The sequence below is a fragment of the Hyperoodon ampullatus genome (assembly GCF_949752795.1).
Source record: "Hyperoodon ampullatus genome assembly, chromosome: 1".
Lineage (NCBI taxonomy): Eukaryota > Metazoa > Chordata > Mammalia > Artiodactyla > Ziphiidae > Hyperoodon > Hyperoodon ampullatus.
Window position 1 is genome coordinate 39,442,347 of NC_136914.1, and position 129,758 is coordinate 39,572,104.

Below are 129,758 nucleotides of genomic sequence, written 5' to 3' on the forward strand. Positions count from 1 at the left end.
TGGCACAGTGGTTAAGAATCCGCCTGCCAATGCAGGGGACACGGGTTCGAGCCCTGGTCCGAGAAGATCCCACATGCTGCGAAGCAACTAAGCCCGTGCGCCACAACTACTCAGCCTGCACTCTAGAGCCCGAGAGCCACAGCTACTGAGCCCATGTGCCACAACTACTGAAGCCCGCATGCCTAGAGCCTGTGCTCCGCAACAAGAGAAGCCACTGCAATGAGAAGCCCACGCACCGCAACGAAGAGTAGCCCCTGCTCGCTGCAACTAGAGGAAGGCCACGCCAGCAACGAAGACCCAATGCAGCCAAAAAATAAATAAATGAATAAAAATTTTAAAAAGAAAAGAATTATTGTCCCATAACGGAATGGTAGAATGGTAATAATGTGGAGTCTGAAGTCTTAGACTGACTCCAAACTGACACGGACACTTGTAAGTTTGAACAATTCATTTAGTCTTCTGTGCTTCAGCTTTCTCATCAGTAAAATGTATTCTTTTTAGGGTCAAATGTGATTATGAGCTTGAAATTGCTCTGTTACGGACAAAGCTCTGTGCAGACATCGAAGGCAGCTTGGTGCAAGTGTAAAACCTCTCCACCTTTTTTTTTTTTTTTTTGGCTGCGTTGAGTCTTCGTTGTTGCACATGGGCTTTCTCTAGTTGCGGGGAGCAGGGGCCACTCCTCATTGCTGTGTGCGGGCCTCTCACTGCGGTGGCCTCCCCCACCACAAATCATGGGCTCCAGCCACTCGGGCCTCAGTAGTTGCAGCGTGTGGGCTTCAATAGTTGCGGCTTTCAGACTCTAGAGCACGGGCTCAACAGCTGTGGCACATGGGCCTAGTTGCTCCTTGGCATGTGGGATCTTCCTGGACCAGGGCTTGAACCCGTGTCCCCCGCATTGGCAGGCGGACCCTCAACCACTGCGCCACCGGAGAAGCCCAAGCTCTCCATCTTTATCTCACCTAAAACACAGGAGAGCCAAGATAGGTTCATCTTTGCAGTGATGAGGGAGGGAGAGGGAAGAAGTAATGGTGGGTGGTCCCCATGCTCCCTTTCACTCACCTCACCTCTCCCCTTTCCTTGCACACCTTAAGGCTCTTTCATTTAAACCTAGGAAGGATCCTCCCTCCCTTCCTGCATTTACAACTCCCTTCACTGTATTAGTTTCCTAGGGATGCCATAACAAATTACCACAAACTTAGTGATTTTAAACAACACAAATTGATTCTCTCAGTTCTAGAAGCCAGAAGTCTGAAATGGAGGTGCCTACAGGGCCAAACTCTCTCCAGAGGTTCTAGGGGCGAATCTGTCCTTGCTTCTTACAGCTTCTTGGGTAGCTACCAGTGTTGCTCGGCTTGTGGCAGCATACTCACTGCCTCAGACTTCACATGGCCTTTTCTTCTTTTCTCTTATGAAGACACTTATCACCCTGGATTTAGGGCCCATTCTAATGCAGGATGATTTCATCTTGAGATTCTTCACTTAATTATACTTAATCTGCAAAGAATTTTTTTTTCCAAATGAGGTCACGTTCACAGGTTAGGAGTTGGGCATATCTTTTGGGAGGCTACAGTTCAACCCCCTACTCTTACCATATCTGTAAACTGGGGATAATAACACCTACCTGGAGAGGTTGTTATTGGGACTTGAGATTATACATTTAAACTTTAGCTGATAGTATATACTCAATAATGAGGTTGTTCGAGACAATCCTGTTTTTCACCTGTTGTCCTGGCATATATATATATATATATATATATATATATATATATATATATATATATATATATAGTTTGTTTGTTTTGTTTTTTGGCTGCATTGGGTCTTTGTTGCCATGTGCGGGCTTTCTCTAGTTGCAGCGAGCAGGGGCTACTCTTCATTGTGGTGTGAGGGCTTCTCATTGCAGTGGCTTCTCTTGTTGCAGAGCATGGGCTCTAGGCACACGGGCTTCAGTAATTGTGGCACACAGGCTCAGTAGTTGTGGCTCTCAGGCTCAGCAGTTGTGGCTCGTGGGCTCTAGAGCGCAGGCTCAGTAGTTGTGGTGCCCGGGCTTAGATGCTCCGCGGCATGTGGGATCTTCCCAGACCAGGGATCGAACCCATGTCTCCTGTGTTAGCAGGCGGATTCTTAACCACTGAGCCACCAGAGAAGTCCCTGGCATATATTTTTAATGACGTTTCCTTTCACTCTCAAAAATGTCCTGGTTTGAGTGAAAAATCACATGGTTCCCTTATTCTTATATAATTTCTAAGATCCCTTCCAGTCTTAAAATATTAGACTTTTGATAAAACTGTCAAGTCCATGCATGACCCCTTGTCAACATCTGAGGCCAAATGAAGTTGCATAGGAGAATGAAGAAGAGGGATTAGCAGGTAGTCCAGAGCTTCTCAAACTTTAAAGTGGGTAGGGATCCCTGGGGCTCCTGGGATTGAAGATTCTTCCTAGGACTTGGATGGGGCCTGAGAGTCTGCATTTCTAGGAGCTCCCAGGTGATGCTGATGTTGTTGATGTACAGACACACCTTGAGTAGCAAGCCCTTAGAGTTCAGACAAGAGGGGAGTTTTATATTTAACTGATGACAAAAGGCCATGGGAAATACAAACATATGGTTACCAAAGGGGAAAGGTGGGAGGAGGGATATATTAGGAGGTTGGGATTAACAGATACACACTACTATATATAAAATAGATAAACAACAAGGACCTACTGTATACCACAGGGAACTATATTCAATGTCTTATAATAACCTATAACGGAGAAGAATATGAAAAAAAGATATATATATTACTGAAACACTTTGCTCTACACCTGAAACTAGCACAACATTGTTAGTTACTTCATGAATAAAACTAAATAAATAAATAAATAAACAGGAAAAGACCGTGGGAGCCCAGGTAAGTCTCCAGGAGCCAACGCAAGAAGAATTGATTCTGAAGAGCTCCTCCTTACCTGAGGACTTGTTGTATTATCTGCATCTTTTTCCATATCCCTGCTTTGACAGCAATTGTGAGCAATTGTGAACGGAGGAGTTTAGGCTACAAAGCTTTGAGCAAATGTCAATACTCTCATGAATAGATGCCTATGGCAAATAAGATGTCATAGTTGGAGCCAAGTGGCAGATATTGATTTAATTTAAGAGGGAGGAATCCACGCTGGCAAAGGAGAAATCTGGGGGTGTAGCAGATTGCTGAAGCATTTTTTGAACAGACAAGTCTTGCATTTCTTGTCTGCAGTCTCTGTGTGAGACCTCTCTTTTCTCTCATTTCACACCTTTCTTGGGCCTTCGTCATACCCCACCTTGATTTGGGTATTTGCTTCATCATCCCACTGTAAACGGCTTAATACCAGGAACTGTGTCATTTATCTGTAGCTCCTTCCCACTCGTCTGCCCCTTCCACCTGCACAGAGTTTTACTTCATGCCACACTCTTGTTCAAAGCCAGCAGTGACTCCCTAATGGTCACAAATTAAAGTCCAAATATATCGAATATCTTAGGCTGGATCTTAAAGCACTCCAACTTTAACTCCCTGACATTCCAGCAAAACCTTTCTCACCTTCCCCTGGTTTCTGCAGAGCTTCTTATTCTCTGGGTGCTTGATCACATCACAGTGCCTCACCCCCACTCTCATCCTCCCACACCCTGCCCTTTTCACACCACTCTACTGACCTCTCACCCAAATCTCTCACTCCACAAGTTTGGGATCCAGCATGGGGATCCTGCCTGTTACTGAGTATGTCTATTCCAATTATGCACCCCAGAACTGGGGAAATAGCCACAGGATGGATTCGGGAATTCATTGGGCCCAGTGTTAGATGCACCTGAACTAAAACCCCATTGTTCAGCTGACATCCACAAGCTCCTATTTTCACTGATAGACCAGAGTGACATTTTGGGTCTCTAGGAGTTAGTGTCACTTCAGAAATAGTGTCCAGTAATCCCTGAAAAGTCTGATTATTTCCCTTTCTTCAAAGAGCAGTCACCTTGATAAATGGCCTTAGGTCCCTTTGTGGAAGACTGGGAAACAGAATAACAGTATAAAACTTTGGCAATCTTCAAGGGGACCCGGCCTCCCCTTCTTTCAAGTGGTTCTGGGTCTGTAAACTGGCTAAAGTTTGGGAATTAATCAAGAGATTGTGACTGTTTGGGGATTTGAGTTAGACATCTGTTGACTAACCTAGAACTTTCCACTTATACAACTGAGAATTTAGTTGATTGCCATATATTTCTTTTGATCAGTTATTCAATGCCACAGATTTCTTTGAGTCGGACTATTCTGATTACTCTATACTTTGACTCTGCTGCCCATTACAATCATACTCACTTTGTCTTTGGTAATTAAATACAGCCACTTGGCAGCTGGCTTCTTGGAGTCCTGTTATCCTCATTGCATTTAGGGACACTAGTTGAATGGTAGCAGTTCCCACTGTAAATTCTGACCTACAGAGAAGAGCAACCACAGAGCTCTTCAAAGATTCGGGGGCTCCTCTCACAAATACGTTTCTCAAAGTTGAGGTAAAAGGTATGTCTTTGGACCTTTCCAGGGTGAATGATCAGGTCTTTACATGATAAATCCACTCCAACATTCCATCTCCCTAAGCCTTTGGCTGCTTCCTCTACAGTATACCAACACAATTCTGGCATTTGAACTTATTCAGTGTAGACCGCTTATGGATCCATGTTTCAATAACAAATCAAACTGTTAGAGTTCTTTCTAACCACTTGAGCTAAAACACAAAATCTAGAATTTCTGCTCAGTGGGTCCATCTCAATAAATTCCACCTGATCCAACTTTCTATTCCTTCCACCACGCTCTCACACCCTTAATATCCATTCCCATGCCTATTCCCTAGATTTCTGCCTGTATAAACTGGAAAAATCATTCAGTTCTTTAGGAGCATAGCTCGCCTTCTCATGGAGGTACCTCATACTTTGTACCTCACCTTTCAGGGCCTGCTGGGACTTGAGTTTAATTACAGTTCTAGAAGCAAAGAGTGACAGAGTTAGGTCCTGAGGAGGATCAGCAGTGTCTTGCAGGGCAAGTACTTCAGGGGAGGCCATTACAGGTTCTTTGGACAGAGGTAGGACTCAGCAGAATTTAGGGGAGGAGTTCAGTGTTCCTAGCTTCATCAAGATCTGCCCATATATGTCCCCATGCCAATTTTCAGGATCCTGTTTCTTCCCAATCAATGCCCTCACTTTTGTGTTGTAGTTCAGCCACTGAAGGATGAGACTCTAGGTTTGGTTTTCAGAAATCTTGGCCCATAGCTATAGGAGATAAGGATTTCCTTCTGGGCAGATATAGAAGCTTTCAGACCATTTATGTAAAGTTCAACCTGAGAATTTGAAGCCTTTTTCTTTCCCCTGCTGGAGGGCAGTTAGGAGCAACTAGCCAATTTCATTATATTCCTCAGTTTGACTAAAATGTTCTAAAATAACTAATAAATGGTCACCCAGAACTTTGCCTTCTCCTGCTATTGATTAGAAGTATCCAATGGTCATATTTTGGGTATCTCTTACAGCTTATGAAATGGACTACTAGTGCCTTCTCTAGCACTGAAAATAGAGGCATTAGTGTCTATAAGTCTAGTTAAATTAGAAAATGAACTCCAGAAAACTCATTCTTGTGATTCTGTTCTTCTTTAACCAGGCCCACCCAGGTTATCTAGGATAATCTCCCCTACTTAAAGTGAACTATGTACTTTAATCACTTATACAAAATAATGTCACAGCAGCACCTTGATTAGTGTTTGATTAAGTAACTGAGGAGCCTGGCCAGGTGTACAACATCAAAAAGACCGTCAATCACACGTGTGAGAAAATAAGAGTAAAAAAGTAAAATAACTGCTAAATATTACTATAAAAGCAGTTGTGACTTCATGCACCCCCTGAAAGGGCTTCAAGGACTTCTGGAGTCCCTGAGCTATCCTTTGAGAATTACTGACCTACATAAAAGTATTTCTCCAACAAAAATATAACAGTGCATGGAGGCACATTACTTACAGTGAAGCTGCCTAATACCTCATGCCGTACTTTATGTCTCATTTAATTTATTTAAATTAAATTTTATGACTAAAATAATGAAAAGAGCCCAAATTGAATAGTAGGTAGCATGTTGAGATGAGGAACATAAATCTGCTTTTCCTTCTGAAGTTCTCAGTTCCTGGGAGATCTCTAAAAGTGTGAACATTTCCTCCACTGTCTGTGATTCTGGTGTTTAATGCTAGAGTGCATGTTTTTAAGAGTTCAGCCCTGAAAGTCAAGCAACTAGTTCATCTGTGCTCAGTCCAGGAAACAATGAACCTATTCCAATACTGAAGGAAAAACTGACACGGAATTTTTTCATCCCAGGGCACACTGTTATGATATAGTGATATAGTCAATGCACACTTGCTAAATTGAACAGAATGCCCCAAAAGGGCAAGAGTGTAGCTTCAAGGATTATGTACATTGATGGAAAAAAGTCTCTGACAAGAAAGCCCAGGCTCTCCTCTTCCCAATCCATTTATTCACTGGTTATATGTAAATCAGCAGTCAGAAACCAGAGGGCCTTTACAATGATCCATACAATGTTTTTTAGAAAATTTGAATTGATTGCCCACATATTAAAATATTCACACTAAGATTAGAATTTCTGGATTCTTTTAGAATCAGGCAGCACTGAGCTCCCATTCCTATAGGACATAACCTCTCCTGTGTACTCTATGTCCATCCGCCTCGTGGTCTTTTGTCATCACCATGGCACTGATGTATTTCTTATAGTAGAGTGGACTTAAGGAGAAAATGACATGTACTTTTTACTTAAGTACTTACCAAAATTTTTCTTAACCCCAACCTACTTCCTCATTTTCATTACCTGCCCAGCTTCTTTCAATAGTTATTTGAATTTGAATATAGTTAAATTTCAGCTAGTCCTGATTAGTCAGAATTTCTTCCACCAGGAATTCTATTACCCCATCACCACCAAAGCTTTAGATTCTATTATTTAGATTTCAGTATTCATCATTATTTAGATTTCATTATTTTTTTTCTTTTCTCTTCTTTCTTCCTTTCTTTCTTATTTTATTTTTTGTTAGAAAGATTAGAGAAGGAGTTTGATGGCCAAGTGCCCTGTGTCTCCAGAACACTATTAAGACAGAAGACCCCACCATAGAATTTGGCACCTCTGGGGAAGGGGAGGGAGATGATAACAAAGGAAAATAAAAGTGGAGGATAATAAGAATGTTGGCAAAATTTTCCATTAAGAAATGGTTCACTTAGGGAGGGTCTTCTTCCTCAGACAGTGGTAATCACTTTTAGCCCCAGTAGTATCCATAACTTATCAATCTTCCCAAAATATCTCTCCAATTTTGTAAGAATCATTACATTATTATAATAACCACTAAAACCTTTAACAGATATTTTAAATTGACTTTATATTTGAATTTTCTGGATAATAACAACATTTTGCTCAGATGCTGATACATCATCTAGCTACTCTCTAGAGAGAGTGGGTAAAGTACTCATCTCTCTGGTGAAAGTATTGCACCATATCTACATGCACACACACATGCACACACATATATGCATGTACATAGGTCTTGCTTGTTTGGTGATTCCAGGCATGGTTTCATGATGTATAATTCTCTAATGGTATAATCAATCCCACACTGAAATTCATTCATGACTGGAAAACTTGTCATAGAGATTGATTTTCTGTCTCTTTCCTTAAAGTATTCACATTTCAGGGAAATTTTTTAAAACTTTTAAAAATAAAAAATTTAAAAGACCAAAGGCGGCTCTGAATTATATATTTGGGCAAGTGGTAATAAACGGAAACTAGTATTTTAAATATTATTCAGGAACATACCTTCCCTTCACTAAGGCAGAATAAAAATAAGTAGGTTAGTAGTTAAACAGTCAACCTTATCCCAGAATTAGTCTTGGAGTCTTCCATTCTGCATGTTCATAAGTTAAAACCTTTTCAAATCAGGGAAGTTTCCTTTAATTAATGGATTGCTGTCACCACCCTGTAATATATAGTGCTAAAGTTCATCTCTGCATTTTGAGCAGAGAGCAACTGGCTGACAACGACAATAAAAAAGAAAACAACCTGCTGACTAACTAATAGCTTCAATGCACTCTGGCCTCTGTTAAAAATAAAATCTTTTCAACTACCATGATGACTGTTATAACACAGTCCGATTATTTATAATGCTTCACCCACTACTCTTTATTTGTCCCCTCCCTGGAGTCCTGAGGAAAAACACCACCCTTATCAAACCAGAGTTTAGTTGAGCAAAGCTTGATAGAGATAATGGTGCCAAGCACTTCCTGATTGATTTCTAGGCTTCAATAATCTCCACAATTCTTATTGTTATTTTAACAAACCAAAACGTTTTTGTTTTATTTACATTTTAGTCTGTCACGTACTGCTCTCGTTAAAAGACTAACAACATATTGGGCAGAACTTCAACCTAAATGCAAAGAAAACTGGTAACCCAACTTTGTCCACGAGTAAACAATCAGTTGAAGACCACCATCTCCCCAGTGCTTCTCAAAATGGAGTCCCTGGAACCCACGGGGGACACAGACATATTCTCAGGGGTCCATAAGTCCTCTGTGAGTAAGTAGTGGCCATCCACTTTTTTTTTAATTAATTTATTTATGTATTTATTTTTGGCAACGTTGGGTCTTCGTTGCTGAGTGCGGGCTTTCTCTAGTTGCGGTGAGTGGGGGCTACTCTTTGTTGTGGTGCGCGGGCTTCTCATTACGGTGGCTTCTCCTTGTGGAGCATGGGCCCTAGGCATTCAGGTTTCAGTAGCTGTGACATGTGGGCTCAGTAGTTGTGACGCACAGGCTTAGTTGCTCTGCGGCATGTGGGATCTTCCCGGACCAGGGATCGAACCTGTGTCCCCTGCAATGGCAGGTGGATTCTTAACCACTGCACCACCAGGGAAGTCCTCCATCCACTCTTTTATTCAACATTTCTTAAATTAGCCTAAACAAACATGTTAGAGATCTGAGAATTCTCTGGTTTGAGTACCCCAAGAAGATGGTGATATGGTTCTGAATCTGATGAACTGAAAACCAGAGGAGGTATTCTTCGGAACCAGGGAAAGCCCAGCCTATGAGTCTGTCACTAAAGACCTTAAAAAGCAGATGGTGTGTTGAATGAGTTAAAGAGAACATCAGCTTGCTTACTTTTTTTTTTTTTTTTTTTTTTTAGCTTGCTTACTTTTGACTGAAGCTTCAGCCTCTTAGGTTTTCCTATTGACCTGCCTTTACAAAAGTGCATCTGGGGGGGGATTTTTTCCATGACTCCTCCCTGGAAAATACCATGACCCAGTCTCCCCAGACCTCCTAAAGCCAAAGCCACGCCAATGACTCCACAGCAGAGATTCTGCAAGAGAGTCTGGGAATGAGCTACCCTGAGGAGGCAGGCTCTTCCTGTAGTACTCTGATGGGGTTAGAGAGGATGAGACAGAATATCAAAAATGGGGACCCACCACGACCTTAGTGTGATCATCTCCTTTTGAGATAGCTAAAATGGCCTTTGGTTTTAAAGTCAAAAGCTTGATTTGGTCAGGCTTTTGTGGCCAGTTCATAATGATCAGATTCACAGGAGACTGAGGTACAAATCAGAATACCAAGTGCCATGTACGATCCTATATATTTTTTTCTAGTAGCCAGAACATTTTCAAAATATAATGCCTCTTCTTCAATGTGTCAGAGGGATGGAAAGCCAAACTCACAATCAAAAGAAATAAGAGCAAGAGAGCAGTATAGTGTAGAAAGTTTTTTCATCCAGGGCCAAGAGAAACTTGAAGCAGAATCACTACTGTGGGGCTGAAAGATGAGTGACCACCATCCAGTCCCCCCTCCGGTCAAGCTGCATGATAGCTACGTGATGACACCCAAGTCAGCCTCTCTGGTTTCTTTTCTTTTCCTGATTTCACCTGGACTCCTTGCCTTCCTTCTTTAAACAAGTTTCTCAATAATCAGTGAGGTCACAGGTTCCTTTCACATTAGTCATTTTCTGGTCATTCTTCTAGGACGTTTACTCTAGTCACCTTCATGGACGTTCCCCACATCTCTTTGGCAACACATTGACTGGGTTTTTTTCTTTTTTTCTGATTATTTTTCCCCCGCTACCAATGGCTCACTATGCATAGTTTCATTCATCCCCTCAAATCATTTTTGGAAAACAGCGAGAATAAGAAAGCAAGAAAAAAAATGATGAGCAAAGAAATACATATATATACATTATTTTCATTCTCAAAGGATGTTATTTCCAAATTCTGGTGATCTGAGGATGTCTTACTCCATACTCTACATAATGACCTTTAAAATAATTTCCTAATGAAAAAGTCCATTCATTCAATAAGCAAATATGGAGGGCATACTATGTATATGCCAGATAGTATGATAAATCTTGGAAGTTTGAGGGGGAATAAAATAGTCCAGTGCATGCGAAGAAATTAACTATCAAGGTCCATAAGTACAGAATAAGCGAGAATGAATCCACTTTTGTCCCTCCCGATCCGTTCCCCGCTCTGCTATTGGAGCAGTCATTTTGAAAGCAGTCATCAGCATATTTGGAGTTATGCAGTCTTAGAGTCGTGTGTAAGGTATCAGCATTCCAGCACAGATAAGGTTGTACCAAGTCCAGGCCTCTCGCCCATTACTGTCTCCTCTAGCATAAGGTGAAGGCTCTGGCTCTTTGGCCCTGTGACAAAAGCTCTGGATCTCCTGCAAGCAATTCTTGACTAAGCCCACACCCACTTCCTCAAGGGTAAACCCCCTTTGCTGTAACCATCAACTCTAGGTATAAATAAAGTCAAGAAACATTTCTCACTACAGAAGCAGATGAGTCTCAGTATGCAGTAATGATTCAATTATCTACAACTATTTAGGGTCCAAGCACTGATTAAGACTTCTGTCTAAAACATATACATCCTTGTTTTTCTTTCAGTTCTCTCCTAAAAGCAAAGGGTAAGTACTTGCTTTACATTTGTGTAATCAAAGGGTTCATTCAGGTGATATCCCAGAATAAAGAATCATTTCACAGTTGAGTCAAAATAAGATTCCAAAATATATATTAGTTTTCTCTCTCAACTCAGGTAACCCTTTCGCCAAGTTTTGGTCAGGACTTCCACACCCCTGATGTTCCTTTGCCTGAGCACTGGTTCTTTCCCCGGCCCCTTTCCTTCCAAACTTTTAGGTCGTTGAGAAGACTTTTCCTGATCCCAACACTAGAGGGAGTAGGTACCTTAGCTATCCTTGCCTCTAGCTTTCTATATTTTTCCTACAAAGTGTTGATCAGAATTGTAATTATGTCATCATATAAGAGATTACGTCTATAATGTTTCTGACTCCAGCTAGATTATAAATTCCATTGGAGCAGACACCATATCTATTTTATTATTCAATGTACCTTCAGTAGCTAGCAGGGTACCTGATTTAAAGCAGGTATTCATTAGGAGTGAATTCATGAATACAAGGAAAGTATAAGGCAAGATTCTTGCCCTCCAAGAACTTAGAATCTTACTGAAGGAAGAAATAAATCCAAGAAACACCTAACTAGCCCAACAGTCAATAATTAAGAACCAAATTGTATTCATTCCTCAAATATTTATTTAGTGTCAACTTTGATCTGGGCCTATTCTAGGGATTGAAAATAAAGTGGGAGTTTGGGGAGAGATAAATAATCTCTATTTGTATGATGCTCACATTTTAGAAAAATGGTTTATATTGATAAAAAAAATCTATAGGAGCAAAAACAACTTTCTACAATGGAGAAACTAGAACGCCAATAGGTGGAACGTAGAGTTATAGAAAAGAGAGAAGACATGAAAGGGATTGCTGTAGCCTGAATGTTTGTGTGTGTGTCCCCCCACCACTCATAGTTTTAGTCCTAACCCCCAGATGATGGTATTAGAGTTGGGGTTCTTGGGAGCTGATTGAATCAAGAGAGCAGAGCCCTCAAGACTGAGATTAGTGTCCTTACAAAAAAGACCCCAGAAAGCCAACACATCTCTTCTGCCATGGGAGGGTACAGTGAGAAGAAGCCCTCACCAGACACCAAATCTGCTGGCGCTATAATCTTGGACTTCCCAGCCTCCAGAACTGTGAGAAATAAATGTTGTTAATAAACTCCCTAGTTGATTGTATTTTTGTTATAGCAGCCTGAACAGACTAAAGCAGGGATATAAGAAAATAAAATGTTATAGAGAAAGAGCATGATCTTGGTGGAGAGTGGAGAAGAGGTTGTGGTTTAGGGTGGTAGAAGATTAAGTGTATTACACAGTGAGGCTTTTAAACAGCAGAATAATCTTCTGCTTTAGGAAATGAATTAATATGCTAGGACTGCCTTAACAAATTACCTCAAACCAGTTGGCTTAGATAACAGAAACTCACTGTCTCACAGTTCTGGAGGCTAAAAGTGCAAACTCAGCAGGGCAGGGCTGGTTCCTTCTGAGAGCCAGGAGGGAGACTCTGTCCTGTGCCCCTTTCCTGGCTTCTGGTGGCGTTAGGGGAAACGCTGGCGGAAACTGCCCGCCCTGGCCAGGCCCGATAGTAGCCACTTGCGTGAGTTCTCTTAGAACAGGAGGTCCTGGTAAGGAACGTGGAGCTAACAAGCTACCACCAGCCAGAAGAATTCGGAAAAGGCCAAAAGGAGAGAGGAGACACCAGTCCTACCAACCTCCCAGAATCCTCCCCGCTGGGATCCACATTGGCTGAGACATGCGTGCACCACCAGGAAGGACCCTGACTCAGAATGATTGGCCAGAGACAACTCAGAAACTAATCCCATTCCCATAAAACCTGAGCCTGCGAGCCAAGTGGCAGAGCAGGTCTCCTGGGTTCCCTTACCCTGCTGCTCTCCGCCTGGGTGCCCCTTCCCAATAAAGTCTCTTGCTTTGTCAGCATGCCTGTCTCCTCGGACAATTTATTTCTGAGTGTCAGACAAGAGCCCGCTCTCAGGCCCTGGAAGGGGTCCCCATTCCTCTAACAGTGGTTTGCCTGCAATCTGACATTATTTGGCCTGTATTCGCATCACCCCATTCCTGCCTGCATGTTCACAGGGCATTCTCCCTGTGTGCATATCTGTCTCTTTACATGGCATTCTTTTTGACAATAAATATAAATCTTAGGTGATTCTTAAGTGATTTGAGAGCCACTGATGTGGGAGCCTATTAGCAGTACACCTCACTTGTAAGTGCTTCAAAACATTTTCTGTGGTTATGAATCATATATTGTATTTAGTTAATTCATGTTGATAAAAGCAAAGATTTGCATTTGTTTTCTCCCTACTTCATTTCTTCCTCAGTTCTGATATATTTGTAGTATGAAAAGGGTTCCCAGGAATGAAATTCCAATTTACAACATTGCATCTCTAGGAAATAAAGATTTGGTTGATTAAAACCTTTGAGAACTGAAAAAACTCTTGGCTTGAACACTCCATTCAAACCCCTGCAGAAGGAAACTCCACCAAACTTTTAAATGGCTTCTAGCAGCCTAAGCCCACTCCCTGAGGCCATACAGGCCCTTACTGAGTTACTATATAAAAAAGTTCAAGGCTGCCAAAAGATTTACTGCTTGTTCCAGAGAAAGACAAATACCGTATGATCTTATATGTAGAACCTTATATGTAGAATCTAAAAAAGTTGAACTCAGAGAAACAGAGAGTAGAATGGCGGTTTTCAAGGGTTGAGGGGTGGAGAAAATGGGGAGATGTTTGTCAAAGGGTACAAATTTTGAGTTACAAGATGAATAAGTGTGGGGATCTAATGTACAACATGGTAACTATAGTTAATAATACTGTATTGTATACCTGAAATTGGTAGTAGAGAAAACCTTAAATGTTCTCACCCCACACACACAAAATGACAACTATGTGAGGTGATGGACGTATTAACTAACTTTATTGTGGTAATCATTTCATATATATATATATATGAAATCATCACGTTGTACACCTTAAATTTATATAATTTTATTTTTAAATTATACTTCAATAAAGCTGGGGAAAAAAAATCTGAGAATGATTTTGTTTTGACCTGTAGAATGATCAGCATGAATATTCATGTTGGATCAGTGATTGGAGATTATTTTTTAAACTGGCACAAATTTGAAGCTGTGATCTTTATGGCTCAGAAAAACCTTCATAGGTGTATTAAAACGCAGGTACTCTGTCCTTGTGGGTCCTTCTGCTGAGAAGCAGACACAAAGATAGGATTAAATGTGCAAGAGACACATTGGGGAAAATGCCTGTGAAAGATAAATGGGGAGAGAGAGTGAGAGTAAGCAAGCAGAGGCTTCAGAATGCCAGCTCTCTGACACCTGGGAAAGAGAAACAGAAGGAAGGAAGACAGTGGGGGAGGAGTCTCAGGCTGCAGGGCAAGCTAAGAAAATCTCCACCAGGCTGACGTGGAGTCCTTGAGCCACAATCCCCTGTTGAAGGACTCCGGTATCTCATAAGAATGGGCCTGCATTAGTTCCTCCAACATCTCATCGATTGATTCGAAGCAGTCAGGATGGGGGTGGGGGCAGGATGGCCACAGAATCCACAGAGGCTGCAGGTGGAGGCTTTCCACCAACTGTGCTCCCGCAGTGGGTTCTCTTGAAGGAGACCTGACTGGAGCACATCTATGGCCATCATACACTCCATTCATTTTGAAGAAACTCTATAAATAATGATATGCTGTTAAGATAACTTATTTTTTCCTTTATGATACTCATTTATTTTTATGCATATTTGTTCAAAATTTGATGTCACAAGTGCAATCATTGCTTTCCATATTCCTGCTATGATCCTTTTCATGAGAAAAATAGATGTCTAAAAATGCAAATAGAAATGTAATAAAATACAGTCTTTCCTTGAAATGATTTGAGTTTTCATTAACTCATCTATTTAAAATGCCACAGATATTTAACAGAGATGAATATTATTGGATCCCAATTTAAGCAAGCAAGCACATGCCTCTGAGGCATCAAACCTATAACTAACATGATTCTAATAACACAGCTAAAGTGTCTCCCTATTTTTATTGTTATTCTTTGTTCTGGCTTTATTTGACTACTAGGTCAATAACTTACATTGTTCCTAAAATTGTTATATTGTAGTGAACATAAATCCCTGGCTTTCATAGGAATTCCAAACAGAATGAGACTATACCTCATTACTTATGTCCTTGGTGGAAAATTGATTATTACATAGACCAATGTGTAGGTATGAGTTTCTCCCATTTCAAAAAAAAAATACATCAATGGAATTAAAAAGTATTAATCTACTATTTTGTCTTTTTCTGTACTCTAATGTTTATTTTATTATTAATTTGATGTTTATTTACTTATTTTTCCTGGCATAATTATACATACAGTTCAATTTTTTAAAAAGTTTCAACGTCTGCAATTCTTTTCTGGACTTTATCATTATTTACTTCATTTTGTGATTATTACTGAAAATAATTTTGTTGTATAGCGGAAGGAATGTTAAAAAAAAACCCAACATACTTGCTCCAGGTGTCAATTACACTAGACTCACCACTGGGAGTTTGCATGCTGGTCCAGATTATATCATCAGCCTGGCAATCCCAGTTTAGCTCTCTCAGAATCAAAATGGTACTTTCAGAAAAATTAAGAAATAATTGGCTTTTCTTGGGACTAATTCAGAGACCTTTCACTTAGGTAGCATATTAGGAGTTTACTCTTGGTTACAATTAAACAAAGGTAAAAAGAGAATATATAAAGGAGGAGACAAGATGGGAGGAAAAAAGATAGTCTAAGAATAGTGGGCTCTATTTATTTTACTTAAGTCATCTGATTGACTGGAAAGCATCCTTGAGGGCCTGTCTAGGAGTCCACCCTGGGGCGTGCTGACTGAGTCCTGAGGGAAAGCAATTTCAGTTACTTGCAGATTGTCTTGAATAGCAGCTCTCAAATGTTGGGGCAGGCACTTGGAGAGGTTTTTGAGACACTGAGTGCTGTGTTCCACCACCTGAATTTCTGATTTCTTAGGTTTGGTGTGGGGCTGGAGAATTTGCATATCTAACAGCTTCCCAGATGCTGCTGCTCCAGGAATCACGTTTGGAGAATGATTGCTCTGAAAAGTCATGAGAGCTTTATCTGTAGTGTGTAATGTCTGCCTTTGTTCTTCTGTTGGCACCTCTATCTTTGTTAAACCAGGATTATACCCCTTTCTTCACCAGAAATTCTCAGTTCCACCCTTTTAGTCAATGTCGGCTCCTAAAGGAACCAAGTTGTCCATAAGGACTGGTTTTTTTTTTTTAATATTTATTTACTTATTTTATTTTTGGCTGCGTCGGTCTTAGTTGCGGCCCGTGGGATTTTCTTCGTGGTGCGCAGGCTCCTCGCTGTGGCGCGGGCTCAGTAGCTGTGGCAAGCAGACTCCAGAGTATGTGGGCTCTGTAGTTGCAGCATGCAGGCTCTAGTTGTGGCTCACGTGCTCAGTAGTTGCGGTGTACGGGCTTAGTTGCTCCGTGGCATGTGGGATCTTAGTTCCCCGACCAGGGATATAACCTGCATCCCCTGCATTGGAAGGCAGATTCTTAACCACTGGACCACCAGGGAAGTCCCAGGGCTGCTTCTTTGACACAGTATTTTTAGTTGGAACTGCCTTGGGATAACGACTTCATAGCAATATTAAGTACCTGAATGTCAAACAATGGAGAAAGGCAAAAAGTGCAGTGACAATCACCAATATCATAAGAAATATTCTGAACCTATTTTTATATCCAATTCTTTAGCCAGCCTAGGACTAGCCAATTTGGATCATAATCAGGGTTAAATTATGTATCACAGATTTTTGTTCAAGAACTTGTAGTCAGGTCAAAAATCCTTACACAAACCAGTGACATGCAGCGTCTTAGACCTCCCCTGGTAATTTATCATCTTAATAAAATATGAGCAACTGATGGGTTTATTTTGAATATCTGGAAAGTACAACTGACCACTGGTGCATGTTGTGTTCTTTGAAAGCTGCCGCTGAGATGGAATTTTGCCTGTAGGGCATTTATTAGGGACCAATGAAACTGAGCAGGACCCTGCGGGGCCTTCTTGGGTACAAAAGCCCCTCCATGTGCCCCGCTTCTTGTTTGTAGAAAACTTTTAGCCTCCTAGGACTTCCCCAAGTTCCAAAGAGCAGACTCAAGCAGTTAATAATTAGAGAAGCAAGGAAATACAGAAACAAAGGAAAAGCAGTCAAGAAACAACAATTCAGGCATAAAGCAGAGTCACAGGATTCCTAGTTCCTCCTGAAGGGACAGAGATAATAATCTGAGGTATATCTTTGAGTTGTTCTGCAGAAAATAAGACCCCCCACCCTGTGGAGGATGGTGACTACAAGCTGACCACAAGCACGTAGACCACAGACTGGTGGAAAGCAGAAGACTAATGGTTCAGATTCCCAAAACATCACCCTGTTACTTCACCACAAATTAATCAGAAGAATGCCCACAAGCTGATCAGATACCCTGTGACCCTCACCCCTAAAAATCCTTAAAAAATTGTTGCCTTTAAAAATCCTTTCCAATAGCCTGGAGATGGAAACAACCTAAATGTCCATCATCCGATGAATGGATAAAAAAGATGTGATACATATATACAATGGAATATTACTCAACCATAAAAAAGAAGCGAAATTGAGCTATTTGTAATGAGGTAGATAGACCTAGAGTCTGTCATACAGAGTGAAGTAAGTCAGAAAGAGAAAGACAAATACCGTATGTTAACACATATATATGGAATTTAAGAAAAAAAAATGTCATGAAGAACCTAGGGGTAAAACGGGAATAAAGACACAGACCTACTTGAGAATGGACTTGAGGATATGGGGAGGCAGAAGTGTAAGCTGTGACAAAGTGAGAGAGAGGCATGGACATATATACACTACCAAACGTAAGGTAGATAGCTAGTGGGAAGGAGCCGCATAGCACAGGGAGATCAGCTCGGTGCTTTGTGACTGCCTGGAGGAGTGGGATAGGGAGGGTGGGAGGGAGGGAGACGCAAGGGATATGGGAACAGATGTATATGTATAACTGATTCACTTTGTTATAAAGCAGAAACTAATAAAAAATATATTAAAAAAAAATCCTTTCCTGGGACTTCCCTGGTGGTCCAGTGGTTAAGAATTCGCCTTCCAATGCAGGGGACGTGGGTTCGATCCCTGGTCGGGGAACTAAGATCCTACATGCCACGGGGCAACTACTCCCATGCACCACAATTACTGAACCCTCATGCCACAACTAGAGAGAAGCCTGCACTCCACAAGGAAATATCCCACGTGCCGCAACTAAGACCCGACAGAGTCAAAAATAAACGAATAACTTAAAAAAAAAATCTTTCCCAAAAGCCATCGGGGAGCTTAGGTCTTTTGAACACTGGCTTTCCATTATCCCTGCTTGGTGCCCTGCAAAAAAATGCTGCACCTTCCTTCACCATAAGCCAGTGTCAGTAGATTAACTTTACTGCATGTCAGGTAAGGGGACTCAAGTTTGGTTCAGTAACACCAACACCTGGGAGGCTGGGGAGTGGTGTGGGGGAATAGGATTAGGCAGAATGTGAAATCCAACAGTCATGCAAGCCTGGCAAAGCCTCAGCCAAACCAAATCCATAGGAAGCTCTGGGACATATACGACCCACAAGAGTTGTCCCTCATTGGGCCAAAATGGCCAGGCCTTTATACCCCTGCACAATCAGTTAGATGTCAGCCACCCTAGAAAGGGCAGGTCCTTGGACAAGGTAGCTTTCTGGAGCTAAGAGAAACCTTGGCAGCTGAAACAGTAAATCTTGTTCACCAGAATCATGTCTAAATTACAAGTTGCATTTTGATGACGTAATCACAGGAAGAACTGTCCCAGGGATTCTCTCATTCAGGAGACAAAAATGTACAGTTTAAAGTATCAGTTGCTGTCTGAATTTTGTTGGTCTGATTGTGGAGGACAAATGTCCTGAACTGTATTAAATAAATCACATAATGGTTCCTATATGACTTGGTGAGAAAATAATTAGAAAACAGCTTCCATTATTACTCCCTTGTCTCTATTCCTGATGTCTCTTGGGCTTCTTTAAGGCTCTGGAAGATAATAGTAATAGCAGCTAATTATTGGAGGCCTAGAGCACACTTGACCATGTAGTTATGTTGCAGTTGATAATATTCCAGAGGGTTCCAGGGTCAGTTAATCCAATAGTTGCAAAGTCCAATGGTTGGAAAGTCCAATCCTTAGAAAGATTTACAGTCACTTTGATTGTTTGAAAATCATATTTAGGGATTTTAAAGTCCATCATCAGATCATAGATCTTGATCCAAAGGTTGTGGGAGAAAGATGTTTATACTGAGAACTGCAAAAACTCTTGGCACAAAAGACTGCATCCAAACCCATGCACTAAGACTTGACCAAACTAAATGGCTTCTAGCAGATTAAGGTCATGTCCCTGGGATGACCCTGCTGTCCGTTGAATTTCTGTCTTGAAAAGCTGAAGACTGCCAAAAGAATTTGCTGTTTGTTCCAGCCAATACCGGATGATAGGCCCCTGACTTCCCTTTCTTAGAACATTTACTAAAAAGGGTTTACAATTATAAATCCTTCCTTTGTCCCTTTAGATGTATTTGTATTTCCTACAATCCAAGAGTGTCTTTCTCAAGGACCTGATAACTATTCCTTTGAAATGTAATCATCGGGATGGATAGGGTCTCTGTCTCCCAGTCTCTTTGGAAGGGTAGAATCCTAGAAGAAATGCCAATTAGCAGGCACAGACGGTCTAGGTCTAATCATATTTACATTGACCAACCCTCATACCCATTTCTGGTAATTTTTCGCCTCCCTGCTTAGCTGCTCAAGCCTCCACTCACTCCCCCTTCCTACTCCCTCATTCTTCCTTGAAAATGCCCAGTCACCTCTGCACAAATTGGAGTGGAGCTCAGCTCTTTCTCCTATGGTAGTAGTTACTAAATAAAATCTTTTTTTACCACTTTAACTAATATCCAACTTTGTTTATCTTTGACAGTATCCGATGTCATCTTCCTGATACATAGAATGTTTGGCATGTAGTCCTGAAACAAATAGACTGCCAGGTATTTCTCCAGCAAAGATGGGTTTATTGGGATCGGCAGAGAAATACAATTTGGGGGTCTGCAGCCATGGCAAGCCACGTGCAAGTTCCAAAACAACAAGGGAAGGAGCACACTTTTATAGAGAGGAAATGGAAAGTGGGAGGACTATAGTAAACAAAGCATCCATGGCTTTTCATTTGCTGAGTCCTTGCTGAGTCTTTCTTCTTGCTGAGCTCTGCTGTGGTCGCAGGGTGTGAGAGCTCCCCCTTCTGGTCTCCCAACTTTATTTAATTGAGGTTTCTGTTTACTAATTTTTTACAGGAAAAAGCTTTCTACTTCTGGAAGTCATCTGTTTATGGAGACCATTTAATGAGCGTCAGGATCATATCTCCAGTGAACTAGATATCTGGGACTCTAACTGCATCAGGCTAGTGGTATGGAGTGAATTGTGTCCCCCCAAATGCTTATGTTGAAGCCCTAACGAACAGTACCTCAACCTGTGACCTTATTTGGAGGTAGGGTCTTTAAAGAGATAATTAAGTTAAAATGAGTTCATTAGGGTGAGCCCTAATCTAAATGACTGATGTCCTTACAAGAAGAGAAAGTTTGGACTTCCCTGGTGGCGCAGTGATTAAGAATCCGCCTGCCAATGCAAGGGACACAGGTTTGAGCCCTAGTCCGGGAAGATCCCACATGCTGCGGAGCAACTAAGCCCGTGCGCCACAACTACTGAGCCTGTGCTCTAGAGCCCGCAAGCCACAACTACTGAAGCCCGCGCACCTAGATCCCATGCTCCGCAACAAGAGAAGCCACCACAATGAGAAGCCCGCGCGCTGCAATGAAGAGTAGCCCCCGCTCGCTGCAAGTAGAGAAAGCCCGTGCACAGCAATGAAGAGCCAACACAGCCAAAAATAAATAATAAATAAATAAATAAATTTTTTTTTTAAAAAGAAAGAAAGTTTGGATACATGAGAGATGTTTGTGCACTGAAGAAGGACCATGAGAAGACACAGCAAGAAGGCCTCCATCTGGAAGCTAAGGAGAGAGACCTCAGAAAAAAAAAAAATCCTGCTGGCACCTTGATCTTGGACTGTTAACCTTCAGAACCGGAAATAATTTCTGTTGTTTAAGCCCCCCAGTCTGTGGTATTTTGTTATGGTAGCCCTAGCAAACTAATACAGTTGGGAAGCATATTCCCACAAGAGTATGCACTGGTGCTAGGAAACATAATTAGGATCTAAAATGTTCTTTTCTAGTATGTTCTAAGGCTGACTTCTCTTGGTGTGTTTTCTTATATCTCCTGGTGGTACATCAAGGAAGGGTATGTCTGATAATATTCTTTTTGGAAACATATCTTGTACCTGTTGGACATCTACTGTGGAAATGATACTTTGAAAATACTTGGTAAGATTGGAATGTTGTAGGAGGAATCAATCATAGTAGGAGTCATGCCAAGCTTTATGAGCCTTCCTATAAGAATTTCGTATGGTGGGACTTTATGGGGATTTTGAGGTAAAGATTGTATTATCATTATGTTGGGGTAAAACTTGGGCTGAAGGGAGATTATGCTTTCTAGAAATTTTAAACTATTTGGATTTTATAATAGATTATCTCACCTTATCTTCTGAGTTTGGGGACTCAGAATGACATGGATAATGACATCTCTGATTCATGAAAGTATCTTGTATAGTTCTTTAAGTATTTCACCTGTAAAATGAGTTTTTTTTAAATTAATAGAATGTATTAAAGGAATCCTCAGATTGGAAAAATAAAATCCATGCTTTTTTTTTTTTTAAGCAAAATTTCGATTATGGCAGGGAAAGTTTCAGTCTGGCCAGAAATTTTACAAACTATTATTCAAACGTATTCAAAGCTAAGCAATTTGGGTAACTGGAGGAAATCCATTCATAAATTTAAAAAATAGTTCTTGAAGTGGAGATTTCAGAGGTGCTCTATTACTCAGGTTTTCCTGAGTTATCATATGTTAATTATAGAGAAGGCAAAATAAAATCTGGTAAAATTCTTTTCACCAATTGATCCAATTTGTCCCTGTCATTTTGGATTATTCCTTGCAGCATTTGTTTACCTGTTTCTTTGGTTTTCTTTATTTTTTTATTTTTTATAAATTTATTTATTTATGGCTGCGTTGGGTCTTCGTTGCTGCGTGTGGGCTTTCTCTAGTTGCTGCGAGCGGGGTCTACTCGTCGTTGCGGTGTGAAGGCTTCTCAATGCAGTGGCTTCTCTCATTGCGGAGCATGGGCTCTAGGCTTGCGGGCTTCAGTAGTTGTGGCATGTGGGCTCAGTAGTTTTGGCTCGTGGGCTCTAGAGCGCAGGCTCAGTTGTAGCACACAGGCTTAGTTGCTCCACGGCATGTGGGATCTTCCCGGACCAGGGCTCGAACACATGTCCCCTGCTAATTCAAAAATAATTGTTACTAATCATAAGACAGGGAAGTCTTCCTAAGCTCGATACATTAGAAAGATTAAGGGCATGAATAGAAGCTTTAAATACAAAATTTTAAAGCTTCTTTATTAAAAGTAATTTACCTTAATGTGGGTAAAATTTAAAAGCCATCTGGGGAAAAACAACCACTTTCAATATTTGACAGACATAAGGTCAATACCTTTAATATATAAGTACTTTTAAGTCAATAAGATATAAACAAGAAGATATCAACTCTTCCATTTCTATACAGTATTCTCTCAATCTAACTGCAGCCCATGTTAGGGCTTCACCAAATGGTGTTGGTCCCACAGTGCATGAGGCTCCTGTGTCAAGGTATCTCAGAGACTTCCTCATCCCCAGACCCATTTTACCTCCTCTTGTGCGTTAGATTTTGGGTCCTCAGTCAAGGGGCCCCGTTTAGTCAATCTTCATCTTGATTTGTATGCTTGACTCTTGCCCCAGGCCATGCCAGGTCAGGTTTCTCATTGTATTCTTTGCTTTCCAGCTTTTAAAAAATTCTTCCAAACTGGGGTAAATAGAGCAGACTTGTTTGGTGTATTTTATTTTATTATTATTATTATTTATTTATTTATTTATTTTTATTTTTGGCTGTGTTGGGTCTTTGTTGCTATGCGTGGGCTTTCTCGAGTTGCGGCGAGCAGGGGCTACTCTTCGTTGCAGTGCGCGGGCTTCTCATTGCGGTGGCTTCTCTTTGTTGTGGAGCTCGGGCTCTAGGCACGCGGGCTTCAGTAGTTGTGGTACTTGGGCTCAGTATTTGTGGCTTGCGGGCTGTAGAGCGCAGGCTCAGTAGTTGTGGCACACGGGCTTAGTTGCTCCACGGCGCATGGGATCTTCCCGGAACAGGGCTCGAACCCGTGTCCCCTGCATTGGCAGGCGGATTCTTCACCACTGCACCACCAGGGAAGCCCATTTGGTGCATTTTAATATTGCGAGACCAAGAGGGGGTCCATTTGGTCCACCCAAGCTCCTTTTCTCAACCCTATCAATGTGCACTTTGTTCATCCCATTTCTTAATAACCACCTAAAGATTTCCACCTTACTGAGAGAGTCCCTTGATTTTTCCCTCTGCCTTCTCCCATTTTCTTGTTAACTAACTTAATGTTTTTATTAGCGTATATAAGACCATGAGGGGAAGCTGAGACAGCGAATTTGATAAGGTTTTTCAGACAGTTCCTTGATTTTTCTCATAGAACCCTATTTTTCCATGGCTGAGTAATATTCCATTATTCCCACATCTTTTTGGGGAGAGGTTTCTCTTATTTTTATTTTGGATTATAGAAAATTTCTATACAAAAATAGAATAGTAAAATAAACCCTCATGGGGCTTCCCTGGTGGCTCAGTGGTTGAGAGTCTGCCTGCCGATGCAGGGGACACGGGTTCGTGCCCCTGTCCGGGAAGATCCCACATGCCACGGAGCAGCTGGGCCTGTGAGCCATGGCCGCTGAGCCTGAGCGTCCGGAGCCTGTGCTCCACAACGGGAGAGGCCACAACAGTGAGAGGCCCGCGTACCACAAAAAAACAAATAAATAAATCCTCATGGACTCATCACCCAGCTTCAACAATTATCATCTATAGATTTCTTATTATCTAGTTCAGCTATGACTATATTATCCTTTAGTATTGATTAAATCACTCTCTTTTAGTATTTTTTGTTGATGTAACATTGGTTTATAACATTATATAAGTTTCATGTGTACAACATTATATTTCTAATTCTATATATCCTACATCATGCTCACCACCAAATATTTATTTTCTCTCCATCACCATATAGTTGATCCCCTTTACTCATTTCACCCTCCCCCAGCCCTTTCTCCTCTGATAACCACTACTCTGTTCTCTGGATATATGTATTTGTTTCTTTTGGTTTGTTCATTTACTTTGTTTTTTTATATTCTACATATGAATACAATCATACAATATTTATATTTCTCCGTCTGACTTACTTTACTTAGCATAGGTCCATCCATGTTGTCAAAAATGGCAAGATTTCATCTTTTTTATGAGTAGTATCCCACTGTGTGTGTGTGTGTGTGTGTGTGTGTGTGTGTGTATATATATAAAACATCTTCTTTATCCATTCATCCATTGATGGGCACTTAGGTTGTTTCCATATCTTGGTTATTGTAAATAATGCCATGATGAACATAGGGGTTCATATACCTTTTTGAATTTGTGTTTTTGTATTCTTTCGATAAATACCCAGAAGTGGAATAGCTGAATCATATGGTAGCTCTATTCCTAGTTTTTTTGAGGGATCACCATACTGTTTCCCACAGAGGCTGCACCAATTTATATTTCAATCAACAGTGTATAAGGGTTCCCCTTTCTCCACATCCTCACCAACGCTTGTTATTTCTTGCCATTTTTTTTTTCAAAGTAAAGGATAAAAACCCACTTTTATTTGGCCAATTGTAATTATTCAGTTCAGGCTGCTCTTGTCCACAGATTTTGATTCAGCATCTTATTTATTTATTTGGCTGTGCCATGGCGGCATGAAGGATCTTAGTTCCCTGACCAGGGATAAAACCTGTGTCCCCTGCAATAGAAGCAGGGAGTCCTAACCACTGGACGGCCAGGGAATTCCATTTCTTGCAGTTTTTGTTTTTTTGTTTTTTTCTTTTTGGCTGCGTTGGGTCTTCATTGCTGCACACGGGCTTTCTTTAATTGTGGCGAGCGGGGGCTACTCTTCGTTGAGGTGTGCGGGCTTCTCTTGTTGCAGAGCACAGGCACTAGAGCATGTGGGCTTCTGTAGTTGTGGCGCACGGGCTTAGTTGCATGTGGGCTCTTCCTGGACCAGGGCTCAAACCCGTGTCCCCTGCACTGGAAGGCGGATTCTTAACCACTGTGCCACGAGGGAAGTCCCCATTTCTTGCGTTTTTGATAATAGACATTCTAACAGGTGTGAGGTGATATCTCATCGTGGTTTTGATTTGCATTTCCCTAATAATTAGTGATGTTGAACATCTTTTCATGTGCCTGTTAGCTGTCTGTATGTCTTCTTTGGAAATTTTTCTATTTAGCTCCTTTGCCCATTTTTTAATTAGGTGGTTCGGGTTTTTTTTGTTGTTGAGTTGTGTGAGTTCTTTATATATTTTGGATATTAACCCCTTATTAGATATATCATTTGCAAATATTTTTTTCCCATTTGATAGGTTGTCTTTTCATTTTGTTGATGGTTTCCTTTGCCGTGCAGAACTTTTTAGTTTGACGTAGTCCCATTTGTTTATTTTTGCTTTTGTTTCCCTTGCCTAAGGAGACCATCTAGAAAAATATTGCTAAGACTGATGTCAAAGAGTGCACTGCTTATGTTTTCTTCTATGAGTTTAATGGTTTCAGGTCTTACTTTCAAGTCTTTAATCTGGAACCCCATTCTTTAGTGGTTTTAATGGAGGTTTCATTACTTAGGCACAGTTGATTAAATCACTGGCCATCAGTGATTTTGTTGCAGCAAATATAGCAATGAAGTTTTCCCTCTCCTGAGAGCAAGGAAAATAAAGGGAACAGTGAACAGGCTAGAGAAGAAACATAACGTGGCCTGAAAGAGTTAATCACTCCTAAATTTGCTGTTTTTTTTTTTAACTGTCACTAATCTGTAGTGTCTGTAACTAGATTTGTACTTCACAAAACTAACCTATTACTCTTTAACACTATGTGAATTACATCCTGCACTCCCTTGTAGCAAATCACCCCTTGTAGCATTTGCATTTCAGAAGAAAGGTAACAGGCCTTTATAACCCAGAGACAAATGGACCCAATTACTAATTACCGGGCTGCCAGAAGCCATCTGCAACTGTTCTGAAATAATGCAGGAAGAAGAAGAATGCAAGACCTTCACTACTTTGATCCTTATCTTATACTCTGGACTGCGAGCCCCACATATAAAAATCTTCTCCAATTCCCTAAGGTGGGGGGCACAGTTCTTGAGGCTCTAGCTGGCTGTGTCTTCCCTTCGGCCTGGCAGAAAAATAAAGCCATCTCTCTCTTCCTCCAAAACCTCTGTCTCCCGTATTTCTGTTCCGCATCGGAACACAGAGAAGCCGAGATTTTGGCAACAATTTACACTCAATCTCCAGCCCCTCTCACCTAAGAGGTCAGGAGTGGGGCTAAAAGTTTCAATCCTCTGATCAAGGCTTGGTCTTTCTGGAAACTAGCTCCCATCCTTAAGCTATCTAGTCCACCACCCTCCCTCCCCAACAGTCACGTTAGCATACAGAAGACACTATTATCGCTCTGGAGACTCTAAGTGTTTTAGGAACTCTGTTCCTGGATGCAGGAACAGAGACCAAATATATTTTTTATTATACCATTGCTATCCTAATGGGTGTGAAGTGGTATGCCATTATGGTTTGATTTGCATTTCCCTAATGATTAGTGATGTTAAGTATTGATATCTTTTCATGTACTCATTGGCCTTCTGTATAGCTTCTTTAGAGAAATGTCTGTTCAAGATGTTTGCTCATTTTTTAACTTTTTTTTTTCTGTTGTCGTTGAGTTGTAGCTCTTTATATATATTTTGGATATTAATTCCTTATCAGATATATGGTTTGCAAATATTTCTCCCATTCTGTAGGTTGCCTTTTCACTCTCTTGATAGTGTCCTGTGATGGACAAAAGTTTTTAATTTGATGAAGTAAAATTTGTCTATTTTTTCCTTTGTCTTTGCCTTTGGTGTCACATGCAAGAAATCATTGCCAAATCCAGTGTCATGAAGTTTTCCCCAGTGTTTTCTTCTAAGAATGTTATCGTTTTAGGTCTTACATTTAGCTCTTTTATCCATTTTGAGCTGATTGTTATATATGGCATAAGTTAAGGATCTAACTTCATTCTTTTGCATTTGTTGAAAAGCCTGTCCTTTCCCAGTGAATTGTCTTGGCAACCATGTCAAAAATCTTTTGACCTTACATGTGAGGGTTTACTTCCACTCTCCTGGACTAATATTTTTTAATTTTTAATCCTTTAGATCATTACTATCCATAAAACACAAATTACGTGAAAATCTCTTCATATTAACAGTGATTATGCTGAAACGACAGCGCGAAACAATTTTAGGGAATAAACACATAATCCTTCATTCTACACGTCTTCAGTGTGTTAGTGACATATGGCTGCTACACAACAAAACCCAGAAATATGTAATATCAATTCAGTTCAGTCTGATATTTTGCTGGCTTTCATTTAAAAACCATAGCTTTACATATGTGTGTGGAAAATTGGCAAGCCCTGGTCTTCCTACTCCGCTTACGTTTATATCAAATGATCCATCACAGTACGTTTATACCTATCATTAAATTGTCAGAACAATGTTAAAAAGTCTGTATATTCTTTGAACTGAGTCCTCAGTTTTCTAAAAGCAAGCAAACTCTCAAAGAAACCCGTCCCACTTCTCCCCACTGCATGGGACGGAACACCGCTGGAGAGGTCTAGAAAAGACATTCTCTGAAACGGTCGTTAGTATTCCAGAAGTTTCAATGGGTAACGGGCAGCATCTGACACTCTGAAAACCCCAAACGTGGCATTTCCATTGTGATATTATGCCACTAGGCAATGCCTCTATTCTGTCAGAAGTGTTCATATATTACAGTTTTGCACATATGCCAGGGTCCCTCAGTAGCAGCTAGCCACCAAAGCGCTGTCCGTGGCCTGGCGCTGGGCAGAGGTGCCCAACACCGAGAGGGACGAACCAGAGCCCTCGTCAGAGCCGCCAGCTCCTCACCAGAGAGCCCCAGTGACTCCCCTCCCCCACCGACCCTCGGGGGAGCGCGCCGCGGCCAGTGCGCCGGCGCAGATCCCGCCTCCTCGCTCGGCCACGCCTCGCCGCCGCGCCGCCGAGGACCCGGCCCGGTGCGGCCCGCCCCAGGTCTGTCAGCTCGAGCAGGGCGGCGGTGGCGGTGGCGGCGGCGGCGGAAGCATGGAGGGCGAGAGCACGTTGGCGGTGCTCTCTGGCTTTGTGCTGGGCGCGCTCGCCTTCCAGCACCTCAACACAGACTCGGACACGGTGAGCCGAGGACCGGGGCGGGATCTGGTGTCACCTCAGAAAAGGACCCGCGCGCGCGCGTGCGCGCCGTCCTGGCCGCCGCTGCCCGGGTCCCGCCCGCGGGCTCCCGACGCCGCCGCCGCGCCGGCTCTGTGCAGTCGGGGCTGCCTTCTCCCGCTCCCGGGCGGCCCTGGAAGTGCCTCCGGGCGGTGAGCCTTTTCCAGGGTTAGCCCTCCCTCTCGCAACCAGTGTTTATTTCCGCGCCCCGCCCGGAGTGTCCCGCACGCCCGCATTTCTCTCTTTCAGTAGTCCCCCTTTTCTGGTTCGTCTTGGTTGTGAAGGAATAGAAGGTTCACATAACGCTCTCCCGCTATCGCTCGCTGGGAAGGTTGCCGGTTAACTTTCTCCTAACTACCGACAGTGGTTTTCGCAGAGAACTCAATTTTCCCCTTCAGAGCAGCTACTGTGCACGTTTGTTGAAATGGAAGGCTTGTAAAGGAATGAGAAATGATGCATCCATTGGCTATTTTGGGGGGAATCTTAGTAGATGAAGAAGACTAATTTCGTATATTGGATAGCTGACTTTTGTTTGCATTGGTGTCAAATTTATTCAGTTGTAAGGTCTGAGCTAGTTCCTTGTCGGATGCTTTCGGTTGTAATGTAAACATTTAAGATTATCCTAAAATATTAGATATTTAAATGCTTATTTCACACTTTTGCCTAGGTTCAAAATCTCTAGGTGAAGTTAAGTAGTTTTTCAAAAAAAATACAGTACCTATTTTTAAAAACTTTCATTTTTATGAAATTAAAAAACACTGTAAAACTTTGAGTCTGAGAAGTGTGTCCTAGAGTAAGTGCGTAGTAACTTGCTAATACGGTTTAGAGAATATCATACTGAACAAAACCTAATTTCTGCTAAATTTTGTGCCCGTCATTTTATAATAAAGGCTTGCCTTATCCAAAATAGTTTTTTGGCGCAGTCCTAATAAGGTTGGAATTGCTGTCTTTCATGTATGCAATTTTAAATACGCTTGTAGATTAACACCTAGCAAAGAGCAAATATATGATGATTTAAAATGTGTGTGGCTGTAGAAATTACTGTGGAATACCTTAGTGTAAACATAACCAGTGTGGGACTGTAAGTCCTCTGTAGCTTAAAGGATTAGCGCTTGCAAAGTACCATAGTGTTAGAGAGGACTCTGTTCCTTCGATCTTTTTCCTAAAGTCCTTAAAAGGTGGTTTGATGGAGAGCTGTACTTGCATTGTCTCTTTTCCAGGGGTTTGTATAGAACGCTAGAGAGTAGAGTTCTGGATTGTTCCCCTTTGATTCCAGCAAAGACTCACATTGTGGAAACATTGCTTTTGTGTTCTTCTTTTAATGAAAAAAAAAACATTTTTAAAGCATTTTTAACTAAAGAAGTTATAAAGACGGTAAAAAATTCATTGTCAAGCTCATTGGGTTTCTAAATGTGCCAAGAGAAATAAGTGAATTCTCTGAAACGCAAAGAGATCACTGCTATTGTGGCAAAATGCCTGCATTTTAAAAAGAACCAGGGCTCACAGCTCCTCTTTTATACAGCAGACTCTAATATTGAATTACAGGTCTTTGCTATTGTGCACATTCTTAATCTAAAAGTCCATCCTGTGTCATTTCATAGCTCAGAAGCCTCCACTGACTCCCAGAAGCATGTGCCATTAATCCAGGCTCCTTGGCCAGTCATTCAGGATGGTCCATTATTGGTGCCGTTCATAGCAACCTAAGATTTCCTTACAGATGGGAGGCTTCTGTTCTCAGGCTAACTGCCCTACTCCTTGTTCCTTGAACATTGTGTTCTCATTTCTGCCTTTAAGCCTTTTATACTTCCAAGAGTGCTAAAGTCACAGTGGTATTTACAGTCTCTTCTACTCGTGTTTTTTAACCTGCTTATGTTGCCCAGGTAAACTGGAATGCACCTAGTCTTTCTTTTGTGTGTGCTCCAGCTGGTAACACACGCTTGTACGTGTTGTAAAATTCTTGGGAAATACTGGTTAGTTAAGTGACTGAACTTGGCAATTCTATCAGTGTATTCCATATACTGCTTATTTTTATCCTCATAGGAAGGTTTTCTCCTTGGGGAAGTGAAAGGTGAAGCGAAGAACAGCATAACTGATTCTCAAATGGATGATGTTGAAGTTATTTATACAATTGGTGAGTCACTTATTTCTGTGTCTTCTATTTTGATAGTTTATGCTGAAAGGGGTCAGTATAAGTTACTTTTTAAATTATTAAGAAATAGATATCAGGACTTCCCTGGTGGTCCAGCGGTTAAGACTCTGCGCTTCCACTGCAGGGGGTACGGGTTCCATCCCTGGTCGGGGAACTAACGATCCCACATGCCGCGTGGTGCGGTCAAAAACTAAAACAAACAAACAAACACACCAGAAATAGGTATGAATTTTTAAAATCAAATTTTTAATTTCATTTGTTTATTTATTTATTTATTTTTGGCTGCGTTGGGTCTTCGTGGCTACATGTGGGCTTTCTCTAGTTGTAGCCAGCAGGGGCTACTCTTCGTTGGTGTGCATGGGCCTCTCACTGCGGTGGCTTCTCTTGTTGTGGAGCACGGGCTCTAGGCGCGCCGGCTTCAGTAGTTGTGGCACGTGGGCTTAGTTGCTCTGCAGCATGTGGGATCTTCCCGGACCAGGGCTCGAACCCATGTGCCCTGCATTGGCAGACGGATTCTTAACCACTGCGCCACCAGGGAAGTCCCAGAAATCAAATTTTAAAGGAATATATTGCACTCATTTCTCAGTTAAAGTTATGGCTATGCCCTAGTCTAAAGCAAGAAACAATATGAGACATAGGAAGCAGATTAAGATTACTGTGGGGAAAGAAGGATGAAGTAGCTCCTGTGTATATGTGAGTGGCAGAAAGATGGTCCAGCAAAAGAAAGAACCAATAAGCAAGACCAAGAAAAAAGGTAAAACAGGTTCAACAGAAATGTAAAATGCTGCAGAAAAGTTGGAAGATGAGAACTGAAAAAACTCAGTGATTAAATAATTGGAAAACTTACATAATTTCGGAAGTGTGATGGGGAAAAAGCCAGACTGCAGAGGGTTTGAGAAGTGGGTGGTGAAGCAACTGCAACTGGTGGCAGCTGTTCTTTCAGAAAAAAGGGAAACGGAGCTTTAAAATACATAGGGAGTTTTCTGATTCTCTAACATATGCACTTTTTCTAAGCATATATATATTTTAAAACAAAATTGGTGGTATACTTTATAAAAAATTTGGTGTCAGGATCATTTTCTCATAGTAAATAATCCTCTAAATATTATTTCTTATAACTGCATTCTATTCTCTATGGTCTTACTCTTATGACTGTATGTGATTTTAGTTGTCCTTTAAATAAATAAATTATAATCAGAGTTGTTTCCAGTTTTTCATTATCATAAATTATACTACAGGGAACATCTTGGTACATAAATATTCTACACCTATTATAGGTAGATTTCTGGAAATGGTGTTACAATGTCAAAGGGTATGAACATTTTTAAGGTTCTTGATCTGTATTAGCAAATTGCTTTCCAGAAAGATTATATCAATTTATACTTGTACTTTTTGTTTGCTACTTTAAAAAGGTAAAAATGGAAGTATATATGTAAATTTAGTGTATATGTGTAAAGTAAACATATAAATTTAAACTCACTCATTAAAGTCACCTCTGTGGCAATGACTTGGTTTCATGAGTATTTTTTCACTCATTAATACTACACATAATACACACATATAAATGTCTGTGTATTTTTATATTCATAAGTGGGATCATACTATATACATGGATAAATATCTCCAAGATATCATTAGTGCAGAGTAGTATGAATGTGTTTGGTTTGTCATTCTTTCTGATGTCTTCATATTCCCATTGTGTGAATGTACCATAACGTACTTAACCAGCTATGGATGACTTTTTATTTTTTTATTAATACAAAACAATGTAACAATGCACATTTTATGGTGCATATATCTTTGTGCCTTTGAGTATATCTGAAAGCAAAATTCCTAGAGGTAGGCCATTACCTTTTGGAAGAGTCATGTCATCTTAGACTCCTCTACAATATGTGAAAGTGCCAGGGTCCCCCTACCCTTATCACCATTAGGTGTTATCAAATCTTTTAATCTTTGCCAACTTGATAAGTGAAAAAAAAAAACCATTTTAATTTGCATTTCTTTTTTTTTGAAGTATAGTTGATTTACAGTATTATATTAGTTTCAAGTATATAACATAGTGATTCAATATCTTTATAGATTATACTTCATTTAAAGTTATAAAATATTGACTATATTCCCTGCGCTGTACAATATATCCTTGTAGCTTATTTATTTTATGTATAGTAGGTTGTACCTTTTAATCCCCTGCCCCATCTTGCCCCTCCCCCTTTCTAATTTGCATTTTTAAATTACAAATGAGGTTAAGTGTTTATGTGTTTGACTTTTGGGGAGACCTTTTTATTTGAAAAGAACAGGCCTGTTCCATGCTTTGACTATATTTCTGCTAGGCTATTTTGCTTTTTCTTATTGATTTGTAATGCTATAACTTAAGGAACTTAAGTTATAACTTAAGGAAATTGGCCTTTTGTCATGTGTTACACATGTTTATATTGTTTGTAATTTTATTTTCTTAATGTTTTTCTTTCTGCTCACACATGAGCTTTAAAAGCAAGCCCTTAGGAAGTCTTTTTTCCCTAATTGTAATTGGTGTGCTGCCCAAAGTATCTGACATATTTTAGGAGTTTAAATAAGCAACCATTTATCGAGCAACTCCACTGTGCTAGGAGCAGTGCTAAGCTTCAAGGTATCTGGCAAGTGCTGTAGTTGCACTCAAGTATTTGCTTAAATTATTTTAAAATGTTGGATTACTTTAAAACAGGTGGCAAGATCTACAAATTACTACATTGCTTTGGCTAATGAGATTTTCATCATTTTATTATACTGTGCCTTATCTACAGCAGATTATGTTTGGCCAGTTATCAGTTAAAGACTGTTTCTGTTCAGAGGGATTTATCTGAGGGTAACATATATTTGCTAGAAGAAAAAATATCTGAAGAGGATGATAACTTTTCCAATTTTTTTAATAGCCTGAATTACTTTTATAGTAGTATATATATATAATAATATAATATCAATAACTTTATATACATATCAAGTTATTGAAATGGTGACTTCATGTAGTTTTCTCCTTAAAGATGGCCTTTGCATGTACAAAGATGCAAAGATGTCTGCATCCTTCAGATGTTTACTTGAAAAGATTCTTCAACAGCAGTTTGATATTGGGTTTCCTCACCTAGATGAAGATTCACAGATTCTCCATAATCAAACTGATGTCTTTGATTTAGGTGACAAATGAAATTGCTAGTACTCTGGGTAGGATCTCCCCAAGGAAGAGAACATCATAGTCACAGGAATTATCTGAAATAGGTGATTACTGCTACAGTGATCCTGTAAATGCTATCTGACAAAATTTGATTGTTGACACAGGGACACATAAAGATGGGCTGCCTAGAAGAATACGTATTGTCTTGATGACTTTCTGTGTGATCATATGTGAATGTCTCACTCCTTTGACTGTTCCCTACTGAATCTTGAGGGATCTGAAAGTTTGGGATGATAGAGGAAACATCATATTCATCTTGATACTTTCATGATTTGTAATGATGTCTTGTGATAGAATTTAATCTGTTTGCACAGCACCTGCAGCAACCAGAAGTTAGATGTATTTAGATGTATTATTTCTATTGACAGAAGAATAAAACTCACCTCTTAAGAGATGTTGGACTTTTTTTCTTTAGTCTACAATTAACATTGACATATCCTTTATGAAAGAACCAGTTGGAATAACAAAAGATAATTCCCTTAGCAGCTGTTTTTTATCAGTTGGGTAAAATTACAGCATAACCATTTCAGAACTCAGTGACTATAGCAAATGTGACTTAATCTTTTGTGTGGCCATCACTAAACCTATTTAGAAGGAGTATAGCATTCTATCAGTAGTTATGAGTGAGGTTCTGGGTTTGAATTTTGCCTCCACCACTGGCTTGGGTGAGCCACTTAATCTCTCTGCCTGTTACCTCATCTTTAAAGTGGAAGGAGTGATAACATCTGTCTCATAGGTTTGTGGGGAGGAATAAACGAGATAATGGTAAAGTACATCCTGGCATGAAGTGCTCAATATATGTTATTCAAATGATACTTAATGTGATCATAACTAAAAATTCTTTTTTTCCAGACATTCAGAAGTACATTCCATGCTATCAGCTTTTTAGGTGAGTAGTAAGAGCAAGTGAATGATCCATTGTGAAAATTATTCTCTGCAAGTGAATTTTTGAAACTAACAAAGTATCTTAGTTATACCTGGTGGTACAGATTAAAATGAAAAGACTTTTTTTAAGTACCTGAAATTCACCTGTTCATTTTAACCCTAATAGTTCTTTCTCTGTATTTATCTGCTTCCTTTAGCTGGTCTTCACTGCCTCTCCCAGGTACCAGTTTACCTTGAGGATTGCTTTTCCTTCTCCCACCCAGTCACCTCATCGCATATTATAAACTCAGCAACACATTCTCATACATCAACAGCAGCCCTTTTTTCTTTTTATTCCAGTTTATTTTATCATCTGTTTCTTCACTTATATTTTTTAATGTTACCTTTTGTCTATTAACTGGTTAGGTTCTTTATCTAACCTGCGTCCTATTACTTTTCCAGGGTGGAAACTTGTACTCATAGTCCTACAGATAGTAGTAGTACTCTTAGCCCTGATAGTCTATGATATTGTTAAAAACTTTTTATTGAGGTATTTACATAGAAAGTACATAAATCAATGATGTTTCATAAAGCAAACAACTGTAACCATAAACAACATGGTGTAGTTTTGGTGAAATAGCTTTATGATTTATATAAACCACACATGAAAAATCAGCATTACTGTCTTACAGTCACACTGTATGTACCATTTCTAAGGTTGTGTAAGAGTTGCCATGGAACATAGTGTTTAGGTGAGAAACAGCATTGGTAGGTGTGACAGAAGGCTTAGTGTGGTCTTAAACTGCTGTACCAGAAAGGGGCACAGCTCCTATATTGCCTAATAGACAATGCATATAAAAAATATCTTTTGAATGAGGGACTCTTGGTGGAGACTCATAAAAAGTACTTTCTTGAGGGACTCTGGGCCAGCAATGGATTAAGGAGGGAAAGTAAAAAAAAAGAAAAAGGTGATTCAGTACCTTCTGGCAACTACCTTAAATAATTAGACCAACTTAATAGATTCTTAGAGCCGAGGAAGCCATCTGATCCAGTGATGAGAAACCCATATCTAGGCCTTTTATTTATTTATGTATTTATTTATTTATTTATTGGCTGCGTTGGGTCTTCGTTGCTGCACATGGGCTTTCTCTAGTTGCGGTGAGTGGGGGCTACTCTTCATTGTAGTGCGTGGGCTTCTCACTGCGGCAGCTTCTCTTGTTGCGGAGCACGGGCTCTGGGCACGCAGGCTTCAGTAGTTGTGGCACATGGGCTCAGTAGTTGTGGTGAGTGGCCTTTAGGGTGCACAGGCTCAGTAGTTGTGGCATGCGGGCTCAGTAGTTGTGGCACACGGGCTTCAGTAGTTGTGGCTCACGGGCTCTAGAGTGCAGGCTCAGTAGTGTGGTGCACGGGCTTAGTTGCTCCGCGGCATGTGGGATCTTCCCGGACCAGGGATCGAACCTGTGTCCCCTGCACTGTCAGGTGGATTCTTAACTACTGCACCACTAGGGAAGCCCCTTAGCCTTTTAGATTTACAAAATTAGGGGATGGGGGGAAGAACTGGTTAGTGGTAGGGCAAAACTAGAAGAATCCGGATTTCTTGAGCTCTCATCCAACAGCTATGCTGTTTCTTTCTTGTTTTAAATCAGGGGTCCCCAACCCCTGGGCCCCGGACTGGTACCGGTGAGCCGCGGGTGAGTGAACAGAGCTTCATCTGCCACTCCCCATCGCTCGCATTACCACCTGAACCATCATCCCCCACCCCCAGCCGTGGAAAAACCGTCTTCCAAGAAACCCGTCCCTGGCACCAAAAAGGTTGGGGCAACTTTTTTAAATGACATAGATGGAACATGTTAAAAACAAAGTCTTCTGATACCATACTTCATGGAGTCTGAGCTGGATAAGCTTTAATAACCAGTTTTATGTTTCTGATATAGAGGGTGGCAGAGTACAGCCCCATGGCCTGTTTTTATATGGACCTCTGTGAATAGTTAATATATTTTTTAAGAGTTAAAAAAAAGAACAGTGGAGGAATATGTAACAGAGACTGTCCAGCAAAGCCTAAGATATTTACTATCTGGCCCTTTATAGAAAAAGTTTGTCAATCCTGCTCTGATACATTGTTTGCAAAGTTTTCCACTGAAATACACTGTTTCCCTTACCTCAGAAATCTAGGGGGAATCTGGAAAACAGCCCACTGAAGCCTAAAACTTAGTCACTTAAAAAAAATTGCGCAGTTTAACATGAATTCTACTGTACAGTATATCTATTTCTACAAAAAAAAAAAACTGTCCCCCTTCCCAGAAGCTTCACATAAAAATCAGTGCTTGCACAGAAGATGTACACTTTTATCCTGTTGTTTTATACACCCTGGTGTATTGCATTATGTCCCAGTTTGAGGAGCTCAGGAGTGGACCATCCTAGAGAAACAAAGGAATAAACTCTTGTATTTAGATTTTTCATGTTGGAATAAACAGGTAAGATGGAAGGATCTGTTCAATGAGCTGAATTATCCCCCTTCGGTAGGTGGAACACTTTGTAAGTTAAAAAGAAAAAATATGTTGCCTATTAGGATATGTTTTTTACAGTTTTATGTAACTAAATTTTTTCAGTGTGTAGATTAGAATTACCAGTAAAAACCTATTACAATGAATAGTATTTGTCAAAGATTTTGCATAATAGATATTACATCATAGAAAAGAATATTGTTGATCTTGATGAATGTTAAAAAGAGGAGAATATTATTTGCCATCCCTGGAGGGGAAAGAAAGCCGAAAGTAAATGCTTTAGAGTCTTTTAGAAATATTTTTCAATTCTCCCTAAATCTTTGACATTCCAACTACAGAACAGAGGTCACTAAACTAAACCAATAACTATCCTCCACCCCGCCAGCCCCCCAAAACAAAAAACAACCAACTCCTAAAGCACTTCTCTTAATTTAAGGATAGCTTTTGGAGGGCTTCCCTGGTGGTGCAGTGGTTGAGAATCCGCCTGCCAGTGCAGCGGACACGGGTTTGAGCCCTGGTCCAGGAAGATCCCACATGCCGCGGAGCAGCTAAGCCCATGAGCCACAACTACTGAGCCTGCGCTCTAGAGCCCACGAGCCACAACTACTGAGCCCACATGCCAAAACTACTGAAGCCCGCGCGCCTAGAGCCCATGCTTCACAACAAGAGAAGCCACCACAATGAGAAGCCCCCGCACCGCAACGAAGAGTAGCCCCCACTCTCGCCGCAACTAGAGAAAGACCGCGTGCAGCAATGAAGACTCAATGCAGCCAGAAACAATAAATAAAATCATAAATAAATTTATAAAAGAAAAGAATAGCTTTGGGAATTAGCAATGAATAAATTGTCTTTTTGTTATTGTGCTGCTTCACTACTCACATTACATTCTTTTGTATGTATCATTATTGTAAAAAAAAGTTTTAATGAATAAATTGTGAACTAGCTATGTGAACTTACAAATACCTGTATTTAATGGAGAGTTTGTTTTGTTATAGATTAAAAAAAAATGTGGTACGCAAACTTACCCTTTAAAGTTCCTCCACTCCTTTTCCTTTTTCATTGCTTATGGACTGCATATTTCTACCACTTTAAGTCTGTTAACTTGAGAACTTTCTCTCCGATTTAATTTAGAACTTCATCTAACAGGCAAGTAAGTATATGGATTTTGGTTGGGTAGTTGGGCTAGGAGTAACTACAATTAAAAGTGCTAATAAAATCATTCATATTTTTAGCTTATTTGAAATGCCTTTAATTTTGGCTTTTACAGCTTTTATAATTCTTCTGGTGAAGTAAGTGAGCGAGCACTGAAGAAAATATTATCAAGTGTCAAAAAGGTATTCCCTGATTTACCTTTCGTTTTTCGTATTATATGTATTATTTTCAGCTCGTAAAAACATGTAATACTTTGACAGAACTTTTTTCGGGCCTCTCACTGTTGTGGCCTCTCCTGTTGCGGAGCACAGGCTCCGGACGTGCAGGCCCAGCGGCCATGGCTCGTGGGCCCAGCCGCTCTGCGGCATGTAGGATCTTCCCAGACCGTGGCACAAACCTGTGTCCCCTGCATCGGTAGGCGGACTCTCAACCACTGTGCCACCAGGGAAGCCCCTTTGACAGAACTTTTAAGCAGCATTTGTCCTCACAATGTCCTATGTAAAGCAAGTGAGGAAAGGCTTGTTCTTTCCAGAAATTCACAGGGGTTTCCCTAAAAGCAAAACTAGTCATTAAAAATCTTCATCTTGTTCTCATCCTCTTGACTATTCTGATTTACATTGGTCTCATCCTCTTTTACATTCTAACCATACCCCTTCCCAGTACCATGTACTCTAGGACTTAATCCATTGCTGTTCTTTTACTTAGCTACAAGTTACTATTTTTCCTAGTGCAGGGATAATTTCCTATACAGCACCTAATTTGGATCCTCTGTAGCCCACTTGGTGTTCAGTTAAAACTTGCTGAATGATCAAAATAGATTTTTTTTCCAAATACATTTTTTCTTGGTACTTTTTTCCTCTTAAAACTTTTTGAGGGACTTCCCTGGTGGCGCGGTGGTTAAGAATCTGCCTGCCAATTCAGGGGACACGGGTTCGAACCCTGGCCTGGGAAGATCCCACATGCCGCGGAGCAACTAAGCCCGTGCGCCACAACTACTGAGCCTGTGCTCTAGAGCCCGCAAGCAACAACTACTGAGCCCGTGTGCTGCAACTACTGAAGCCTGCGTGCCCAGAGCCCGTGCTCCACAACAAGAGAAGCCACTGCAATGAGAAGCTCACGCACCCTAACAAAGAGTAGCCCCCGCTCTCCGCAACTAGAGAAAGCCCACACGCAGCAACGAAGACCCAATGCAGCCAAAGATAAATAAATAATACTAACATTTGTTTAGCATGTTAATAGTTTACAAAACCCTTTAATATGATCTTAATCTTGGAACCAACTCTGTGGGATAGGTGATAACATTCCCTTATAAATTTCAATCAAAAGCTATTGGGTTCATTTTACTTACTTAGCAAACCAAGTATCCATACAGGAAGTTAACTAGTTTTCATTGGTGTTTTCTTCATTTAAATTTTGACTAAGGGTTAAAAATGTTAAGACAGTAAATGCCATGAGAGAAACTAGAGGAAGTTAAGAATTTATTTTCTTTAATCTATATTGAATAAAATTGTAGCCTGGTAACTGAATGGAAAGTAATTTAACTGCAAGTCAGTTTGCATGCTTTATAAAAGGTAAAGTGTATTCTTAAGTGTACGTTTTATTTAATATAGGCCCCAAATCTTGGTAAATATTAAGAAAGCCTTTTTTTTTTTGGTTGCCTTGGGTCTTCATTGCTGTGCACGGGCTTTCTCTAGTTGAGGCGAGCGGAGGCTACTCTTCGTTGTGGTGCGCGGGCTTCTCATTGCGGTGGCTTCTCTTGTTGAGGAGCATGGGCTCTAGGTGCGTAGTCTTCAGTATTTGTGGCACGTGGGTTCAGTAGTTGTGGCTCCCGGGCTCTAAAGCGCAGGCTCAGTAGTTGTGGCACACGGGCTTAGTTGCTTCGCAGCATGTGGGATCTTCCTGGACCAGGGCTTGAACCCGTCCCCTGCATTGGCAGGCAGATTCCCAACCACTGCGCCAGCAGGGAAGTCCCAAGAAAGCCATTTTTAAGGTTGCCAGTTTTACTGCTTGATTATGACAGTAAGATACATAATAACTGTAACCATTAAGGTATACACCTGATGTTTTTCTATATTTTCTTTCAGGATGTAGTTGGTTGGTATAAATTCCGACGTCATTCAGACCAGATCATGACATTCAGAGAGAGACTGCTTCACAAAAACTTACAGCAGCATCTTTCAAGCCAGGAACTTGTTTTTCTGTTATTAACACCGAGTATAATAACAGAAAGCTGCTCTACTCATCGGCTGGAGCATGCCTTATATATACCTCAGAAAGGGTAAATGTTGCCCAGTCACTGGCTGTTTTCAGCTAACAGAAAAATGTACTCAATATTTTTATTGTACTTTTTATGGCTTACCAACTATTTTCGTATATTGTTGCATTAGATTGTCACAATAACCCTTTTTAGCCTTTCTTACCGTCAGTTCTTTATATGGGAAAATGAAGGTCAGATAAGGAAATTAGAAGCCCAGTATGGAATGATGACTTGTGTTTCTGGCACTAAGGATTTGCTCTTATTTACCATAAAGTGGAAAAAAATATGCATGCTTTAGGTATTGGTTGCTAAGGAATATAATGTAGAACTGAAGCCTGCATACCTGAGCAGCTTTTCTCTAACCTCTGCCAGGAAGCAGGGTGGTTCTTGATGATCCACCAAAATGAGTTAATAAGACTCCCCACAGGTTATATAGACAACATTTTCATGGAGTATGAGAATGAAGTTAAAAGAGTACCAAGGAAGAGTAGTTTTATCATTCACGGAAGATAGGATGAATCGCAACAATACTGCCTTTATTTTTACATGTGGTGATCAGTTAAAATAACCATTAAAGTATTTTTTCACAGTTATCTTACACTGCACATTTCACAGTTTTTAAAAGCTATTTGCCTAAAGTCAGTAAATTCTGTCATGGATAAGTAGTAAGGAATGGGGTTTTGTTTTTTAATCTTGTAGGGGAAAGGTAGTCTATATACTAATAAGTAGATGCTAATCTTTCACTTTATTTTAAATTTATTTTTAAAAATTTTATTTCTTCAGACTTTTTCATAGGATACCTTTAGTGGTGGCCAATTTGGGCATGTCTGAACAACTGGGTTATAAAACTGTATCTGATTCCTGTATGTCCACTGGTTTTAGTCGAGCAGTAAAAACACACAGGTGAGATTCCTCAACTGCTTCCCCACTAAACTTAACTCCTATTCATTTTTTGAAGTTATTTTTTTTTATTACACAAGAATAAAAATGAAAGGAAAACTGACTAATGACCACATTACTCAAGTAAACCAGACTTTTAATTTCTCATTTTTTCCTTCTAGCACCTGTCCATTTATAAAATACAAAAGAGAGGGGCATTGTTGTATAGCCTACATATTTTAACATATTTATTCTAAAAATAAGGAGCTAGCCTCAAAATAATAATTTTCTAAGGCAGCAGTTCAGATTAAAGGCAAGAAATTAGATTGGATATGAAATAAAGACAAAAAATGAGGCTTTAGCCAAGACTTACTCACACTGTAGACTGCTGAGCTGTAACTTTTCTGTGGGCAATAAGGGAATAATTAATGTCAGAAATAACAACACTGGTACTATAGGATACTTACTAAGTGTAAACTTTATGAGAATAATGGACTAGATTTTATTTATTTTTCTGTTCCCACAGTGCTTAACAGTGTCTTATAGAAATTGAATACCACATTTCACTGATACTAAGACACAGTTTTACTTTTATCTCAAATTGGGATTTTTACAAAACATGCCTTAGAATTGTTTTTCTTTTTTCTTCGTGGTATATAAAATAATGTTGCCTCTTTCAATCAATGATGACTTAAACTCGGTAAAATAATTGACTGATCCTATTGCCAAGAAAGAACCACCCCCCCTTCAGTCTTTATCTGTTTTCACTTAACCTCTTTTTTGAGTCTTGGAAATAGTACTTAGGAGGCTGAAAAGTTTGCTGAAGTGAAGATAGATAACTAGGTTTTCTGGTTGGTTTTACTTATTCTGTAAATAAGTAGGTTGACAAAATTACGGTCCCTACAAAGCCAGTAAAAAGAATCATCTATTGTTCCTCAACTACGAATAAATTTTTCATAGTATCATTAAATGAGTTCTGTACATTTTCCTGAGGAAATGGTAATATTTTACAGCTCTGAATTTTTTAAAGAAGATGGATCTTTAAAGGAGGTACATAAGATAAATGAACTGTATGCTTCTTTACAAGAGGAATTAAAGGTAAGTTAAAAAAACATTTAAAGATCACCTATAGAGTTCATATCGCATTGCTCACTGAATATATGTGTATGGATAACTTGACAGTTGATTAGACATAAATTTTTGTATTAGTTTAGCTTCAGTAACAAAGGCCTCCATCTTGGTGGGCTACGGAAACAAAAGTTTTGTCTCACCCACATTATATCTTGGCTGCAGCTCTGCTCCTGTTCTAAATGTCATGTTCATTCTAGGATCCAGCCCATCTGTGGGACATGCTCTTCTCATGACAAAGGGAAAAGAGCAAGAAAGCTGGTGGAAATTCACAACAGCTCTTAGAACTTCTGCTCAGAGCTGGCCTGTCACTTCCACTCACATTTCATTGGCCAGAGGATGTCATGGCAATAGGCAGGGATATATAACCCTTTTACAGGATGAAAAAGGGAGCAAATATTTGGGAACAAAAAAGTCTACCACAGTACTAAGTTCTACCTCATTGTGTCCATTCAGGTCCCTTGAGGGGAAGGAGCAAGGGTGGCAGGGAGACTTGCAATGTAAGTTTGACACCTGAGGAAGGAGACAGGGAAAGGAGAATGATTGGGTAGGAAGAGCTTTAGACTGCAAGGCCTGAAAAATTTTAGCCAGGCTGATGGAGAGTCTTTGAGCAAAGGCATCCTACAGGAATAGAATTATACTGATATCCTCACTGTGCTCAGTCGGTGGCTAAGAGCAACCTAGGGGAAGCATGACCTAAGCACAAGCACAGTAGTGGACCCAAAAAGATGGCACCTGGAACTGTCAGTCAACTCTGCTTCCTGCAAATGGAGATCTGAGTAGTATATTCCATGGCCACCATACTCACCAGTAGAGCACACTAAGAGAAATGGGGTTAATGCATTTTACACACTGATAATATTGCACATTGTTTTTTAATATGATAATACAGGAATTTTAGAAAATAGGAAAACATCCAGAATCCTACTGTTGTAACTTAACTCTTTGCACTTTCCGATTTTCTCGTTTCCCCCTAATGTATACATGCTTTTACATTGTTGACAGTGATGGGGACATAGAAATTTGTGTTATGATTTTTATTTGATGTACCATTAACACTTTCCACATTTTAGTTCTTTTTAATAGCAGTATATTTCTTAGAGCAGTATATTAGAACTCTAATGTGAAAAGTACCAACTCGGGGACTTTACTGGTGGCACAGTGGTTAAGAATGTGACTGCCAGTACAGGGGACACGGGTTCGAGTCCCGGTCCAGGAAGATCCCACATGCCGCAGAGCAAATAAGCCTGTGTACCACAACTACTGAGCCTGCACTCTAGAGCCCACGAGCCACTAGTTAGCCTGCGTGTCACAACTACTGAAGCCTGCACACCTAGAGCCTGTGCTCCACAACAAGAGAAGCCACCACGAGAAGCTCGCACACCGCGACAAAGAGTAGCCCCTGCTCACCGCAACTAGAGAAAGCCTGCACGCAGTAATGAAGACCCAACGCAGCCAAAAATAAATTAACATAAAAAAAAAGTACCAACTTGAGCTAAATTAGGGAACGTAGAGGTATGTGAGAGGAACTGTAGGCAGAAGGCCACTGAGCTCTAAGAAGGAATTGGAACCAGGAGCTTGAATGCCATCAGAACTTTCTCTCCTGGAAGTTCCCTGGTGGTCTAGTGGTTCAGATTTGGCGCTTTCACTGCCATGACCAGGGTTCAATCCCTGGTCAGGGAACTGAGATCCCACAAGCCGCACCGAGTGGCCAAAAAACAAAAAAACTAACTCCGTGTCTGCCTGTTGGTTTCCTTCGTAGTGTTTACAGATCTTGCTGTTTATTCACCCACTGGCTGACCAAAGAGCTAACCTATAGCTTCTGCATTTAATCTATTCAAGAGATTAGGATTTGCCAATTGGCTACTGTAATTATCTCTGCTTGGGTCAGCTAGGGTGAAAGTTGGTGAAAGGGTTACTGGTGAATTCTTACGGCAGGATGAACAAGTTGAGAAATAGTCTGGGCAGATGTGCCATGAAGTATCCACTAAAACTGGCTCTAACAACCCATTATAATTGGAAATTACTTTTGATTTGACACTATTCTAAGAAACATCATCTTATATAAATTTTTGTTACTGATTCAAGATATATTCCCAAAATGAAATCACTGAGTCAAAGGGTATTAGTACTTAAAAACTGATGACACATAAGGCCATTCTCCTTTTCAAAAGTAGTTTTACAGGAATTAAAATCTTCAGTAGTTTTCTTTTGTAATAGTGAAAGTCACTTTGTTATTGGCAGTTTCTTAAATGTTTGCAATAAGTATGCATCTCAAAATAGTACAGTATTTTTTGTTTTGAAGCAGTTAAATATTTTTGTTTTTTATTTCTGTGTATTATCTAGGAAATAACTTGAATGATAAAACTTTGTATAAATAGAAAGTTAATATATCTGGAAAGCATTTTGTAACCTATGAAGCACCACACAAATGCTTGTTGGTGAGTTCCTCTAGAAAATAGCAAAATAAAATAAAATTTTTATAAAGGGAAATATTTGATGTTATACACATGGAGGATTTTATATTATTTGTGAACCTAGACTGTAGTATACAATTGGAACTTTTATCTATGCTCTTAAATTACTTTATTTTCCAGAGTATATGCAATAAAGTAGAACACAGTGAGAGAGCAGTAGAGAAACTACTAAAGGATGTAAACAGATTAAAACGAGAAATTAAAAAAAGAAAGCAAGCACAGATTCAAGCAACACGTAAGTAAAAAGTTCACGTCACTACTTTCTGTGCTTTGAAGAAAATTTCTCATTGGAATTATGGATGAGCTGGTTGCACTAACTGATCAATTTGTTCACCTTAGGATTAAAAATAACTTTCATTAATACTCTTAAATCCCACTGAACAGAGAACATGGTACTACTATAGATATACTACCTTGATGTTAAAAAAATATAACAAGTTTAATTTTCTGAGGATATTGTGGCATATAAATTTGAAATTATCATTTCTCTTAATTTAGATAATTTGATGATTCTTTAAAGTCTCTGACTTTACTAACAAATAGATAACTATAAAAGCTTTGTAGTGTAAATACTGTATGTTGAAATATTTGTTTGTTTCTTTAGGAGAGAAGAATGTCCAGAAAGACCCTCAGGAGAACATTTTTCTTTGTCAAGCTTTACAGACCTTTTTTCCCGATTGTGAATTTCTTCATTCATGTGTTATCTCCTTGAAAAATAGACATATTTCTAAAAGTAGTTGTAATACCAACCACCATCTCAATGTGGTAGACAACCTGACCCTGATGGTGGAATATACTGACATTCCTGAAGCTAGTCCAGCTGGTAGTGCGCTGCAAATGATTAAGCGTAAAGCTTCAGGTACAGGTGGTGGATGGCAATTCAAGAAGTCACGGCTGTTAGATATACAGAACAAACCATCTAAAACAGATACTGATAGTAGTAACCAAGAAAAGGCATCCACAGTGAGCAGCCCAGAAACAGATGAGGAGATTGAGAAAATGAACGGTTCTGGTGAATATCCACAGTCTCCTACCTTTTGATTCCTTTAGGCCGAAAGATTTTTCATCAGATGAAGGGTAAAGCCAAACACACCTATTGTTTTTACTATGTTCAGCTCTTTGCAGTAACACATAGGTAAGTTCTAGTTTATTTATTTTATAAAGTACTTTAAATTGAGTCAGTTCAGAATTTGAGTACAGAACAAAGCCTGGTAATGCAATATGTTTGGGATCAGCAGTTGGTTAGTTAGGTGAAAAGGCCAGTTAAGTGGGACTCAAATGATACATAAATAAGGTGTCTATCGGAGATTTCACTTTAACATAAAGCAGAAGTGTACATTCGTCAAACTTTTGTTGTAGGGCCAGGAACTTTTTTACGAATGTATTGGAGTTCCTATGTAAATCAAACCCATTACTTACCCTATATAATCCCCAATTTTAGTTTCTTTAAAGAAATTTGCCAAGCAACCTAAGTACAAAATGCTACTAGTTTTTTTCATTTTCCATTCCCAATCTTATTTGTCCTAACCACACCTAATTTGACAACTATTTTTTTTTAAAAGCTAGTTATCTTTATCAAGTCTTCTCAGAGCATTTACTTGGTTTTCACTGCAACTGTAACTTTCTTTTTAATGCTCATATTCATCACTACAAAAATACAACTGATAAGGTCTGGGAACAAAATAGCTGACTCTTGGTAATGTAGAACTCAACAGGCTAAGAGTCATGGGCTTCCATGTGATTTTTAAGGAGGCTGTAAAGCCCCTGTTTAATCCAGTGAGTTGGTTAAGTGGAGGTTGGTTAAGAGAGCTTTTACTGTTTGTTTTTTCTATTTGTCCTTTCCATAACAGAATTTCCCATGAAGCATACACATCACATGATGCCTTCATGCTTTACTCACTGGGTGAAATGCTGAACCCACATGTTGACCACTGCTCTTCCATCACTTATTTCCTAAATGATAGAGCAGATTCATAGCTAGTATCAAAAACTATCATCTTTTATCTATGTGTTAACATGCATTAGTTACCATGGGGTGTTTATGAAGCCCACATAATACCAGGGATGATTTGTGCAAATAATGAGTTGCTGTTGGGATTGCTTTACTACTTACATAAGAAGCACAGGGCAGGAGAGGAAATGGGGTTCATTCTGAACCCTAATTTTAAAATAATTAAGTTTGATGTCCCAACTTTCAGGGTACTCAATGAAAAGGAGGAAAAGAATCCTCGTAGGACATTTTTTTCTTAGTTATTCTCCATCTTTTGGCGATCAGTTTGTGTCACTGGAGTAAGAGAAGATGATACAACAGATTGCCTATGGATCGGTTTATTTACAGGACACTACCAGTTCATGATAGACTAGTCCAGGAGTAAATGTTAGGTCCTGTGACAGACAGCAGCACCACTGTTCATCCCCACATAACATCTCTACATAGGGAAGAACCATAGTCCTAGCCAGGCATAATTATTTACTTGTTAGAAAATCTTCCTTAGCAATTTCAAATCCACACCCTATCATGTGGGATTTGTACATTATATAAGCATTCCACTTTCCCGCACCCATATCCCTACAATACTATTTACAACACAGAATCTGGGCCTAAAGTAAAATTCCAATACAAGTCATCCCTTCCATGTTTAACATCTCATTATCAGTGGTATGCTGTATGAGCTATTTGGGGGCCAGATATAAGTGAAAATCCCATAGTACCTTTTTTTTTAATTCATATGTATGTAAAATGTAACAAGTATTAACATTTTAAATAATCTGATTTACTTAATGAACATTCTGATATGGAGAGGAAACTTCACTCTTGAAACACTTTTTCCTCATATAATTTCAAATTATGAAGAACTAAAAACATAATACTTCGTAGTTTGATAAGATTCAGCCTATCAGTTCTCTACTCAAAGGTTATTAAATCTTACAGTTTGAGCCAATATTACCACCACACAACTGTAAAATAAATTTATTGATGATAACTTTATAGAATTTACTCCCTGTATTTGATGTTACAAACTTTAGGGTCTTTGAGATATGCAGGATCCTTGTATGTAACTGGCATAAACCCTGTAAAGAGATAATGAAAGTTCTTCACAAAAGATAATAAGCAAAATTTTGGTTAGCATAATTCAGTTTTTCAGATGCTCTTACCCATTACTTGAGCTCTCTTAATTGCTTTTGTGATTTCTTTTTGTTTCTTCCCACAAAGACCTATAAAAGAAATTGCTTTCTTATTCATAAAAAAATGCCAGTAATCAAAATGCATAACAATTGTCTATGTCATGGAAGGATTGGAAAACCTGTAAAGAGCCAGATAGTAACTATCCTAGGCTTTGTGGGCCATACAGTCTCTGTCATCATTACTCAATTCTGCTGTTGTAGCTCAGACACTATGGAAACTAAGCTATTTACAAAAACAAGTGGCAGATCCGATTTGGCCTATAGGCAATAGGCCCCTGGTTTAAATAATAGCCTGGGGATGATTACAGTATACTCCCAAACAGCAAAGTAATTTTTTTAAGCCCATGTTTTCTACATGTTGTCAGCCTATAGTTAACTGAGTATAAGAAGACACGCGAAATAATTATCCTTTGGCCTAAGAAGAGGCTTTCTCAAACTACCCATAGTATCTGGTGTCATAGTAATTTGTAGCACTATTTGAAAATCTGCCAGTTTCCTTAAATAACAGAAGTAGCTTTATATAAGTCTTACCTACATTTAAGTTGCTATAATATATAGAAAACAAAATACCTGTTATGTGCCTTCCATAAATGCATCCAGTAAATGGAGAAATAAACTGGGATAAAAGCTGTTTTGAGTTATATTTGAAAAGGAAAAAAATTTACATTAATACACTTGTTATTCAATCTTGAATGGTAAATTTAAAAAAAAACCTTATGCCACACCTTCAAGTTATGTAAAGGTTTATTAATACATTTCAGACAAACTTCAAAAATATGAATAAAAACACTGAATTATGTTAATTCTATTAATAGGTCATCTTTTTAAATAACTAAAGTAACCACTAAAGTTGACATCTCTTATCCAGTGTGTCAAAAAAGTCTATACAACAGATTAATGATCATATTCTTTCAGTGCTAAAGCTGTTCCCTTGACTTTTCCACAGATAACTTTTCTCAAATACTGTTGCTTTTATAACAAGGTACAAAACATTTCATCTATCATGATAGGCTATCACATAATATCAGACTACAATGAGGTCTTCAAGATGCACAGGTACATCAGGCCGTTTGCTGTTATTTATGTTTTATTAATTTAAATTCTTTAGCACTTTCTATGTACCAGGCATCATTCTAGGCACTATGCATAATCCTAATATGTTGCATTTTAAAATTCCTTGGGTTTTCTCCCACCAAGGCAGCTATCACTTCATACTACTGTCAGTATACTTAGCTCCAGCACCATTCTCTCCCCTAAATTTGCCACTTTTAATTTGCTGAGTGCTCGACAACAGAGAAAATTACATTTGAAATAGCGATATTGGTGGTGAGGTACAGAGATCAACTTCACCAGAGGAGCTTTTCCCAAACTACTGAACTACACCAACTGAGAATCACTGCCACAGCGAGCTACTGTAAAGACATTTTGGGCAAAGAAAAAAGAGGAATGCTAAGCTGAATTAACAGTAAATGAGGGACAGCCAAGGGGCTCTTATTTGAATAAAACAGAGATGCCTTGTATCGATATGTAGAAGTATAACGAGATCTGAAATTATGAAGTTGCTAAAACAGTCACCCTACACAAAGCCTGTTATAAAAACTGACTTCTCTGTTGTATTAATAAAGGAGCCAAAATCCCAAAATCAAGTATCATAGTGAAGTAAAACCAGATCTCACCTGTACATTCTTATAATCTACACGTTTTCCACACAAGATACATTTTTTCAGAGGCTCCTTATAAGGATTTTCCATTGGAACAGGCTAAAGGAAAAAAATATATGGTAATATAGTTTGTGTTAACTTTGAATCGAAAAAACTTAAAATCTTAGGTTACCACATTTAAATCTCTCCAAGGGATTAGTTGTACCTTTCTTACTGTGAAAGAGAACACAACAGCTAGGCTTGTAAAGGAAAAATCGAGTATTTCAGAAAAAGATTCACCATTTTAAAGGTTTCAGTGTACTCAAACATATTTTGTGCAAGTGTCTTGTTTAAGTTTGGCTAAGGAGGAATTAAGTCATGGAGGAGGATTCTGAGATAAAATACAATCTTTGGAGAAAAAAGGGCTTATGGGAGGGGGAAAAAAATTCAATTCTTCAATAAATGATTCTCTCCTCAAATGCTTTGTCCCGACTGTAGGTGACTAAAAATTCTCAGATTTAAATAAAGGAAAACTTAAGCACAACAGATACCATATGCAATTCTTAAATTATAATCCCTGAATCCATCCCCATATTTCTCTAGATGTTTTATCGCTATTTTTCTTGTAAAAAGACAATGCAGGACTTCCCTGGTGGCGCAGTGGTTAAGAATCCGCCTGCCAATGCAGGGGACACGGGTTCGAGCCTTGGTCCAGGAAAGATCCCACATGCCGCGGAGCAACTAAGCCTGTGCGCCACAACTACTGAGCCTGCACTCTAGAGCCTGTGAGCCACAACTACTGAGCCCGTGTGCCACAACTACTGAAGCCCGCGTGCCTAGAGCCCGTGCTCCGCAACAAGAGAAACCACCACAATGAGAAGCCCACACACCGCAACAAAGAGTAGACCCCGCTTGCAGCAACTACAGAAAGCCTGCGTGCAACAACAAAAAAAGCCAACGCACTCAAAAATAATAAATTAAGATAAAAAAAGACAAGGCTTAGTGTAATACTATCAGGTTCTTTGACTACAATTTTATGGCCCCAGACTGTTTTGTAAGTTTGTGTCAGCCTTTTTCGTTTTTCTTTTTCACTACTGCCTCTAATGCTTCTATCACAAGGCCTCCCTCCTAAAATCAGTTTAGGTGTCTCCAGTATACAGATTCTTAATGTAGAAATGGCTATGAAGTCCCTGAACCGCTGTAGTTGTATGCAAAATTTCAAATAAATGGGACTGTGTGCCTTTTTCTGGGAGAGCCCATAGCTTTCATTAGTCTTAATGGGTTTAATGACCTAAAGAGGAGCTCTAGTAATTTCCTTTACTCTCTTGACTATGGTGTGAATTACATGACCGAGATGGACGCTCAGAGGGACTAGAGGGGTTTTTCTGTTTTTTTCCAACTCCTCAAATGTTCTTAATCCAATTTACATTCAGCTTACCTGTAGTGACTGTGTTCCTTCTCTACACTGTGCAAAGTGCTTCATATGGTCTGATTAGTGTCAGATTATCTTTGCATGTAGCAAGAAAACCTATACTGCCCAAGTCCAATGATAGTACTTGAAACCCATAAAAATACATCTACAGTTTAGAAGAGACTGTACTTAATGTCCTGGTATAAAACTTTAATTTTGATGCCGCATTTATTAAAGCAGCTGCCACCCAGCCAAAGTGATGAATAGGAGGAAGACAGAATTGAATTTGAAATGAGGAAGAGAGCCAAGGTATATGTAAACTTTGTACAATCCCTTTTTTTAGGTTTTCTGTAATTACTGCATGCACCAAAACTACCTTTTTTTTTTTTTTTTTTTTTTTTTTTTTTTTTTTTTTTGCGGTACGCGGGCCTCTCACGGTTGTGGCCTCTCCTGTTGCGGAGCACAGGCTCCGGACGCGCAGGCTCAGCGGCCATGGCTCACGGGCCCAGCCGCTCTGCGGCATGTGGGATCTTCCCGGACCAGGGCACGAACCCGTGTCCCCTGCTTCGGCAGGCGGACTCTCAACCACTGCGCCACCAGGGAAGCCCCAAAACTACCTTTTTAAATTCCCAAAGCACATATCTAGGAAGCAAAATATGGTGTTACAGAAGCCATGCTTCTTGCTAGGAATCTAGGGATTCTTACTTCAAAGTTCACTTAAGTAACTACTCAATAAATTATAATTTTCCAACTCAGACTAATGATTATCATCTTAATTGTTGTTGTCCTTCAGCTGAACTCTTCAAATAGCAAAGACATAAGAACTTGGTCGTATTTGCAAATGCTTTATTAAAAGTAAGAAAAAAATTCTTACCAGGTCCTCATTGCTGGTTACCTGTTTATATTGTGAACAACTTCTTCTCCACAGCACTGCAATTAAACAGAAACAGCAACGAACTAATTATTTTTGTTAGCTGAGCAGGTAAGGAAAGATTTTGCTTCTGTGGAGGCGAGATGAATTAAGGGACATAGCAGAAAAGAAAGGTTTTATATTCATTATACTAACAAGGTTAAATATAGGTTAAAAGTCTTCAGATTTGAGGCACAGTTAGACTTAGGATAAATGTGCTTTCTGGGGCTTTGGGAAAAGGGCATATATATTCCCACCCATACAATCTCCCACCTGTTCCGGAAATTTATATTCCCTTCTCTCCATGGGTAGAGACAGATTTTAATGCAAACTGAAAGGCATTGTCATACCAAAGGGAAAATGAAAAGATTCTTTACAAAGAAGCACAAAGTAGATAAAAGTGCAGAAATGATAGATTCCAGGGCCCATGTCATAATTTCGCCCAGATCTGGGCCCTCAGACATCTGGAATTCGCTGCTAGGTGACTGAAAATGCTCCTTACCAAGTCTACCCGAAGATCTTGGGCAAGTCCCTGCCTCTTTTTAAGAATCACCCCATCACACTCCTCGTACGTTTTTTTTTTGTTTTGTTTTTTTTTTTTAAAGTACTGGGCTATATTTCACGCCCTCTTCAGCTTTAAAATAGTAGTCACGGGCCATTACAGATTCCCATTTACCTTGGAGAAAACTGCTTAGACACCGGAGTCCTTTAGCTAACAGTGACGACTCCACCGACCTAATTAGGGCTAAGCCAAACGGCTGCAATGCTATAAAGGAGCCTAGGATATGGAGACTTTACCTGCATGAGCCCCAGAATCTGTGAGGCAGACAGCAGCCGTTACGAAGTGCGTTAACGTTCTCCTTCCTAGCCCACTGCAAAGGGCTACCATAGCTGCCATGGTTCGTTGCTCCTCCTCTTCCTTTCCTTTTTCCAAATCGTCTGGACAAGTCACTTCCGGTATGCTTCCCCTGTTGGCCCAAGTACTCGGTTCAAAGGTTCCGAAGGCGAACGTAAGGAATCCAAGGAAAGAGCAGGTGGGGATTTCTACGCACCTGCGCAGTACCTTCCCGTTCTCCTCCTCTCCCTCTTGCCGCGCCGCAAGATTGGACGAAGAGAGGGCGGGCTCCTACGTCTGTGCTTCCGCTTCCGGTCCCAAAGCCCTAACAATTGGTTTGTGACCCTTCCCAAAGGTGGATAGAGAGGCGAGCGCGGTTTCCGCCTGTTGTTACCTTACCCCTGTTGCTGCGCTCACCCCTTCACTGGGGTTTGGCGGCTGGGTCACGCGGAACGACGTTCGGGCAGGGCCCCCAGCCCCTGCCATGGATGAAGGTTGTTCCCGCATCCGCCGGCGGGTATCGGTCCGCAAAAGGAACCGTCCTAGCTTGGAGAGCCTTTTTGCCGCCCCCACCGCGGCCGAGCTTAAGCCCGGCGATGAGGAGAAGGAGGACGAGGACGAGGAGACGGTGGCTGGGAGCCGGCGGCGAAAAACCATGGACGTGCAGCCGGTCGAGGTACAGCCCCGTCACCTCTCAAATTCCCCTGAGTTCCACGTTCCATTTCCCACCTGTGGGGTGATGACGCAAATCCAGGTCTCCCCCTGCGCATGCTCACTGAAAGAGGCGTGGGAGACCAGCTGAAGAAGGCGTGGTTGGAACGCCAAAAAGTTTGGCAGTTCCTTTCCCAGGTGCAAACAATTGACCAATTATCTACTAGCCTTCGTGTGCTTACCTCGTCTTTGTTATCGCTGTTAATCCTCACCTGTGAGGTGTTGCACTGTTAGCCCCATTTTTATATAGATATGAAACCCCGAGACAGAAGTTGTACATGCAGCAAGTAAGTGGCAGGACCGAGACGCAAACCTAGACTTCCAAGTTTCTGCTGCTCCTTGTACTAAAAATCTACCATTTACTGCAGACCTATTATGTGCTGGGTACTTTGTTAAACTATTTACGTTATCTAGATTTTACAACAGAAATCTGGCCCTGGGAAGTTAAGAAACTACACTTCCTACTCTAAATCTTGGGTTCTTAATCACTCCCCTATATTGCTACCTCCAAATTCCATCTCCTCTGTTTATAGACCATACCAAGTCAGACACTCCCTTTCAATTTCAGATTTCTAAAAACAATCTCCTTGGAGTGTCCAGTGGTACAAGCATGATTTTATTACAGGCCAGTCTCTGCAGATTGGAGTATCGGAGGTGAAACGGTACTGCGGTTATCAGAAACTTCTAGTGAGATGGAAATGGTACTGTGGTTATCAGAAACTTCTCCCCTTCCAGTAGATGGTTATCGGTCTTGCTGCCATTTTAAAGGATTTAGCACTAGCTTAAGAATTAGGGTCCCAGCATCACTAGGAGGACAGTTTATGCCAGTCACTTAACCTCTCTGGGCCTCCATTTCTTGATCTGTAAAATGGGATGATAGTATCTATTTTATAGGCAGATTTACCTTTAGGTCTGTGATCCATAAGTGACCATATAATTATACGCTTGATAGAGCCCTCAGCTGAAACTTTTATTCTTAATGAAGCTAGAATTGACCATAAATCTTTTTGTTTTCTTTCCAGAATATTGACAGTGAAGAGGACATGTTTGGTGACTATGATAGCTTTGCTGAAAACTCTTTTTTAGCTCAAGTTGATGACCTGGAACAAAAATATTTGCAACTTCCTGAACATAGGAAACATGCTACAGACCATGCCAGTGAAGATCTTTGTTCAGAAAGCATTAAACACAACACACACAGCATTACTACTGTAGGCGACTGTACTGAATTAAAAATAGATGAGCACACGAAGAACCAGAGCGGGCATGAAGATGTCTCTGTTGATCCTGAAGCTGATGTTTTGTATGGTATACCTTCCTCACAGGTTTTATTCTTTGAAAATTTATATAACTCTTCAAGTGATTTGGGTGCTCCATCTACTGAAGAGAGGGATTGGAACTCAACCTCTCACAAGACTGTGAACGAGGAATTGCCCATTAATAACGTAGAGCATCCACAGCAAACTGATGAATCCTCTTCTAAAGTCAGAACTAGTTCAGATGCGAATAGGAGAAAAAGTCTTAAAGATCATCTAAAAAACACCATGACTGGAAATGCCAAGGCCCAAACACCAGTATTTTCTAGGACTAAACAGCTCAAAGAGACTCTTCTGTCTGAAGAAATTAATGTTGCTAAGAAAACAATTGAGTCATCATTAGATGACCTTGGTCCTTTTTATTCATTACCCAGCAAAGTGAGAGACCTTTATGTTCAGTTCAAGGGAATTGAAAAATTATATGGTAATGTTTTTTGCTGGAATGAAAAAAATTTACCATCATTACTGTAATATTGATGCAAATCAAAAGAAAACTGATGCTTCTATGGTCATATTTCTCCCCTTAAAACAAATCGAAACATCAGTCCTCTGAGCCTTCCATCCCTATCCTGCTGCTATTGAACTTCTTTCCTTCCCTTCGTGGTCACACTTCTCCAACGTGTTATCCTTGCTGCCTCCCTTTCCTCACTTCAGATAATTCCCAGTCCACTCCAACTCTGGGTTCTGTGCTGTCACTTAAGATACAATGACTAGGGGGTTGCAGCTCAGTGATACTTTTATTTCTTACCTTCTTTGACAGTTGCTTACCTGACAAAACTGACCAAACTCTTCTTGAAACACCCATTTCTTGACTTGACATTCCATTCCTGGTTTTTTTTCTCTGGTTGTCTAGCTGCTCCTCAGTTTTCTTAGCTAATGCTTCCTTAGCTGGCTCTTACTTTACTACCAAAACTTAGTTGCTGAAATTCCATTGACTACTCATATGTCTTGAGTGAAGGAAGTCAGTATTTGTAAAACTGACTGAACTGTTTAGTTTGATTAAAACTAAACATTTTTAAGGACAGCTAACATTAGGATTTAAGTACAAAGAAATAGTATTAATAATAATTCATTTGTAACGTTTTTCAAAAATCCTGGGTCCTTGCATATATTTCAAATATGTGTCATTTTAGACAGAAGGGACACTTGCTTCCATCCCTGAAGAGCAGCCTATCATCCAATTACTTCAAAGTTATTTCTGAAACTCCTAAGTTAGTATCTTATGAACCACATGAAAACATGAGTTCGCATCTCAGGAGAAGACAATCAGGTTGGAGAAATAGGACTACAGGAAGCAAAGTCTAATATAAGGCTTTACAAGAGTCTTAACAAATTCTGAATTGCAAGGTTTGCGGTTTAAGAGCTACAGGTGTATATTGCCCTTAAAGTAGATGTTAACTTTCTTCCCTCTGCTTTTCTCCTAGCACCTTGTTTTTTGTCTAATCTGCATCTCCTGCCAGAATGAGTGCCCTGAGGACAGGGCTCTATCTAACTCATCTTTTTCTTACGTGACTAGCACTGTGCCTGGTACACCCTGGTAGGTTCTCAACTGCTGGGGTTTGTCAGCCTAGTTAGGAATTCTGGCCATGTCACTTAAACACAGGTTTTGCGCTCTGAGCCTTAGTTCCTGCTCTGTTAAAAGGGGATAATAATAATAGTTGTTTTTCCAGTTTTGTGTCAAGGACATGCCAAATTAGACGTTGGTAATGACTGTCAGTAATTATATTGATTGCTTCTAAGTAAGAACTTCAGTAAATAACTTTTTTTTTTGGCTGTGTTGGGTCTTAAACTGCGGCACATAGGATCTTCGTTGCACCATGTGGGATCTTTTGTTGTGGCGTGTGGGCTTCTCTAGTTGCAGTACGCGGGCCTGGTTTGCCCTGTGGCATGTGGAATCTTAGTTCCAGACCAGGGATCGAACCCACGTTCCCTACATTGGAAGGCGGATTCTTAACCACTGGACCACCAGGGAAGTCCCAGTAAATAACTTTTTAAAATCTCTTTTTATTTGTAAATCTGGCTTAAGGATGACCAAGTTAAAGCATAAATATGTGTGCTACTTTTCATTGAGCTAAAGCAATGCTTCTCAAAGTGCACTTCCTACTGCAGCATCAGCATCACCTGGAAATTTGTTGAAATGCACATTCCCAGGCTCCACCGTAGCCCTCCTGAATCAGAACCTTGGGGTGGGACCTGGCCATCTGCTTTAGTAAGTCCTCCAGGTTATTCTGATGTGTGGAAAGTTTGAGAGCTACTGAGTTAGAGAACTTCAACCTTAAACTGTTATTTTTGCTTCTTAAGTGTAGAATTATGCTTAATTTGTTTTATAGAAATGTTGGGAACTAAGTTAATGTAATTTTCTTTTAATGTGTGAAGATAGATGTTATTCCTAAATATTCATTATTTTGGTCATTTTATACTTTAAAATTCTGAGTTGGATAAAATGTGGATATGGTCAAGTTGTATTTTCACACAAACATCTGCAGTTTGATAACTAGTGGGTGATACTAGTCTGAAGTATTTTTTAATATTTAAGTATTAAATATTCAATTTATTTAAATATTTTTGAAAAATTTTAATTTAAGCATAGTTGATTTACAATATTGGTTTCAGGTGTACAACATAGTGATTCAGTATTTTTATAGATTATACTCCATTTAAAGTTATTACAGGGGACTTCCCTGGCAGTCCAGTAGTTAAGACTCCATGCTTCCACTGCAGGGGGCACAGATTCAATCCCTGGTTGGGGAACTAAGATCCCACATGCAGCACGGCACAACCAAAAGATAAAAAAATAAGTAAATAAAATAAAGTTATTACAATATAATGGCTGTATTTTCCTGTGCTGTAAAATATTGAGATACTTTTAAAGTAAAAATACAGTCATTTGCAAATATTTCATGCTGCAAAGAAATACATCATATGATTGTGCAATAATTCAGTCTTTACCCCTTGATGGCTCTTTGTTATATATAAACAATGTTATGGTGAACATCTTGCACATAACCTGTATATATATACCCTTGCTTTTATTTCTGTAGGTGTAGAGTTCTACAAGCAATACTGCTAGATCAAAGGCAGTGTACAGTTTTATTTTTGATGCTGCTAGATTGCTTTCCAAAAAGATTGTAGCAGTTTATGCTTTCGTCAACCATACACAAAAATGCCTGTTCATGTCCACTCTAGTAAACTCTGGATTTTATGTGTGGGGGGCTTTTTTTTTGGTATTAGCCATTTGCATTTCTCCCTGGTGTGAAATGTCTTGTCATATCTTTTGCCCATTTTTCTAGGGATAAAAATGATGCATATTTTGAAGACTTTTGATGATCCACATTGTCAAATTTTCCTACAGAGTAGTTATACTAGTTTTCACATTGTTTTGGATCTGATGTGATCATTTTCATAAATTCCACCTTGCTAAGTTGTAGAAATTCTGGATGTTCTAGTTAATAACCCTAGTCTTTTATGGTTTAAACAGTCTCATCAGTCAGTTTAAGGTGGTATTCAGGTCATTCATACTTCAGCTCCCTATGAGAGCTGATTGAATAGTCTTTCTTAGTTTGTGTAAAACCTCATAAATTTTATTCCTCCTCGCCCTGTTTCCCTCTAAGATGGTATTTGGGTGAATGAGGAAGGGAATCTTACACAGTGTCCTTGTAGAACATAAGAGGAAGGCCTTAGAATTCACACAGATCCTTGAAGTGCCCGTTAGCCCCTCCATGTCCCAGGTGACATCTCTTGTCCAGCAGGTGCTGTCTGCCCTGTGGAATCGTAGACCTCAGCCTGCAGCTGGAAAATAGGTGGGCTAGTTGCCCACCTCACTGACCAGGCCTGAACTAGAATGCACACCATGTATTGGGGATTTTGACAATTAACATTGATATACAGTTACATTTATTGCTATGAGAAGATGCTACACAGGGTAAGATTTGATTTTTTCTTCTTAGAAAACAGATTGTAGAAGGGGAAATTAAGGGTTTTTTTTTTCTTCCAATTCCACAGAATGGCAACATGCTTGCTTAACATTGAATTCTGTGCAAGAAAGAAAAAATTTAATATATTCCTTGCCAACAAGTGGTGGAAAAACCCTCGTGGCTGAGATTTTAATGCTGCAAGAACTGCTTTGCCGGCGAAAAGATGTTTTAATGATCCTACCATATGTGGCAATTGTTCAAGAAAAGGTGTGATTTTTTTTTTAACAAGTGGTATTTGCTAATGTAATTTTGACATTCAGATATAAAAACTAGTATAAATGTAACAACTTTTTATTGACTGAGAAGAGGTATCTCTATTAATGATGGAGACTTACTATTTTTAGGATGTGCTAATGCAGTGTGGAGTACTTAACCGAAAATCTCTTCTAATTACCTGTTTCAGAAGGGGTTTTATTGTTTTCTAAACCTGTGGATTAAACTCCATTTTACATGTTGTATTGATATTTAGCCTGCTTTTTCAAGCAGAAACTAACCAATTATTTTATCAAAATAAATGAGTTATTCTGATTTTTTAACATCAGAGGAGACACTTAAAATTTATATTTATATTATCTAGTTTAAAAGTGACATTTATTTGCAAAGATTAATACATTAATTATGACATTTCTTATATATATATAGGTATGTATTATCTGTGACCCTGTTCCCATTGTTTGGTATTAAACACTATTTTAGATTTTTTAAATTCCTGTGAACACTTAATAATTAGGATTCTTATCTGATTTTTTTTGTTTATTTTAACTAATATTCTAGATTTCAGGTTTGTCAAGTTTTGGTATAGAACTGGGTTTCTTTGTTGAAGAATATGCTGGAAGCAAAGGAAAATTTCCTCCAATTAAAAGAAGGGAAAAGAAATCACTATATATTGCCACTATTGAAAAAGGACATAGTCTGGTGAACTCCTTGATTGAAACCGAAAGGATTAACAGTCTGGGTCTGGTTGTTGTAGATGAGGTTGGTTACTCCATTTATTAATTTATCCACATTTTTATTATACTAACATTTATTATGTAGATCTGCTTAATACCTTTATGAGAGTAAGTAATTTATTTTAATATATAGATAACACAGATGAAGACATTTCATGCATGGTAATCTTTTTAAACATTTTTTATTTCTTTAATGTATCTATTTTATTTATTTTTGGCTGCATTGGGTCTTCGTTGCTGTGCGCGGGCTTTCTGTAGTTGCGGCGAGTAGGGGCTACTCTTCGTTGTGGTGCACGGGCTTCTCATTGCTGTGGTTTCTCTTGTTGTGGAGCACAGGCTCTAGGTGTGCGGGTTTCAGTAGTTGTGGCATGTGGGCTCAGTAGTTGTGGCTCGTGGGCTCAGTAGTTGTGGCTCGCGGGCTCTAGAGCGCAGGCTCAGTAGTTGTGGTGCACAGGCATAGTTGCTCCGCAGCATGTGGGATCTTCCTGGACCAGGGCTCAAACCTGTGTCCCCTGCATTGGCAGGCAGATTCTTAACCACTGCGCCACCAGGGAAGCCCCCATGCATGGTAGTCTTAAATTCAGTTTTGTGTCAAGCGTTTCTTGAAGAGTGAATATATGTATATATGTTCAGTTTTATAATAGTACTTATGAATTCCAGATGCCAGAATGTTGTCCTCAGGACAACCTCATTAACTTAAAATACCAGTGAAATAATGTATATGTACTCTAGTTGCCATAACGAAAATGCTTGAGTTATAAAGCAAAGATTGCTTCTTCATTTCATCCAATGTATGCTTGTTTTACATAGGTATTTTATGCAGATTTACTTTTCTCCCCTTTTTTTTTTAAATTTCAAAGTTGCACATGATTGGTGAAGGAAGCCGTGGGGCTATACTGGAAATGACTCTAGCAAAAATCCTCTACACTAGCAGTAAGTATTCTTTCAAATGTGGTCACTAATTGATTTATAATCAAGAGACCTATAAAAGACTTAATTCTATCACTAGCTAGATTATGTAACCTAGAGTAAGGTACTTAAGCTTTCTGCCTTAGTTTTTATGTCCAAAGTAAGCTTATAAATTTTGTTGGAAGAATGGATGAGTGAGTGAAGATAAATGAAGTTAACATTTGAGGATGTCCCCTATCAGTATCCTCCACTTAGTAGCTATGTGTGCTGAGGCATGTGACTCAACCTCTCTTTCTTCATCTGTAAAATGGGGATAATAATGGTACCAACCAGATGGGATTGTTGTGAGGATTATATGAGTTAACACATGTAATGGACGCATTCAGCCATGCCTAGCACGTAGCACAATAAGGGTTTGCTGCTGTTGCCACCATCAGTATGATCATCATACCAAGAAAACATTGTATATAAATAGTCACTTTAAGGAGCTATTTTACAGCATCAGATAGTCTTTAAATGTATATGAGATATTCTAAATATCTTCTCTATTATTTTTTGATACACTATTGCAGTAGCTTATTGTTATATTTTATAATAGTTTATATGCAGAAAATTATTAATCATAAAGGTCAGATCTTAAGAATTAGTTTTAAAATTTTGATAAGAGTGGTATTTAGGCAGGTTGTAGCACTTTATAATCATTTATTAAAAAAATATTTATTTAGTACCCCCTGTGCATCAGGCCCTGCCTTTATCAAACCTATATTTTAGTGAAAGTGAACAGATAATAAGCAGATAAACAAGAAAACATACGGTGTGTCAGATGGTGACAAATTCTATGGAAAAATATAAAGCAGAGCAAGAGGGGAAAATGATCATCTACTTGTCAAATCCAGTGTACACTGACTGTCCTTGTCTTAATTTCTCTTCAATATTTGATTATTTATCATTCATTTTTCCTTTGGATGCTGAAACATCATTCTGTCTTGGTTTCCCTACTATCTGTCTGTAAGACTGATCATGTGTTAGCATTGAGAGATAGCATAGCCTAATGCCTAAGGGCAGACTCTGGAGCTGGATTCAAATCCTGGCTCACTTTTAACTTTGTCTGTGACCTTGGGCAAGTTATAGTAACTGTGCCTCTTTTTCCTTATGCATCAAAAATGGGTGATAGTAATAGAACCTTCCTCACTGAATTGCTGTGAAGATAGCATGAGTACAGCATCTAGCATAGTACCTGCACATAATGGACATGTGTTTGCTACTGCTGTATACTTATTTGTCCTTCTGTCACCAATGCCTTACACTTAATAGATATTTGAATGAAAGGAATCTCTTTAGTTTCTCCTTTTGTTCTCCTTTGTGACGCTGCTTTCTAAGCATATTCATCATGTACATTGGTGTTACCATAGATTCCTCTTAGACTCTTCTCTTGTTTCTTACTTCATACAGTTTCTGCTAATTCTCATCCATACTCATGACTTCAAGGGCTCCTTGTGTTTCATGCCTCCCAATCTGTGTTACCAGCTTATACCTCTCTTCTGAGTAATATCATCTGCCAGATTAATACTCTGGTATTATACAGTTAACAGTTGAACAACACAGGTTTGAACTGCACGGGTCCACTTATATGTGGATTTTTTTCAATAGTAAGTACTACAGTACCACATGATCTGTGGTTGGTTGAATCCAGGGATGCAGAACTGAGGATATGGAGGACCGACTATAAGTTTTACACGGATTTTCAACTGCGAAGCAGGTTGGTACCCCTAACCCTCGTGTTGTTCAAGGGTCAACTGTGTTGGTATTTTTCTTACCTGCCCCCTCTTTCTCAAATCACTCAGGAAGAATAAGAACACTAAAGGGTTGCTAAAATTACTGTTATGATATACTAAGTAACACATTTTCCTCAATACTTTGGTTTTTTTTTTTTTTAGAAACAACTCAAATTATTGGTATGAGTGCAACATTAAACAATGTTGAAGACCTACAAGAGTTCCTGCAAGCAGAATATTACACGAGTCAGTTTAGACCAGTATGTACCTAAGGTTTGGTTTGTTATGTATCATCTTCTATTTAGAAAGAAAAGTAGCAAATGTACTGTATAAAAATTCTAAGAGTAGTGAAGGAACATAATGCCACTCACCATGGCTAAATGGTAGCAAGTTTGTGTGTAGAGGTCAGGGATCTTGGCTTGGGTCAGTACTGTATGGGTAACACCTGGAACAGTGCCTGACCCATGGGCCTTCAATGAATATTTATTGAATGGAATTTTTCAGACCCATTTTGCTTTTCTACTTTATATTCTGTAAGGTAAATTTTTTCATTCAGTGAGAATTTAGTGATTCAAGTTATTGGCACATAAAAAAATTTATCTTAAAAGTTAAAATATTTTCAAATATTTATGCTTTGGTAGTTTTAATGCTTTTTTAAAATAAGTTAAGACTTCACATGGATTTAAATTTAAACTCCCCAATAACAGTATTCCTAAAAGACTTGAAGAAAGTAAATAAATGTAGTTCATAGTTATTCGAAAGTAACTTATAATGTACATATACTCTGTTTGTAGTTTCTGTTTCTAAATAGGCTTTCAGAAAATAGTTTTTTTAGAATCACCAAATTTTAATTTGAAATTTAGTGTTTTTACATTTGCACCAAATATGAGAATTTTCAAGAGATATTTTCTGACCTTAATTGTCAAATTAGATGCTGTTCTTTTAAAAATTCAATGAGCTGTATTTACAAGCTTTTTTTGTCTACAAATAGTTAAATTAATAATTTGGTCATTTTTAGATTAAAACTGATGACTAATGAAGCTTTAAATCTTAAGGAATACCACAAATAACTCCTTAATAAAAGATAGAGTGTGAACACTTGACTCATTTATACTTCCTCTTGTGACACATAAAAGTATCTGATTTTCTTTTAGGTATGTGGCTATTCAATTCATAAGTATTTCTTCAAGGATATTAATCCCTGTTTTGATTTAAAGGGAAAAATAAACTTAGATGGGAAAGAAATAACTTTTAAGTTGAAGCATTCTACATACCTTAAGAAAAGCTAAAATTTTTGTATATCTTTCCTTTTTACAACATATCTTACAAAATTTGATACTCTGGAAAAAGGAATTTACATATGATATTAATTGCAAATGTCCTTTTAATTCGAGGTTGAATTAAAAGAATATCTGAAAATGAAGGACGCAATATATGAGGTTGACAGCAAAGCTGAGAATGGCATGACTTTTTCACGTCTCCTTAACTATAAGGTAACCTTGATAGTCCCTGAAGGTAAGGTTCCCAAACTTTGTGCCCAGCTTCCCTGGGGTACCACAAAAGAGTTGCATGGGTACCATGGGGTAGTTTAGTTGTTTCAGAGAAACAGCTGATGCTTGACAACTCTTGGACACCACACAAACTACTGGTTCAAGATAGGCAGTTTCCTATGTCAACATTAGATCACACTACATTACTTTCTACGATATTGTATCTTTGTGAAGTTGGGGGTTTTTGCACTTACTGTAAGCAAATACCATGTGAAAATCAATGTGGGACCGGAAATGAGGATTTCTAAGGTTTGGAAGACTGCAGGGCCCAGTTGTGTGCACATCCTGTTGGTGGGCTCTGATGGTTATTTAAGAATGAAATAAAAATTTTTTTTATTCAATTGATGTGTATTATTTATTTAGATGGCTACTAATTTGTGAGGAAATACATACTTATTAAGTTGTTTGGACCTAACTACCTAAGAATCAGAACTGTTAGTTATTTCTTTTGACCTTGGGGCTCCAGGAACCAAGAACATTTGGAGACCTCTCCCATAAATGTTTATTCATTCAGCAACAACAGCAAAACAAGAAGAACTATTTGTGGGCTGTATAGCTCAGATACTGGTGTATGAAAATGTTAATGTATACTATGTTAATGTTCTGTGATTTATGTGAAGGACATTAAAAGGGGAAGAAAGGGATTTTACAACAGTTTTAGAATTCTATAAAGGTATATTATTCTAAATCTGTACCTTAATTAGTTTTCAGTAAAGTTGAAGGAAGTGAGGAGATTTTAAATAACTTTACATTTTTCTTCATGTTCTTTGAGTTCTTTGCATCTGCTTGATAAATATATTTTTTATTTCTGAAAATATGTCCTGTAGTATGATTGAATCTATGTTTTTGAAAACTGTTAGTAAAGCGGGAGGTTTAGCTTATTTATGCAGTTCTTTGACTATTATTAGGATCAATCTCTGTTTCTCTCTGTGGACTTTTTCTGCTTCAGTGGAGATGGGCGTGCAATGGGGTTATTAATAACTAACTATTTTCACTTCCTTTATTTAAAACTAAATACACCTAACGAAACCCTAAGAACCCAAGAGAAAAGTGGGACTTAACATTTTGCTGTTTAATATAGGTTGTATCTTTTCTTTTAAATGATCATATTTTAAATGAGAAGTTCAAAATTATGCTTGGTTTACTTACCTTTCAAAGCTTACCTTTTTACTTACCTTTTACACTGGTAAAATGAAAGGCTTTCATGGTTGCTAACTACCTTGTTCCTAAATCTTGTTGTGCAGTATTCTGATACTCTGAAAAAGATGGATCCTGATCACTTGGTAGCATTGGTGACAGAAGTTATTCCCAATTATTCCTGCTTAGTTTTTTGTCCCACTAAGAAGAACTGTGAAAATGTAGCAGAAATGATATGCAAAATTTTAAGCAAGTATGTTACTCTTTTAAAAATATTGTTTCATTTTTATTATGATTTACAGGCTGTATGTTCTGTTTATTCAACAAGCACTAATTACTTCTTGCAGAACATTATACTAAGTTGTTATAATAGATTCTAAAGGCCCTGACCTTGAAGAAAGTTGAGCTGTGAAATTCACATATGTGAAATGGCCAGAGAAAAATTCTACATGTAAGAGAGCGCTGACTAATATAATGGCTTGGCTGCACAGTGAATCGTCTTGGGGCCTTTTTAAAATTTCAGTGCCCAAGCTACATCCAAGACAAATCAGAATATATGGGAGTGGGACCCAGGCACCATTATTTTGTAAAGCTCCCAGGGAGAGTCCAACATGCAGCCAAGGTCAACCACTGGCCTACATGATCAGAGGACTAATCACTAATCACTGTGTGGATGAATCATATCTTCAGCTTAAGTTTCTTTTTAAATTAAGTACTGTTGCCTTTGTTTTCTTAGTAAACTTCACACTTAGGTTGTGTGGACATTTGAATTGAATTTCCTAAATAATTAAGAAATGTATTAGTTTGTAATTTTATACTATAAAATTTTAATGTTGGTTCTGTTATGTCATAGAGATAAGTATAAAATGAACTTAAGTATAAACAGTTTAGTTTTTTCTGTACCTTTTTGTCCCATGTGTAGTTTTATTACATTTTTCAGACTTCTTTTTGGCCCCTGAGCCAATGCTATTTCACTGTTCACAGACCAGTACTATGGATTCTAATCTAGCCATCCTCTGCCTCCCCTCCCAAGCCTGCTGTCATCATGGATTGATCTAATACAGAGTTAAATTCATTGACTAGCACAAAGATGCAGATGTTCGGGATAAAGTCCAGGAGTTTCCCATTTCAGTAACAGAGTCTGCCTCTACATCTGCGATGTAGATTATAAAAACCTAAGGAGATTAAATTATCATTGAGATATTCTCAGTAAATCAGTTGTTTTCTTAGAATAAGGTAGTGTAGCACTGACTAAGTGATGGGGAAATTTAGAGACAAACTTTTGACTGGGAGATGTGAGGTTTATTATTAGTCAAGTTATATCCTTGACTTATTTTGCTTTTTGGTGATAACAGTTTATTTGGGTCATAAATGTTGATGTTTAATATTGAATTACTTAAAAATTTGGTTCTCCAGAACCCTTAGTTAATGAATTATTATGGACACTTGATACTTTCTTAAACTCTTTCTGAAGGAAAACTTCCTTTAAAATACATTTTCCGTATTACTTGCTGCTTTCATAAGGCGAATGTTCTGAGTATAGCTTAGCCCCCTTTTTTGGTGGCTGTTGGCTAAAATGTCATGTTTAGAGCATACTTTTTTATATTATTCTATAGTTTACATGTAGATGAAGTAAAATCTGGGGCTAAATGGTTTCTGATCTCAGTATTGTCCTTAAAACATAATTTCATGAGAGTCCTGGAATATCAGCCTATGTCTTAATGATTTGCCTCCTAATCATAAATTTCATGTGAAGCAGGTATAGTAAAATAATCTAGAATATGCTTGTATGTCTAAGTGCAAAGACTGAAGCAGATTTTTTCCCAAGTGATTGTCTCAATCTCAACGAAAATTATCTTTTTTTATAGCTATTACCACCTTTGACTTCTAAGTTAAGGATGTCTTTTAAACACTATTTGCTGACAACTGCCAGAGCTCTGGTCATATCACTTTCCCTAAAAATGTCCCTGAAAATGATACCACAGTGCTTCTTAGCCTAGAATTCATGCTAAGATAATGACTCAACTTACTTTTCCGTCCTTATTTCTTCCTTTCTTTATCCACCCTGCACTTTATCCAGACTGAACTACTTGTCTTTTTTGTTTATTCTTGAACTTCCCATTTCCATGCCTACAATCCTGCTTTACCCTCTGCCAACACTGCACTTTCCTGCCCCCTCATTGCTGCCTCTCTAACACCTTTTCTTCAAGGCCCAGCTCACATCTCAACTTCTCCCACAAAACCCTTCTCCATATAATTATGTCTTATCTGGTCAGTTACAAATAATGTCTCCCTTCTCTAAACTTATAGGGTGATTATCCATAAGTCTTAATTCCTTGAGAAGGATTCGTCCCTTTCAGGACCTCAAACACTGGCCGGAGAGTAGTAACATAAAGTCTGCTGCTCCCTACTCAGCAGCCACTTCTAGTTCTTGCACTGATGACTCTTGACCACTTTCTTCCCAATTCTTCATTTTCTCCTGGCCTCCCATTGCTCAGCTTCGTGTGAAATTACTGTCCTTGTGCAATTAGCACCGGCCAGAGCTCTCTATGCTTTCCATGAAGCATGCTAAAACAACATAAGGCTGTGTGTATTATATTTATATCTTGAACTATATTTGTTTGCTACTGGTATTCAGAAGTTGTTGCTTTGTAGTCAGTTAGTAGTTAGTTGTACTTAGTCTTTCCTTTTTTTCTTTTCTAGAAGGGAATTTAAAATAATAGGTGCTTCTAGGTAAGAAGACATTGTAGGATATTACTGAGGCTTCTAAAATGCTAGAGTTTAGACAGTGTTTTACATATAATTCATATGATTTAATAATATATGTTTTCATCTTCAGAGAAGAAAATTTATGACTTAAAACAAATCATCTTTACTAAAGATGCATGTTCTTGTGAAAAAATAATTGTAACATCTAGAGCAGGGGTCTAAACCTGGAGTTCATGTATTCATAGGAGGTACAAGATTGAACTTCAGGAAGTCCATGAATCCTTGAAATTATATGCAAAGTGTTGTGTTCATGTGAATATTTTTTTCCTTATTATTATTTTTTTTTTGTGGTATGTGGGCCTCTCACTGCTGTGGCCTCTCCCGTTGTGGAGCACAGGCTCCAGACGCGCAGGCTCAGTGGCCATGGCTCACAGGCCCAGCCGCTCCACAGCATGTGGGATCTTCCTGGGCCAGGGCACGAACCCGTGTCCCCTGCATCAGCAGGCAGACTCTCAACCACTGCGCCACCATGGAAGCCCCTTTCCTTAGTTTTAAGCAGATTTTCACAGGGCTCTGTGATCCACAAAAAGGTTCAGAGAAACTGCCTAATAGCTAATGAAGTCAAATCAAAATTCTAAGAACATTCTATGCATTTATATCAATAAAAGTAGTAAGTTCTTTTAAAAAAAGAATGTTTACATGCACCTACTGAAATTAAAATTTTAGGTACTTTGTCACTATAAGATCAAGTGTTCATGTCTAACATCTTTTTCCCAGGGAATATCTGAAACACAAAGAGAAAGAAAAACATGAGGTGATTAAGAACTTGAAGAATATCAGCAGTGGCAACCTGTGTCCTGTTTTAAAGCACACCATCCCATTTGGAGTTGCTTATCACCATAGTGGTTTAACATGTGATGAAAGGAAGCTCTTGGAGGAGGCCTACTCCTCAGGAGTTCTCTGCCTTTTTACCTGCACATCCACCCTAGCAGCAGGTGTTAACCTACCAGCTCGAAGGTAAGATATAAGTCATTGTTGGCTGGTCTCAAAACTTTCCATTTCCTAGCTTGCCAACAGTTTTTGTTGTTTTATTCTTTCTCAGTAGTGGGTGAGAATTTATCAAACGTTTTTTTCAGCATTTGCTGAGTTGATTGTTTGGTTTATTTACTTTAATATTTTAATGAAAAATAACACTAGTAGATTTCTTGCTGATAGAATTCCTTCTTTCTTTGTTACTCTCCCTATCTGGTTTTGATGTTATGGTTTATTATCCTGGTTGTGTAGAAACAGTTGGCAAGCTTTTGACCATTTTTTATGATCTGAAAGAGTTTATTTAACAGAGATTTCCTTGAAACTTTAGAGAACTCATCCATAAAGAGTTTTGAGTCGAATATCTTTTTTTAAAGAGTAGATCCTTGATTATCTTTTTGGTTATTACCAGTATAATTGATTTCTACTTTTTGTCATTTGTGACATTTTTTCAAATAAATGGTCAGTTTTTATAAATCATCCATGAGATTTAAAAAATATGAATTTTCTGTTGGGTATGTAGTTTCACATAGCTCAATATATAACAGTTATTAGTCATCAGCTCCTCCTTTTTCTTTATGATTCTTTGATTTGTCAATTTCATAGTCTCCCACTGTAATTATGGAGTTGTCAACTTCTCCTTTTTACATTTTTAAAAGATCTTGCTTTGTATTTCAAAACTAGGTATATAAAGGTTTACTGCAAATATCTTATTGCTGAATTATACCTTTTATGAATAGAGTACATCCTTGTTTTCCTCATTTAGTGATTTTATTTTGAATACTGGGAGTACATTTTTTGCCAAGTATATTTTTTTCTATTCTTTTATTTTCAAACTCTGTCACTGGTTAAGTTTTCTGTTTTTTCAGACAATTGTTGAAATAAAAAAGGAAGTTATGTATCCTATTTCTCTTATTTCAATGGTTATTTAAATTTTTTAACAGTTGTAAAACTGTTAAAAAATGCAACTGTGTTTTTCTGTCATTTTAGAATTAATCAATAACTATATCCTCTGCTGAACATAACAAGAGCCTTAGCATTTGTGTATTTTTCTACACTGCCTCATGTATTGTTGCAGTTACCTGGAATTTTAGTTATAGACTTTAAATTTTCTTTCATCTTATAATCAATAGTTATTTAAACTTACCTGTAAATTATACTTTTTTTTTTTTTTTTTTTTGCCTACCACTGCCTCTTGTGTCTCACATCTTCCTTCTATGATCCATTTATTTTGCCATCCTTGGGTAATTATTTTATAAATGCTGAATTGGGAGTAAAAATTTTTGAATCTTTGCGTAGCTGAAGATGTCTTTATTTTAGCCTCACACTTGAACACCTTGCTAGGAACAGAATTCTAGGTTCAGTTTTTTTTCTTTGGGGCCCTTGTAGTATTCTTCCATTGCTTTTAGGAGCTAGTGTTGGTCATTTTTGTTTTTGCATAGGCTTGCTGTTTTTCCCTTTCCAGAAGCTTTTAGACTTTTCTCTTTAACCTTAACATTTCGTCGTCGTGTATAATAATAATTACAGTTATTACACGCCCTCACTCATGTCGTAACAGCTTTACATGCATTGACTTAATAGATCCTCACAACAGCTCTGTGAGGAAGGTCATATTTTATTATCCACATTTTATAGAAGGGAAAACTGAGGCACTGAATAATGAAGTAATTTACCCAACTTCACGGCCAACAAATGAGTTTCAAAGCCAAGGTTTGAAACTCAAGAAACTGAGAAATCTAATTCTGCAATCCTAACTCTCCCAGTTTAGCTACTTCTTATTCATAGGGCTTAGCCCTTTGGTACATGCTTTCAATCTAAAGTTTTATGCCTTTCTTCATCTTAGAGTAATTTTTTTTCAGTTATTTTATTATTTTTTTTCTTCTGTTATCTCTGTTCTCTGCTTTTGTAACTTCAGTTAGACAGCTGAAGCCTCTTAAATTGAGCTTTCATCTCTTAATTGTTCTTACACATTTTTCAATCTATATGAGCTATGTGATTTCTTCACCTTTACTTTCTATATAACAAAATCAGTTTTTAACTGTATTCCATTAACTGTTTCATTCATTATTCAGTTCTATTAAATTGTTTAAATTAATTAATTTTTTTAATTTCTAAGAACTCTCTTTTATTGTCCTTTCTTTATAACAGTCTGCTCTCATAGTGTGAATACAATACCCTTTAGAATTTTCTGTGGATACTAATTAGAATTTTTTAAAGTTCTTTTCTGTTCTGCATATTATCTGCTTCTGTCAGACATTTTTTCTGTATGTTCTCATTGTTTTTCTTTATGTCATTAGTTTTCTTCATGTACTTGGTAATCTTGGCTGTCCATTGAGATTTATAAATAAAGAAGTAGGCTGATTGTTTTAGGTAAATGACAGGTTTTCTCTCACCTTTGAATAGGAAAGCTGGCTACAAACTTCTGTATATGTGAACAGGATTGAAATCACCATGTTTGTAGGTCAAAATCAGTTGAAATCTACAATTTTATGTTTACAGTATTATAAGCTCATAAATGAATATGCATATGTTGGTGGTCCATGGTCAGATTTTTCATTTATGGAGTATCAAATCAAAACTATTTTGAGATTATTGCTCTAGTGGATTGACCATATGTTTTAAAACTAAGCAGACTTAAGTTCAAGTTATGGTTCTGGTAATTACTAATTTTGTGAGTTTCGCTAAATGACTTAACAGGTATATATATGCTTTAGTTAGCTCCTTTGTAAATAAGTAAGTAAGAATATTATCACCAGGAGTTTTGTAAGATTACAAATAATGTACGTAAAGAGCCTAGAACATCATAGATTCTTGGTAAACAGTAGTTGCCTATTATTTTGAGTTAATATGTTACTAAATTTAATATCACATAAATATAATGAAAACTTTAAAAAATAGATGCTATTGCTATAGATGGAGTACCACTTTTAATTAATTTTATCAATTCCATAGAGTTATTTTAAGAGCCCCCTATGTTGCTAAAGAATTTTTAAAGAGGAATCAATATAAACAGATGATTGGCAGGGCTGGCCGTGCTGGAATAGATTCTACTGGGGAGAGTATTCTTATATTGCAAGAAAAAGACAAGCAACAGGTAATAATCTGGTGGATGGTTGGTCCATTTTGTTGTCTTTTCTTGGACTTTGGTCTAGCCCTTTTATGAGACTGTCTTTTAAAACTTAATTATTAATATTCCTTTAAATAATGTTTCCTTCTCTCCCATGGTTAAGAATTAGAAAGAGTAGTTCAAATACTTTTGTATTTCAGGCAAACAATGAAAAGTATTTTCCTTATTTATCTTCTTCCATTTTCATGAGAACACCCGCTAAATTCTTATTTTTTTTATCTCCCCCAGCCTTCACACAATCTATGCAAAATATAAAATTTATATGGAACACCATTTATTTTTTATAGTAATGCAAAACAAATTTATTTTTTATAATAACGCTTTAACTCTTATAGGTATTGGAGTTAATAAGCAGACCATTGGAAAACTGTTATAGCCAACTTGTTCAAGAATTCACCAAGGGAATCCAAACTTTGTTTCTCTCTTTGATTGGTTTGAAGGTATTTTTTAATATTTTTATATCTTATTGCTATTACCTGAGATAATGGAAGTTAAAAAGTTTTGAAAACTACAAAGTATGAAAAAATGTTAACTTCTAATCTAATGTGGAAAAGAACAGTCTGTGACATGATAAATCTGAGTCTGGATTTATATGTGCATTTTTAATCCTTTGAATTACAAAGAATGTGAAAAATCAACAAATCATAACTGGGCATCCATTACAAGTAAGAAACTTTGGTGGATACTATGGGGGATAGAAGGAGCTCTAAAGGCATGGGTCCTGATGTGGGATAGTCCAGCATCTCTGCCATTGTTAAGAATAAGGTTCATTGTAGTCCTATGACCATAAACATTTGTCAGATCAGTATAGCCTTTATCAGGCAGAAAATTAAAAAAAAAAGAAAACTTGGGTGGGTCATAATGGGAAAACACTCTTTTTTTCCTAAGATTAGAAATTGGCGCTCTTTTTTAGGATATCTCTTGAGCTAAACCTTTTTTTTAGGGTTATCCTTAAGTAAATTTTAACTTTGTGCCCAAATCACTCAGCCCGAAAGTGGCAAAGCCAGGGTTTGAATTCAGCTTTCTCTAACAATAAAACCAATGTTCTTAACCTATCATGCAGTCTCTCTTCATCAACCTGAATGGTTTAAGTGAAAATCCAAAATTTAATTGACAAATGAAAGATATCATGAGACAGGTTTTGATTACCTTGCAGATGAATGGTGTAATATTGCAGTATCCTCTGGCCATTTACAAGAGTGAAAGCCTACAAGAAAGAAAAGGAATTAATGCTGGGTATTGAAGGAGATAGAGGTTTTAGATAAGCAGAGGGAAGGAATGAGCCATTCCAGGTACTTAAAAATAGAATAAAAGATGAGAAACTTTAAGGTGATGTGGGATTAACAGTCAATAGATATTATAGCTGTAGAGTAGGGCTGAAGATACCAAAGAGTAGAAGTTTGGATGGAAAAAGTTGGGGCAGAGTGTGTGCTGTAGATTGGGGAAGACAGGAGAGAGTGCTTAAATAGTAGACTCAAGAGTTGTGACACAGTCACTCATAAGTGGAGAAACAGTCAAAGTGTTCTGTGGTCGTTTTGAGCAAGGGCTCTGATATCGCACATATCTGTGTCTGGGTCACAGCTCTGTCTCTCGGTATCCCGTGTAAATTACTAACTCTCTCTTAAACCTCACTCAGTTGCCTTATCTGTAAAATGGGAATAATAGTATGCAGAAGTATTGCAAGGCTAGTTTGGAAGCAACTGGAGTAATCCACGTATAAGGTAATAAAGACCTGCAATTGGAGGGTTGCCAAGGAATTAATAAAGAATGGAAAAAGATCATGAAGATCATTGAGTCTTATTACATTTATATATTGAATAAGGTAACAGAGAATTCGTGATTAGTTTAAGGTCATTCAGTGTGTTCCGTTTAGATGAGATTATAATTCAGGTTCCTGCCTTGCTGGCCTGTACTCTTTCCAGTATGCCATTGTGTATGCGGAACATTCACTAAGTGCACTTGAAAACTTACCAAACTAGGCCATATTCTGGGCCATAAAATAAATTTAAAGGAGTGAAATCATATAAAGAATGATATCTAATGACAACAAAATTATAGTATACATCAATAATAGAAAGGTAGGGATTTCTCTGGTGGTCCAGTGGTTAAAAATCCACCTTCCAGTGCAAGGGACGCTGGTTTGATCCCTGGTCGGGAAACTAAGATCCCACATGCCTCAGGGCAGCTAAGCCCTCGCGCTGCAACTGAGACCCGATGCAGCCAAATAAATAAATATTTTTTAAAAAATAAATAATAGAAAGGTATCAGGAAAATACCCAAATATTTGGAAATTAAACAGCATACTTTTATGGTCAAAGTAGAAATCACAAGGGAAATTAGAAAATATCTTGAATGAAGATGAAAACAGATATATCAAAATTAGTGGCAGGCAGCTAAAGAAGTGCTTAAGGGGACATTTATAGCTTTAAATGCTTATTAAAATTCAAGGAAGATCCAAAGTCAGTGATCTGAGTTTCACCTTAGGAAGCTAAAACAAAACAAAACAAAAAGTCCCAAAGTAAGTAGAAGGAAGGAAATGATAACAGATAAAAGCAGAAATCGATGACAAAAAATAGACAAACGAGAAAAAATTAATGAAACCATAAGCTAGTTCTTTGAAAAGACCAGTAAGATTGTTGATTGAATTGATCAGAAGGGAAAGAGAGTACGCATAAATTACCAATATCAGGAATGAAAGGAAGGTCATCACAGGATACCCCAGAGATAGTAAAGGTAGTAAGGAATTACCCTTGAATAGCTGTATCCTTGAATACTGAAAAATGAATTTAACAACTTGGATGAAATGGGGGAAATTCTTTTTTTTTTAATTTACTTATTGTATTTATTTATTTTTGGCTGTGTTGGGTCTTCGTTGCTGTGCGTGGGCTTTCTCTAGTTGCAGCGAGCAGGGGCTACTCTTCATTGAGGTGCGCAGGCTTCTCATTGCTGTGGCTTCTCTTGTGGAGCACGGGCTCTAGGCACGCATGCTTCAGTATTTGTGGCATGTGGGTTCAGTAGTTGTGGCTCGTGGGCTCTAGAGCACAGGCTCAGTAGTTGTGGCACACGGGCTTAGTTGCTCTTTGGCATGTGGGATCTTCCCAGAACCAGGGCTTGAACCCATGTCCCCTGCATTGGCAGGCAGATTCTTAACCACTGCGCCACCAGGGAAGTCCAGTGGGGAAAATTCCTGAAAGACACAATTCCGGAAATTGACTGAAGAAATAAAAAATCTGAATAGTCCTATATTTATTAAAGAAATTGAATTTATAATTTAGAACTTTCCCACAAAGAAAACTGTAGGCCCAACTGACTTCACTGGTGAGTTCTAACAAACATTTAAAGGAGAAATAATATCAGTCATACACACATTCTTTCAGAAAGTAGAGGAAGATGGAACACTGCTCATCTCATCTTATGAGACCAGCATTATGAGACCAGACAAAGATATTACAAGAAGAGAAAACTACAAGCCAATGTCTGTGGGAAACATACATATAAAAACCCATATCAAAGTACTAGTAATACAACAATACATCATTAGAACAATATACCATGATCAATCAGAATTTATTCCAATAATGCAAAGTTGGTTTAACATTCAAAGTTCATCACTATATTCATAATTATCCATTTGACAGAACTCAACACTCATTCATGATAAAAGCTCAACATACTAGGAGTAGAAAAGAACTTCTTCAATCTGATAAAGGTTGTTTATTTTATTTTATTTTATTTTTTTACAAATTTATTGGAGTATAATTGCTTCACAATGGTGTGTTAGTTTCTGCTTTATAACAAAGTGAATCAGTTATACGTATACATATGTTCCCATATCCCTTACCTCTTGCATCTCCCTCTGTCCCACCCTCCCTATCCCACCCCTCCAGGCACTCACAAAGCACTGATCTGAACTCCCTGTGCTCTGCAGCTGCTTCTCACTAGCTATCTACCTTACGTTTGGTAGTGTATATATGTCCATGCCTCTCTCTTGCTTTTTCACAGCTTACCCTTCCCCCTCCCCATATCCTCAACTCCATTCTCAACTAGGTCTGTGTCTTTATTCCTGTTTTACCCCTAGGTTCTTCATGACATTTTTTTTCTTAAATTCCATATATATGTGTTAGCTTACGGTATTTGTCTTTCTCTTTCTGACTTACTTCACTCTGTATGACAGACTCTAGGTCTATCCACCTCATTACAAATAACTCAATTTTGTTTCTTTTTATGGCTGAGTAATATTCCATTGTATATATGTGCCACATCTTCTTTATCCATTCATCCGGTGATGGACATTTAGGTTGTTTCCATCTCTGGGCTATTGTAAATAGAGCTACAGTGAACATTTTGGTACATGACTCTTTCTGAATTATGGTTTTCTCAGGATATATGCCCAGTAGTGGGATTGCTGGGTCATATGGTAGTTCTATTTGTAGTTTTTTTTTTTTTTTTTTTGCTGTACGCGGGCCTCTCACTGTTGTGGCCCTGCCCGTTGCGGAGCACAGGCTCCGGACGTGCAGGTTCAGCGCCCGTGGCTCATGGATCCAGCTGCTCCGCGGCATGTGGGATCTTCCCGGACCGGGGCACGAACCTGTGTCCCCTGCATTGGCAGGCGGACTCTCAACCACTGCACCACCAGGGAAGCCCCTATTTGTAGTTTTTTAAGGAATCTCCATACCGTTCTCCATAGTGGCTGTAACAGTTCACATTCCCACTAGCAGTGCAAGAGTGTTCCCTTTTCTCCACACCCTCTCCAGCATTTATTGTTTCTAGATTTCTTGATGATGGCCATTCTGACTGGTGTGAGATATCTCATTGTAGTTTTGATTTGCATTGCTCTAATGAATAATGATGTTGAGCATTCTTTCATATGTTTGTTGGCAGTCTGTATATCTTCTTTGGAGAAATGTCTATTTAGGTCTTCTGCCCATTTTTGGATTGGGTTGTTTGTTTTTTTGTTATTGAGCTGCATGGACTGCTTATAAATTTTGGAGATTAATCCTTTGTCAGTTGCTTCATTTGCAAATATTTTCTCCCATTCTGAGGGTTGTCTTTTAGTCGTGTTTATGGTTTCCTTTGCTGTGCAAAAGCTTTCAAGTTTCATTAGGTCCTGTTTGTTTATTTTTGTTTTTATTTCCATTTCTCTAGGACGTGGGTCAAAAAGGATCTTGCTGTGATTTATGTCATAGAGTGTTCTGCCTATGTTTTCCTCTAGGAGTTTGATAGTTTCTGGCGTTACATTTAGGTCTTTAATCCATTTTGAGCTTATTTTTGTGTATGGTGTTAGGGAATGATCTAATCTCATACTTTTACATGTCCCTGTCCAGTTTTCCCAACACCACTTATTGAAGAGGCTGTCCTTTCTCCACTGTACATTCCTGCCTGCTTTATCAAAGATAAGGTGACCATATGTGCGTGGATTTATCTATGGGCTTTCTATCCTGTTCCATTGATCTATCTTTCTGTTTTTGTGCCACTACCATACTGTCTTGATTACTGTAGCTTTGTAGTATAGTCTGAAGTCAGGGAGCCTGATTCCTCCAGCTCCTTTTTTTGTTCTCAATATTGCTTTGGCTATTCAGGGTCTTTTGTGTCTCCATACAAATTGTGAAATTCTTTGTTCTAGTTCTGTGAAAAATGCCGGTGGCAGTCTGATAGGGATTGCATTGAATCTGTAGATTGCTTTGGATAGTAGAGTCATTTTCAGAATGTTGATTCTTCCAATCCAAGAACATGGTATATCTCTCCATCTATTTGTATCATCTTTAACTTCTTTCATCAGTGTCATATAATTTTCTGCATACAGGTCTTTTGTCTCCTTAGGTAGGTTTATTCCTAGATATTTTATTCTTTTTGTAGCAATGGTAAATGGGAATGTTTTCTTGATTTCACTTTCAGATTTTTCATCATTAGTATATAGGAATGCCAGAGATTTCTGTGCATTAATTTTGTATCCTGCTACTTTACCGAATTCATTGATTAGCTCTTGTAGTTTTCTGGTAGCATCTTTAGGATTCTCTATGTATAGTATCATGTCATCTGCAAACAGTGACAACTTTACTTCTTCTTTTCCAATTTGGATTCCTTTTATTTCCTTTTCTTCTCTGATTGCTGTGGCTAAAACTTCAAACACTATGTTGAATAAGTGGTGAGAGTGGGCAGCCTTGTCTTGTTCCTGATCATAGTGGAAATGGTTTCAGTTTTTCACCATTGAGGATGATGTTGGCTGTGGGTTTGTCATATATGGCCTTTATTATGTTGAGGAAAGTTCCCTCTATGCCTACTTTCTGCAGGGTTTTTATCATAAATGGGTGTTGAATTTTGTCAAAAGCTTTCTCTGCATCTATTGAGATGATCATATGGTTTTTCTCCTTCAATTTGTTAATATGGTGTATCACGTTGATTGATTTGCATATATTGAAGAATCCTTGCATTCCTGGAATAAACCCCACTTGATCATGTTGTATGATCCTTTTAATGTGCTGTTGGATTCTGTTTGCTAGTATTTTGTTGAGGATTTTTGCATCTATGTTCATCAGTGTCATTGGCCTGTAGTTTTCTTTCTTTGTGACATCCTCATCTGGTTTTTGTATCAAGGTGATGGTGGCCTCGTAGAATGAGTTTGGGAGTGTTCCTCCCTCTCCTATATTTTGGAAGAGTTTGAGAAGGATGGGTGTTAGCTCTTCTCTAAATGTGATAGAATTCGCCTGTGAAGCCATCTGGTCCTGGGCTTTTGTTTGTTGGAAGATTTTTAATCACAGTTTCAATTTCAGTGCTTGTGATTGGCCTGTTCATATTTTCTATTTCTTCCTGATTCAGTCTTGGCAGGTTGTGCATTTCTAAGAATTTGTCCATTTCTTCCAGGTTGTCCATTTTATTGGCATAGAGTTGCTTGTAATCTCTCATGATCTTTTGTATTTCTGCAGTGTCAGTTGTTACTTCTCCTTTTTCATTTCTAATTCTATTGATTTCAGTCTTCTCCCCTTTTTTTTTTTTTTTTGATGAGTCTGGCTAATGGTTTATCAATTTTGTTTACCTTCTCAAGAACCAGCTTTTAGTTTCATTGATCTTTGCTATCGTTTCCTTCATTTCTTTTTCATTTATTTCTGACCTGATTTTTATGATTTCTTTCCTTCTGCTAACTTTGGGGTATTTTTGTTCTTCTTTCTCTAATTGCCTTAGGTGCAAGGTCAGGTTGTTTACTCGAGATGTTTCCTGTTTCTTAAAGGGGGATTGTATTGCTATAAACTTCCCTCTTAGAACTGCTTTTGCTGCATCCCATAGGTTTTGGGTCATCATGTCTCCATTGTCATTTGTTTCTAGGTATTTTTTTATTTCCTCTTTGATTTCTTCAGTGATCACTTCATTATTAAGTAGTGTATTGTGTAGCCTCCATGTGTTTGTATTTTTTACAGATCTTTTCCTGTAATTGATGTCTAGTCTCATAGCATTGTGGTCGGAAAAGATACTTGATACAATTTCAATTGTCTTAAATTTACCAAGGCTTGATTTGTGACCCAAGATATGATCTATCCTGGGGAATATTCCATGAGCACTTGAGAAAAGTGTGTATTCTGTTGTTTTTGGATGGAATGTCCTATAAATATCAATTAAGTCCATCGTGTTTAATGTATCATTTAAAGCTTGTGTTTCCTTATTTATTTTCATTTTGGAGGATCTGTCCTTTGGTGAAAGTGGGGTGTTAAAGTCCCCTACTATGAATGTGTTACTGTCGATTTCCCCTTTTATGGCTGTTAGTATTTGCCTTATGTACTGAGGTGCTCCCATGTTGGGTGCATGAATATTTACAATTGTTATATCTTCTTCTTGGCTCGATCTCTTGATCATTATGTAGTGTCCTTCTTTGTCTCTTCTAATAGTCTTTATTTTAAAGTCTATTTTGTCTGATATGAGAATTGCTACTCCAGCTTTCTTTTGGTTTCCATTTGCATGGAATACCTTTTTCCATCCCCTTACTTTCAGTCTGTATGTGTCTCTAGGTCTGAAGTGGGTCTCTTGTAGACAGCATATATATGGGTCTTGTTTTTGTATCTATTCAGCCAATCTGTGTCTTTTGGTGGGAGCATTTAGTCCATTTACATTTAAGGTAATTATCGATATGTATGTTCCTATTCCCATTTTCTTAATTGTTTTGGGTTCGTTATTGTAGGTCTTTTCCTTCTGCTGTGTTTCTTGCCTAGAGAAGTTCCTTTAGTATTTGTTGTAAAGCTGGTTTGGTGGTGCTGAACTCTCTCAGCTTTTGCTTGTCTGTAAAGGTTTTAATTTCTCCATCAAATCTGAATGAGATCCTTGCTGGGTACAGTAATCTTAGTTGCAGGTTTTTCTCCTTCATCACTTTAAATATGTCCTGCCAGTCCCTTCTGGCTTGCAGAGTTTCTCCTGAAAGATCAGCTGTTAACCTGATGGGGATTCCCTTGTGTGTTATTTGTTGTTTTTTCCTTGCTGCTTTTAATATGTTTTCTTTGTATTTAATTTTTGACAGTTTGATTAATATTTGTCCTGGCGTATTTCTCTTTGGGCTTATTCTGTATGGGACCCTCTGTGCCTCCTGGACTTGATTTACTATTTCCTTTCCCATATTGGAGAAGTTTTCAACTGTAATCTCTTCAAATATTTTCTCAGTCCCTTTCTTTTTCTCTTCTTTTTCTGGAACCCCTATAATTCGAATGTTGGTGCGTTTAATGTTGTCCCAGTGGTCTCTGAGACTGTCCTCAGCTCTTTTCATTCTTTTCTCTTTATTCTGCTCTGCAGTAGTTATATCCACTATTTTATCTTCCACATCACTTATCCATTCTTCTGCCTCAGTTATTCTGCTATTGATCCCATCTAGAGTATTTTTCATTTCATTTATTGTGTTGTTCATCGTTGCTTGTTTCATCTTTAGTTCTTCTAGGTCCTTGTTAAATGTTTCTTACATTTTCTCTATTCTATTTCCAAGATTTTGGATCATCTTTACTATCATTATTCTGAATTCTTTTTCAGTTAGACTGCCTATTTCCTTTTCATTTGTTAGGTCTGGTGGGTTTTTATCTTGCTCCCTCACCTGCTGTGTGTTTTTCTGTCTTCTCATTTTGCTTATCTTACTGTGTTTGGGGTCTCCTTTTTGCAGGCTGCAGGTTCGTCGTTCCCGTTGTTTTTGGTGTCTGTCCCCAGTGGCTAACGTTGGTACAGTGGATTGTGTAATCTTCCTGGTGGAGGGGACTAGTGCCTGTGTTCTGGTGGATGAGGCTGGATCTTGTCTTTCTGCTGAGCAGGTTCACGTCTGGTGGTGTGTTTTGGGGTGTCTGTGGACTTACTATGATTTTAGGCAGCCTCTCTGCTAATGGGTGGGGTTGTGTTCCTGTCTTGGTAGTTGTTTGGCATAGGGTGTCCAGCACTGTAGCTTGCTGGTCGTTGAGTGAAGCTGGGTGCTGGTGTTGAGATGGAGATCTCTGGGAGATTTTCACCGTTTGATATTATGTGGAGCTGGGTGGTCTCTTGTGGACCAGTGTCCTGAAGTTGGCTCTCCCACCTCAGAGGCACAGCACTGACTCCTGGCTGCAGCACCAAGAGCCTTTCATCCACATGGCTCAGAATAAAAAGGAGAAAAAGTAGAAAGAGAAGGAGAAGGGGAAGGGGGACGGGGAGGGGTAGGGGGAAAGAAAGAAAGAAAGAAAGGAAGGAAGAAAGAAAGAAGGGGTAAGGAGGGATGGAGAGAGGGAGGAAGGAGACAAATAAGGAGGGAAGGCAGGAAAAAAGAAAGAAAGAAGATAAAGTAAAGTATGATAAAATATAATAAAGTTATTAAAATAAAAAGTAATTATTAAGGAAAAAAACGGACGGATAGAACCTTGGGACAAATGGTGGAAGCAAAGCTATACAGACAAAATCTCACACAGAAGCATACACATACACACTCACAAAAAGAGGAAAAGGGGAAAAAATCATAAATCTTGCTCTCAAAGTTCTTCACCTCCTCAATTTGGGATTATTCGTTGTCTAAAGGAGCGAAGGAAGGAAAGAAAGAAAGAATATAAAGTAAAATAAAATAAAGTAAGATAAAATAAAGTTATTAAAATAAAAAATAATTATTAAGGAAAAAAAAATTTTTAAAAATAACGGATGGATAGAACCCTAGGACAAATGGTGGAAGCAAAGCTGTACTGACAAATCTTTCACAGAAGCATACACATACACACTCACAAAAAGAAGAAAAGGGGAAAAAATCATAAATCTTGCTCTCAAAATCCACCTCCTCAATTTGGGATGATTCGTTGTCTATTCATGTATTCCACAGATGCAGGGTACATCAAGTTGATTGTGGAGCTTTAATCCGCTGCTTCTGAGGCTGCTGGGAGAGATTTCCCTTTCTCTTCTTTGTGCTCACAGCTCCTGGGTCTCAGCTTTGGATTTGGCCCCACCTCTGCGTGTAGGTCACCAGAGGGCGTCTGTTCTTCGCTCAGACAGGACGGGGCTAAAGGAGCAGCCGCTTCGGGGACTCTGGCTCACTCAGGCCAGGGGGAGGGAGGGATACGGAGTGCAGGGCGAGCCTGCGGCAGCAGAGGCCGGCGTGATGTTGCACCAGCCCGAGGCGCGCCATGCGCTCTCCCAGGGAAGCCGTCCCTGGATCCCAGTACCTTTCAGTGGTGGGCTGCACAGCCTCCCCGGAAGGGGGGCGTGGACAGTGACCTGCGCTCGCACACAGGCCTCTTGGCAGCGGCAGCAGCAGCAGCCCCAGCGTCCCACGCCCGTCTCTGGGGTCTGCGCCCGTCTCTGGAGCTCCTTTAAGCAGCGCTCTTAATCCCCTCTCCTCGCGCACCAGGAAATATAGAGGGAAGAAAAAGTCTCTTGCCTTTTCCGCAGGTCCAGACTTTTCCCCCTACTCTCTCCCGGCCAGCCGTGGTGCACTAACCCCCTGCAGGCTGTGTTCACGCCGCCAACCCCAGTCCTCTCCCTGCGATCCGACCGAAGCCCGAGCCTCAGTTCCCAGCCCCGTCCATCCCAGCGGGCGAGCAGACAAGCCTCTCGGGCTGGTGAGTGCCGGTCGGCACCAATCATCTGTGCGGGAATCTATCTGCTTTGACCTCCGCACCCGTTGCTGCGCTCTTCTCCGCGACTCCAAAGCTTTCCCCCTCCGCCACCTGCAGTCTCCGCCGGCGAAGGGGCTTCCTAGTGTGTGGAAACCTTTCCTCCTTCACGGCTCCCTCCCACTGGTGCAGGACCTATCCCTATCCTTTTGCCTCTGTTTATTCTTGTTTCTTTTGCCCTACCCAGGTACGTGGGGAGTTTCTTGCCTTTTGGGAGGTCTGAGGTCTTCTGCCAGCATTCAGTAGGTGTTCTGTAGGAGTTGTTCCACGTGTAGATGTATTTCTGGTGTATCTGTTGGGAGGAAGGTGATCTCTGCGTCTTACTCTTCCGCCATCTTCCCCGGAGTTCTCAATGTTGTTTATTTAAAAAAAAAAAAGAAAGGAACAGGTAACATCACACTTAATGGTGAAAAACTAAGTGTTTTTTCCCCTAAGATCAGGAAAAGAAATCTGCTCTCACCCTACTAATCAACATATATCAGAACTTGTAGCCAATACAATAAGACAGGAAGAAAAAATAAAACAGTTTAGAAAGGAAGGGTAAAACTATCTTATTTGCTGATGGCATTGAGCTCAAGAAAAATCCAAAGGAATCTACAAAGAAACTAGAGTGTAATTAGTGGTGTCACTGGATACAAGGTCAGTGTACAAAACTCAATTATATTTCTATATACTCACTGCAAATAATTGGAAAAACAATTCCATTTACAATAAATTCAAAAAGAACATGAAATACTTAGGGATAAATTTAACTAATATGTGTCAGACCTATACACTGAAAACTATAAAACACTGCTGAGAGAAATTAAAGAAGACCTAAATAAATGGAGAGAGATAGCATGTTCATGAATTGGAATACTCACTTTTGTTCAGATGTTACTTCTTCCCAAATTGGCCTATAAATTCAGTGCAATCCCAATCAAAATCTCAACAGGTTTTTTTGTAGAAATTTCACACTGATACTAGAATTTATTTGGAAATGCAAAGGAATAGAATAGCCAAAAATAGTTTTGTAAAAGAACTTAACTTCAAGACTTACTGTAAAGCTTCAATAATAAAGACAGTGTGATACTGGTACAAAGATTGACATATAGACCAATAGATCAGTAAGTCCAGAATTAGACCCATATATGATCAATTCATTTTCAACAAAGGTGCCAAGGTATTTAAATGAAGAAAGGATTTTTTTTTTCAATAAATGGTGCTGAAACAAGCAGATATCCATATGGAACAACCACAAACAAATTAACCCCAACTCTTACCTCACACTGTTCCAAAAAATTAACTCAAAATGGATCATAGACCTAGACCTAAAAGCTAAAATAAAACTTCTAGAAGAAAATCTAGGAAAAAATTTTTGTTACCTTGGGGTAGGCAAAGATTTCTTATGTGGGAAACAAAAACCATAAACCATGAAAGAAAAACATCAATTTAATAGGCTTCATCATAATTTTAAAATTCTCTTCAAAAGACCCTGCTTAACAAATGAAAAGGCAGGGGAAAATATTTATACATCTGACAAGTATGAGTATGTCATGAGTGAGGACTCCACAAAAGGCAATGGAATTAGGAGGGAATTGGGACTTCAGTTCACTCCCTGTGAACTGAGACCAGTGCGCTCAGGTACAGGAATCTTGGGGGAACTGACTTGGCCACAAAGGTCTGGTTTTATGGGCCTGGCAATGCAACTGCTGTATTCTGTTTTAACAATTGAAGTACAGCAGCAAGAAGTCCAGGCAGAGTCAGCTCAGGAGATTAGCCTATAGGCAGCTGTTGTTTCAAGCCTGCCCATAGGAGGCTACTGGGCCCCGTCCTGAGGAGGACAGGCCATCAGGGTTCCTCCTCCTTGGGGTAGGACTTCACAACAGGGCTCTAGTTGTGGAAGGAGGCTGGAATTACAGACCGGGTGGAGAAGTGGGAAAATCTTTAGAGGTAGAACTGAAGCAGAAGTCAAGTCCTCTGGACAGGAACAACCAGGTGGGATAGGGGTGAGAGGCAAGAAAGGCATTGTGAGGTCAGGAGGCAGGAGGTAGAGGTGGGCATCCCTGGAGGGGATGGTCCAGGGTTTGGTGGAAGAGATGGAAACTCCAGGAATTAATAAGAGATCATATCAGTTGTTGGGCCATGGGATACAGGGAGCCTCCAATTATTGTTTCTCACAACTATGTTTCAGATGCTCTGCTAGACACTTTATATGTTTTATCTCTGATCTTTGCATACCTTTGAATAAAGTAATATAACTGTGCTTTCACAATAAAAGAATCCAAGGCAAAAAGGTAGGTTACGTAGGCTGCTTGCACACTCTGGCGCATGCTACTGCGGTCTTGCCTGGATCACTGTAATGGTCTCCCAGTTGGTCTCTTTGCATTCACTCTGTCTGCCCTGCCTTCCCACATCCCCTCCAAGTAATTCTTCAATAGACTGATCTTCGCAAAATATAAAATCCAAATGTGTCACCCCCTTCTGCTTAAAATTTGTCACTGGTTGTTTCCCGTTGCTGTTAGGATTGAGCCCAAATTCCTTATCATGGTCTACTGTGGTAGATTTGGCCTCTGCCTGTCTCTTCATCCTCATCTCTCACCAGCCTTCGTATACTCTGTACTCCAGATATCCTGGCCTTCTATTACATTTCTCAAACATTCCATACTTGCTCCTACTGCAGTGTTCCGTAAGCCTGGGACTCGCCCTTCTTACCTCCCCGTCTCCAGTTTCAGCCTCACCCACTCCCACTTAACGGTCAGACTTTCACTTCACCACCACTTCCTCAGGGAAGGCTTCCTTTGCCAGTGAGTCCAGTCAGTCTATTGTATGCTTTGTAGAAACACATTTTTTTCCCTTTAATAGCACCTATCAGTTTGTAGTTGTATTCTTGTTAGTGCCATTATTTGGCTAATAACTTTACCCCAGTGGAATGTAAGCCCTGTGACAGCAGGATCCACATTTGTTCTCATTTATCACTGAATCCCAGTGACTAGCACAGTGCCTGGCATGTGGTTGGCACTTGGTAAACACTTGAAGTAATGAATGGGTTGACTTTGGAGTTGGTCATGGCTGAACTTGCAGGTTGGGGCAACAGTGAAGAACCCAGCTTTGAGAAGCCAGAAGCAGAGGCTATACCAGTGGGTTTAAACCACTATGTCTGAAAGTTTTCACAGAGGGCTAGAAAGGTAACCTGTTGGTCGCCAGAAGGATCAAGTAAAGGGTCTTGTTTGTTTGTTTACTCTCACGGTTAACTGTAATTGGCCAACCAAAAAACAATATAGAAACTAAGTATGTTGATAATCTACAAACTGAGAATCTTAAAAGTACAATTTGGCCTGAATGAATACTATATTAAGAATGATTTTTATTAAAAGGAGAAACAATAGGAAATGTCTGTGCTCCATTTTATTTTCTGTTATCGCTTATAATGGTTTAATATGAAATTACTAGTTAAGTTTTCCAGTTGAAATATTGTCAGAGTTGTGAAAGAAAGAAATATGCTTATTGATTGACTATATTTTAGTATAACTTGCTGATTTCATTGAAATTGGCTAATATAAATTATTCTAATTCAGAGACAGCTCTGCATCTGAATACCAAGTGGTGAGTTAAGTATTACTTAGGATTGCCATTATAAGTTTTAAATAGTGAGTAAGCGGGGAGAAAAAAAAAGCAGCAAAAGAACAGGAAAAGGAGATGGGAATGAGAGAGACAAAAAGCAGTAAAAAACTGCTGTCTATTTTTAGGTAATATGTCAGGGAAAGTATTGCCTGATCCTGTTTTAGTGGAGGCTTTCAGTTGTGTTTTCCATGTTTTTTTTTTTTTAATACAATTTTTAAAGCTAAAGAATGTTTTCATGTGGCTGGAAAGGCGTGGAGGAAGGATTTCTGAAGGAGGCTGAGTGGGAATTAGTGATAATTGAGGAGTAAACAGAGCACAGCTTTGGAGGTATTGTGAAAAATTATTCAAAAACCTAAGGGGTTTTTGAGTAAGAAATGTGTAGATGTTTTCATTAAAAGTATGAATATGATAACTATCTTCTCCCTTAAATTGTTTTCTTCCTGTGATTTTAAAATGTTGTTATAAAATTACCCTTATGCAACTATGTAGATTTTATAATAGTTTTTTATTTAAATAGCTTTGCGGTATGGAAATGAGTCATCATCTTGATTAACTATTCATTCAAAATGTTGCCTTGAATTAGGGAAGATGCTCTAATGATGTCCTGAATTGTTTCAGATTGCAACAAATCTCGGTGACATATATCACTTTATGAGTGGTACATTTTTTGGGGTTCAGCAGAAGATTTTGTTGAAAGAAAGAAGTCTCTGGGAAATAACTGTAGAATCACTTAGATACTTGATAGAAAAAGGACTCCTGCAAAAAGATACTATTTTGACAGAAAAAGGACTTCTACAAAAAGGCACTATTCATGGGTCAGAAGAAGAGTTCCAATATAGTTTTCACATTACAAAGTTGGGACGAGCTTCTTTTAAGGGTAAGAGTTTACCTAAATCTCATTACTAATCTGAGGAAATGCATTGGAAAAAATAGAAATTATTATGTAATGTTAAGTTGGATTTGTAATTTCATATTAATAATATTAATCTTATCTTACAAACTGTTGGACTACTTGAACTTTAAAAAGTTGAAAAGTGTTTTGAAACAAGTAATTTAGAATACTGTAAAGGTATATGGAGAAAAAGGTGGTCATCCCTCCTTCATGCTCCCCTCCCTCAGCAATCATAAAATCATAATATCTTACCAAGAATAACAATTTGGTATATGTTTTTGCAGACATTATCTGTAAATTTCATAACAATTTGATACATATATCCTTCCAAATATTTTTGTGTGTATATGTGTGTGTATATATATATATACATATATATGTGTATACACACACACACACACACACACACACAGAGCTTGCTTTTCTCACTTATAAAATATCATGAGCATCTTCACATGTTAATCCCTTTAAATCTACCTCATTTTTCTTTTACTACAATAGTCATCCATAGTATGGATACCATAATTTATTTCACCACTCCCCTATTGATGGACATTTACACTATTCCTGATTTTTCTCCATTATAAACAAGGCTGCTTGGGCATCTCTGTTCATGTATTTTTGGATATGTGTGGAAATGTTTCTCTGGGTTAGATTCCCAAGAATAGAGGGGTTGGGTCAGAAGGTATGTACTTATTAAATGCTGATGGATACTATCAAAATGACCTCCAAAATAGTTGTGTTAAGTTACATAGTAAGAGATTTTAGACTTTTGTAGTTAACTCCTAAACTAGACTTACTTTAAAGTCACCTCTTTCTCCCTTTGGTGATTATGAAAGATGAACTATTTGTGTCTTTCTTTTAGGAACTATAGATTTGGCTTATTGTGACAGTCTCTACAAAGACTTGAAGAAAGGTCTTGAAGGACTTGTGCTTGAAAGCCTTCTTCATCTAATTTACCTAACAACTCCCTATGATATGGCTTCTCAGTGCCACCCTGATTGGATGATATACTTCAGGCAGGTGAGACAATAAGATTCTGCAATACAGGCTACAGTAATGAATCAGGATTTGACTTTGTCAAGTGATTATTCACTTTTTTCTTTATTAAAATATATTTGAAATTGGGCCCTTTGTCTTTGAGTTTTTAAAGTAGTAATATGGCAATAGCATTTTTTGTTTGTTTCACTTAAATATTTTCTGTTAAATATAAACATGTTCATTATCAAAAAAATAAAGAAAGGTGCAGAACAGAAAAAAAGATCATCCCTGTTCCCATTTCCCCAAAGGTAGTTTACTCGTATGATTTGGTGACCACTACATTTTATAATGCCTGGAATATAAAGAAAACCATGAAAGCCATCCCTGATGATTGATAGTTTAATTACATGAAAGCTCTATTACAGTCACACATGATGTCACATCATGTCACACCGAACCTGGTGATGTTAATACCTGAGAAGGAATATCATCTTCATCAACAGTAGCAAGGTGGAACTGGCCATACTTGTTACAGAACCAAGTGATAGAGTACAGTCTATTATGATTTTACTGTGAACAGGCTAGATGCATGAACGCATATTAGGCAGAAGCAATATGCAGCTTTTAATTGCAGGAAATTAACTTTCTTTTTAATGTCGTTTATTAAAATTGTTACTCTAAGTTTTTCTTAGTGGTATTATACAATGTGGTTACTTTCAAAAGCTTTCCCTCTTCTCTCTTCCTGCAGAGATCTCCTATATTAAACATGAGCCCATAGTCCATGAAATCATAGTCCATGGTCACAGTATTTGTGGCCGTGTCTTTAAGTCATTCTACTAAAGTTTGTTATATTGGGTTGGCCCAAAAGCTCGTTCGGGTTTTTCCATAACAGCTTATGGGAAAACCCAGACGAACGTTTTGGCCAACCCAAATATTTTAATACTATATCTTTTTTTTTTTTTTTGCGATATGCGGGCCTCTCACCGCTGTGGCCTCTCCCGTTGCGGAGCACAGGCTCCAGACGCACAGATTCAGTGGCCACGGCTCACGGGCCCAGCCGCTCCACGACATGTGGGATCTTCCCGGACCGGGGCACGAACCCGTGTCCCCTGCATCGGCAGGCGGACTCTCAACCACTGCGCCACCAGGGAAGCCCAATACTATATCTTTTAAGCTTGCAATATTTGTAAACAAAATATGTGGGTTTTTTCATATCTTTTATAATAATGAAGGTGTGATATGACTAAATACTGGATTTGATTAATGGCAGACCTTTTAAAGTTACAGTTTAATTTTTCTATATATTTATATTCTTTTTCTCTGTAGTTCAGCCAGCTCAGCCCAGCAGAACAAAATGTGGCTGTTCTGGTTGGAGTCTCTGAGAACTTTATCGGGAAGAAAGCATCAGGTCAAGCTATCAGGAAGGTACCATAGTCTTTTTTTCCTTCCTAAATAACTTAAGTTCATTAAACAAAATTAATGCTGTTGTATCATCTCTTTTGTTGAATTGATCCTTTTGGTTCACTTTTTTTCTCTTTAATATAATTCCCATTTTACTATTTAAAACACCTGAGGACCAGAAATTTAGGTATTTTTTTTAAACAGTATTTATTTCTGGGTGGTGTGATGGCCCTTTTTTTGTGTACCTTTGTATTTCTAAAATAGTCATGCACATGTAAGTCTTTATCATAGGAAAAGGTAAACCTTATTTTATCTATTTTTCTTAGACTACTTATTATGGCTTAAATTATATAAATTGTAAAATATTTGTAAAATGTTTTCACAGTATTATGGAATCCTGAAATAAGTTCAGTTCAAGGGAGAAAAAAATCTTCTAGAAACTTTTTATTAAGCATTCTACTTGGTATCAGGGATTCTAAGATAGGACGAGTTTGGGATTTTTGTTTTTGTTGTTGCTGTTGTCCCAAAGAACCCCCAATGTACTTGAAGTACATAAAGCATTTTAGAAGGTTGAAGTGGAAAAGTCAATACTCTTGTGTGATATCTTATATTTTTGTGTTTTAAAGTTTAGTCAACAAACATGAAGCAAGTGTTGAATGCACACACTAACCCTAAGAGAAGTGGAAATAATTCTGTGGCAAACATGCATTCAAAATCCTTAAGTTCATATAATCTTCCACCTCATAATACACTTTTTTTCATTTTTCATTTTCTTTGGTAATCTAATCTTCCTTGAAACCTAATTATCTTACCTACCATTTCCCCTATATCTTTTAAGTTTATATAGATTTTACTGATTTCATTTTGAAAAATGGAAGGTGTTTACTTATATTTGAATTGAATGGTGCAGCTGTCCCCTGTATTGGTGTATCATAAAATTATAAATATATATCACTTCAGTATTCATGTTGTCAATATTTAAACTGGGTCTTTTACCTCAGAAATGGCTATGTTGTTTAGGCCTTCAAAATGTTGAATAAAGATATTTCTTAAAACAAGCCTTTTGTATCAAACTCTAAAATATAAAATAAAAACAAAATCATATTAGTTTGCAACTCATTACCAAATAATATTTATAAAACCTTATTAGAATAATGTATCTTTTAAAATTTGAATCAAAATTTATTTTTGTTACATTCTTAATTACAAATGGGTTAGTTACTAGTTCAGTGCTTTAGAAGTATCTTCTTAAAAAGCTTCTGCAGGACTTCCCTGGTGGCACAGTGGTTGAGAGTCTGCCTGCCAATGCAGGAGACACGGGTTCGGGCCCTGGTCTGGGAGGATCCCACATGCTGCGGAGCAACTAGAGCCCGTACGCCACAACTACTGAGCCTGCGCGTCTGGAGCCTGTGCTCCGCAACAAGAGAGGCCGCGATAGTGAGGGGCCCGCGCACCACAATGAAGAGTGGCCCCTGCTCGCTGCAACTAGAGAAAGCCCTCTCACAGAAACGAGCACCCAACACAGCCAAAAATAAATAAAGTAATTAATTTTAAAAAAAAAAGAATGGGCAACCTCCGTTTAAAATAAATAAATAAATAATAAAAATAATAAAAATAAAAAGCTTCTGCAGAACATGATGTTTACTTAAAATCTAATTGATGTCTTTACATTGAAAAAGACCTTTAAACATTTTTTGTAAAAATCTTGGAATTGGCATAATGTGGCTTATCTTGCCATGTAATATAATTACATCATTTTTCTTGGCTTAGAAAATACATTCTAAGCAAAATCTACATTAACTCAATTTATAGTTAATAATGAAGATGCACTAAAATTGGGAAATTAAAAGGTAATCTTTTCCTACTTGTTTTTTAGCTATCATGCTTTTTCAGCTTAATGCTTTTTAAAAGGGTGATCCAGTGCAACATGCAGAATCTGTAATTCTTATATCCTTCAATGTGCCACCCTAAGTTCTCATCTTAAACATTCTTTTACTATAGTAAAAGATATAATTGTATATTTTAAACCTACTTTTTCTCTTTAAAATTCATCTTTTTTTCCCTCTGATTTTAACCATGAGTTACTCAGTTTCTTTTTTTTTTTTTTTTTTTGCAGTACGCGGGCCTCTCACTGTTGTGGCCTCTCCCGTTGTGGAGCACAGGCTCAGCGGCCATGGCTCACGGGCCCAGCCGCTCCACGGCATGTGGGATCTTCCCGGACCGGGGCACGAACCCGTGTCCCCTGCATCAGCAGGCGGACTCTCAACCACTGCGCCACCAGGGAAGCCCGAGTTGCTCAGTTTCTGAGTTAGCTTAATATTAGCTATGAAATGCTTTACCCAAAAAATAATCACTAGGCACCACAGGCAAAAGCACATATACAGAATAGAAATAGTCAACTACAGGAAGCATTTTTCTTTCAGTGTTTTCACTTTGGAAACATTAATTATTTACCATGACCATGTGGAAATCATAGAATCTAGTGTTTACTTTGTAAACTTATTAACATATTTATCTAAACAAATGTGTTTGTCTAATTTATAATCACAGTCACACACATATATACCACCTATAAATACTACAGTAAATGTAAAGGTTTCCCCAACTCCTTTCCTTCCTGTATTCTTTCCTAAGACTACCATAACAAATTAGCACAAACCAGGTGTCTTAAAACAACAGAAATGTATTCTGGCACAGTTCAGGAGGCCAGAGATCTGAAATCAAGATGCTGGCAGGGCTGTTCCTTCTGGAGGCTCTGAGGAAGAAACCATCTTGCCTCTGCCCCTCTCCTAGCTTTTGGTGGTTGCAGGCAATCCTTGTAGATGCATCCCTCCAAAGTCTGCCTCCATTTTCACATTGCCTACTCTGTGTCATTCTGTGTCGTCTCTCTTGTAAGGGATGACAGTCATTAAATAATGGACCCTTAAGGGCCCCCTGTACATCCAGGATGATTTCATCTCAAGATCCTTAACTAATTACATCTGCAGAGATCCTATTTCCAAACAAGGTCACATTCAAAGGTAATTGGGAACAATTTGGCATATCTCTTTTTTTTACACTCGGAAAAACGGTAATTTGAACTAATCTAAAGTACATTTGTTAGAACTTAGATTTATTTCTGTGTAACCATTCTATCCTTGCTCTCCTGTGGTACAACTTCATGCGCTTTACCTTTTGTCCATTTTGAATGTAATGTACATTTTTTAGAAGGTCCAGTACATAAACTTACTTGTGTCTTTCTAGAAGGTGGACAAGAATATTGTCAACAGACTATACCTGTCTTTTGTTCTTTATACCTTGCTCAAAGAGACCAACATTTGGAGTGTGTCTGAAAAATTCAATATGCCTCGAGGATATATACAAAACCTTCTCTCTGGAGCTGCCGCATTCTCCTCTTGTGTGTTACACTTCTGTGAGGTAATTCCATTAAATAGATGATATATGCTGTGTGCATCTTCTGTTTTAACTGTTACTGAACTCAAAAACCAGTTAGTCAGTATGTTCTCTTGTTTCTTCTGTTATTACAAAGCACTCAAAATTTGTTTAAAATATATCTTTGTTTTTATCCGCTTACAAAAATACTATATACATGCATGTAATAAAGGTTTTACAGAATGACAGAATCAACAAAAACATATAATGAACAAGTAGAAAGTCCTTAGTTATCCCTACTTTTAGAACTATCATTATTAGTTTCAAGTATTTGGAATCAACTCTTTTTTTTTCTACTCTTTCTTTTTGTTGTTGTTGTTTTTCCTTTTCTTTCTTTCTTTATTTTTGGTTGTGTTGGGTCTTAGTTGCACCATGAGGGATCTTTCATTTCAGTACATGGGCTCTTTGTTGTGGCACACAGGCTTCTCTCTAGTTGTGGCATGAGGGCTCAGTAGTTGCTCATGAGGGCTTAGTTCCCCCGTGGCATGTGGGATCTTAGTTCTTCAATCAGGGATCAAACCCGCGTTGCCTGCATTGAAAGGTGGATTCCCAACCACTGGACCATCAGGGAAGTCCCTGGAGTCAACTCTTAAAATAACTTTTCTCCATTGATGTAGATTCTGTGTGCGTGTCTTTTTCCTGAGTGATAACTGTGTAAAGTGTTTGATTGGTATGTTACCAATATCCAGCAGATACCTGACAACTCAGTACCATGTTCTTTTGATTACCACAGTAATTTCCCATTTTTGCTTCCAGCGTTAAGCAGCTACTTCAGTTTCTACATCAAATACGTGTTTTATAAAATAAAGAAAAAAACTTAATTTTGGCCATATGCATTTGAGATCGATTTATTTAAGACTTTACTAAAAGAAGCTTTCAGAATTTACTTAAATAACACAATAAAGCTTGCCAGAGTTTTCTACCCAGACAATTTTTTGATGAGTTTATAAGATAAGCCATTTTTGCTGCATTGAAATTTATTATTTTGGGGTGGCGTAGTAGTATTTGTTTCTGTACTTTTTTTTTCTGTACTTATGTTTTAAAACTTTTTTCCACAATGAATTCTACTTTTAAACTTAAAATCTACTTCATTTGCCCTATCTTAAGCCTCCATATTCTATGTGTGTATAGGGCAATTAGTTCTATCATATATGCTAATGGAGTAAACAAACCAAAACTACTTGGCTTTGGACTGAATTATAATTATTTTAGCAAATTTACCTTTTAAATACCTTTTGTTTATGCTGATTTTTAAATTTTAGCTTATATTCCCTAATTACATGGCAGCTAATCAGTACTCAAACATTATGGATAATAAGGAGAAGCTGGCCTTTAAAATGTATTTTCTTAAGCTTACTGTGTTTGTTCTTCATATTTAAAAAGGTGTTCCCTGATAATTCCATCCCTTTGTTTTACTTAGAACTATAAGGATATGAGCCTTACAGAATTGTTCAAGTGAAAGAGTCTATAGGTTGAACTTCAAAAGCAACTATAATTTGATGGTTGATCCTAGGGTCAGTCTACCCGACAACTCTCATGAATGTATTTTCAATATTTTAAAGCATTTTTTTCTTTATAAAAAGTTATGGGGCTTCCCTGGTGGTGCAGTGGTTAAGAATCCACCTGCCAATGCAGGGAACATGGGTTCAAACCCTGGTCCGGGAAGATCCCACATGCCACAGAGCAACTAAGCCCGTGGGCCACAACTACTGAGCCTGCGCTCTAGAGCCCATGCATCACAACAAGAGAAGCCACTGCAATGAGAAGCCCGCGTACTGCAACGAAGAGTAGCCCCCACTTGCCACAACTAGAGAAAACCCACGTACAGCAACGAAGACACAACGCAGCCAAAAATAAAAATAAAACAAATAATTAAAAAAAAAAGTTATGTAGGACTTCCCTGGTGGCTCAGTGGTTGAGAATCTGCCTGCCAATACAGGGGACATGGGTTCGATCCCTGGTCTGGGAAGATCCCACATGCCGTGGAGCAACTAAGCCTGTGCACCACAACTACTGAGCCTGTGCCCTAGAGCCTGCAAACCACAACTACTGAGCCTGCGTGCTGCAACTACTGAAGCCCGTGCACCTAGAGCCCGTGCTCTGTAACAGTAGGAGCCACCACACTGAGAAGCCCATGCACTGCAGTGAAGAGTAGCTCCCGCTTGCTGCAACTAGAGAAAACCCACATCTAGCAACAAAGACCCAACACAGCCAAAAATAAATAAATAAAAACAAAAAACAACAACAAAAAAAAAGTTATGTAAGTGGAATAAAATAGTACACCGATCATATTAGTTAAGATACTTTTAACTGCAAGTAACAGAAAAATTCCATAGAAATTTAAACAATAAGGAAAAATGATTATCATATGTAGCAGGAAAGCCAGAGCTAAGGCAGTTTGGGATTGATTGATTCAGTAGTTCTATTCAAGGTTTTCTTTTCTTCTTTTTTTGCTGCCATACTAGTGCATTGACTATTTTCCTAGTAGTAGGAAAGTAGTAGTCACAAAGTAGCTAGCTAATGTTGTTCCATGCATCACAGATGCTCACAGTGATACCCAAAGGTTAGAAAGGAAACTTTAAAAAAAAAAACCAAACTACTATTACAGAAAATTTCAACCCTATATTTAAAAAGACAAGGTAATGTAATGAATACCCATTTACCCACCCAGCTTTAAGAATTACCAACTCATGGTTCCTCATACTATTTTAAATATTGCTGCACTGAACATCATCTTGTATTTGAATCCTTCCATATTCAGTATTTTGTCTTCAGGATAAATCTCCAGAGGTAGGAATTGTTTTCAATCATTTGGGAAAGAAAAACTATGCAATCACTTGCTGATGTTTTGATAAAAATGAATAGAACTCTTCTTATTGACTTCTTTTTCTTTTTTTTTAAATTGGGGTATAGTTGTTTATTTTTCAATTTTCAATCTTTTTCCTCATCCTAAAACCATTCCATCAAATTCCTCAGTCTCTGCCATGTTTCCTTGTAATAATTTTGCCTGGAGTCACTGTTCATCTCTGACTTAACCCAACTTCCAGAATTTACAGAAGGGAGAGTCCTCTCTGAGCCCTCTACCATGCAAACTAGATTTTGAAATAACTTACCAGATTTAAATTCTGCATATTTCTTTGTGTTCTGCAGGAACTTGAGGAGTTCTGGGTTTATAGAGCCCTTTTAGTAGAACTTACCAAGAAGTTGACTTACTGTGTAAAGGCAGAGCTAATCCCTCTCATGGAAGTGACTGGAGTTTTAGAGGTTAGTAGCCTCCCAGTTTCCCACCTGAGATGATTTCAACTAACAGAAAAATCAGGTTTTACTGTCATGTCACAGGGTAAGTGACAGTAGCCTTATTGTTCATTTATCACGGGAATCTTTTTTTTTTTAATTAATTGCTGCCATGGTCTCCCAGAAATCCCTGTTAATCTGGAAGTTCTGATGAAAAATCACATTCATAGGAAAAAATAACAGTAGGGATGGGGTGACTCTCCCCAAGTATGTGTGTCATTCTTAACATCCCTTCCTTCCTCTACTCCAGTGAAGAACCACCTTCTGTCAGCTTAAACAGTGCTTGTTGAAGGTGGTGGTGACTTGGTGGTAGTGAGGGTCATTTACATTTTCTAAGGGAGTGATGAGAAGGTATCCTCACCTGGTTTCTTAGCTTTCTATTTTTAACCAACTCTTGATTTCAGTTTATCCTCTGTTATTCAGTTCTTAAATCAGAGGAGTTCTGTTTGGGAATGCAGACACACACCCCTACCTCAGAGGTCCCCTGAGTAGATGGTAAGAACATTTTAGGGATACTGGACTAAAACATTTGATTGGGGATGCCCCTAGCCTAAGTGCCCTAATGGGTTTCTTATTTCTGATTGCAGAACACATCAGTTCACTTAAGCTGCACAGAAAACTAGCTATCTTGCAGTCAGATTGGAACCACTCAAATGCATCTTTTAAAATTCCTTAGGATTCTGATGTGTTATCTCTTCATATTTATTACCTTAGTTTATTCCTGTCTCTGTAAGTGAATTTTTTCCCTTCAGTAAGACACTTAATTACTTTTTCCTAATCCCAAATTCTGATCCTAATGATTTTTGTAATACTTTTCAGGGTCGAGCAAGACAGTTATACAATGCAGGTTATAAAAGTCTAATGCACTTAGCTAATGCAAATCCTGAAGTGCTGATAAAAACAATTGATCATTTATCAAGACGCCAGGCCAAGCAAATTGTTTCATCAGCCAAGGTAAGCAAACTATTTTTTAATCTTTATGATATATATTTTTTAAATTAATCAATTAATTTTTGGCTGTGTTGGGTCTTTGTTGCTGTGCGCAGGCTTTCTCTAGTTGCGGTGAGTGGGGGCTACTCTTCGTTGTGGTGTGCGGGCTTCTCATTGCAGTGGCTTCTCTTGTTGCGGAGCACGGGCTCTAGGCGCGTGGGCTTCAGTAGTTGTGGCTCGCGGACTCTAGAGCGCAGGCTCAGTAGTTGTGGCGCACAGGCTTAGTTGCTCCGCGGCATGTGGGATCTTCCTGGACCAGGGCTCGAACCCGCATCCCCTGCATTGGCAGGCGGATTCTTAACGACTGTGCCACCAGGGAAGCCCAATCTTTATGATATTTTGTAGTGTAATCTCCTTATACTTTAGATATAAAAGCAAAAACGTTTAACTATATATGCAAAAGTTTATACTCACAATATGTGGATAAAAATAGTACATGTGTTATGATACAAGGTTTGCTAAAAGGAGGAAAAGGATCTCCTAAAAAATAAAGACGCTTTCAAGAGTTCATTGAAGTACGAGGAACTCTGGAACTCGCTGAACTCTGCCTCCCGCTACTCTTGACACAGAAGTCCTTTCCTGAGCATCCCCAACACCTGGTCTTCTCACCTTTAAACACCTTCACTGACAAGGAACCTACAACCTCAAAAATTAAGAAGTTCTATTTTTGAACCCCTAGTGTTACAAAGAGCATCCCAATATAATGAGGCTGTCTTAAAATATCTACCATGGCATCATAGAGTACTACCCTGTGGAAGTAGACTGTTGCCTTTGTTCATTTGGTAGCTTTTCACATACTTGAAAACAGCTCTTCTTGCCTCCAAGGGCTTCTCTTTTCTGTTTCTTTCACCTGTAGTAAATAACCTAGTTTTAGGCTATTCACTATTACTGGTTACCCTTTGCTAGATGCAATCCAGTTTGTCATTACCCTCCTGCTCCATGTGGGTAAATCCATTACACAACTGTTTGGGAATATTTCCTTCTTGATCTCAACTATAGTTCTATCCTTGTGGTCTGAAATCTCATAGTTTCTTGTTTTTGTTTTTTTAACTTCATTGTTATACTATTGTCATATATAGATCAGAACTGGCTGAAAAGTAAATTTCCATCTTACTTTTTTGAATGGTGCTCACATTGTTTGTATTGCTTTGATTGATCCTTACAACAGTCCTCTGAGGTGGGCAGAGTTGGTGTTACATTCAGTTTACAAATGAAGACACTGAAACTTGTTCCATTAGATTAGGAGTTCTTTGGGTTGACAGGGATGAAGTTATAGTTATTTCCATTTCTGTAGCACCTAGCACAGAATTCAGCCTATAGTAGATATGTAGCAAGTATTTGAATAAATAAATAAATGAGATTGTGGCCTCCCTGGTGGCACAGTCATTAAGAATCTGCCTGCCAATGCAGGGGACACGGGTTTGAGCCCTGGTCCAGGAAGATCCCACATGCCAGAGAGAATCTAAGCCTGTGCGCCACAACTACTGAGCCTGCACTCTAGAGCCCACAAGCCATAGCTACTGAGCCCGCGAGCCACAACTACTGAAGCCCGCGTGCCTAGTGCCCGTGCTTGGCAACAAGAGAAGCCACCACAATGAGAAGGCTGCGCACCACAACAAAGAGTAGTGCCTGCTCGCAGCAACTAGTGAAAGCCCATGCACAGCAACGAAGACCCAGCGCAACCAAAAATAAATAAATAAATAAATAAATAAATTAAATCTATTAATAAATAAATAAGTAAGATTTAAAGAAATTGATTTACCCAAGGAAACACAGCTAGTCGGTAAGTAGTAGAGCAGGACTATAGAGTTACAGTATATGTTATTAAGGATACAAAGGGAGCTGCAGTAACGATGGCCAAAATAAGTGACTTTAAATGTTAAAGGTTTATTAGTTCAAACACAAACAGTTCACAGCTGATATGAGGAATCAGTTGTGTGTCCAAGGACCCATACTTCCCCTGTCTCATTGCTCAGCCAGTCTTAATGTATAGCTTCCATCTTATGGACTGAGGTACACGCTCTCCTTCCCACCATCCCTTCTGCTTTTCCAGTAAGCTTGAAAGAGTAAAATGGATATTCCTTGCAGGATTTTGAGTAGAAGAGTGGGTTAGAGGTTGCAAATAGGGGAGCAAGAATGGAAGTAAGGAAACCAGTTAGGATTATACTGAGGTTAAACAGGTTTTTGCAGGAATGCTACAAAAAAGTTGTGTGTCCTTAGTACATCAGATCAGGAGCCACAGGATGTCACTTTATCACATTACTGATAATGAGTTTGATCATTTGGTTAAGGAAGTGTCATCTGGCAAGCTTTTCCACTGTAAAGTTATTATTTTTCCCTTTTTATTAGTATTTTTGGAGTGGATACTGTGAGACTATGTAGATATCCTATTCTTCATTAAACTTTCACACACTTGTTTTAGCATTCATTGATGTTTTTTGCCTCAGTTATTTCTATGATGTTTGTCAAGTGGTGATTTTCTAGCTCCATTGCTCCCTCTATATTTTTTATTGGCATTTTACTATGAGGAAAAGCTATTCTTTCCTCATTTATTTTTTAATTCATTTATTTATATCAGAGTGAACAATGGGTTCATATTTATTTTGGTAGTCAAATGGTCTCAGAGTTGTCCAGGAAGAGCCCCTGCAGACTGGCTTCTGTGTCTTTTGGCCTGTCCCCATCATTATTGGTGTACTTTCTTACTTTCTGGTTGTATCTGTCAGGGTCTAATCATTAGGAACAGAAACCACACAGTAATTTGAACAGGAAAGCTTAATATAAAGAATTAGTCAGCAATGAAGACCCAACACAGCCAAAAATAAAAATAAAATAAATTTAAAAAAAAGAATTAGTAACAGATGTTACTAGTTGGCCTCTAAGGGGTAAACAGAACACTTCAAGTCATTTGATGTTGGTGGTGTTCTCTGTATTCTATTAATGTTGACATGTGAGTTTTGTATGGTTTACTTATTGTTCTTTGTGATCTGTAGAGTGCTTACAGGATGTGTTGGTAGATTCATTTTGCATGGTCACCATTACCTCAGTTACTGGAAAGCTTACCTAATTACATTTTTTTTTCCTTGACTTCATTGCTTTATTTTTTTTATATTTGAAATTTCTTTTTTTAAATTAATTTTTATTGGAGTATAGTTGATTTACAATGTTGTATTCATTTCTGCTGTACAGCAAAGTGTCAGTTGTACATATACATCCTAATTACATTTTAGACTCCTTTATATAGTGCTAAATAATGCTATGCTTTATATCAAATTGGTAGAGAGTGGGTTTTTTCCTCTGTGTGATTTTGCTGACCTTTTTATTATAAAAATGTTATAAGAGAAATAGTGCAAATATTTCACACCAATATACTCAAAACCCAGATGCAACAAATACGAATATTTTATTTCTGGCTTTTTTAAAGAAAGGGGAGAAATCGTTATTCAGCAAATATTCATTGACATCTACTATGCACTGGGTTTAGAAATACTTTCTTTGCTCATTATGCTTCTTTTGAAATTCACCATATTAATTTTAAGAGGTTGAATAAAACTTTTCGTTGAAACACTGATAAGCTTTTAAAAGATAGCATACTAAACTTTGAGGAATAGTAAAATCCATATATAAAGGATAACATTTTCAAAAACTAATTAAATTTTTGCAAAATTGTCTTAAATTTTATAGAGTAAAAGTTAATTTTTAAGTGGCTGAGTCTTCAATAAAACAAATCTTTGAGAGTATTAAAGCTCCCTTATTTTTGGTATACCAAATGCAGTGATCAGCTAAAATGGCTTTAACTAAATGTCTCAGCTTCATTAATTGTAATCACTTGTTCTTAAGTGGCCATTTTTCAATCTCATTATTAGTTTTAATGTCTGGTTTGGTGATATGTAAGGATTCAGTTGTCAAACAGATGGTGGTAAAATGTTAGCAGTTCTCTAGAAATTGGTGTTTTTGCCTCATGTCTTGATTTTTTTTTGTAGTTGCTGTTGCATGAGAAAGCAGAGGCTTTGCAAGAAGAAGTAGAAGAGTTATTGAGACTGCCTTCTGATTTCCCTGGTATTGTGGCCTCTTCTGTTGAAAAGGCATGAAACTGTCACACGAACATTTTTAAGTATGAATTATTTGTTGTACATATGTTTTATTAAAGATTCTCTGTAATTTATGAGTGAAAAAATATATTTTGATTATATATTAAGAACTGTGGATGATGTTTGAATATTCCTGTCACCCATAATTGCATACATAATTATGCATTATTTCTCTGCTCAAAAATCTGGTGTCTACCACAAAATTAAATCCAACTTTCTCAACATATCCCCAACCTACCCTTGTAGCCAGATCTTTCATTATCCTCTTACCCATTTCTTTCATCAAACTGGACTATTTGAAATCCCAGAATTTTCCCTGGGATTTCCAAACTCTCTCTTTCCTAACTGCCTTATGCTATTCCCCATGCATGGGAAATTATCTTTCAAATGTACTAAATACTTCAAGTTTCAACTAAGAATGCTCGAATACTATCTCCTCTAAGAAATTGTCCAAGTTCAACCTCCTCCCCACCCCATACATGGATTCTTACCCTCCTATAAGTATTGTGAGTCCCTCATTTATGCCCATGTCTTTCTTATTATTTTTTTTTTTTATTTTTATTTTTTGTGGTATGCGGGCCTCTCACTGTTGTGGCCTCTCCCATTGCGGAGCACAGGCTCCGGACGCGCAGGCTCAGCGGCCATGGCTCACGGGCCCAGCCGCTCCGCGGCATGTGGGATCCTCCCAGACCGGGGCATGAACCCGTGTCCCCTGCATCGTCAGGCGGACTCTCAACCTCTGCGCCACCAGGGAAGCCCTCTTTCTTATTTTTATTTTTATTTTTTTAATTCCCATTTTTTTTATTCAAACAGAAAGTCACAAAAATTATAATCATCCTCATCAGTTCACTCAGTCCCATGTAATTAATTTTTTTTTCATCTTGATCTTTTTTAGCACTTTTATGAATTCATCAGCTTTCCATTAGAGTTCTGAAAATGCTTATTCATTCAGTTCAGCAGTATAGTCAGTTACCAGAAACCTGTACTTGTCAGAGTCTTTTCCATGAATTCCTTGAACATGAAACCCTTTTATAGGAATATATTTGCAAAAGTATCAGAGTACACCCAGAACTGTCTGCAAATGACAAAAGACTTAAAAATGACCAAGGTTAAAGATTTGATGAAAGTTCATAATAATGCAATTGACAAGGAAATTTAGTTATTTCTGAGATATACATTTTAAAGTAATAACTAGATTTATGACTTATAACATTATACCAGCACATATAAAATTTTTAGAAATTTCATGTAATGTCTGAAACATTTGTATTAACATATTTCCATATAAATAACCCAAAGAAAGTTTAGTATTAGTTGTTTTTTGTTTGTTTGTTTGTTTGTTCATACTGCAGGTTCTTATTAGTCATCAATTTTATACACATCAGTGTATACATGTCCATCCCAATCGCCCAATTCAGCACACCACCATCCCCACCCCACCGCGGTTTTCCCCCCTTGGCGTCCATACGTTTGTTCTCTACATCTGTGTCTCAACTTCTGCCCTGCAAATCAGTTCATCTGTACCATTTATTTCAGGATGTTTGTAATGTATAAAAATTTTGCTATTAGAATTAAAACTACCACTCTAGAGGAAATGAGTGATTTTGCTCCAGCTGAACCAAACGTATTAGATGAATAAACCTCCCCAAAATTATCCACATGCACAGAGAGGTCAGTAGAAGCTTTAGTCTAAGGGCTGCACTAAAACATGTGAACCTGGCAGCACAAGTTAATACACTGATGGAAGGGGCCTCAAGCCAAGGCATGCAGGCTGCCTCTAGAAGCTGAGAAAGGCAAGGGAACAGATTCTCTCCTAGAGCCTCCAGAAAGGAACTCAGCTCTGCTGATACCAGCTGTTAGCCCGTTGAGACCCTTTGAGACTTCTGATCTCCAGAACTGTAACATAAATTTGTGTTGCTTTTAACCAGTAAATGTGTGGTACTTTGTTACAGCAGCAATAGGAAACGAACACATCTGAAAATAGCCTGGAACACAATTGGGGAGCTACCATTCTGCAGGACCCCTTCTGGATCTTAGCATATGAGCAATCTCAGTTAAATGTGTTAGGCCCATTGACAGGATTATTTTGTGTTCCTGAAAACTATAGAAATTAACTGTGGTGAATGCCTACATTTTTAAAAAATAAACGTATTTGTTATTTATTTATTTTTGGCTGCGTTGGGTCTTCGGTGCTGTGTGCGGGCTTTCTCTACTTGCGGCAAGCAGGGTCTACTCTTTGTTGCAGTGCACGGGCTTCTCACTGTGGTGGCTTCGCTTGTTGCAGAGCACGGGCTCTAGGTGTGCAGGCTTCAGTAGTTGTGGCACGAAGGCTCTAGAGCTCAGGCTCAGTAGTTGTAGCTCATGGGCTCTAGAGTGCAGGCTCAGTAGTTGTGGCGCACGGGCTTAGCTGCTCCGCAGCATGTGGGATCTTCCTAGACCAGGGCTCAAACCTGTGTCCCCTGCATTGGCAGGTGGATTCTTAACTACTACACCACCAGGGAAGTACCCCTACCATTTTTATTAATTGCATTTTCTCCAGTAAAAAGATTTCTTTTTATTTATCCCTTCAATAACTTAGGTAAAAAAGTCCTATCCCTAGTTGACTAAAACAAAATGAAACAAAAAAGATCCAATTACCACAGAGACTGGAAGTTTGAATCCCTAACTTCTGAGGAGTTTTATGAGCCATCTAGTCTATGATATTTCCCCAGACCTCGTTTTCTGTCTTCAGAGGGGCATAAAAGTATGTTATCATGATAAAGAGATATGTATAAAACTAGGAAAATGTAGGCTAACTGCAATGTAAGTGTAAAGAACTAGCTATTGTAATGCTGCATGCTAAACTATCCTCCTTTGTAGTAAAATATAGTATTACTGTATGATCACACATAAAATTGGAAAAAATCTACAGACAAGACTACTCACTCTACATGAAGTACAATAACACTAGTTCACTTTATAAATGTGTAAGCACTTTGAGAGTCTCCTGCCCATCCTAGAAATGATGAAGGAATTCAACATCATTTTGCTGAAATTTGTCAAAGTCATCTGAAAGCTCAATGAAAATATTTACATGCATTTTAGTGAATAGTTTTGATGTGCTTAGCCTGATGCTAGACGCTGGTGGAAAACAAGAGGGAATATTTGGTTCTTGTTGCTTTTAGGAGCAGTAAAGCATAAATACATGAACCATGAGCCACTGATGGTTACATCATGAAGCACAGTGTACAAAAGATAAGTGCTTATAGGCACTAGAGACAGAAGTGGGAGGTGATGGGAATGTCTGAGACAGAGGGAGAAGGGTGGGTGGGAGAGGAGAGAACATGAGCGACAACAGGAAGGTCCTCTTCTAGCTGAACTATACAGAGTGAAGGCTGCAAGCACCATCTGTATATTTGCACTCTTAAAGCAGTAATGAGGAACCAAAAAAGCAGCAGCAAATGATTTGTGCTGAGCCATCTCTACGTGCTCATCTGGTTCACCTTGTGATCAATGAAAGGCCCTAGTGAAACACCTGACGGGTGGACACATGTGACCACAATATAGACAGAGCCATATGGAGATCAAGTTCATAACCTTAGCGTTGTTAGCACTGTGATCTGTCTGTCTAGTCCTTGCTGCTGAGGACAGATAGAAAATGTAGATCTGAGCTTTGTCAAACATAAGCTGGACACTAGGTACAGCAGTAAGGATAGAATTTATTCAGTACTAAGTGCAGAGGTGATGGGCGTTTTCAAGGAAGAATGGGGGACAGGAGGGGAAAGAGCGGGCCCTCCAGCAGAGACTGGGTTTATTGATTGGTGCTTATCCAGAGGAGAAGCAAGCTTCTAGTATCTGTATGACAGGAGGTAGTGGTGTAAGTCAGAGCAGGCCCCCCAGAGCCTACTAAACGGGAATGGGGGCCGTGCAGGGGCCTGTCTATTACCAGGTTTGGGCCCTCCTGGCAGTTTTCTCAGGCAGACAGTTTAAGGGGGGAGTAGGGTCATCCTAGGGGTGCAGCCTTGAGCTGTTAGGAGCTATGTTATTGTTTGTTCAAAACTTTTAGTGGGGGCTTGGGACTGGGCAGGGAGTGGGGGCACGGAATCATTTGTGCTGAGAGTCTGCAGTTTTTCTAGACCAGAGTTAAGGCCTGGTCGAAAGAGGGCTCAGATGAGCCCGTTTAAAGTTTGGTCAAGAAGAAAATCTTTGTCACTTTCCAAGGTTTGTTCCACATGCACCACTTAGCTCACTTTAAAACATGCCATCACTAAGATTGATATTTGGTTTCCTTCAATCTACATTATGAAACCTAGACCTCGGTCTTTAATATTAGTTCTTGGTTCTTTTTCTCAGCGTGATCACAGGGGAGTAGGAAGGGGGTTTTGCATGAGTTATTCCAGCTCTTCACATAGCTCTTAAGTTCACCTTTCAGGACTCCTGCAGCAGAAGGAAGCCTTCAGAAACTGGAGCGACCTTGAAAAGCTTTGTCTACCCACCACTTGGGTTTGAGCAGGTGCAGTCCAGAATGACCTCAAGGGGGCTTGAACTTTTATAGGCAACAGGCTGCACTTTAGTTGTTCCAGCCTGTGCAGACGTACTAAATCAAAATTAAATGTTAATGATGGTGGTGTCTGTGCCACTCTGCTGGGGAAACTAAAACGCAGAGAAACGAGGCTCTAACAGCTGTCAGTAATTGGGTCACTGCCTTCCCCTGTGCCCCAGCTTCCTAGATTTACACCGGCACCTACTATCGTTAATGGCCCTGCTGCCAAAAAGACTCGCCTTTGCCAAAGACGTTCACTGGAGGAACATGTGTTCTTGCAGGAGAAGCTGAAAGTTCTTGAGAGAAGCACAAAAGGAGGACATGAATCCACACATAGAAAAAGGAGAGCATGATGTGCCGCCTCACCAAATGGTCCCACATGCAGAAGAACAAGCTCGGCTGTGGCTGCGTCTGCCCTTCTGTTACCAAGGGCAGTGCGTACTTCCGGTGGAGGCTGACTTGTGAGGTGACCTTTTTGTTATCTTTTCCTGCGAAATGAGCAGATTCTAGCAGATGCTGCCGAAACCTCTTTCTTGTCAATTCAGCAGAGAGAAAGCGTCTTTCCCATTATTTATTCCAAATGCATACTTGGCATGTTCCTGATTCATAATGGCTAGTGGTTTCATTCATACACAGTGGTCGATTGGGTTCCTGTGTCTGAGGCAGGCCACCAAGCAGGCTAAGATCAAGGCATCCCATCCCAGATTTCTGCTCCTCCACAGTGAACTTCAGTGATCTCTGTTGAATGAGAAGCTTGAATTCTACTCCTGGAAACAGGTGCCCTGACTGGCCTCTGCTGGAACTGTAGGGAAATTGTTCTGAGACAGGCTGGGACCTGGGACCCTTTGCTGCAGTGCTGCAGTGCTTGGAACTGGACACACATCTCCTTGAGCAACAAAATACAAAGAAACCGTATGGGACTAAAAGTAACTGCGTGCATGCCAAATTCTAGACCCAAAATATGCAAAGAGACCAAAAAACCCAACTGCTGCTTTTGAAGAGCCTGGAGCAAAAACAGGGTGTTGGGAGCAAAAGTAAGGTACTGTGCATGCCCCCTGCACACAACACCACCTAAGGGGTGGGCAAAACACCTAAGCCACCCCTCTGGCCTGACCCCTGGACACACCCCTACCCTCACCCCATATAAGAAACAAGCTTGCCTCACCCCTCCCCCAGGGAGCGGGCAAGCAAGGGAACCTGTTGTTTGTTCTCGCTCCCCGCTGCTGCAGCAGGGGCCCCACTAAAGCCTCGCCTGAATGTCTTGTCCGGCTTCTTATCAATTTCTATTGATTGGGGAAGGCCAAGAACCCCGGTTGGTAACAGTTCCATAGGTAACTCAAATTGTTTGGAAAAGAATGAGCTCTATTCGTTTTTTCTGGGGCCACTTGTCACATCCATATTGTGAGTTAAGAGGCTTCCAAGTGTTATTTGGGTATTTTATTTAAGCACATCAATTTGGTGTTACTTATAAACCAACATAAAATTATATTGATAGTTTTCCTGTGTGGTGGAGGTCTCTCAAATGCAAAGAAACATGGACTGGCTGGCAAAGAAAGTGACAACTGAGCTATTTGGCCATTGTGTCTGTCCATAGCTATGAGTAAGGAAGACAGAGAAAGGAAAGATGGAGTCCAGAGGGCTAAGGGGGAATAAACAGGCCCAGCTTCCGGAATCTGAACACTGCTGAAAATTTCCCTCTAATCTTACTGTGGAAACCAGAAGGGCATCAATTTAAGATACATGTGGATCACAGAGTTTGGTACCTGCTGAAGTTGCTTTACACAATCTGTACTTTCTATTGAGGGGCAGCTGTGTGCTGCAGAGGATGTAAAGGTGAATCTGATAGGATCTGGTCCTTAGGAAACATGTAGCTCAGTAGCAGAGAGAAGCCATCCGTGTAAATAACTATAACAAAAGTGATTAGGAGAGGAACTTCAGAGCAGAGATAGAAGCACACTTCTGAGCTAGATTAGAAGAGGATGTTAAGACCCCAAGCTCTTCCACCTCCACCTCCCTGATTCATTTGGGAAAAGAGGAAAGCATGGAGAGTCTGTGAGTGCTGTGTGCCACTTGCTTGCTGAATCCCCAACCATGGCTTTGATGGCTCACATGAACAAACAATTCAGAAGATGCCTTCAGGCATGGCTAGATCCAGGACTCAAATTTTCTCCCCAGGATACTGTCTCCTTTTATCTTAATTCTGCTTCCCCCTGAATTGCTTCCATTCTCAGTCAGGCTCATCCTCACAGCTAAGAAAAAGAATTCCTCTTTCACAATTTTTCATGGTGGCTAGAAGGATGAGCAATTGACTAGACCTTGGATACAAGACAACCCCTAAAGCTACAATGGTTTGGGTCATAACACCCCTCCCTGGACTAACTGAGAAAGATAATTAAGGTGTTGTTACTTTAAAAAAAAAAAAGGCTGACTCTGGGCTGGTCAGAGATGTCTTCCACTAAGAGGACTGACTAAGTTCCTCTAAGAATTGCAGTGGTCAGCCCACAGCAAACATTACTGCAACATGCATCAGACAGGAGTGGCTCATGGAGTGAGAGCAGAAGGCTTCAACTGGCATCCCAGCCCAGTCTGGGCTCAACTATCTGGGCTCTGTGTCTTGATAATTTGTCTAGGCCAGGACTTTTCAGTGGAGGATGGTTCTCATCCCCATGCCACCTGGGACATTTGCCACTGTCTGGAGACATTTTTAGTTGTCATAGGTTGGGGGGAGGGGATGTCCTACTGGCATCTAGTGGGTAGAGGCCACGGATGCTGCTAAACATTCTAGAGTGCACAGGACAGTTCCTACCACAAAAAATTATCTGGCCCCCCAAATGTTAATAGTGCCACACTTTAAAAACCCTGGTCTGGGCAATCAGAAAAGAGTGTATTTCTTCTGTTTTGCCAAAAAAGGAAAAACCATAAACCTGAATTACCGAATTATTTATTTATTTATTTATTTATTTATTTATTTATTTTTGCTCATTACTGGATGCAAATTGAGTTGGTAAATTACCCCATAGTATGTTGAGGGCAAATAAGAGGCTTAATTCTTGCTGGAAAGACCCCTCTACATTTCCCTTTTCTTTAAAAATTTCTTGCTTTGTATGTAAATCCTTTTAATGGCTAGATAAGCCTCTTCTTGGTCTCACAACTCGGGAGTATTTCCCAAGAACCTGGGAGCCATATCTAAGAAAGTTGCATCAAGGAAGACATCACCCCATCTCCCACTTTCCCAGGAGGAGATGGGCCTAACGTCAACTGTCCCCGACTGCAAATTGAAAACCCAACCTAACGCCATGGGCTGCATCCTCTCTGCTGTGAGTGTGAGGTAACTTTCGGTCTCCACCATCTCTTAGCAGATGGCCCAACATGTGAATCGCATTCCCGTTGATACTTATTCAATAATAACAATTGTTTTCTTTCTTTTCTTTGTAGATGGATTTTCTGGGCTGTGAAGTGATTTTGTTTTTAATTATATATCCCCAATAAATGCCAATTGATTAGTGAAATTAAAGAGCAAACTCTTTAGAACTCAGACATGTGGATGTACACATTTCTCCGTGGTTTTCTAATAAGGATATTTCACACCAATTCATTGTGATTTTCTTTTCATGTTGATTCAATTCAAGATTAAGTTCTCTGTTGTTTAAATGTTCTTATAAGCTGTCCTTAACCGAATTATAATGTTAATATTGTTTTCAAATAACTTATATGTGGTCTTTACAATCACCTTTGTTTCAAAAGGAAGTTTTACTGTTTCATATTCCTTTCCAAGAAATCATTCTATTCATTTCTTTTAAAATTTTCTCCTTTCTTTTATTAATAGGAACTATACTTAATAAAAATAATTCCCATAGCTGAGCTCTAGAAAGAAGTAGTGATTAGCTGGCATATTTTTTTGCAAAAAACAAAAATAAAGTTAAATGAGCTCTAGTTTCAGATTTGGGAAGCAAGTGTTGAACCTCTGCATAGACTGCAAAATCCCAGAGGAAATGACCTTACCTTCTACTACTAATGTAACCATCCAAAGAGTGAGGAGTGCTGAATATGCAGTAAATGCTTAAAAAAACAATGTCAAGTCTGGGTAGAAGGTAAAACAAAACCAAAACAAAACAACAACAAAAAACTAGCAAACAAAAGTGATCTAGAGGACATTTCCTATCTTACATGGTTGATCATTTATTTTTGTTTTTATTTATTTATTTATTTTTTAAATTTTGCTATTATTATTATTATTTTTTTGGCTGCATCACAAAGCATGTGGGATCTTAGTTCCCTGACCAGGGATCGAACCCGTGCCCCCTACAGTGGAATCACGGAGTCTTAACCACTGGCCCACCAGGGAAGTCCCGATCACTTACTTTTGTTTTTTAAATAATATTTATTGTGGAGAAAATAGCTTTTTAAAATTATAATACTAGTATTCATTGCTGAAAACTTAGAAAATAAAGCCCAAAAAAGGAAATTTAAAAATGGTCTCATCCAGAAATAACTCATGCTGGTATGTATTCTTTTCTTTTTCCCTTGCAAGCATCTACATTTTAACACTGTTAATGAATGTGCTGCCTATTAGTCCTGTGTAAGGGAGAGAGGTGTCACTGTGGACATCTGTGGTTCAGACATGGTCCAGCCCATCATCAAAAAATCTACAAACAATAAATGCTGGAGAGGGTGTGGAGAAAAGGGAACCCTCTTGCACTGTTGGTGGGAATGTAAATTGATACAGCCACTATGGAGAACAGTATGGAGTTTCCTTAAAAAACTAAAAATAGAACTACGATACGACCCAGCAATCCCACTACTGGGCATATACCCTGAGAAAACCATAATTCAAAAAGAGTCATGTACCACAATGTTCATTGCAGCTCTATTTACAATAGCCAGGACATGGAAGCAACCTAAGTGTCCATCTACAGATGAATGGATAAAGAAGATATGGCACATATATACAATGGAATATTATTCAGCCATAAAAAGAAACGAAATTGAGTTATCTGTAGTGAGGTGGATGGACCTAGAGTCTGTCATACAGAGTGAAGTAAGTCAGAAAGAGAAAAACAAATACCGTATGCTAACACATATATGGAATCTAAAAGAAAAAGAAAAAAAAATCGTTCTGAAGAACCTAGGGGCAGGACAGGAATAAAGACGCAGACGTAGAGAATGGACTTGAGGACATGGGGAGGGGGAAGGGTAAGCTGGGACGAAGTGAGAGAGTGGCATGGACTTATGTATACTACCAAATGTAAAATAGGTAGCTAGTGGGAAGCAGCCGCATAGCACAGGGAGGCCCGCTCGGTAGAGGGGTGGGATAGGGAGGGTGGGAGGGAGACGCAAGAGGGAGGAGATACGTATATGTATAGCTGACTCACTTTGTTATAAAGTAGAAACTAATGCACCATTGTAAAGCAATTATACTCCAATAAAGATGTTAAAAAAAAACAGACATGATCTAGCAGTTGCTAGAAGCTGATGAGAGTAATAATGATCACACTTATTTTGGCGGAATCATCCATCCTTGTTAAGATAATATGCTGGGATGTTTGCATTTATACATATTCAAGCCACACAGTCACAAATGAAAAAATAGCTCTTTTCCAAAGCCTTTATAGGGAAGGAAAAAGTTTTTTTCACTACCTTCTTATGTTTAGTGCCTGGGGCTTGTGAATTAAACTGACAAACGATTAACAGGAGAAAAAAGGTTTATTGGTATACACACAGAAGCCAATAAAAGAAGCAGCTGGCTAGTTAAGTGGTTAAAGTTAGAGGCTTGTATATCTAACAGCTTCTATGGAAAGAACAAATATATTTCTTTAGGACAGACAAGTGGACTTTTAGGAGAAAAATGAGAGATAAGAAAGTTTGTGCTAATGTTTGTTTATGCAGCCAAAGAGAGATTTTAGGGCAGCCTCATTTCTCAGAAGTTTCTACTTTTAGTCAGATAAGGGGAAGCTTGGAGAAGGCTTCTTTCTACATCTGTTGAATCTCAAATGTCTTCAGCCTAAAATAATCTTTAGAACAATTCTGAGCATTCTGAGTGGGTCCCCACACCTTCAGAAATGGAAAAGCAGCTAAAGGATGTACGCCAACACTTTCTGAATCATGGCACTGGGCTGGGTTCTTTACTCACAGACGTTCTACCGGGTTGGATTTGATTAATCCCATTTTACATAATAACAAACTAGAGGCTAAGAGAAGTTAAGTAATGGGCCCAATGATCTGAGCCAAACTGTAATATTTGAGGGTCTCAAAACTATTGTTCTTCTATTCAACAAACATTTGGTGAGTGAATCCTATGTGGCAGGTTTCATACTGGCGCTGAGGATGCAAATAATAAATTCTTCCTGGCTTCAAGGCATTGCAGTGTAAGAGGAGATCAAAGCACAGTGAAGATTAGTGTACAGTGTACCAGGTGCTGTGCTAGAGACGGGCACCCTGCACACACAGGCAGGTGCTGTAGTAACACGGAGAAGGAACACCTGTACCTGTCAGCTGGCTGACAGCCTTCTGGCTGAATCTGGCCCTCATGTGCATCTTATTTGACCTATACAGTTGTTACAGGTTGAATTGTGTCCTCCAAAAAGATATGCTAAAGTTCTAACAGCAGTACCTCAGAATGTGACCTCATCTGGAAATAGGTTATTGCAGAAGTAACTAGTTAAGATGAGGTCATAGTGGAGAAGTCTGGGCCCTAAGTCCAGTATCACTGATGTCCTCATAAGAAGACGATGTGAAGACACAGGGGGAGAATGCTGTGACGGAGGCAGAGATTGGAGTGATGCGTCTGAAATCCAAGGATTGCCCTGCTACACCTTGAGTTCTGACTTCTAGCCTCCGGAATTGTGAGAGAATACATTTCTGTTGGTTTAAGCCATGCAGTCTGGGGTACTTAGTTACAGCAGCCCTAGGAAACGAATACAACAGTGTAACATTTAAAAAATAATAGTTTGGGGATTCCCTGGGGGTCCAGCAGTTAGGGCTCGGCGCTTTCAATGCCACGCTGGGGTTCAATCCCTGGTCAGGGAATTAAAATCCCGCAAACCGCCTGGCGAGGCCAATAATAATAATAATAATAAATAGCAGTTTGATGACGTTGGTGTTGATGCTTCTTCCTCACACCTGGCCTCCTCTTCCCGTGGAAGGAGGGAGCACTGAAATTCTAACACTCCTGAATACTCCTGCCCTCTCCACCCCTCACTCACTCTTTCCCCTGCTGAGTTTGGCATAAGGAACAGGGCTGGGCTCCCATGTCTGTCTTCTCTCCGTTTCCTCTTTGGCACGATCCTGCCCTCAGGGAGCCCCCAGCCTGTTCAGCTCTTGCAGGCTGTGAATGGTATCGGGCTGACCTCCCTTTGGAGGTGGGTCTTTTGTTGGGTTCTCCAGAAGCAGAACCTCAGTTGCGAATTCACGTTCAATTGCTTTATGGGGGAGCGCTCTCAGGAGAAGCAGAGTGAAGGGAGCCGGGCAGGGGAGGGGAATAAAGCGAGGCAAGCATGTGGTCTCCACTGGAGCCTAGCTCAGTCTAATCCCACAGAGCAGCTCGGGAGCACAGATGGCAACACAGAATTCGTCGTTTTGAGGCCGTTTGTACCCTCCTTCATCAGCCAGTCACGGACAGCTCAGGGGCAAGTGAGAGGATAGCAGAGCCTCCTGGGAAGGCTGAGGCAGCCCTATGTGGCCGAGGGCAATGCTCTGGCGAAGGCAGCAAGTGTGGGGTGTTAGCGGCCGCCACTGCCAGCAAGCGGGGGTCGGGCGCACCTGATGGCAAAGCGGATCTGGGTCCCGCAGCCATCTCCACCACAGGGAGCCTTTTGCAGTCCGGGCAGCTTCTGTCTGAGTGAGCAAATGTGTGTAACTGAGGGAAATAAAATGGAAGAACCAGAACCAGGAGCAGCCCCTTCCTCTTGCGCGTCCTTCCCGTGCCTTCTCTTGACAAAGCCTAACAATGCGCACTCTGCAAACGAGAAGTGATGCAAGGGTCTAGCCCATTATCACAGAGCAGATAACCGTAGCTTTCGAGCTGATGGGCAGTAAATTGATAACTCACACACACACTAAGATCACATTTGGACACTAAACCTTCCTTGGCTTTTCTTCTTTTTCTCCATCCCTTTTCTTTTAAAATTTCTTTCTTTATTTATTTATTTTGACTGCATTGCGTCTTTGTTGCTGCACGCGGGCTTTCTTTAGTTGCGGCGAGGGGGGATACTCTTCGTTGTGGTGCGCGGGCTCTAGAGCACAGGCTCAGTAGTTGTGGCGCACGGGCTTAGTTGCTCTGCAGCATGTGGGATCTTCCCGGACCAGGACTCGAACCCTTGTCCCCTGCATTGGCAGGCGGATTCTTAACCACTGCACCGCCAGGGAAGTCCTCTCTGTTCTTTCTGAGTGTTTATAATATTTACCCTCTAATTCACAAAAGAGCCTGTGTTACCTCGCCCTTTTGCTCAGGCCTGCAGTGCTGGCAGGATGGGCCAGTGTTGCAGTCTTCCCACTGCCAGGAAGCTCTGAGCCACCCACAGGAGCAGAAGTGGCACGGTAAACAGTACAAGAAAACCATCTGGCACAGCCCTGAAAGCCAGACCCTTTGGAGGTTCTGGGAAAAGTAGGGTTGAAGCCAAACAGCCAAATTCTACCAGACCTAACAGTAATGGCTGCTTGAACTGTATTGAGGAAAACGAAGAAGTTAGGTTGCTGTGTTTGGTCTCAAAGGTCGCCATGTTGATGGCTTTCCTGGAGTCTGTTTTAAGGCTGTCAATGTAGCCAATGTCTCTTTTGGCCTTAAACAAAGCCCAAAGATAGTAAATTTTGATGATGCAAACATGGGAGTAATACATTCTCGTAAAAATATATTTATATTTTATATTAAAATAGGTTTGAAAATAGATTTTCAAAAACTAGCAAAAGAAAATAGAATAACACTATATTCTCCAAATAATGTCTTTTTCATAGTGATAAAGAGAAACCAGTGTCATTATTATCCCCAGAAGATATAGAGGAGACAATGCGAAGCACCAGAGAAGGTTTTTTTTAAACATCCTCTTGCTTGTCTGTGTTGATTGACCTCCAAAGTCAATTGCAAATACTGTGCTCAGTCTTTAACTTATGACTTTAGAGCTGAGTGAACCTGTCAGGCTCGGCACTCATTTGTATTCCTGAACCTTGCAAAAAAAATCCAAACTGCTCACTGGTATTACATACTTCCTATTTCTAGATATTAAGAGATAGATTTACATTACCTGTATAGCTGGCTTTTTAAAATGTTTTCATTGTGCACTTACATGTATCAGAAAAGCTATTCATTTTTTTCCAGGGACCAGTAGAAACATGTACTGAAAATCAGCAAATGGAGTGATTTTAGAAATTATTATTATTATATTCTTCCATTTCTGGGAACATTTCTATTTAGGAGATTAATGGTAATTAGTGAAAACCATAATACAGTATATTTAATGAAAGATGTCACTGATGTTATTCTATTTATTTCTGCCTACTTTTGTGAATGAAACAAATGCTTTAAAATGTCCATTTAAAAAGAATATGTAAATATACATGTATAACTGAATCACTTTGCTGTACACTGGAAACACTGTAAATCACCTATACTTCAATTTAAAAAACGTTTGTTGATCTGATGATATAGGTAAGTCTGGTGAGTAAACTGGGGAACATTGAGGAGTCTTTGGACACCAGTGACGTCTCTGTAGCTGCATTCAGTGGCCTGTTCTCAGTCCTCATTCTGTTTGACCTCTTTGAAATGCCTGATTCTGTCAAGCAGTCCCATGGTCTTATTTATTTATTCTCAGGCTTTGTAAAGACGCCGATTCTTTTCTCTGCGCACTACTCCATACCTTCTGTTTGTTCCTCTTTACCCTCTGAGCTGGTGCACACCAGATAGACCTCACTCTCCCCCTCTTCACTATAATTGTAGGATTACAATGCCTCTTGCTGGTCCTAAGTTCCAAATTCCTACCCCCAAATTACCTTTGCCCAAAGGTCTCCAATGAAACTCTCCTATCTATCTGCAAGCCTGCAGCCAGGGCTCTTAGACAGCTGGGCCACGAATCAGAAAACCTGGACTCAAACCTCAGATTCACTCACTCCTTGTGTGAGTTCGAGGGTGTCACCTTGCCCCTCTGAAACTCAGTTTCCAAATCTGTGAAATGGGGATTTCTACCCTGCCTTGTATGAAGGTCATGTGAGATTACATACATAAAAGCACTTTGTGAGAAAACAACTGTTCTTCATCAAGGCCTTACCAAAATGTAGGTATTTTTGAGGCTATTTTACACTTATTGTTTCATTTGATCTAACAACAACTCGGTAAGATATGTATCCTTATTTTACAAAATGAGAGAAATTGGGGCTTAGAATGCTTAAGTGTCTTGCTCAAGGCTGCAAAGCTAGTACCAGGGCTGAGATGAAAACTTGTGCTTCGTTCCAAAGCCCACCCCCAAGAAACAGTCAGGGTTCTTGGTTGCAGGTGACAGAAACTGACACTATTATAACAGAAGGATAGTGGGGGGTTACGATATTGGCTTGAGGCCTGAGGACCAGACTTGGAAAATTAGCTGGAACCAAGGCAGCTCTGGGGAACAAAAAAGGAAGTATATAAAGTCATCTTTTAGCCGCGACAGTTGGGAGAGACACTGTGACACCAGACCCTGCTGCCACCTCAGCAGAACATCACTGCAGTTGCAAAGAACAGCTGCTTGTTCCAGATTCAAAGTCCCAGGTCAGCATCAGATGGAGGGAGCCTGGAACATATGACCTGGCCCTGGTTGCAAAGGGATGGGAGAGAGGTATCCTCCCATTTCCGCTGCCCCTGTCAGAAGAAGGGCACTGTGACATGTCAGGCAGGTACTCCCTCAGTTTCTGCACATGCCTCCTGCCCGACACACACACACACGTACACGCACACTCCTTTCCTCTCCTCCCTCCTCAAAGAAGGTGAAGTATTTTCTCTCTTGTCCACCGTCTCCATCTCTCCTCTGATTTCAACCTCTCCACTCCCCTTGTTTTCAATCCCCACACCAAAGAATTCAAAGCTCTCCAGTCCCTACTGAAGACATGCACATGATGGAGTTGCTGGTTTCCACTATAAATTCATGATCACCAACCTCAAATGGGCTCAGCCCTGCCCAGAACTCACACTGCATTTCTCTGATCAACTCCCTCTTGCACTCAACAGAACGGCTATTTCAAGCCTCCGTACCCATCAGATCTCTGAAGGTTGTAAGGATGCATCGCCCTCCAGGACAAAGGGAAAAAAATCAATCCTACCTGTCTCAGATGCCAAGAGCAAATTGTCCCACCAACCCCAGCAGCTAGCAGTGAAGCGAGGTGGAGTCTGGGCCCCGGGGGGCAGCAGAGGAGACCAGAGCAAGGAGGGAAGTAGGGCCACTTGCAAATGACCATCCTCAGCTGCCTCCAGACAGACCGAGGGATGTGCCAACTGAAAACATAAAGAAGTATTCTGCCATTCGTTCTGGTGAAGGTTTGAACCTATATACAGGTCTTGGGTGCAAAACAACAGAGTTACATAAAAATACAACTTTATTTATTATTTATTTTACTATTCATTTGTTATTATTATTATTTAGTTATTATTACTCAAATGAGTAAAGGAAGGCATATTCAGAAGGTGATGGTGGGATAATTAGTTCAATATTTAGAGGAATAACAACTAGGTTCTCACTTGAATAAGCTCAAGATACTTTAAAGTTATATAAATAAACGGAACAAAAATAAGAAACTGTAATTGAAGAATTGGAGGAAAGATGGGCATAGTTGACTACATAAAATTTTTTATCCCTTACATGGAAGAATAAAATTAGATTTGGAAAAAAATGTATTTGGTATGAAAAATGCTGAGAGCAAAATAGTTTAGTTGGCAAAGGATTTGTTATGGACTGAACTGTGTCCCTCTGAACTCAAATGTTGAAGCCCTAACTCCTCCTCAGAATATTACTGTATTTGGAGATAGAGTCTTTAAGGAGTTAATTAAGGTAAAATGAGGCCATTAGGATCGCCCTTGATCCAATATGAATGGTGTTTTTATAAGAAGAGGAGATTAGGACACAGACATGCAAAGGGAAGACCACCTAAAGGCACAGGGAGAAGACAGCCAGCGGTCTACAAGCCAAGGAGAGAGGCCGCAATAGAAACCACCACTGTCAACACCTTGATCTTGGGCTTCTAGCCTCCAGCATAGTGAGAAAATATATTTCTGTTGTTTAAGCCACCCAGTCTGTTGTACTTTGTTACAACAGCCCTAGTAAACTAACGCATACATGTACAGATATTTTACAGAAAAGAATACAATTAATAAAAGTATGCAAAGCTAGAATGGAAATCTTCACAAAAGAGATGACTTTTGACTTTGGTTCTGAAAAATAAAGGGGAATTATTGACACCCAATGAGCTTGTCATCATTATTCAGAGTTGGTCTGCTTGTTTTTAAAGAAAAACACTTCATATTTTGCCAAAAAAATGAGTAAATCTGAAACACCAAACTTAAGGCTGTAATTTTGTATCAATGAAATAAACATAAGCAACACACTAATTTAAGCCTTATTCAAACAGGAATGCACGTCAGATACAATCTAGAAGCTGTCTGTATTGCTTTGCTAGGGTTTTGTGGTGAGCTAATCTTAGGGTAACAGATGACAAAGAGATTAGGTGCATTGAATCTATTTGCACTGAATTACTGTTGCTGCAGCATTTTTACCATGTTCAGCCCTGGGTCTGCAGCAGCCTCACAGGGATGGATGTCGTGGACATCCACGCAGAATAGTCTGACTCCCTTGTAGTGTGATCGTGAAAGCTCCAGAGGTGGGAAAACAAAAACCACGCTTTGCTTCCTAGACTTCTTTGCAACTAGGGTCCTGGACATGAAAGAGGTTACACCATAAAATGCATGCCCACCTCTCCGGCTACTACTACCTGCGTGACCTGGAGATGCTTACTCTCTCTGCCTCAGCTTCCTTGCTGAGGAAGGAAAACAGAAATAACAGCATCTACCTCTAGGTTTGTTATGAGAACTAGTGAATTAAATCCTATAAACTGCTTAGTCTGGCACATAGTATCAATAAATGTTAGCTCTATTATCATCTTTGTTGTGGTGGTTATTTTGAAGGTGAAAGTGCAGTGCAGGCCAGCTTCCTGCTATGTAGCTGACTTTCTCTGCCAAGTACTGTCCTGGGGTTTTCTACAGCCTGGGTCTGGTGTCCATCATTAGCTTCCTAGGTGTCCTGAGGCAGTTGGTCATGGATCAAGGCAGGGGAACTGTGTCCCTGAAGTCAATGGGTCCTGCTTCAGCCTCTGATTCCCTGGTGGGCCAATTCTGAAACATGCTTTTGAGACTCATTGCAGAGGCCCAGCCTGGAGTCCTCTTTTATAGCCCCTGCAGCAATTTTGTAAGTGCTTAATTCCCTTTTTAGAAATCCCTTTCTGCGTAGTATACATGGAGTGGCGTCTGTTTCCCACAACTGAATCTTGAGTGACCTACCCACGTGAGCACCCTTCTCAGTCTCCCTTTGTCCATGTACAGTTGTGAAAATGAACGGGAAAACTGGTTTAGGAGAAGGTGTCACAGAGCTGTGTTAGTTTTGGTAAAGCCCAGCCTGAAACCCGGTGTCCTGCTCAATGCTTTTCTTCTAGATCAGACTCCAGGGATGGTTGGAGCTGATCCAAGGTGGGTTGCTGATCACGCCCCACCTCCCCATGGAGCCGACAGCAGAGAAGGGGAAGGAAGGGAGCTTATATTTATTGACAGTCCCTCTGTGTTGGACACACCTCTAGAAGCAAAAGATCATTCTTATTCATCTTGTATCCCCAATATTGGCACAATCTATTATATGCTCATCAACTGTCTGTTAAAAATCTGAACTGAGCTGTTGAACAGGGTGTATTACAGAATTCACACATCTCCTTTGAAAAGTAAAAGTTTCTGAGAAAATCAAGGGAAAATGATGATGTGCTTATTTCCATGCATGTTTTAGGTTGGCACTTTAGGTTGAATTTACTGTGCACTTTATTTGCTTTAAGCTGAGAATGGAAATCCTAACACAGTAGAACCTAATTAAACTGTTGAAACCGTGACACCTCTTTCATTTAAGATTTCATTAACCAAATAAGTTAATTTTACAATGATATTCAGATTCTGTGACTACTATTTAGTAAGTGACTTTTCTTTCTTATTTATTTATTTATTTATTTGTTTGTTTGTTTGTTTTTGGCTGCGTTGGGTCTTGGTTGCGGCGAGCGGGGGCTACTCTTCCTTGCGGTGCACGGGTTTCTCATTGCGGTGGCTTCTCTTGTTGTGGAGCATGGGCTCTAGAGCACAGGCTCAGTAGTTGTGGCTCGTGGGCTCTAGAGCACAGGCTCAGTAGCTGTGGTGCACGGGCTTAGTTGCTCTGCGGCATGTGGGATCTTCTGGCACCAGGACTCGAACCCGTGTCACCTGCATTGGCAGATGGACTCTTAACCACTGTGCCACCAGGGAAGTCCCAGTAAGTGGCCTTTATTTCTTAGTCAAAGTTCTTTGGGTTACAAGTAAGAGAAACCCAAGCAGAGTAATGTAGGGTGAATGGGGGGGATTTTATAAAATTCAGGGTCACTTTACAGACTCCAAGGACGGGATGTGCCCTCAGGTTCATAACGGATGGAACCAGGAGCTAGAAAGCTATCAGACAGCTGCTCTGTGTCTCTCCCATGCTGCCTAGTGCATATCTACCTTTGCTTTGCTCAGCACTTCTGCATCTCTCTCTCGCTCTCTCTCTCGCTCTCTCACTCTGCAGACAGAGTCCTTGGTCTCTACAGATGTGTGTTGCAAGATGGTTGCCCCACAGCCATAGCTTCAGCACCTTGTTCATAGGACCTCTCGTCTGCAGACCAGTAGACACTTTCCTGGCTCTCTAAGTCTTAATTTCCGAGAATGACCACATTTAGTTTGCATTCCCATCCTTGGTCAATCAACTGTGGCGGGAAACAGTGGCCATCACACAGGACAAATTTACTGCACAGAATCGATGCTGTGAATGGGTGGGAGGAGCAGCTCTTGGAGGATGGAGAGCAGGTAAACACACTGTCGTATGTACATGACAATGTCCCAGGGAACAAGGACTTTGTAGCTTTAATGTGGAATTGATGTAACTCTTAAACTGCCCGCATATAGGAATATCATGCTTCACATTTAAAAAATGATACTCTTTGCATATGAATGTGTATTCACATACGGCAACTTAAAATAACCCACATTAGCTCTGTGGCTTTAATATTTCTCTTATCCAAGCAGTGTGGTATGGCTCCTCTGAGAATAGTTATCAAAGTAACTAGAAAGTTAACTAATGAGATAAATAGAAACAGAATCCTAGATGTTGCTGGGTGGCTAAGTCATGCTCAGGATGAAAATTAAGCCATGTGGAAGGGGCCTCCATTTATTCAGGCCACCAGGGCACCATTTGAGGAATTATTATTCTGAGAAGTGAGGGTAAATAGGACCCTAGTGACTGAAAAATTTGAGGCTGCTTCCAAAAGCTCTAATTTGCACCGAGAGAGTACAAAGAAGAATCTGGGTGGAATAAATAGCTAGATAAATAATGCAAAAGCAGAGAGTCTGGGCCAAGGTGGAAGTCATATTTGAGAGCTCGGGTACTGATGGAAAGATTTAAAGTGTGTTTTGTGGGAGGGTGACCATAACAAATTGATTGATACGAGGCTTTGATATTGGGGTGTCATTATCTAGCACATATGCCTTCATAGATACATGTTTGAGCTTAGGGCTAAGCCCCCAGAATGGCAAGTCTGAGATCTGGGTAAAAGGAGCAGGTTCTTATTCTCACTGTGTTCCTGGCATCCCCGCTTTATACAACCTGTTCTCCTCACCACTCATCTAAAGCAAGTTTCCTCCACTGCGGCAATATATATTGTCAACATGTTTTTTTTTTTTTTAATGTCCTCATGGGTAGTTTCTGTGCACAGAAAGTTATTTTCATTTTAAAAGTTAGTATCTCATTTATTTCAAACCTGATTATTTCCTAAGCTTTTAAGAAGTCACAGTTTGGTTTTGAATTTTATTTATTTTTTTATACAGCAGGTTCTTATTAGTTATCCATTTTATACATATTAGTGTATATATGTCAATCCCAATCTCCTGATTCACCACACAAGAAGTCACAGTTTTTTTAAAACATATAATTCTCTTTATATTTCTAGACAATTTTAACACTCATCTTAAAGATGGATTGTTAAAGGGAGTAGATTCCCTTAAATATTTCCAACTATATTTATACTTTTAACATATTTAATTTACCTTTCACGTACTGTTTAAACAAACAAAACCTTCCTATGTTCTTAGGTGAGTTAAAATCTAATAAATTAAATTTATATAACACCTCAACTTAAAATCAGGAGCTAAATCAGTTGCTCAGTTATACATTTAACTGGGAGTCACAAAGCTAAAATATTAAGAGAAGAGGCCAAATTCCCTTAAACACTTAAATATCAAATATGTACAATTTCTTTAACCCAAAGATATTCATGTATAGGTGTGATTTTCCTAAACTCCTATACTTAATGCTTTCTGAGCTTGAGAGGTGCTTACCCACCAAGGAAAAGATGATGTCATTCCATACTCTTAGGGAATTATCTTCTCAGATGCTTGAGAGGTTGCAGAACAACCAGAAGTTGCAACATGACCAGCTTTTCTTACAATACCTGCCTAGGCTGAGTTCCCATCTGTAATCACTGTGGTGTTTTATGCCATAATTTAAGGAAGGGGCGATGAACAACAGGGCTGACTTATCCATTAAGTTGAGTGGCACAGTGTCTTAGACCTACAATACTTTTAGGTGCCCACAAATATATTCTAATTTTAATATCTTTTAAAATCAGAAGAAAAATGTTAGTATAACAGTAATGAATATATCAAATCAAGCGTGGATTATATTCATCTTTATTCCAATGCAGTAGTAAAATACAAATTTTACTATCTTTTTTCCATAAAGGCAAAAGTGCCCAGAGTCTATGAAGTCATAATGGCACTCTAGTCACTTAGCCCACTTTCCTGGGTGTGAGTTCTATCAGAACCTAATTCTTAAATCAATCTAAAGAACTTTGACATCCCACCTAGATGGGCCCCTCATGCCAAATGCATTTTGCATTTCCTTGGCTCTTCAGATATATGTGTCTGAATTCTCAGAATTCTGTGTTCTTTTTAAACTTTTACTACTTTGAAGGGCATACAACCCTTACATATATTAAAATGCTATACAATTAACAAACTTCTGGGCAATCATTTCATAAAGGAAGCTATTCAAATGGCAAGTAAGCACATAAATAACATCATTAGTCATCAGAGAAATGAAAATTGAAACCACAGTGAGATAGGATTATATGCCCTATATGGGCATATAATGAGTACAATTTTTTATATGCCCTGTATGGGCATATAATGGGTACAATTTTTTAAAGTGATAACACTAAATGTTGGTGAGTCTTTGTGCTGGGTCTTAGTTGTGGCACGCAGGTTCATAGTTGCAACATGCGAACTCTTAGTTGTGGCATGCATGCGGGATCTAGATCCCTGACCTTGGGCCCCCTGCATTGGGAGTACAGAGTCTTACCCACTGAACCACCAGGGAAGTCCCATCACTCTTGTTTCATCCATACCCAAACCCACTTCCCTCCTCCTGCTGAGTTTATTTTGAAGCAAATCCCAAACATCATATCACTGTACCCATAAACACCTTCAGTGTATATTTCTAAAACATAAAGATTCTTGAAAAACAGCCACAATGCCATTATCCCACCTTAAAAAAATTAATAATAACTTGTCTTGTAACATTAAATATCCAGTCTGTGTTTCCCTATTTGCCTCATAAATTTTTTAAAACAAAGTTTATTTGTTTGAGTTGGGATCAGAATAAGGTTATTTCTAGCATTTTTTGAATAGAGTCTTTAATATAAATTTTTCCTTCAGAATTGAATGCACACTTGGCCTGGGTATGTCTGAAGAGCTTCAGATTGAGGATAAAAATTTGTTTCTAGGTGCAGCCCCTGTGGAACACAGTGTGGGGATTCCTCAGAAAACTAGACATAGAATTACCATATGATCCAGCAATCCCACTCCTGGGCGTATATCCAGACAAAATTATAATTCAAAAAGATACATGCACCCCTATGTTCATAGCAGCATTATTCACAATAGCCAAGACATGGAAACAACTTAAATGTCCATCAACAGATGCATGGATAAAGAAGATGTGGTACATATACACAATGGGACACTACTCAGCCATAAAAAAGAACAAAATAATACCATTTGTAGCAACATGGATGCAACTAGAGATTATCATACTAAGTGAAGTAAGTCAGAAAGAGAAATACCATATAATATCACTCATATGTGGAATCTAAAATATGACAGAAATGAACCTATATATGAAACAGAAACAGAATTGCGGACATAGGGAACAGACTGGTACTTGCCAAAGGGGAGGTGGTTGAGGGGGGGATGGAGTAGGAGGGTGGGGTTAGCAGATGTAAGCTTTTATATACAGAATGGATAAATAACAAGGTCCTACTGTATAGCACAGAGAACTATATTCAATATCCTATGATAAACCATAATGGAAAAGAATATATTAAAAAAAGAAAGTATATAAATATATATGCATTACTGAATCATTTTGTTGTGCATCAGTAATTAACACAACATTGTAAATCAACTATACTTCAATTAAAAAAATGCAAAAAAAAAAAAGATTTGTCTCTATCAGCACACCTAACGATTTCCCACCTGGTTGCAAATGAAGTAAGTTAATGAGATGCATGCTTCTCAGCAATAGTATTTTCCATTTTCTATTCTTTTTATGAAATAATGACAAAATCTAATGCAATATTCCAATAATTGCACAATGATGCCCGAACCAACTATTCGATGGAAGTTGTAGAAACCATTGCCCGCCCAGCTCATGGAGCATTCCAACATGCACTTTGGCCACAATCTGGACGCAAACAGTAGCCATTACAATGCCTAAGTCACCAGCACTAAATCAGTTCCATCACAAGGACAGTTTCTTACGCAGGCAACCTTCCTTATTAACTGTTTATCTGGAGTCAACAAAGCAGGAAATACTTTCACCCCACTTCATAGCACTTATTTCTTGAGAGGGCCCCAAACTACCTGATGCCTGGATCCAAGTCAAGAACATAGTAGAGAGTCTATCCTACATATAGTATGGGGGTAGGACACCTCCTCCCTATCTCCCAACCACTTACTTATTTCCAACGCATTTGCTGGAAATTTCCTTCTTTGCCCATGTTGGTATTGTTTATACTGTTTATAGGACCCGGATATAATAATAAATAATGTCCACTTAACTCACTTTATTGTGCTTTATTTGGCATAAGTATAATTAACAGGGTCTTCCAGGGCCTTCACCATCCCAGAGACAGGTGACCAAAATTGGGCTGTCAGCTTTCCTCTGGGGATCTTTGAATAATCCTTCAGCCTACACCGCAGTAACCTACCTGGTTACTGTGTGTGACCACTGGGACTTATAAGTCCTTATTCTAGGGACACTTCCTGCTTTGTCTGACACCCCCAGGCTCACTTCCTGTCCCCAAGTACCTACTTTCCTACAGACACAGAGTGAAATACGTATTTATAAGGTATACATAGACATAAACTTAATAGAAAAAAACTGGGAACCCAGTCTAGAGCTATAGAGAAATGCACATCCATGTTCTATGAACAGACATCCACACAAGAGAGGAAACAGAACATCTATAGTTTACTTTTTAAAATATAAATCTGGGACTTCCCTGGTGGTGCAGTGGTTGGGAATTCACCTGCCAATGCAGGGGACATGGGTTCAAGCCCTGGTCCGGGAAGATCCCACATGCTACGGAGCAACTAAGCCTGTGCGCCACAACTACTGAACCCGCGCGCCTAGAGGCTGTGCTCCGCAACAAGAGAAGCCACCGCAATGAAAAGCCCGCGCACCGCATCAAAGAGTGACCCCCACTCACCGCAACTAGAGAAAGCCCGCACGCAGCAACGAAGACCCAACGTGGCCAAAAAAATTTTTTTTAATAAAAAAATAAAATGAAATATAAATCTGATCATATCACATCCCCTCTCTGCCTGCTGAAAGCTTGAAGCCCTTCCAGTGCTTCAACCCCATTGCTGCAAGGATACTGCAAGACCCTGCAATGCCAGTCCCCTCGTTCTCTCTGTCCAGCTCCCCTAGACTTCTCTTAGCCTCTTCCTTCCTGGCTCACTCACCCTGGCACATGCCACCCCCTTGGCCTTGAATGCTTCCCAGCCCCCAACTTTGCCAAGTTGTTTACTCATCTTTCAGCTCTCGACTTGTTTTATTTCCATTGGAACTCTCCCACCCACACAAATTCAGATCTTCCAACATACGCATGTAAACCACCATGATCATCTCTGAAACATCTGTCACACTTGCAATTTCACTTCTGTGTGATTTTTATGTTTTAATACCATCTGCCTCCCCAGGGAGACTGAGAGCTGCTGAGTGCAGGGACCCCTCCTGCTTGCTATTTCCTGCTGCCCAGCTCACTGCTTGACACATGATAGGCACCCAATACATTTTTGAATGATCAGATGAATAAACAAATATGTGAAAGCACCTTGAAGAGTAACATACGCTTAGTGCATGTTAACTTCCTTCTTTCCAGTCTCTAGCATATATTTGCTTTTAGTTTCCCCTTGTTTTAGAGTACAGTTTGATCGTCGAAAAATTAAAAGTAAAACTTTAGTAAATCTTAACCCAATAACTGAAAACAACATATTATCTGTGTACTATTTACACAGTCTGGAGGGAGCCACAAATGCCTGAGAGATTGCCATCACTAAGTGATTTCTACATTAGGAAAATCTTAATTTTCTTGAAAGATTATTTTCTGAAGACGCCCTGCAGTCAGCTGTTGTCTTACAAGTGTTTGTAGTCGTTGACCTGGTAAACTTTCTGTGAGTCACTTTTAGGCTTTTAGCCCAATGCCACTACTGAAAGTCAATCCAAGGCCACATGGAAATGATGTTACATCATAATTATTAAATGATTCACATGCACTGGTCATAGTTCATTTAAAGGTTTTTATTTCTAAATCATCTTCGTCACATAATTTGTGAGTCACTAAATCTGGGAGATAATAGTGGAAAACCTCTGGACCTAGAATCAGAAAGCTGGGTCCAAATCTACTTTACAAGATTATTGTGAAGATTAAAGAAGTAATAATAGTAACTCATCTGTTGAACATGTACTGCATATGGAGCTAGATGTGTTACATATATTAGGTTAAATGAGTCTTAAAAGAAGCACTGTGAAATATGTATTATTATACCCAGTTTCCAAATGAGGAAGCTGAGGCTCTGGGAAATTGAAAAACTGGCCCAAGCTTCCACACCCTTCCAAGCTGCAGGCCTAAGATGCATGTAAAAGGGCTCTAGCTAGGATGTGTGTAAGCTGGACTTGCCATAAAAATATAAGGTATCTAATTATAAAGTCTCTCTGAAATGACAAGTTCTTTTAATATTACCACATAGCCTCCCTTCTACGTGCCTGTATATTCTTATCTGGTACAGTGAATCAAACCAGCTTAGATCCAGGAACTGGGAACTCATCTGATCTCAGCCATCATTTATGCAAGTCGCTTTTCTTCACTTCCTCATTTATGTTTTCCCAGTTTCCATATTAGTAACTCACATGTGGACCGCACTGACCCACATCTCATCACATCACAGGATTTACTATTTAGAAAACTTGCCATGATCAGTTTTTGAAATCACCCAAATATTCCAAAGAAATTGGTGTGATTTGCCCCATGACAACAGGAGTATGGGTGGAGTGGGGTAGGTTGTATGAACAAAAGCAGAAAAGGAACCCAGGCATCTACTTTTCCATCTTCATGTCTGTGGCCATATGATCCCCTGGTAGCTTGGTGTTTATATATGAATTTTTTTCTTATGTATAATTGTAGGATAGAAACCTGATTCAGATTGCACAATTTGGATACATACACACAAAATCTCCAAACTGTAACCTTCCTCAATTAACTATACATTTAACTTTTAATGGGGATTCTCTGGAGGTCCAGTGGTTTGGACTCAGCACTTTCACTGCCGGGACCAGGGTTCAATCTTTAGTCAGGGACTTTGGGGGACCTAAGATCCCACAAGCCACACAGCACGGGGGAAATTCTTTTAAATTGCTTAAGAATAGACAGATCTATGAAAATTAGACATAAATTTCAAAACAATCCATTTTTATTTATTACTTTATTGGTGGTACAATCTAAGCAGAAAAATCTAAGGGTTTTGGTGTCATTTGCTTAGTCAACATTGATTGGATGCCTACTAAGTGCCAAGCACGGTGCTGTGAACTTTGATGAATGCAGTAGACAAGACAAACGCCATCTCTGCTTTCACGGAGTTTATAATCCAGCAGGTGAGACCAATGTGGAGCAATACAATACTAACAAATGTGGTTAAGTTCTAGCAAGTTCGGGATGCTGTAAGAGTGTGTCATGGGGGGAATTCAGCTGCCTGGAGATTCAGGCGAAGTGTCTTTGAGGAAGTTACGTTTCAGCTGAGACAGACTGCCATCTGCTCCGGGTTGTGTAAGTGCATTCCCATCCCGATTCTGACCCTTGGACATGTTAATGTCTCAGAACTTGGGTCCTCACCTGTAAAATGAAGATAATGCCCACTTGTCAGTGCTGTGGGAGTGAAAGAGAATACAAGGTAAAGCATCTCCTGCCGTACCAGGCATGTAGTAAGCCCGAAGTGCATGGCGCTTGGTGTAATTACATACCAATGTAGGCATCAAAGGGAAACTGAAGAAAAGTTTGGCCAACAGCTAAAGGTAAATGTATGGAGGGGAAACTTGGCAAAGTCTCCAAATTCAAGGGACAGTCATTACCCCACACTTGTATGGAGGCTGTATGTCCCGAGTTTCAGGTATTGGAACACCTAATACTTTAAGGCTCTGCTAAATACTGTTTTCATGAGAAATTGATAAGAAATATTTGGAGTTAATCTCTTTCTAGGTGGAGGTTAGCCAATGCTCAGATTTTTTTCCTGGCAAAAGTAAGATGCCTGGGAA

At 39.2% G+C, this 129,758-nt stretch overlaps 3 protein-coding genes across 6 annotated transcripts; 2 read left to right on the forward strand and 1 right to left on the reverse strand.

Annotated features, from left to right (window-relative positions):
* Positions 1–28,429: 28,429 nt before the first annotated feature.
* ABRAXAS1 (abraxas 1, BRCA1 A complex subunit) lies at positions 28,430–46,250 on the forward strand (the record flags this gene model as incomplete). Its single annotated transcript, XM_079720228.1, has 9 exons — positions 28,430–28,516; positions 30,593–30,683; positions 34,759–34,795; positions 38,542–38,608; positions 40,511–40,704; positions 41,467–41,586; positions 42,576–42,660; positions 45,288–45,402; positions 45,772–46,250. The coding sequence occupies 9 exons, from the start codon at positions 28,430–28,432 to the stop codon at positions 46,206–46,208; spliced, it is 1,233 nt and encodes a 410-aa protein (XP_079576354.1). The 3' UTR covers positions 46,209–46,250.
* A 1,872-nt stretch (positions 46,251–48,122) lies between these two features.
* MRPS18C (mitochondrial ribosomal protein S18C) lies at positions 48,123–53,238 on the reverse strand. Of its 2 annotated transcripts, XM_079710172.1 has the most exons (6): positions 53,113–53,238; positions 52,279–52,334; positions 50,030–50,113; positions 48,924–48,981; positions 48,324–48,383; positions 48,123–48,239 (listed from the first exon to the last, which is right to left on the reverse strand). In XM_079710172.1, the coding sequence occupies exons 1-6, from the start codon at positions 53,210–53,212 to the stop codon at positions 48,163–48,165; spliced, it is 435 nt and encodes a 144-aa protein (XP_079566298.1). In that variant the 5' UTR covers positions 53,213–53,238; the 3' UTR covers positions 48,123–48,162. The 2 variants fall into 2 exon arrangements, with proteins under 2 accessions (XP_079566298.1, XP_079566299.1); XM_079710173.1 differs by lacking the exon at positions 48,924–48,981.
* A 395-nt stretch (positions 53,239–53,633) lies between these two features.
* Positions 53,634–102,211, forward strand: HELQ (helicase, POLQ like; the record flags this gene model as incomplete). 3 transcript variants are annotated; one of them, XM_079698295.1, is made up of 18 exons in its annotated part: positions 53,634–53,825; positions 54,883–55,600; positions 59,179–59,357; positions 59,925–60,125; positions 60,961–61,033; positions 62,947–63,044; positions 64,179–64,277; positions 65,579–65,724; positions 68,958–69,197; positions 72,162–72,303; positions 72,672–72,776; positions 87,642–87,900; positions 88,781–88,938; positions 90,223–90,321; positions 93,541–93,714; positions 96,880–96,993; positions 97,843–97,977; positions 101,994–102,211. In XM_079698295.1, the coding sequence occupies 18 exons, from the start codon at positions 53,634–53,636 to the stop codon at positions 102,099–102,101; spliced, it is 3,240 nt and encodes a 1,079-aa protein (XP_079554421.1). In that variant the 3' UTR covers positions 102,102–102,211. The 3 variants fall into 3 exon arrangements, with proteins under 3 accessions (XP_079554421.1, XP_079554422.1, XP_079554423.1); XM_079698296.1 differs by having other exon boundaries at positions 54,886–55,600; XM_079698297.1 differs by lacking the exons at positions 53,634–53,825; positions 54,883–55,600; positions 59,179–59,357; positions 59,925–60,125; positions 60,961–61,033 and having other exon boundaries at positions 62,986–63,057.
* Positions 102,212–129,758: the final 27,547 nt, after the last annotated feature.

What these genes read in the sequence shown, in the direction of transcription:
- MRPS18C (XM_079710172.1), bottom strand. Translation starts at nt 53,212, where the DNA reads ATGGCAGCTATGGTAGCCCTTTGCAGTGGGCTAGGAAGGAGAACGTTA. An exon ending in TAACCAGCAATGAGGACCTG is followed by an intron (nt 50,114 to 52,278) that starts GTAAGAATTTTT and finishes TTTTTCCTTTAG; the next exon opens with CCTGTTCCAATGGAAAATCC. An exon ending in TAAGAGAGCTCAAGTAATGG is followed by an intron (nt 48,240 to 48,323) that starts GTAAGAGCATCT and finishes ATCTCTTTACAG; the next exon opens with GGTTTATGCCAGTTACATAC.